At 37.5% G+C, this 141874-nt stretch overlaps 5 protein-coding genes across 7 annotated transcripts in view; 4 read left to right on the forward strand and 1 right to left on the reverse strand.

The window, feature by feature from the left end:
- si:ch211-175m2.5 (uncharacterized protein LOC568697 homolog) overlaps window positions 1-305 on the reverse strand; it is a 3755-nt gene extending 3450 nt beyond the window's left edge. Inside the window, exons 1-2 of the mRNA XM_041048688.1 lie at window positions 188-305; window positions 1-38 (exon numbers count right to left, since the gene is read on the reverse strand). The exon at window positions 1-38 is cut by the window's left edge and continues 171 nt beyond it. The gene's annotated coding sequence lies outside the window, so the exon portion shown is untranslated. The remainder of the gene's footprint in view (window positions 39-187) is intronic.
- A 187-nt stretch (window positions 306-492) lies between these two features.
- Window positions 493-3519, forward strand: polr2g (RNA polymerase II subunit G). The gene is made up of 8 exons (XM_041048689.1): window positions 493-700; window positions 1012-1121; window positions 1442-1601; window positions 2081-2131; window positions 2235-2300; window positions 2652-2723; window positions 2873-2906; window positions 3165-3519. Exons 1-8 carry the CDS (start codon window positions 689-691, stop codon window positions 3176-3178), a joined length of 519 nt encoding a protein of 172 aa, XP_040904623.1. The 5' UTR covers window positions 493-688; the 3' UTR covers window positions 3179-3519.
- A 150-nt stretch (window positions 3520-3669) lies between these two features.
- On the forward strand, window positions 3670-10938 carry eef1g (eukaryotic translation elongation factor 1 gamma). The gene is made up of 10 exons (XM_041048082.1): window positions 3670-3778; window positions 4708-4866; window positions 5189-5252; window positions 5848-5990; window positions 6136-6279; window positions 6416-6545; window positions 6852-7056; window positions 7834-8006; window positions 9817-9941; window positions 10573-10938. Exons 1-10 carry the CDS (start codon window positions 3767-3769, stop codon window positions 10729-10731), a joined length of 1314 nt encoding a protein of 437 aa, XP_040904016.1. The 5' UTR covers window positions 3670-3766; the 3' UTR covers window positions 10732-10938.
- Window positions 10939-55002: 44064 nt separating this feature from the next.
- Window positions 55003-88168, forward strand: ahnak (AHNAK nucleoprotein). Of its 2 annotated transcripts, XM_041047602.1 has the most exons (8): window positions 55003-55223; window positions 63153-63215; window positions 68016-68074; window positions 68195-68351; window positions 68483-68709; window positions 68816-70541; window positions 71244-77062; window positions 78479-88168. In XM_041047602.1, the coding sequence occupies exons 4-8, from the start codon at window positions 68195-68197 to the stop codon at window positions 87164-87166; spliced, it is 16617 nt and encodes a 5538-aa protein (XP_040903536.1). In that variant the 5' UTR covers window positions 55003-55223; window positions 63153-63215; window positions 68016-68074; the 3' UTR covers window positions 87167-88168. The 2 variants fall into 2 exon arrangements, with proteins under 2 accessions (XP_040903536.1, XP_040903535.1); XM_041047601.1 differs by having other exon boundaries at window positions 68816-77062.
- Window positions 88169-90584: 2416 nt separating this feature from the next.
- klhl4 (kelch-like family member 4) lies at window positions 90585-118904 on the forward strand. 2 transcript variants are annotated; one of them, XM_041048753.1, is made up of 11 exons: window positions 90585-90730; window positions 103608-103775; window positions 106141-106277; window positions 106595-106791; window positions 109264-109476; window positions 111012-111198; window positions 111282-111506; window positions 113312-113474; window positions 114806-115018; window positions 116338-116509; window positions 116899-118904. In XM_041048753.1, exons 2-11 carry the CDS (start codon window positions 103633-103635, stop codon window positions 116956-116958), a joined length of 1710 nt encoding a protein of 569 aa, XP_040904687.1. In that variant the 5' UTR covers window positions 90585-90730; window positions 103608-103632; the 3' UTR covers window positions 116959-118904. The 2 variants fall into 2 exon arrangements, with proteins under 2 accessions (XP_040904687.1, XP_040904686.1); XM_041048752.1 differs by lacking the exon at window positions 90585-90730 and adding an exon at window positions 95445-95905.
- The last annotated feature ends 22970 nt before the right edge of the window (window positions 118905-141874 follow it).

Below are 141874 nucleotides of genomic sequence, written 5' to 3' on the forward strand. Positions count from 1 at the left end.
TACAGTCTTCCCAGAATGATTAAGGAAGTTGGTTAGTGCTGCAAAATTAAAAAAAATACCTATCAGCCTTTTCCAACTTTCAGTCACCTGTCAGTTGTTCAATTAATGCTAGCCTAAATGTCATGCGTTATATCTCAGGATCCTATACAGGTTGTTTATATATTGTGATAATCCGGACTAAATTTACCCTTAATCTCCTGTTTTGTTTTTAAAAACCCTCTGTTTTGCTTCGTTGATATATTCACCGTCTAGTCAAGCAACCCAATCATAGAGCAGTACTGAGTCACGCCTGCTGTCTGTCCCCGCCCTCGTGTTATGCACTACTCCTCCTCGCCGCCAGGGGTCAGACTGTGTGTGAACTGGAACTGCAACTATGTTTCCACGGGGCTTTTATGCCTGGAAAACCCAAACAGATCAATCATTTTATCTAAGTTTCAGATGATTAAAATTAGGTCTATTGTTGGGGTTGGAGCGATGTATGCACTGGATTTGTGCTAAAGAACTACGCTCCCTGAGACACAGAACCCAGGGCAGCACAAGTTAAATGTTATCCGGGGTCAACCCGGTGACCCGGAAGGGACTTTGTTGCGAATGAGCGACGGGTTTTCATTCATCAAGTGGAAAACGCTTTGGGTAATTTATCAAAACAAGAACATTAATCGAGGCTGAATTGGATATCACAGCCGAAATGTTTTACCATGTAAGTATGTGTATTATTCTCCCTGTGTGAACCGACTAACAGTAGATGTTTTGTTTGTAAATGTTCGCCTAGCGTGATCGCTGCTTGGTTAGCATTGCTAATGTGGCTAAACAAAAGTTTAAACTCTGAATCTGCGTTTGTTTTACTGCCATACGGAAACACTAGTCTTTCCCTAGGCTTTACTTACTTTTCTTGTCTTTATCACTGTATCAGGACCCACGGGATCACTTCCATAAACACGTAAAACTTAAGTAGATTGTGCAATTACTAATAATGGTGGCTTATAATGCTTGTACATGTTGTGTTCACAGATTTCTTTGGAGCATGAAATCTTACTGCACCCGAGGTATTTTGGTCCTAACCTCCTCAACACCGTGAAGCAGAAGCTTTTCACAGAAGTGGAGGGTACCTGCACTGGCAAGTGAGTGGCTGCAAGATTCATTTACTGCACAATGCTAACCTGCCATTTTGTTAACGTGCAACATATATTGAGCTGGATCAATGTTACTAAAGTTCAGTGAACCCTTGCCCAAATCAAACGTGTGTATAGGCTTTCAGACATAAACAATTAGGCACTTCCCACTATTCTTATATTAACTGCCTTGTGATCAGTGCTATTTATTTTAGCTTTTTTAAGCTATCGTGACAATATCAACATATATAACAAATATATTAATTTTGGATTCATATTCCTGCATGGAAAAGCCTCACATATGTGTGTTATTAAATACTGTCTTTTAGGTATGGCTTTGTCATTGCAGTCACCACCATTGACAACATCGGGGCAGGTGTAATCCAGCCAGGCAGAGGGTTTGTCCTGTACCCAGTCAAATACAAGGCCATTGTGTTCCGCCCATTTAAAGGGGAAGTGGTGGATGCTGTGGTCACTCAGGTTAACAAGGTGAGGGACAGTACTGGGCAAGTTTAGCAGCCACTGTGCAGAATGTTTCATCTTGGGCATCATTACTATATGATGAGGGCATTTAAATTCCCACTGTGGCCATCACCACTGTGCCTTCATGCTGTTTTCTGGATGATACTGTAATACATCATGTTGACGCTGCATTGCTTGATAACGTTTTTTAAATGTCCCAAATGTGCACATTTACTTCTGAAAAATCTGTAGTGTATTATAAGTTGTTAATTTAATGCCTAAAACTGTTTGTTTTCTGATTAATCAGTTTTGAGTTAAAACGTGAAACAAGATAGATTGTGATATCAGTTTTAGTAATTATAAAGATCAGGATAATTATTCTGAAATTAGAGTAAATGTAAATGCTTAGAGTTAAGTTTTTTTTTCTAGTGGATGGTATCATAAATGTGATGTAATGAGCAACTTTTGTGTGTTAGTTAAATTATATATTTCCCTCTTTCTCGCAGGTTGGATTGTTCACCGAAATTGGACCCATGTCTTGCTTCATCTCCCGCCATGTGAGTCAGTCATCTGTAGCTGTTGACTGAATAGGTTGCCTTTGTTACATGTTTAGATTTGTTTCTTAAATGTTAATTCTCACAAGAAATGTTCTTTTTGCAGTCCATCCCCTCCGAAATGGAGTTTGACCCCAATTCTAATCCACCTTGTTATAAGACAGTTGATGAGGTGAGAATATTCAGTGTTATTTGTTATTACCAGCACCTGGATAGAAAACCATATGACACAAGAATGTTTAACAAAATAAATGCTTTTTTCCTCATTGTTCCATCTCTTAGGCTTTAACAACTTTTTAGATTAAACGAGTACTTGTAAAAATTCAGGTAATTATAGCTACACTGTTGTCAAAGAAGGTACTGTACTTTTCAGGAAATGTAAGTGATCATGAATCACCATTTCTCATAAATGGTGCAGGTTCAAAAAACACATTTCACTGTACATTGTACTATGTATAATTGTGCATGTGACAAATAAAGTTGAGTCTCGCATTTAAGTATGTTTTCTTCTCTTCTTTTCAAGGACATTGTAATCCAGCAGGATGATGAGATCCGGCTAAAGATTGTGGGAACAAGAGTGGACAAGAATGACATTGTAAGTAAAGACCATATATTTCACCTTGCCACAGAACAATAGAAAAAGATGTGTGACTATATCTCAGGTGTTACACAGTAGTTTATAGAAATGAGGCACTAACACTAATTTGCAGTAAGTAAAAAACAAGCTTTTTCCTTGTTTTACAGTTTGCTATTGGATCTCTCATGGATGATTATCTGGGTGAGTATTAAACCACAGAACACAGTCACACAGGTGGTAGCTGTGCTAATTAGATGGGCATGGATCGATAAAATGTCTTCTATTATGCCAAATTATTTTGCACAATAAGGGAAACGTGACTTTTTAGTAACAGGTATTTTATTGTCTCAGTTTGGTTACTGTGGTTGCCACAGAACAAATGTAGGTGCCCTGTTGATAAATTGTTTTATTTTCTGTTTTGTGATTGATCATTGAACATGCCTTCAACTTTATTTCCAGGTCTTGTGAGCTGATTCGCCCCAGAGGGTGCACATTACATGGGACATTTTATGTAGTAGCCTATTTCTTTCTTTGTTTAAATGAATATTTTTCTACACTGATTGATGTGGTTTGATGACAGATGGTGAAGCTACTTTGCTACTTCACTTATTTGTTTTATGCTGTACAGCCTATATTTGTAGGTTTTTTTTATTGTAAGTGGTAAAAGATTCAAAGAAAATGTAACCAGCTATACAGAAATAATTTGTATGCTTAATTTTCAGTTGGTTTTTTTTCACATAGAATTCATAATTTCCATTTCTGCTATGTATTGTTTGTCTGTGGACTGTAATAAAGTGTTTTATTTGTTCTTTTATTTTTGTATCCTGTTTTAAACATCATAGTATGTTAATACTATCTTTCTTTGTGTGAAAATAGAGGCGATTCACTGCTGTAAGTGTATGCCATTTGTAATTAGTATTTACACATTTTAAAGGCATCAGTTTGCCGGTACAAGTCATGAGGCGAAACGTGAGCGCGGAAACTTAAAGGGCGCGCACGCCTTGTGGCCGTAAATACGTCAGAGGAGCGCGCCCTCGTTCTTTCTTTCTCTCGTCCTGAAGATGGCGGCAGGGGTGAGTAAGATGGAGAGATGGCCAGTGATAGAGCACTCTTTGTACTTTCCTGGCGCAATCCGCTGAAAATCAGTCTCATCTGCACTCTAACTGAGCACCTTTGTACATACACAGTGCTCCCTGGTTGTTGTAGAGCTGTTTTAGGGTCTATTTTCAAAGAATTTCATTCAGTGTTCATTCTATCTGGGGTTAGCTCTTGCTATCCTGACGTCGCATTGAAACTGAATGACGCCCCTTTCCTGGCCCAGGCTTGTGCCACGTTACCTTGGCTATTTTCAGGCTCTGAAAATCAACTTTTACACTTGTTAATGTGTCCGCTCAGCCTCAGTACTTATGTATAGTTTCGTCAGCCAAGGCTGTCTTGTATTCGCGGTCGTAGTTTTATGCTGTGCAAACGAAGACTGGTTACATTGCCGGTAATGATGGCTAGTTAGCATTTAAAGCGAGCTCACAGCCACGTGAATATCTCAGGTTTTGCTAGTAGTTGGTTACTTAAGGTACACTTGGCAGCAGTAACCTGCTTTTGTTAGATTGACATGAAAATTGCCATGTAAACCCACTAGCCTTTACTGGCTGGTTGGGTTTTTGAGTGGTCAACCATCTGGATTTGGATGGCATTCATTTGTGTCTAGAGCCCTCAGAGTCCCTTGTTACTTCTTAACTGCAGTTCAACAAGCAGGTATGCAGCTCAGCATTTTGCAGTGGCTTTATTTTCCTCTTTTATCTTATTGCAGATGTCTCGTAGTGTTATAAATTGAAAGATGAGAGTACATATTATGTTAAAATTTTGAGAGATTTCCATGAGAACATGCTTAGGCCAACTCAATATGTAGTTACTCTGCCTGCAAAATTGTGTTTTATTTGTTCAATTTAGTTTTGTTGTCTTAGACTGTTAAATAATTTCAATGTTGTCTTCCGCTTCCTTTCAGACTCTGTACACGTACCCAGACAACTGGCGGGCCTTCAAGGCCCAGATTGCAGCCCAGTACAGTGGTGCTCGCCTCAAAGTGGCCAGCAGCTCCCCTGCCTTCACCTTCGGGCAGACAAACCGTACTCCTGCCTTTCTCAACAACTTCCCTCTGGGCAAGGTTAGTGCGACTGGTTTAGTTGGTTAAATGGGATTGCCCCAGTTTTTCAAATACATCTATATTCAGCTTTGAGGGTCTCCTTTTTCACAATAGCTCTCTTGTGGCAGTGTTAGCAGTGAATATGATCAAAACAGTCGCTGGAACTGTTTCTAAACCCAGCTCATTAACCAAAGGTTAAATATAATTAGTAGGGTTTTAACTGGTTTGACTACACCGTTGTTATATAACTTACTAAATCTGCTTATACTCTTAACTACTTGATTCTTTGGATGACAAAATGAAAAAAGGTGAAATTATTATTTGATTTGGTGATTCTTTGTAGGTACCTGCCTACCAGGGAGATGACGGCTTCTGTCTGTTTGAGAGTAATGCCATTGCTCACTACCGTAAGTCTCACATTAACTAATAATTAAATGGTTAGTGTCTTATGCCCTCTCAGTCCGGGTGTTGATTCAGAGGGTTTATATTTATAGTTAAGTCTTAAATTAAGTTGAGTAAATGCCACTTGGTTTCATAGACAACTTGTCCACAAAATCTTAAATGTTCATCACAGGTGTAGAGTGTGTGGTGGAATATGTCATTAGAGTCATCAAAACATGGACTTCACAGGTTACTTTGTTTTAATATGCATTTAGGTTGTTCATTGTGGAGGTGGGCCAAACCTGTAAGCCAGCATGTGTAGCATATGGTCCCTCAATGGAATACAACCAATATTACTAGTTATCTGTTGCACGGGTCCAACGTTTGAAATTCCTTTTGCACATCTATGCACCTTTGTCTTTTAACTAGTCTGCACTTGTAACTGCATTTTCACGCATGTTTAAAGACAGTCCATTTATGTTGAAATACAGAATTCATGTCATGAATACCCACCTGCTGTATGTGTTCAGTGCAGAAAATGTAGACTAACTCTGAAATGTTGACTAGAATTTTTTAAAATTTGATTTCTGAAAAAAATACTTTTCTGTCTTAAAACTACAGTGAGCAATGATGCCCTGCGTGGTGCCACTCCCCAGGCCGCAGCCCAGGTGCTGCAGTGGGTGAGCTTCGCTGACTCAGAGATCATCCCTCCAGCCAGTGCATGGGTCTTCCCCACTCTGGGAATCATGCAGTTCAACAAGCAGGTATGCAGCTCAGCATTTTCTGGCCAAGCTAATGACTTAAATGATTATTTGGTAGTTGGCCAGAGTTCACCCTGAGATAGTGACTTGGTGCTTGACTATACTTTAAAAATCCTGCATAGTCATCTTTTTGTCTGGGTCTGTCTAGGCCACAGAGCAGGCCAAGGAGGACATTAAGAGAGTTCTCACTGTGCTGAACCAACACCTGAACACCCGCACCTTCCTTGTGGGAGAGAGGGTCAGCCTTGCTGACATCACTGTGGCCTGCTCCATGCTCTGGCTCTACAAACAGGTTTGACATACAGCAGGCAACCGTTACACAAATAGCCACACACTCACTGGTCAATAATTTTAACATTCTTTGTAGCAACAATTTTTCTATGAAATTACATTTGAGCTGCTCCTTAACAACTCTCTGTACCCCGTAGGTCCTTGAGCCTTCTTTCCGTCAGCCATACGCCAACGTGACCCGCTGGTTTGTCACCTGTGTCAACCAGCCCCAGTTCAAGGCTGTCCTCGGAGAGGTCAAGCTGTGTGAAAAGATGGCCCAGTTTGATGGTAAGTTACCATCAATAAGATCAGAAAGCACACTTGGCACAACTGCCTTTTGATGGGTGAAACTAGTAGTACTCATTTTGTCACAGAATTCTTGATTGTTAAGCAAAAATATCTAAAAAAAAAAATGTGTAATGAAGCTGTGCAGTCTTACATAGTTCTTCTGCAAACCTTCTCAAATTTCTTGTAAGATTTAACAGTTAATTTCCAAAGTCCCTGCCAGAGAGCGGTCCCAGAGATTGCAACACAAAAGACAGATAATTGGAACATTTAACAGAAAACATGTTTTTCATTGTTCTGTTTGTCCAGCCAAGAAGTTTGCTGAGATGCAGCCCAAGAAAGAGACCCCCGCTAAGAAAGAGAAGGGAGGAAAAGAGGCTGCCAAGCCTCAGGAGAAAAAAGAAAAGAAAAAGGAAGAGAAGAAGCCAGCCCCAGAAGAGGAGATGGACGACTGTGATGCTGTTCTGGCCGCTGAGCCTAAAGCCAAGGACCCCTTTGCACACCTGCCTAAGAGGTAAACATCTGGAGGCTTTCCTTGTCTGTCTAGTGTTTGTTTTGATATGCTGTTTAGTTTTTGTCATCCAGAATTTGTTCCATGTCTAGCTAACAATTTACAGGTGTTCTGATTCAAGCAGTGGCCAGCCACGTGCCATGCAAACAGTCTGTAGGTTTTTATTCCAGGTGATCACCTCAGCAGGTTATTGTAGTACTTCTCCACTACTTAAATGTACTATTAATCAGGGAATGGAGGCATTTTACTCTCCATGGTGCATTTGGAGCATTTGGTGACATATTGAACATTTAGGGCAAGATGTTTGGTCTGCAGACCATGTGTTGAGTGGTAACAAGCCTGTACATTAGTCCCCTCTTTGGGTAAAGCAGAGTGTCCCCTGTCATTGGGCAAGGCAGTGTCCAATCATGGCACCAAGTCTTAATCTGACAGGGGAAGAGAAACTCAAGACCATATTCATCCCAGTCATCTCTGTTTCAGTGAGCAAAAGGCTGGTTCATGCTGTGGCCACAAATGAGATTCTTTTTTCTTTTTCTTTTGTTCACCTTTATATATAACCTGCATATTAACAAATTATACATGATGTGGTGGGGAAATAAAGAGAATTAAAAGTGAGCATCTAGATAACATTTCTGTAGTTTAGCCCCTTGCAAGGTCTTAGTTCCTCACCTTGTTGTCATGTTCTCCTCCAAATGTATACAGAAAGCAGGAATGTATAACCTGATCTTTTCCTCCTTTTTTTCCCCTCCTTTTTTAAAATGTATTTATTTTTTTGTTCAGCGCATTTGTCATGGATGAGTTCAAGAGGAAGTATTCCAACGAGGACACTCTGACAGTAGCCCTTCCCCACTTCTGGGAGCACTTCGACCGTGAGGGGTACTCCATCTGGTATGGCCAGTACAAATACCCCGAGGAGCTTACACTTACCTTCAAGAGCTGCAACCTTATCACAGGTGAGACTCGGCAACCAGCCACTTTACCTAACGCATCAGTTGTGCTCATATTTTAATGTGACCAAAAGTTTGGCTTGTTGGGCAACTTCCATGTGTCCTTGAAAGTTGTTTTTTTTTTTTTTTTTTTTTTTTTTTTTTTTAAATCTTGGATTGTGTTAGGCCTATAGAGCTTTTAAACATCAGTTATAGGCCTCGTGTGTAGAGCCTGGAGTGACATAGACCGATATCTTCTACATCTATTGGAGAAGTTTTGCTTCGCTTCAGTGAAGCAGAACCTTTCTGGGAAGCTGATTCAGGGAAGATCATCTTCAGAGAATACATAACTAAGGACTAGTAAACAAAAAGCTTGCTGCTCAAGCCAGTGCTTAAAAAAACCTAAAAGTCTCAGCTGTTTCTCAGAAGTTGCAGTGTAAAGTCTTAGTTTTTTGGTCTCAATGTATCTATGGTGCCTCTAAAGTTCATAGGAAAAAAAAAAGATTCAGATCAGTTTTTTCGATGCACAACCTATCTGTATTTTAAATTGTTAAAGAATACACAGGGGTGTGCATGTGTGGCCTGTGTTCAAATGCAGACTATTTGTTGGGTAGAAATAGACTTGCACTATAATCAGGATCCCTCATCCCTCTGTGGGTAAAGTGGAGCGTCCCCTGTCATTGGGCAAGGCAGTGTCCAATCATGGCACATAGTCTTAATCTGACAGGGGAAGAGAAACTTGAGACCATATTCATCCCAGTCATCTCTGTTTCAGTGAGCAATAGGCTGGTTCATGCTGTGGTCACAGTAAAACAAGACTGAGCTTGGGACACTGGAGTGTTACTCTGTATGGCAGGACTGCTCTATTTACTGCTGTATTTTAGTTTGAGCCTTTTTCTTCATCTATTTCTGAGAAGCAGCCATCAAAGTTGATGTGGATCATCCTAACAAACCTCCTGAAGTTTGGTGCTGAGTAAAGTCTTTTACAACAAAAACTGGTGACAAACATGAAGCAATTGTTTAATGTAGGGATGCACCAATCCACATTTTTTCACTTCCGATCCGATCCCGATACCTGAATTTGGATATCTGCCGATACCAATACTATTCTGATACCAGAGCTCTGTTTGCTTTAATATTATTGTTATTATCATTATTGTTGATTTTATATGATGCTGTAATAAATCTTCTCTACAGGCAAGTATGATATGTACGAATGTATGCATGTATGTCCCAAAAAGCAACTTGAGGTAAGTATAAGGTCAGAAAAACAGGAAATCCTGTTAACGTCAATATTTATTAAATTCAAGAGATACTCATAAAGGGTAATCTTCTTTTAGATTACCCCTCTCCAAATAAAATAGAAATAAAAAGGACTACTTGATCTGATCAGCACAAATTAAGTATACTGGCTCTTGGAACAGCAACAAATAAAGGTTTTTCAAATCTCAAACATCCCGAGGGGCGGAAGCTCACTCACGGTTCATTTTCTTCCTGCTGTACCTAGAAGGGACATAAGTCTGTGAGTAAAATATTGTTTGTGTGTGAACTACCTGTAAGGCTTACCTGTTATGGTGTCCCTTTGGTTTATCGTTTGAGTGTAAATGTTAACAGCGCGACCGATGCTAATGCGCTAGCCCATCGGAAATCTCTGTAGGTTGGATAGGAAATTTCTGATCCGTGAAAAATGTTGGCATCGGAACCCGATACCTATACCTATACTGCCCCATCCCTAGTTTAGTGTGTTGGTTATAATTGCTACTATGCTCTGTTGTGGATTTTGGATTACATTAATTGATACCCAGCATGTATCAAACGCCCTCCTTGATCTTCACAGGTATGTTCCAGCGCCTGGACAAACTCAGAAAGAATGCCTTCGCCAGTGTCATCTTGTTCGGCACAAACAACGACAGCAGCATCTCTGGCATCTGGATCTTCAGAGGCCAGGACCTGGCCTTCACTGTACGTATTTAGGAGTAAACACACCTTCTGTGGTGTTCTGACTTTATAACGTCCCAACCCTCAAGCATTTACTGCCTGTTTTTGACAAACTGATTTATTTCCCGAGAGACAAAGGTTTTGATTGGATGATACTCATTATCTCTGAGTTAGTAGATGGTCCCCTGTCATTGGGCAAGGCAGTGTCCAGTCATGGCACCAAGTCTTAATCTGACAGGGGAAGAGAAATTTAATTCCATATTCATCCCAGTCATCTCTGTTTCAGTGGGGCAAACGGCTGGTTCATGCTGTGGACACATTAAAAAAAAAAATCTCAAAAACTTGTCTGTGCTGCTTTAGTTTGGACTTATGTCACCGGCTAGATTTGATTGCAGCTGAAAGTAGAAACAAATTGTGAGGAAATTAGTTTTATCTGTATTTGCTATGAATTGTGCCATTATTCAGATTAACACGCTGCATCCTACATGGTCTGCACTTGAATGCTCACCATGTGATGGTCCAAGTATTCCCTGCTGGATAAACTGGCACAAGTAGTCTATCATCTGATAATCAGTATTGGTGGTACACTATCAGCTCAGACCTGAGGGTATCTCGCTCCCATTCAAATAAGGCATTGTTTTTATTCCTCCCCCAGCTGTCTGAAGACTGGCAGATCGACTATGAGTCATACGACTGGCGCAAGCTGGATCCAGACAGCGAGGAGTGCAAGACCATGGTAAAGGAGTACTTTGCATGGGAGGGAGACTTCAAGCACGTGGGTAAAGCATTCAACCAGGGTAAGATCTTCAAGTGAGAGGACACTGGGACAGTCTGAACGAAAGCACTCTGCGCTTCTGCTCTCCAAAACTTACAACCTATGGACTTTCAGCCACCACGTGCTTACTTAACTGCAAGAATGACTTGGAATGACAGTGTTTAAAGACGACTGAATTTTGTCTCAGTGGCCCCAAACTGGGTTTTTGTTTTGACCTGCAAAAATAAAGCATTTTCCACAATGCCATCTGTGGGATGTGATGTGTGGTGTATGACTTCAGGCCAAATGTATTTTTGTTGTTTTAAAGCCTTTTTTTTTTCTCCTTTTTTTTATGTTTTGGAGTGGTAACTCCAATTTCACAAATAATTTCCAGTCAAGAGTACCACCCAGAGCAGGGACAAATAGAGAGGTTGTTAATGAGAATATTTTATTTAGAGGGCACCATTATCAGTAAACAGATGGGCAGAGTAATGCAACATCAGTCAATAATCTTGCCTTGTTTTTTTTTTGTTAACCTTTAAGTGAAAGCTCTATGGAAGTGTATTCAGTATGCTGACATCAGTGTCGTATGGCACAACAGCGCTCACTTATTACCACACCCAGGGGCAGTGCTGGGTGTGGTTGGAGTTGTATCAGATTTGAAACTTTCAACCAAAAGGGGTCAGTGAAACTGCTTTTCAGCTTGATATCAAGTTACATTATGTAACATTTGTGAGTCACTACAAACACCTTTTGTTTCACTTAAGACTTGATTTTGTGAGTGGAAGAATACATTTAGCATTTAGTTAACATTTTTGTTTCTAACACTTAAATCAGTCCGCAGCAGCTGAGCAGTGCAGGTCATAGCCCCAGATGGTGTTGCAGTGTTCTCTAATCCCTGCAGAGGGCAGGCAAAGACTTATTACTGGAGAGCCGATGGGCTTGTTGAATGGAGAGCTTCCAACAGAGAAAGAAAATGACTGGGCAGAGCTCTGTGGTTTGCTCAAACTTAGACGAAAATGTCGTCTGTTTTAAACTGTGGGCTCTTGTTTTGATGTTGCTTGTGCTTCCCCAAGGAGAGGAAGCCTGGAACAAATCTTTATAAAGAACATCCAGTTAGATGCCCCTTGAAATGTCATCTACAAGGCCATGGGTCATAAACATAAAACTTTTGTACTTTTTCCATTTAAGTTTCTCTTGAGTAAGAAACCAGAACGTTTAGTTTTGTCATATTTTCTACCAAAAACATTTAGGTTAAATCTACTTACATGCCCATTTTTGGAAAATATGAAATTAGCTTTGAAATGGGATAAGCCTGTACACTGGCTCAAAACGACAATTATTTAAACAGGCAATGTTACCATGCCAGTCGGATCTTCTTGCACTTAATCCACTCATTATTTAATTCTGTAAAGATGTACAAATAACATACTGTAAATGCACACAGTATCTGAGAATTATCTACTTGACGTGACAGATGGATATGAAAATCTGTTGTGTGGTTTGACCACACCCCACACAAATGCAGAAATGTTGTTTTTCAGTGCCTACTTCTGCAAGTTGGTATCATCAAAGACTAAGAACTTTCTAATAACAGGGATAGGCTTTGTACAGGACATTTTCTGTGCATACATAGATTCAGTCATTCTCGCATCAGACTGAAAGTCTAAACTGAGGCTGAAAAGGTTCTTTCATTTCTGTCCTTTTATAAGTGAACAAAGTTTCTGAATTTTGTCTGTGCCAGGTAGAGTTAATGTTGAACTGTGAAGACAAAGCACTTGATTTAATCGGACACACCCAACTCTATGAAAGTTTGTATAACACTTTTGATCATTTGTTGTTGACCTTTCCCACACCTGCAGCCTGGCTTATCCTTTTACCTCTGCCATAACTGATTTCTTTGTTCGGTGCTTCATTTTTGTTTGTACAGTAGCTACAGGTAAAATAGGACACCTGAACCAGCCCATATCATGTTTATTGATGTTCATATTATGAATTTAATGCCAGTTTGGATACGTTCAGTGACGTATTTAGCACAATTACTGTTGTTTAATCACTGAATGAGTTAAATTCTAAAGTTTAGAAAGTGTTGGGTGGATCTCTTTTTGTCTCTGACACACACACACACTAACACACATACACTAGAGATGCACAAGAGAGGAATCTCATCCCAGAGTGAGTCAGATGTGTCATTTTTTCCAGCTTACTAAGCGTGATTCAAGATCATTTTGGCACAACCATCTTCCACCAGTGTTGAATCAGGGAGGTCATTTTAGTTTGTTCTGTGGTCTCATGGAAATCAGAAAATGGAAATGTTCCCATAACAGTGAAGCGCCCAAGTCCTTGAACACATGACTCACCCATCCTGTGGATCACGGTGGAAGAGGGCTGTAACTTGAGCAAATAACTTTGACTTCACCCACAGCATAGCAGCAGTTACAACACTGCTGATGGCTAACCCTTCGATTGCTGAGGGAGTGGTGTTACAAAAGCCTTTTCATCTCGCAATCAAACATGAAATGAATGTGAGCAGAACACAGTTTTAATTCTCTAGAGGCAACTTTCCTACGCAAAAGCAGCAATAACAAGTCAGTACAATATTCTGGTCCTTATTAGGGCCCGAGCACGAAAACTTGTGCAAGGCCCTATTGGTATTGGAATGATTCTTGTTATTAGGGACCGAGCATGAAATTCGTGCGAAGCCCTATTGTAACTGAAGGAATTATTATTCTCTTTCATTTTTCTCCCGCTGCTTTGTCGGATAATTTGACCCCCTGAACATGCTCAAAATTGTCCCCCGACGAAAATTCTTGTTTGACACTGTCCGTGCAACTAGGTGTGGCCAAATGGCTCTGTAGCGCCCCCCTAGACTGTGAAAATATTCACCGTAAGACCTACGAACTTGAAAATTGGTACACAGATGCATCACGTCGAGACAAGAAAAAAAGGCTCTTGGAGCAAAATTCCACCATGTACAGGAAGTCAGCCATTTTGGAAAAACTGCGCCATTTTGCGTTTCGCACTCACCGTACTTTGACTAACTTCTTCTAAAGGGAATTTTCCGATTGTGCTGAATTTTGGTCAGATTGCTCAGAAGGCATTAGGGACCAAAAAACATCAAATTTTTTGATGTGTGTCACACGGTCTGCCTGTGGCACCACCACAAAAATGTCCCTTCACCAACACACAGGAAATGGATGTATTTGTGGTTGTATCTCCCACATACTTAATCCAAAGTGGATGAAGAAAGTCAGGTATGATGATCATGTGATACTATGACGTTTTTTATGACATTTTGAGGTAAAAAAAATTTTTGACTTTTTTTGGCCGATTTTGAAGCCTTACTATACTATGATGTTTTTTATGACATTTTGAGGTCAATAATTTTTTTGACTTTTTTTGTCCGAAAAAAACGCCATACTATACTATAACGTGTTTTATGACATTTTGAGGTCAAAAATTTTTTTGACTTTTTTTGTCCGAAAAAAACGCCATACTATACTATGACGTTTTTTATGACATTTTGAGGTCAAAAAAAATTTTGACTTTTTTTGTCCGAAAAAAACGGCATACTATACTATGACGTTTTTTATGACATTTTGAGGTCAAAAATTTTTTTGACTTTTTTTGGCCGATTTTGATGCCTTACTATACTATGACGTTTTTTATGACATTTTGAGGTCAAAAAAAATTTTGACTTTTTTTGTCCAAAAAAAACGCCATACTATACTATGACGTTTTTTATGACATTTTGAGGTCAAAAATTTTTTTGACTTTTTTTGACCGATTTTGATGGCTTACTATACTATGACGTTTTTTATGACATTTTGAGGTCAAAAAAAATTTTGACTTTTTTTGTCCGAAAAAAACGCCATACTATACTATGACGTTTTTTATGACATTTTGAGGTCAAAATTTTTTTTGACTTTTTTCGTCCGAAAAAAACGCCATACTATACTATGACGTTTTTTATGACATTTTGAGGTCAAAAATTTTTTTGACTTTTTTCGTCTGAAAAAAAACGCCATACTATACTATGACGTTTTTTATGACATTTTGAGGTCAAAAATTTTTTTGACTTTTTTTGTCCGATTTTGACGCCTTACTATACTATGACGTTTTTTATGACATTTTGAGGTCAAAAATTTTTTTGACTTTTTTCGTCCGAAAAAAACGCCATACTATACTATGACGTTTTTTATGACATTTTGAGGTCAAAAATTTTTTTGACTTTTTTCGTCTGAAAAAAAAACGCCATACTATACTATGACGTTTTTTATGACATTTTGAGGTCAAAAAATTTTTTGACTTTTTTTGTCCGATTTTGACGCCTTACTATACTATGACGTTTTTTATGACATTTTGAGGTCAAAAAAAATTTTGACTTTTTTGTCCGAAAAAAACGCCATACTATACTATGACGTTTTTTATGACATTTTGAGGTCAAAAATTTTTTTGACTTTTTTCGTCCGAAAAAAACGCCATACTATACTATGACGTTTTTTATGACATTTTGAGGTCAAAAATTTTTTTGACTTTTTTTGTCCGATTTTGACGCCTTACTATACTATGACGTTTTTTATGACATTTTGAGGTCAAAAAAAATTTTGACTTTTTTTGTCCGAAAAAAACGCCATACTATACTATGACGTTTTTTATGACATTTTGAGGTCAAAAATTTTTTTGACTTTTTTTGTCCGATTTTGACGCCTTACTATACTATGACGTTTTTTATGACATTTTGAGGTCAAAAAAAATTTTGACTTTTTTTGTCCGAAAAAAACGCCATACTATACTATGACGTTTTTTATGACATTTTGAGGTCAAAAATTTTTTTGACTTTTTTTGTCCGATTTTGACGCCTTACTATACTATGACGTTTTTTATGACATTTTGAGGTCAAAAAAAATTTTGACTTTTTTTGTCCGAAAAAAACGCCATACTATGCTATGACGTTTTTTATGACATTTTGAGGTCAAAAATTTTTTTGACTTTTTTTGGCCGATTTTGATGCCTTACTATACTATGACGTTTTTTATGACATTTTGAGGTCAAAAAAAATTTGGACTTTTTTTGTCCGAAAAAAACGCCATACTATACTATGACGTTTTTTATGACATTTTGAGGTCAAAAATTTTTTTGATTGTTTTTGGCCGATTTTGATGCCTTACTATACTATGACGTTTTTTATGACATTTTGAGGTCAAAAATTTTTTTGACTTTTTTCGTCCGAAAAAAACGCCATACTATACTATGACGTTTTTTATGACATTTTGAGGTCAAAATTTTTTTTGACTTTTTTCGTCCGAAAAAAACGCCATACTATACTATGACGTTTTTTATGACATTTTGAGGTCAAAATTTTTTTGACTTTATTCGTCCGAAAAAAACGCCATACTATACTATGACGTTTTTTATGACATTTTGAGGTCAAAATTTTTTTTGACTTTTTTCGTCCGAAAAAAACGCCATACTATACTATGACGTTTTTTATGACATTTTGAGGTCAAAAAAAATTTTGACTTTTTTTGTCCGAAAAAAACGCCATACTATACTATGACGTTTTTTATGACATTTTGAGGTCAAAAATTTTTTTGACTTTTTTTGTCCGATTTTGATGCCTTACTATACTATGACGTTTTTTATGACATTTTGAGGTCAAAAATTTTTTTGAGTTTTTTTGTCCGAAAAAAACGCCATACTATGCTATGACGTTTTTTATGACATTTTGAGGTCAAAAATTTTTTTGACTTTTTTTGGCCGATTTTGATGCCTTACTATACTATGGCATTTTTTATGACATTTTGAGGTCAAAAAAAATTTGGACTTTTTTTGTCCGAAAAAAACGCCATACTATACTATGACGTTTTTTATGACATTTTGAGGTCAAAAATTTTTTTGATTGTTTTTGGCCGATTTTGATGCCTTACTATACTATGACGTTTTTTATGACATTTTGAGGTCAAAAATTTTTTTGACTTTTTTTGTTCGAAAAAAACGCCATACTATACTATGACGTTTTTTATGACATTTTGAGGTCAAAAATTTTTTTGACTTTTTTTGGCCGATTTTGATGCCTTACTATACTATGACGTTTTTTATGACATTTTGAGGTCAAAAAAAATTTTGACTTTTTTGTCCGAAAAAAACGCCATACTATACTATGACGTTTTTTATGACATTTTGAGGTCAAAAATTTTTTTGACTTTTTTTGTCCGAAAAAAACGCCATACTATACTATGACGTTTTTTATGACATTTTGAGGTCAAAATTTTTTTTGACTTTTTTTGGCCGATTTTGAGGCCTTACTATACTATGACGTTTTTTATGACATTTTGAGGTCAAAAAAAATTTTGACTTTTTTCGTCCGAAAAAAACGCCATACTATACTATGACGTTTTTTATGACATTTTGAGGTCAAAATTTTTTTGACTTTTTTCGTCCGAAAAAAACGCCATACTATACTATGACGTTTTTTATGACATTTTGAGGTCAAAATTTTTTTTGACTTTTTTCGTCCGAAAAAAACGCCATACTATACTATGACGTTTTTTATGACATTTTGAGGTCAAAAATTTTTTTGACTTTTTTCGTCCGAAAAAAAACGCCATACTATACTATGACGTTTTTTATGACATTTTGAGGTCAAAATTTTTTTTGACTTTTTTTGGCCGATTTTGACGCCTTACTATACTATGACGTTTTTTATGACATTTTGAGGTCAAAAAAAATTTTGACTTTTTTTGTCCGAAAAAAACGCCATACTATACTATGACGTTTTTTATGACATTTTGAGGTCAAAATTTTTTTTGACTTTTTTCGTCCGAAAAAACGCCATACTATACTATGACGTTTTTTATGACATTTTGAGGTCAAAAATTTTTTTGACTTTTTTTGTCCGATTTTGACGCCTTACTATACTATGACGTTTTTTATGACATTTTGAGGTCAAAAAAAATTTTGACTTTTTTTGTCCGAAAAAAACGCCATACTATACTATGACGTTTTTTATGACATTTTGAGGTCAAAAATTTTTTTGACTTTTTTTGTCCGATTTTGACGCCTTACTATACTATGACGTTTTTTATGACATTTTGAGGTCAAAAAAAATTTTGACTTTTTTTGTCCGAAAAAAACGCCATACTATACTATGACGTTTTTTATGACATTTTGAGGTCAAAAAAAATTTTGACTTTTTTTGTCCGAAAAAAACGCCATACTATACTATGACGTTTTTTATGACATTTTGAGGTCAAAAATTTTTTTGACTTTTTTTGTCCGATTTTGACGCCTTACTATACTATGACGTTTTTTATGACATTTTGAGGTCAAAAAAATTTTTGACTTTTTTTGTCCGAAAAAAACGCCATACTATGCTATGACGTTTTTTATGACATTTTGAGGTCAAAAATTTTTTTGACTTTTTTTGGCCGATTTTGATGCCTTACTATACTATGACGTTTTTTATGACATTTTGAGGTCAAAAAAAATTTGGACTTTTTTTGTCCGAAAAAAACGCCATACTATGCTATGACGTTTTTTATGACATTTTGAGGTCAAAAATTTTTTTGACTTTTTTTGGCCGATTTTGATGCCTTACTATACTATGACGTTTTTTATGACATTTTGAGGTCAAAAAAAATTTTGACTTTTTTTGTCCGAAAAAAACGCCATACTATACTATGATGTTTTTTATGACATTTTGAGGTCAAAAATTTTTTTGACTTTTTTCGTCCGAAAAAAACGCCATACTATACTATGACGTTTTTTATGACATTTTGAGGTCAAAAATTTTTTTGACTTTTTTTGTCCGATTTTGATGCCTTACTATACTATGACGTTTTTTATGACATTTTGAGGTCAAAAATTTTTTTGAGTTTTTTTGTCCGAAAAAAACGCCATACTATGCTATGACGTTTTTTATGACATTTTGAGGTCAAAAATTTTTTTGACTTTTTTTGGCCGATTTTGATGCCTTACTATACTATGACATTTTTTATGACATTTTGAGGTAAAAAAAAATTTGGACTTTTTTTGTCCGAAAAAAACGCCATACTATACTATGACGTTTTTTATGACATTTTGAGGTCAAAAATTTTTTTGATTGTTTTTGGCCGATTTTGATGCCTTACTATACTATGACGTTTTTTATGACATTTTGAGGTCAAAAAAAATTTGGACTTTTTTTGTTCGAAAAAAACGCCATACTATACTATGACGTTTTTTATGACATTTTGAGGTCAAAAATTTTTTTGATTGTTTTTGGCCGATTTTGATGCCTTACTATACTATGACGTTTTTTATGACATTTTGAGGTCAAAAATTTTTTTGACTTTTTTCGTCCGAAAAAAACGCCATACTATACTATGACGTTTTTTATGACATTTTGAGGTCAAAATTTTTTTTGACTTTTTTCGTCCGAAAAAAACGCCATACTATACTATGACGTTTTTTATGACATTTTGAGGTCAAAATTTTTTTGACTTTATTCGTCCGAAAAAAACGCCATACTATACTATGACGTTTTTTATGACATTTTGAGGTCAAAATTTTTTTTGACTTTTTTCGTCCGAAAAAAACGCCATACTATACTATGACGTTTTTTATGACATTTTGAGGTCAAAAATTTTTTTGACTTTTTTCGTCTGAAAAAAAACGCCATACTATACTATGACGTTTTTTATGACATTTTGAGGTCAAAAATTTTTTTGACTTTTTTTGTCCGATTTTGACGCCTTACTATACTATGACGTTTTTTATGACATTTTGAGGTCAAAAATTTTTTTGACTTTTTTCGTCCGAAAAAAACGCCATACTATACTATGACGTTTTTTATGACATTTTGAGGTCAAAAATTTTTTTGACTTTTTTCGTCTGAAAAAAAACGCCATACTATACTATGACGTTTTTTATGACATTTTGAGGTCAAAAATTTTTTTGACTTTTTTTGTCCGATTTTGACGCCTTACTATACTATGACGTTTTTTATGACATTTTGAGGTCAAAAAAAATTTTGACTTTTTTGTCCGAAAAAAACGCCATACTATACTATGACGTTTTTTATGACATTTTGAGGTCAAAAATTTTTTTGACTTTTTTTGTCCGATTTTGACGCCTTACTATACTATGACGTTTTTTATGACATTTTGAGGTCAAAAAAAATTTTGACTTTTTTTGTCCGAAAAAAACGCCATACTATACTATGACGTTTTTTATGACATTTTGAGGTCAAAATTTTTTTGACTTTTTTTGTCCGATTTTGACGCCTTACTATACTATGACGTTTTTTATGACATTTTGAGGTCAAAAAAAATTTTGACTTTTTTTGTCCGAAAAAAACGCCATACTATGCTATGACGTTTTTTATGACATTTTGAGGTCAAAAATTTTTTTGACTTTTTTTGGCCGATTTTGATGCCTTACTATACTATGACGTTTTTTATGACATTTTGAGGTCAAAAAAAATTTGGACTTTTTTTGTCCGAAAAAAACGCCATACTATACTATGACGTTTTTTATGACATTTTGAGGTCAAAAATTTTTTTGATTGTTTTTGGCCGATTTTGATGCCTTACTATACTATGACGTTTTTTATGACATTTTGAGGTCAAAAATTTTTTTGACTTTTTTCGTCCGAAAAAAACGCCATACTATACTATGACGTTTTTTATGACATTTTGAGGTCAAAATTTTTTTTGACTTTTTTCGTCCGAAAAAAACGCCATACTATACTATGACGTTTTTTATGACATTTTGAGGTCAAAATTTTTTTGACTTTATTCGTCCGAAAAAAACGCCATACTATACTATGACGTTTTTTATGACATTTTGAGGTCAAAATTTTTTTTGACTTTTTTCGTCCGAAAAAAACGCCATACTATACTATGACGTTTTTTATGACATTTTGAGGTCAAAAAAAATTTTGACTTTTTTTGTCCGAAAAAAACGCCATACTATACTATGACGTTTTTTATGACATTTTGAGGTCAAAAATTTTTTTGACTTTTTTTGTCCGATTTTGATGCCTTACTATACTATGACGTTTTTTATGACATTTTGAGGTCAAAAATTTTTTTGAGTTTTTTTGTCCGAAAAAAACGCCATACTATGCTATGACGTTTTTTATGACATTTTGAGGTCAAAAATTTTTTTGACTTTTTTTGGCCGATTTTGATGCCTTACTATACTATGGCATTTTTTATGACATTTTGAGGTAAAAAAAAATTTGGACTTTTTTTGTCCGAAAAAAACGCCATACTATACTATGACGTTTTTTATGACATTTTGAGGTCAAAAATTTTTTTGACTTTTTTTGTTCGAAAAAAACGCCATACTATACTATGACGTTTTTTATGACATTTTGAGGTCAAAAATTTTTTTGACTTTTTTTGGCCGATTTTGATGCCTTACTATACTATGACGTTTTTTATGACATTTTGAGGTCAAAAAAAATTTTGACTTTTTTGTCCGAAAAAAACGCCATACTATACTATGACGTTTTTTATGACATTTTGAGGTCAAAAATTTTTTTGACTTTTTTTGTCCGAAAAAAACGCCATACTATACTATGACGTTTTTTATGACATTTTGAGGTCAAAATTTTTTTTGACTTTTTTTGGCCGATTTTGAGGCCTTACTATACTATGACGTTTTTTATGACATTTTGAGGTCAAAAAAAATTTTGACTTTTTTCGTCCGAAAAAAACGCCATACTATACTATGACGTTTTTTATGACATTTTGAGGTCAAAAATTTTTTTGACTTTTTTTGTCCGATTTTGACGCCTTACTATACTATGACGTTTTTTATGACATTTTGAGGTCAAAAAAAATTTTGACTTTTTTTGTCCGAAAAAAACGCCATACTATACTATGACGTTTTTTATGACATTTTGAGGTCAAAAATTTTTTTGACTTTTTTTGTCCGATTTTGACGCCTTACTATACTATGACGTTTTTTATGACATTTTGAGGTCAAAAAAAATTTTGACTTTTTTTGTCCGAAAAAAACGCCATACTATACTATGACGTTTTTTATGACATTTTGAGGTCAAAAAAAATTTTGACTTTTTTTGTCCGAAAAAAACGCCATACTATACTATGACGTTTTTTATGACATTTTGAGGTCAAAAATTTTTTTGACTTTTTTTGTCCGATTTTGACGCCTTACTATACTATGACGTTTTTTATGACATTTTGAGGTCAAAAAAATTTTTGACTTTTTTTGTCCGAAAAAAACGCCATACTATGCTATGACGTTTTTTATGACATTTTGAGGTCAAAAATTTTTTTGACTTTTTTTGGCCGATTTTGATGCCTTACTATACTATGACGTTTTTTATGACATTTTGAGGTCAAAAAAAATTTGGACTTTTTTTGTCCGAAAAAAACGCCATACTATGCTATGACGTTTTTTATGACATTTTGAGGTCAAAAATTTTTTTGACTTTTTTTGGCCGATTTTGATGCCTTACTATACTATGACGTTTTTTATGACATTTTGAGGTCAAAAAAAATTTTGACTTTTTTTGTCCGAAAAAAACGCCATACTATACTATGATGTTTTTTATGACATTTTGAGGTCAAAAATTTTTTTGACTTTTTTCGTCCGAAAAAAACGCCATACTATACTATGACGTTTTTTATGACATTTTGAGGTCAAAAATTTTTTTGACTTTTTTTGTCCGATTTTGATGCCTTACTATACTATGACGTTTTTTATGACATTTTGAGGTCAAAAATTTTTTTGAGTTTTTTTGTCCGAAAAAAACGCCATACTATGCTATGACGTTTTTTATGACATTTTGAGGTCAAAAATTTTTTTGACTTTTTTTGGCCGATTTTGATGCCTTACTATACTATGACATTTTTTATGACATTTTGAGGTAAAAAAAAATTTGGACTTTTTTTGTCCGAAAAAAACGCCATACTATACTATGACGTTTTTTATGACATTTTGAGGTCAAAAATTTTTTTGATTGTTTTTGGCCGATTTTGATGCCTTACTATACTATGACGTTTTTTATGACATTTTGAGGTCAAAAAAAATTTGGACTTTTTTTGTTCGAAAAAAACGCCATACTATACTATGACGTTTTTTATGACATTTTGAGGTCAAAAATTTTTTTGATTGTTTTTGGCCGATTTTGATGCCTTACTATACTATGACGTTTTTTATGACATTTTGAGGTCAAAAATTTTTTTGACTTTTTTCGTCCGAAAAAAACGCCATACTATACTATGACGTTTTTTATGACATTTTGAGGTCAAAAATTTTTTGGACTTTTTTCGTCCGAAAAAAACGCCATACTATACTATGACGTTTTTTATGACATTTTGAGGTCAAAAATTTTTTTGACTTTTTTTGTCCGATTTTGACGCCTTACTATACTATGACGTTTTTTATGACATTTTGAGGTCAAAAAAAATTTTGACTTTTTTTGTCCGAAAAAAAACGCCATACTATACTATGACGTTTTTTATGACATTTTGAGGTCAAAAATTTTTTTGACTTTTTTTGTCCGATTTTGACGCCTTACTATACTATGACGTTTTTTATGACATTTTGAGGTCAAAAAATTTTTTGACTTTTTTTGTCCGAAAAAAACGCCATACTATGCTATGACGTTTTTTATGACATTTTGAGGTCAAAAATTTTTTTGACTTTTTTTGGCCGATTTTGATGCCTTACTATACTATGACGTTTTTTATGACATTTTGAGGTCAAAAAAAATTTGGACTTTTTTTGTCCGAAAAAAACGCCATACTATACTATGACGTTTTTTATGACATTTTGAGGTCAAAAATTTTTTTGATTGTTTTCGTCCGATTTTGATGCCTTACTATACTATGACGTTTTTTATGACATTTTGAGGTCAAAAAAAATTTTGACTTTTTTCGTCCGAAAAAAACGCCATACTATACTATGACGTTTTTTATGACATTTTGAGGTCAAAAATTTTTTTGACTTTTTTTGTCCGATTTTGACGCCTTACTATACTATGACGTTTTTTATGACATTTTGAGGTCAAAAATTTTTTTGACTTTTTTTGTCCGATTTTGATGCCTTACTATACTATGACGTTTTTTATGACATTTTGAGGTCAAAATTTTTTTTGAGTTTTTTTGTCCGAAAAAAACGCCATACTATGCTATGACGTTTTTTATGACATTTTGAGGTCAAAAATTTTTTTGACTTTTTTTGTTCGAAAAAAACGCCATACTATACTATGACGTTTTTTATGACATTTTGAGGTCAAAATTTTTTTTGACTTTTTTTGGCCGATTTTGATGCCTTACTATACTATGACGTTTTTTATGACATTTTGAGGTCAAAAAAAATTTTGACTTTTTTCGTCCGAAAAAAACGCCATACTATACTATGACGTTTTTTATGACATTTTGAGGTCAAAATTTTTTTGACTTTTTTCGTCCGAAAAAAACGCCATACTATACTATGACGTTTTTTATGACATTTTGAGGTCAAAATTTTTTTTGACTTTTTTCGTCCGAAAAAAACGCCATACTATACTATGACGTTTTTTATGACATTTTGAGGTCAAAAATTTTTTTGACTTTTTTCGTCCGAAAAAAAACGCCATACTATACTATGACGTTTTTTATGACATTTTGAGGTCAAAAATTTTTTTGACTTTTTTTGTCCGAAAAAAAACGCCATACTATACTATGACGTTTTTTTATGACATTTTGAGGTCAAAAATTTTTTTGATTGTTTTTGGCCGATTTTGATGCCTTACTATACTATGACGTTTTTTATGACATTTTGAGGTCAAAAATTTTTTTGACTTTTTTCGTCCGAAAAAAACGCCATACTATACTATGACGTTTTTTTTGACATTTTGAGGTCAAAAATTTTTTTGACTTTTTTTGTCCGATTTTGACGCCTTACTATACTATGACGTTTTTTATGACATTTTGAGGTCAAAAAAAATTTTGACTTTTTTTGTCCGAAAAAAACGCCATACTATACTATGACGTTTTTTATGACATTTTGAGGTCAAAAATTTTTTTGACTTTTTTTGTCCGATTTTGACGCCTTACTATACTATGACGTTTTTTATGACATTTTGAGGTCAAAAAAAATTTTGACTTTTTTTGTCCGAAAAAAACGCCATACTATGCTATGACGTTTTTTATGACATTTTGAGGTCAAAAATTTTTTTGACTTTTTTTGGCCGATTTTGATGCCTTACTATACTATGACGTTTTTTATGACATTTTGAGGTCAAAAAATATTTGGACTTTTTTTGTCCGAAAAAAACGCCATACTATACTATGACGTTTTTTATGACATTTTGAGGTCAAAAATTTTTTTGACTTTTTTCGTCCGAAAAAAAACGCCATACTATACTATGACGTTTTTTATGACATTTTGAGGTCAAAAATTTTTTTGACTTTTTTCGTCCGAAAAAAAACGCCATACTATACTATGACGTTTTTTATGACATTTTGAGGTCAAAAATTTTTTTGACTTTTTTTGTCCGATTTTGACGCCTTACTATACTATGACGTTTTTTATGACATTTTGAGGTCAAAAAAAATTTTGACTTTTTTTGTCCGAAAAAAACGCCATACTATACTATGACGTTTTTTATGACATTTTGAGGTCAAAAATTTTTTTGATTGTTTTTGGCCGATTTTGATGCCTTACTATACTATGACGTTTTTTATGACATTTTGAGGTCAAAAATTTTTTTGATTGTTTTTGGCCGATTTTGATGCCTTACTATACTATGACGTTTTTTATGACATTTTGAGGTCAAAAATTTTTTTGACTTTTTTTGGCCGATTTTGATGCCTTACTATACTATGACGTTTTTTATGACATTTTGAGGTCAAAAAAAATTTGGACTTTTTTTGTCCGAAAAAAACGCCATACTATGCTATGACGTTTTTTATGACATTTTGAGGTCAAAAATTTTTTTGACTTTTTTTGGCCGATTTTGATGCCTTACTATACTATGACGTTTTTTATGACATTTTGAGGTCAAAAAAAATTTGGACTTTTTTTGTCCGAAAAAAACGCCATACTATACTATGACGTTTTTTATGACATTTTGAGGTCAAAAATTTTTTTGATTGTTTTTGGCCGATTTTGATGCCTTACTATACTATGACGTTTTTTATGACATTTTGAGGTCAAAATTTTTTTTGACTTTTTTCGTCCGAAAAAAACGCCATACTATACTATGACGTTTTTTATGACATTTTGAGGTCAAAATTTTTTTTGACTTTTTTCGTCCGAAAAAAACGCCTTACTATACTATGACGTTTTTTATGACATTTTGAGGTCAAAAATTTTTTTGACTTTTTTCGTCTGAAAAAAAAACGCCATACTATACTATGACGTTTTTTATGACATTTTGAGGTCAAAAATTTTTTTGACTTTTTTTGTCCGATTTTGACGCCTTACTATACTATGACGTTTTTTATGACATTTTGAGGTCAAAAATTTTTTTGACTTTTTTCGTCCGAAAAAAACGCCATACTATACTATGATGTTTTTTATGACATTTTGAGGTCAAAAATTTTTTTGACTTTTTTTGTCCGATTTTGACGCCTTACTATACTATGACGTTTTTTATGACATTTTGAGGTCAAAAATTTTTTTGATTGTTTTTGGCCGATTTTGACGCCTTACTATACTATGACGTTTTTTATGACATTTTGAGGTCAAAAATTTTTTTGACTTTTTTCGTCCGAAAAAAACGCCATACTATACTATGACGTTTTTTATGACATTTTGAGGTCAAAAAAAATTTTGACTTTTTTCGTCCGAAAAAAACGCCATACTATACTATGACGTTTTTTATGACATTTTGAGGTCAAAAATTTTTTTGACTTTATTCGTCCGAAAAAAACGCCATACTATACTATGACGTTTTTTATGACATTTTGAGGTCAAAATTTTTTTTGACTTTTTTCGTCCGAAAAAACGCCATACTATACTATGACGTTTTTTATGACATTTTGAGGTCAAAAATTTTTTTGACTTTTTTCGTCCGAAAAAAAACGCCATACTATACTATGACGTTTTTTATGACATTTTGAGGTCAAAAATTTTTTTGACTTTTTTTGTCCGATTTTGATGCCTTACTATACTATGACGTTTTTTATGACATTTTGAGGTCAAAAAAAATTTTGACTTTTTTTGTCCGAAAAAAACGCCATACTATACTATGACGTTTTTTATGACATTTTGAGGTCAAAAATTTTTTTGATTGTTTTTGGCCGATTTTGATGCCTTACTATACTATGACGTTTTTTATGACATTTTGAGGTCAAAAAAAATTTGGACTTTTTTTGTCCGAAAAAAACGCCATACTATACTATGACGTTTTTTATGACATTTTGAGGTCAAAAATTTTTTTGATTGTTTTTGGCCGATTTTGATGCCTTACTATACTATGACGTTTTTTATGACATTTTGAGGTCAAAAATTTTTTTGACTTTTTTTGGCCGATTTTGATGCCTTACTATACTATGACGTTTTTTATGACATTTTGAGGTCAAAAAAAATTTGGACTTTTTTTGTCCGAAAAAAACGCCATACTATGCTATGACGTTTTTTATGACATTTTGAGGTCAAAAATTTTTTTGACTTTTTTTGGCCGATTTTGATGCCTTACTATACTATGACGTTTTTTATGACATTTTGAGGTCAAAAAAAATTTTGACTTTTTTTGTCCGAAAAAAACGCCATACTATACTATGACGTTTTTTATGACATTTTGAGGTCAAAAATTTTTTTGATTGTTTTTGGCCGATTTTGATGCCTTACTATACTATGACGTTTTTTATGACATTTTGAGGTCAAAATTTTTTTTGACTTTTTTCGTCCGAAAAAAACGCCATACTATACTATGACGTTTTTTATGACATTTTGAGGTCAAAATTTTTTTTGACTTTTTTCGTCCGAAAAAAACGCCTTACTATACTATGACGTTTTTTATGACATTTTGAGGTCAAAAATTTTTTTGACTTTTTTTGTCCGATTTTGACGCCTTACTATACTATGACGTTTTTTATGACATTTTGAGGTCAAAAAAAATTTTGACTTTTTTGTCCGAAAAAAACGCCATACTATACTATGACGTTTTTTATGACATTTTGAGGTCAAAAATTTTTTTGACTTTTTTTGTCCGAAAAAAACGCCATACTATACTATGACGTTTTTTATGACATTTTGAGGTCAAAAATTTTTTTGACTTTTTTTGTCCGATTTTGACGCCTTACTATACTATGACGTTTTTTATGACATTTTGAGGTCAAAAAAAATTTTGACTTTTTTTGTCCGAAAAAAACGCCATACTATGACGTTTTTTATGACATTTTGAGGTCAAAAATTTTTTTGACTTTTTTTGTCCGATTTTGACGCCTTACTATACTATGACGTTTTTTATGACATTTTGAGGTCAAAAAAATTTTTGACTTTTTTTGTCCGAAAAAAACGCCATACTATGCTATGACGTTTTTTATGACATTTTGAGGTCAAAAATTTTTTTGACTTTTTTTGGCCGATTTTGATGCCTTACTATACTATGACGTTTTTTATGACATTTTGAGGTCAAAAAAAATTTGGACTTTTTTTGTCCGAAAAAAACGCCATACTATACTATGACGTTTTTTATGACATTTTGAGGTCAAAAATTTTTTTGATTGTTTTTGGCCGATTTTGATGCCTTACTATACTATGACGTTTTTTATGACATTTTGAGGTCAAAAATTTTTTTGACTTTTTTTGGCCGATTTTGATGCCTTACTATACTATGACGTTTTTTATGACATTTTGAGGTCAAAAAAAATTTGGACTTTTTTTGTCCGAAAAAAACGCCATACTATGCTATGACGTTTTTTATGACATTTTGAGGTCAAAAATTTTTTTGACTTTTTTTGGCCGATTTTGATGCCTTACTATACTATGACGTTTTTTATGACATTTTGAGGTCAAAAAAAATTTGGACTTTTTTTGTCCGAAAAAAAACGCCATACTATACTATGACGTTTTTTATGACATTTTGAGGTCAAAAATTTTTTTGATTGTTTTTGGCCGATTTTGATGCCTTACTATACTATGACGTTTTTTATGACATTTTGAGGTCAAAATTTTTTTTGACTTTTTTCGTCCGAAAAAAACGCCATACTATACTATGACGTTTTTTATGACATTTTGAGGTCAAAATTTTTTTTGACTTTTTTCGTCCGAAAAAAACGCCTTACTATACTATGACGTTTTTTATGACATTTTGAGGTCAAAAATTTTTTTGACTTTTTTTGTCCGATTTTGACGCCTTACTATACTATGACGTTTTTTATGACATTTTGAGGTCAAAAAAATTTTTGACTTTTTTTGTCCGAAAAAAACGCCATACTATGCTATGACGTTTTTTATGACATTTTGAGGTCAAAAATTTTTTTGACTTTTTTTGGCCGATTTTGATGCCTTACTATACTATGACGTTTTTTATGACATTTTGAGGTCAAAAAAAATTTGGACTTTTTTTGTCCGAAAAAAACGCCATACTATACTATGACGTTTTTTATGACATTTTGAGGTCAAAAATTTTTTTGATTGTTTTTGGCCGATTTTGATGCCTTACTATACTATGACGTTTTTTATGACATTTTGAGGTCAAAAATTTTTTTGACTTTTTTTGGCCGATTTTGATGCCTTACTATACTATGACGTTTTTTATGACATTTTGAGGTCAAAAAAAATTTGGACTTTTTTTGTCCGAAAAAAACGCCATACTATGCTATGACGTTTTTTATGACATTTTGAGGTCAAAAATTTTTTTGACTTTTTTTGGCCGATTTTGATGCCTTACTATACTATGACGTTTTTTATGACATTTTGAGGTCAAAAAAAATTTTGACTTTTTTTGTCCGAAAAAAACGCCATACTATACTATGACGTTTTTTATGACATTTTGAGGTCAAAAATTTTTTTGATTGTTTTTGGCCGATTTTGATGCCTTACTATACTATGACGTTTTTTATGACATTTTGAGGTCAAAATTTTTTTTGACTTTTTTCGTCCGAAAAAAACGCCATACTATACTATGACGTTTTTTATGACATTTTGAGGTCAAAATTTTTTTTGACTTTTTTCGTCCGAAAAAAACGCCTTACTATACTATGACGTTTTTTATGACATTTTGAGGTCAAAAATTTTTTTGACTTTTTTCGTCTGAAAAAAAAACGCCATACTATACTATGACGTTTTTTATGACATTTTGAGGTCAAAAATTTTTTTGACTTTTTTTGTCCGATTTTGACGCCTTACTATACTATGACGTTTTTTATGACATTTTGAGGTCAAAAATTTTTTTGACTTTTTTCGTCCGAAAAAAACGCCATACTATACTATGATGTTTTTTATGACATTTTGAGGTCAAAAATTTTTTTGACTTTTTTTGTCCGATTTTGACGCCTTACTATACTATGACGTTTTTTATGACATTTTGAGGTCAAAAATTTTTTTGATTGTTTTTGGCCGATTTTGATGCCTTACTATACTATGACGTTTTTTATGACATTTTGAGGTCAAAAATTTTTTTGACTTTTTTCGTCCGAAAAAAACGCCATACTATACTATGACGTTTTTTATGACATTTTGAGGTCAAAAAAAATTTTGACTTTTTTCGTCCGAAAAAAACGCCATACTATACTATGACGTTTTTTATGACATTTTGAGGTCAAAAATTTTTTTGACTTTATTCGTCCGAAAAAAACGCCATACTATACTATGACGTTTTTTATGACATTTTGAGGTCAAAATTTTTTTTGACTTTTTTCGTCCGAAAAAACGCCATACTATACTATGACGTTTTTTATGACATTTTGAGGTCAAAAATTTTTTTGACTTTTTTCGTCCGAAAAAAAACGCCATACTATACTATGACGTTTTTTATGACATTTTGAGGTCAAAAATTTTTTTGACTTTTTTTGTCCGATTTTGATGCCTTACTATACTATGACGTTTTTTATGACATTTTGAGGTCAAAAAAAATTTGGACTTTTTTTGTCCGAAAAAAACGCCATACTATACTATGACGTTTTTTATGACATTTTGAGGTCAAAAATTTTTTTGATTGTTTTTGGCCGATTTTGATGCCTTACTATACTATGACGTTTTTTATGACATTTTGAGGTCAAAAATTTTTTTGACTTTTTTCGTCCGAAAAAAACGCCATACTATACTATGACGTTTTTTATGACATTTTGAGGTCAAAATTTTTTTTGACTTTTTTCGTCCGAAAAAAACGCCATACTATACTATGACGTTTTTTATGACATTTTGAGGTCAAAATTTTTTTGACTTTATTCGTCCGAAAAAAACGCCATACTATACTATGACGTTTTTTATGACATTTTGAGGTCAAAAAAAATTTTGACTTTTTTTGTCCGAAAAAAACGCCATACTATACTATGACGTTTTTTATGACATTTTGAGGTCAAAAATTTTTTTGACTGTTTTTGTCCGATTTTGATGCCTTACTATACTATGACGTTTTTTATGACATTTTGAGGTCAAAATTTTTTTTGAGTTTTTTTGTCCGAAAAAAACGCCATACTATGCTATGACGTTTTTTATGACATTTTGAGGTCAAAAATTTTTTTGACTTTTTTTGGCCGATTTTGATGCCTTACTATACTATGACATTTTTTATGACATTTTGAGGTAAAAAAAAATTTGGACTTTTTTTGTCCGAAAAAAACGCCATACTATACTATGACGTTTTTTATGACATTTTGAGGTCAAAAATTTTTTTGATTGTTTTTGGCCGATTTTGATGCCTTACTATACTATGACGTTTTTTATGACATTTTGAGGTCAAAAAAAATTTGGACTTTTTTTGTTCGAAAAAAACGCCATACTATACTATGACGTTTTTTATGACATTTTGAGGTCAAAAATTTTTTTGATTGTTTTTGGCCGATTTTGATGCCTTACTATACTATGACGTTTTTTATGACATTTTGAGGTCAAAAATTTTTTTGACTTTTTTCGTCCGAAAAAAACGCCATACTATACTATGACGTTTTTTATGACATTTTGAGGTCAAAATTTTTTTTGACTTTTTTCGTCCGAAAAAAAACGCCATACTATACTATGACGTTTTTTATGACATTTTGAGGTCAAAAATTTTTTTGACTTTTTTCGTCCGAAAAAAAACGCCATACTATACTATGACGTTTTTTATGACATTTTGAGGTCAAAAATTTTTTTGACTTTTTTTGTCCGATTTTGACGCCTTACTATACTATGACGTTTTTTATGACATTTTGAGGTCAAAAAAAATTTTGACTTTTTTTGTCCGAAAAAAACGCCATACTATACTATGACGTTTTTTATGACATTTTGAGGTCAAAAATTTTTTTGACTTTTTTTGTCCGATTTTGATGCCTGACTATACTATGACGTTTTTTATGACATTTTGAGGTCAAAAATTTTTTTGAGTTTTTTTGTCCGAAAAAAACGCCATACTATGCTATGACGTTTTTTATGACATTTTGAGGTCAAAAATTTTTTTGACTTTTTTCGTCTGAAAAAAAACGCCATACTATACTATGACGTTTTTTATGACATTTTGAGGTCAAAAATTTTTTTGACTTTTTTTGTCCGATTTTGACGCCTTACTATACTATGACGTTTTTTATGACATTTTGAGGTCAAAAAAATTTTTGACTTTTTTTGTCCGAAAAAAACGCCATACTATACTATGACGTTTTTTATGACATTTTGAGGTCAAAAATTTTTTTGACTTTTTTTGTCCGATTTTGACGCCTTACTATACTATGACGTTTTTTATGACATTTTGAGGTCAAAAAAATTTTTGACTTTTTTTGTCCGAAAAAAACGCCATACTATGCTATGACGTTTTTTTATGACATTTTGAGGTCAAAAATTTTTTTGACTTTTTTTGGCCGATTTTGATGCCTTACTATACTATGACGTTTTTTATGACATTTTGAGGTCAAAAAAAATTTGGACTTTTTTTGTCCGAAAAAAACGCCATACTATACTATGACGTTTTTTATGACATTTTGAGGTCAAAAATTTTTTTGATTGTTTTTGGCCGATTTTGATGCCTTACTATACTATGACGTTTTTTATGACATTTTGAGGTCAAAAATTTTTTTGACTTTTTTCGTCCGAAAAAAACGCCATACTATGCTATGACGTTTTTTATGACATTTTGAGGTCAAAAATTTTTTTTGACTTTTTTCGTCCGAAAAAAACGCCATACTATACTATGACGTTTTTTATGACATTTTGAGGTCAAAATTTTTTTGACTTTATTCGTCCGAAAAAAACGCCATACTATACTATGACGTTTTTTATGACATTTTGAGGTCAAAAAAAATTTTGACTTTTTTTGTCCGAAAAAAACGCCATACTATACTATGACGTTTTTTATGACATTTTGAGGTCAAAAATTTTTTTGACTTTTTTTGTCCGATTTTGATGCCTTACTATACTATGACGTTTTTTATGACATTTTGAGGTCAAAAATTTTTTTGAGTTTTTTTGTCCGAAAAAAACGCCATACTATGCTATGACGTTTTTTATGACATTTTGAGGTCAAAAATTTTTTTGACTTTTTTTGTTCGAAAAAAACGCCATACTATACTATGACGTTTTTTATGACATTTTGAGGTCAAAAATTTTTTTGACTTTTTTTGTCCGATTTTGATGCCTTACTATACTATGACGTTTTTTATGACATTTTGAGGTCAAAAATTTTTTTGAGTTTTTTTGTCCGAAAAAAACGCCATACTATGCTATGACGTTTTTTATGACATTTTGAGGTCAAAAATTTTTTTGACTTTTTTTGTTCGAAAAAAAACGCCATACTATACTATGACGTTTTTTATGACATTTTGAGGTCAAAATTTTTTTTGACTTTTTTTGGCCGATTTTGATGCCTTACTATACTATGACGTTTTTTATGACATTTTGAGGTCAAAAAAAATTTTGACTTTTTTCGTCCGAAAAAAACGCCATACTATACTATGACGTTTTTTATGACATTTTGAGGTCAAAAAAAATTTTGACTTTTTTTGTCCGAAAAAAACGCCATACTATACTATGACGTTTTTTATGACATTTTGAGGTCAAAAATTTTTTTGACTTTTTTTGTCCGATTTTGATGCCTTACTATACTATGACGTTTTTTATGACATTTTGAGGTCAAAATTTTTTTTGAGTTTTTTTGTCCGAAAAAAACGCCATACTATGCTATGACGTTTTTTATGACATTTTGAGGTCAAAAATTTTTTTGACTTTTTTTGGCCGATTTTGATGCCTTACTATACTATGACATTTTTTATGACATTTTGAGGTAAAAAAAAATTTGGACTTTTTTTGTCCGAAAAAAACGCCATACTATACTATGACGTTTTTTATGACATTTTGAGGTCAAAAATTTTTTTGATTGTTTTTGGCCGATTTTGATGCCTTACTATACTATGACGTTTTTTATGACATTTTGAGGTCAAAAATTTTTTTGACTTTTTTCGTCCGAAAAAAACGCCATACTATACTATGACGTTTTTTATGACATTTTGAGGTCAAAAAAAATTTTGACTTTTTTCGTCCGAAAAAAACGCCATACTATACTATGACGTTTTTTATGACATTTTGAGGTCAAAATTTTTTTGACTTTATTCGTCCGAAAAAAACGCCATACTATACTATGACGTTTTTTATGACATTTTGAGGTCAAAAATTTTTTTGACTTTTTTCGTCCGAAAAAAAACGCCATACTATACTATGACGTTTTTTATGACATTTTGAGGTCAAAAATTTTTTTGACTTTTTTTGTCCGATTTTGATGCCTTACTATACTATGACGTTTTTTATGACATTTTGAGGTCAAAAAAAATTTTGACTTTTTTTGTCCGAAAAAAACGCCATACTATACTATGACGTTTTTTATGACATTTTGAGGTCAAAAATTTTTTTGACTTTTTTTGTCCGATTTTGAAGCCTTACTATACTATGACGTTTTTTATGACATTTTGAGATCAAAAAAAATTTTGTCTTTTTTTGTCCGAAAAAAACGCCATACTATACTATGACGTTTTTTATGACATTTTGAGGTCAAAAATTTTTTTGACTTTTTTCGTCCGAAAAAAAACGCCATACTATACTATGACGTTTTTTATGACATTTTGAGGTCAAAAATTTTTTTGACTTTTTTCGTCCGAAAAAAAACGCCATACTATACTATGACGTTTTTTATGACATTTTGAGGTCAAAAATTTTTTTGACTTTTTTTGTCCGATTTTGACGCCTTACTATACTATGACGTTTTTTATGACATTTTGAGGTCAAAAAAAATTTTGACTTTTTTTGTCCGAAAAAAACGCCATACTATACTATGACGTTTTTTATGACATTTTGAGGTCAAAAATTTTTTTGACTTTTTTTGTCTGATTTTGATGCCTTACTATACTATGACGTTTTTTATGACATTTTGAGGTCAAAAATTTTTTTGAGTTTTTTTGTCCGAAAAAAACGCCATACTATGCTATGACGTTTTTTATGACATTTTGAGGTCAAAAATTTTTTTGACTTTTTTTGTCCGATTTTGATGCCTTACTATACTATGACATTTTTTATGACATTTTGAGGTAAAAAAAAATTTGGACTTTTTTTGTCCGAAAAAAACGCCATACTATACTATGACGTTTTTTATGACATTTTGAGGTCAAAAATTTTTTTGATTGTTTTTGGCCGATTTTGATGCCTTACTATACTATGACGTTTTTTATGACATTTTGAGGTCAAAAAAAATTTGGACTTTTTTTGTTCGAAAAAAACGCCATACTATACTATGACGTTTTTTATGACATTTTGAGGTCAAAAATTTTTTTGATTGTTTTTGGCCGATTTTGATGCCTTACTATACTATGACGTTTTTTATGACATTTTGAGGTCAAAAATTTTTTTGACTTTTTTCGTCCGAAAAAAACGCCATACTATACTATGACGTTTTTTATGACATTTTGAGGTCAAAAATTTTTTTGACTTTTTTTGTCCGAAAAAAACGCCATACTATGCTATGACGTTTTTTATGACATTTTGAGGTCAAAAATTTTTTTGACTTTTTTTGGCCGATTTTGATGCCTTACTATACTATGACATTTTTTATGACATTTTGAGGTAAAAAAAAATTTGGACTTTTTTTGTCCCAAAAAAACGCCATACTATACTATGACGTTTTTTATGACATTTTGAGGTCAAAAATTTTTTTGATTGTTTTTGGCCGATTTTGATGCCTTACTATACTATGACGTTTTTTATGACATTTTGAGGTCAAAAAAAATTTGGACTTTTTTTGTTCGAAAAAAACGCCATACTATACTATGACGTTTTTTATGACATTTTGAGGTCAAAAATTTTTTTGACTTTTTTCGTCTGAAAAAAAACGCCATACTATACTATGACGTTTTTTATGACATTTTGAGGTCAAAAATTTTTTTGACTTTTTTTGTCCGATTTTGACGCCTTACTATACTATGACGTTTTTTATGACATTTTGAGGTCAAAATTTTTTTTGACTTTTTTCGTCCGAAAAAAACGCCATACTATACTATGACGTTTTTTATGACATTTTGAGGTCAAAAATGTTTTTGACTTTTTTCGTCTGAAAAAAAACGCCATACTATACTATGACGTTTTTTATGACATTTTGAGGTCAAAAATTTTTTTGACTTTTTTTGTCCAATTTTGACGCCTTACTATACTATGACGTTTTTTATGACATTTTGAGGTCAAAAAATTTTTTTACTTTTTTTGTTCGAAAAAAACGCCATACTATACTATGACGTTTTTTATGACATTTTGAGGTCAAAAATTTTTTTGACTTTTTTTGGCCGATTTTGATGCCTTACTATACTATGACGTTTTTTATGACATTTTGAGGTCAAAATTTTTTTGACTTTTTTGTCCGAAAAAAACGCCATACTATACTATGACGTTTTTTATGACATTTTGAGGTCAAAAATTTTTTTGACTTTTTTTGTCCGAAAAAAACGCCATACTATACTATGACGTTTTTTATGACATTTTGAGGTCAAAAATTTTTTTGACTTTTTTCGTCTGAAAAAAAACGCCATACTATACTATGACGTTTTTTATGACATTTTGAGGTCAAAAATTTTTTTGACTTTTTTTGTCCGATTTTGATGCCTTACTATACTATGACGTTTTTTATGACATTTTGAGGTCAAAAATTTTTTTGACTTTTTTCGTCCGAAAAAAACGCCATACTATACTATGACGTTTTTTATGACATTTTGAGGTCAAAAAATTTTTTGACTTTTTTTGTTCGAAAAAAACGCCATACTATACTATGACGTTTTTTATGACATTTTGAGGTCAAAAATTTTTTTGACTTTTTTTGGCCGATTTTGATGCCTTACTATACTATGACGTTTTTTATGACATTTTGAGGTCAAAAAAAATTTTGACTTTTTTGTCCGAAAAAAACGCCATACTATACTATGACGTTTTTTATGACATTTTGAGGTCAAAAATTTTTTTGACTTTTTTTGTCCGAAAAAAACGCCATACTATACTATGACGTTTTTTATGACATTTTGAGGTCAAAAATTTTTTTGACTTTTTTCGTCTGAAAAAAAAAACGCCATACTATACTATGACGTTTTTTATGACATTTTGAGGTCAAAAATTTTGTTGACTTTTTTTGTCCGATTTTGATGCCTTACTATACTATGACGTTTTTTATGACATTTTGAGGTCAAAAATTTTTTTGACTTTTTTTCGTCCGAAAAAAACGCCATACTATACTATGACGTTTTTTATGACATTTTGAGGTCAAAAAAATTTTTGACTTTTTTTGTTCGAAAAAAACGCCATACTATACTATGACGTTTTTTATGACATTTTGAGGTCAAAAATTTTTTTGACTTTTTTTGGCCGATTTTGATGCCTTACTATACTATGACGTTTTTTATGACATTTTGAGGTCAAAATTTTTTTTGACTTTTTTCGTCCGAAAAAAACGCCATACTATACTATGACGTTTTTTATGACATTTTGAGGTCAAAATTTTTTTTGACTTTTTTCGTCCGAAAAAAACGCCATACTATACTATGACGTTTTTTATGACATTTTGAGGTCAAAATTTTTTTTGACTTTTTTCGTCTGAAAAAAAACGCCATACTATACTATGACGTTTTTTATGACATTTTGAGGTCAAAAATTTTTTTGACTTTTTTTGTCCGATTTTGACGCCTTACTATACTATGACGTTTTTTATGACATTTTGAGGTCAAAAATTTTTTTGACTTTTTTCGTCCGAAAAAAACGCCATACTATACTATGACGTTTTTTTATGACATTTTGAGGTCAAAAATTTTTTTGACTTTTTTCGTCTGAAAAAAAACGCCATACTATACTATGACGTTTTTTATGACATTTTGAGGTCAAAAATTTTTTTGACTTTTTTTGTCCGATTTTGACGCCTTACTATACTATGACGTTTTTTATGACATTTTGAGGTCAAAAATTTTTTTGACTTTTTTCGTCCGAAAAAAACGCCATACTATACTATGACGTTTTTTATGACATTTTGAGGTCAAAAATTTTTTTGACTTTTTTTGTTCGAAAAAAACGCCATACTATACTATGACGTTTTTTATGACATTTTGAGGTCAAAAATTTTTTTGACTTTTTTTGGCCGATTTTGACGCCTTACTATACTATGACGTTTTTTATGACATTTTGAGGTCAAAAAAAATTTTGACTTTTTTGTCCGAAAAAAACGCCATACTATACTATGACGTTTTTTATGACATTTTGAGGTCAAAAATTTTTTTGACTTTTTTTGTCCGAAAAAAACGCCATACTATACTATGACGTTTTTTATGACATTTTGAGGTCAAATTTTTTTTTGACTTTTTGTGGCCGATTTTGATGCCTTACTATACTATGACGTTTTTTATGACATTTTGAGGTCAAAATTTTTTTTGACTTTTTTTGGCCGAAAAAAACGCCATACTATACTATGACGTTTTTTATGACATTTTGAGGTCAAAATTTTTTTGACTTTATTCGTCCGAAAAAAACGCCATACTATACTATGACGTTTTTTATGACATTTTGAGGTCAAAATTTTTTTTGACTTTTTTCGTCCGAAAAAAACGCCATACTATACTATGACGTTTTTTATGACATTTTGAGGTCAAAAATTTTTTTGACTTTTTTCGTCCGAAAAAAAACGCCATACTATACTATGACGTTTTTTATGACATTTTGAGGTCAAAAATTTTTTTGACTTTTTTTGTCCGATTTTGACGCCTTACTATACTATGACGTTTTTTATGACATTTTGAGGTCAAAAAAAATTTTGACTTTTTTTGTCCGAAAAAAACGCCATACTATACTATGACGTTTTTTATGACATTTTGAGGTCAAAAATTTTTTTGACTTTTTTTGTCCGATTTTGATGCCTTACTATACTATGACGTTTTTTATGACATTTTGAGGTCAAAAATTTTTTTGAGTTTTTTTGTCCGAAAAAAACGCCATACTATGCTATGACGTTTTTTATGACATTTTGAGGTCAAAAATTTTTTTGACTTTTTTTGGCCGATTTTGATGCCTTACTATACTATGACGTTTTTTATGACATTTTGAGGTCAAAAATTTTTTTGACTTTTTTTGGCCGATTTTGAAGCCTTACTATACTATGACGTTTTTTATGACATTTTGAGGTCAAAATTTTTTTTGACTTTTTTTGTCCGAAAAAAACGCCATACTATACTATGACGTTTTTTATGACATTTTGAGGTCAAAAATTTTCTTGACTTTTTTTGTCCGATTTTGATGCCTTACTATACTATGACGTTTTTTATGACATTTTGAGGTCAAAAATTTTTTTGAGTTTTTTTGTCCGAAAAAAACGCCATACTATGCTATGACGTTTTTTATGACATTTTGAGGTCAAAAATTTTTTTGACTTTTTTTGGCCGATTTTGATGCCTTACTATACTATGACATTTTTTATGACATTTTGAGGTCAAAAAAAATTTGGACTTTTTTTGTCCGAAAAAAACGCCATACTATACTATGACGTTTTTTATGACATTTTGAGGTCAAAAATTTTTTTGACTTTTTTTGGCCGATTTTGATGCCTTACTATACTATGACGTTTTTTATGACATTTTGAGGTCAAAAAAAATTTGGACTTTTTTTGTCCGAAAAAAACGCCATACTATACTATGACGTTTTTTATGACATTTTGAGGTCAAAAATTTTTTTGATTGTTTTTGGCCGATTTTGACGCCTTACTATACTATGACGTTTTTTATGACATTTTGAGGTCAAAATTTTTTTTGACTTTTTTCGTCCGAAAAAAACGCCATACTATACTATGACGTTTTTTATGACATTTTGAGGTCAAAATTTTTTTTGACTTTTTTCGTCCGAAAAAAACGCCATACTATACTATGACGTTTTTTATGACATTTTGAGGTCAAAATTTTTTTTGACTTTTTTCGTCTGAAAAAAAACGCCATACTATACTATGACGTTTTTTATGACATTTTGAGGTCAAAAATTTTTTTGACTTTTTTTGTCCGATTTTGACGCCTTACTATACTATGACGTTTTTTATGACATTTTGAGGTCAAAAATTTTTTTGACTTTTTTCGTCCGAAAAAAACGCCATACTATACTATGACGTTTTTTTATGACATTTTGAGGTCAAAAATTTTTTTGACTTTTTTCGTCTGAAAAAAAACGCCATACTATACTATGACGTTTTTTATGACATTTTGAGGTCAAAAATTTTTTTGACTTTTTTTGTCCGATTTTGACGCCTTACTATACTATGACGTTTTTTATGACATTTTGAGGTCAAAAATTTTTTTGACTTTTTTCGTCCGAAAAAAACGCCATACTATACTATGACGTTTTTTATGACATTTTGAGGTCAAAAATTTTTTTGACTTTTTTTGTTCGAAAAAAACGCCATACTATACTATGACGTTTTTTATGACATTTTGAGGTCAAAAATTTTTTTGACTTTTTTTGTCCGAAAAAAACGCCATACTATACTATGACGTTTTTTATGACATTTTGAGGTCAAATTTTTTTTTGACTTTTTGTGGCCGATTTTGATGCCTTACTATACTATGACGTTTTTTATGACATTTTGAGGTCAAAATTTTTTTTGACTTTTTTTGGCCGAAAAAAACGCCATACTATACTATGACGTTTTTTATGACATTTTGAGGTCAAAATTTTTTTGACTTTATTCGTCCGAAAAAAACGCCATACTATACTATGACGTTTTTTATGACATTTTGAGGTCAAAATTTTTTTTGACTTTTTTCGTCCGAAAAAAACGCCATACTATACTATGACGTTTTTTATGACATTTTGAGGTCAAAAATTTTTTTGACTTTTTTCGTCCGAAAAAAAACGCCATACTATACTATGACGTTTTTTATGACATTTTGAGGTCAAAAATTTTTTTGACTTTTTTTGTCCGATTTTGACGCCTTACTATACTATGACGTTTTTTATGACATTTTGAGGTCAAAAAAAATTTTGACTTTTTTTGTCCGAAAAAAAACGCCATACTATACTATGACGTTTTTTATGACATTTTGAGGTCAAAAATTTTTTTGACTTTTTTTGTCCGATTTTGATGCCTTACTATACTATGACGTTTTTTATGACATTTTGAGGTCAAAAATTTTTTTGAGTTTTTTTGTCCGAAAAAAACGCCATACTATGCTATGACGTTTTTTATGACATTTTGAGGTCAAAAATTTTTTTGACTTTTTTTGGCCGATTTTGATGCCTTACTATACTATGACGTTTTTTATGACATTTTGAGGTCAAAAATTTTTTTGACTTTTTTTGGCCGATTTTGAAGCCTTACTATACTATGACGTTTTTTATGACATTTTGAGGTCAAAATTTTTTTTGACTTTTTTTGTCCGAAAAAAACGCCATACTATACTATGACGTTTTTTATGACATTTTGAGGTCAAAAATTTTCTTGACTTTTTTTGTCCGATTTTGATGCCTTACTATACTATGACGTTTTTTATGACATTTTGAGGTCAAAAATTTTTTTGACTTTTTTCGTCCGAAAAAAACGCCATACTATACTATGACGTTTTTTATGACATTTTGAGGTCAAAAATTTTTTTGACTTTTTTTGTCCAAAAAAAACGCCATACTATACTATGACGTTTTTTATGATATTTTGAGGTCAAAAATTTTCTTGAGTTTTTTTGGCCGATTTTGAAGCCTTACTATACTATGACGTTTTTTATGACATTTTGAGGTCAAAAATTTTTTTGACTTTTTTTGTCCGAAAAAAACGCCATACTATACTATGACGTTTTTTATGACATTTTGAGGTCAAAATTTTTTTTTGACTTTTTTTGTCCGAAAAAAACGCCTTACTATACAATGACGTTTTTTATGACATTTTGAGGTCAAATTTTTTTTTGACTTTTTTTGGCCGATTTTGATGCCTTACTATACTATGACGTTTTTTATGACATTTTGAGGTCAAAAATTTTTTTGACTTTTTTGGGCCGATTTTGACGCCTTACTATACTATGACGTTTTTTTATGACATTTTGAGGTCAAAAAATTTTTTGACTTGTTTTGGCCGATTTTGACGCCTTACTATACTATGACGTTTTTTATGACATTTTGAGGTCAAAAAATTTTTTGACTTTTTTTGACGCCTTACTATACTATGATGTTTTTTGACATTTTGAGGTCAAAAAAATTTTTGACTTTTTTTGAAGCCTCACTAAACTTTTTTTTGATATTTCTAGGTCACATTAAAGTATGACTTTTTTTGGCCTATTTTGAAGCCTTCCTATACTATGATGTTTTTGGCATTTTTTGAGGTCATACTGAAGTATGACTTTTTTCGGCCTCTTTTGACGCCTTACTATACTATTACATTTTTAATGATATTTTGAGTCATACTAAAGTATGATGTTTTTGGCAGATTTTGACGTCTTGTTGTACTATGACGTTTTTTGGCCTATTTTGAAGCCTTACTATACAATGATGTTTTTACGGTATTTTGAGGTCATATTAAGTATGACTTTTTGGGCATATTTTTAAGACTTACTGTACTATGTTTTTTGGCATATTTGAGGTAAAAAAAAGTCTCTTGGAGGAAAGTTATACGATGTACAGTAAGTTTTCCATTTTGGAAAAATGCCACCATTCTGCTTTTCGCATAGCTTGTATTTTAACAAACTCATCCTACGAGAATGGTCCTATCATGCTGAGAATTGCTCTGTTTGCTCTTAAGGCCTTCATGACTAAAAGTTGTGAAAAGCTTTGGTCTGGCTTACACAGTCTGGCCATGGCGACCCCATGACTTTGAACCTTCGCCAACATACAGGAAATGCATTTGTGCCTGTATATCCACCACATACTTCATCTAATGTTGATCAAATTTTACAGCCATGTTGATCATGTGATTCAGAACAGATTGATGTACTGATATCATGATACACAAATAGCGCCGACTACTGGGAATAGGAAATGTGTATTTTTCATGTAGTATGTGTATTTTTCATGTAGTTCACTAGAAAGCAGACCAGATGAAGAGGGAGAAACTGAGCAGCATACAAAAGAGAACACAGTGGCATGCTCATATCATGCGACACACATACAGCACCTACTGGGGGTGAAGACATATCTTTTGTACATGTGTATGTCTCTGTATATCTGGAGAGCAGATGAGATTCGGGTTGTTGGAAAGTAGAGAAGAGAAGATAGTGCAGGCATATGTGCAGTTGAGCTCCTTTTACTTGGAGCCATAAATGTCTGTTAATGTCAGTGTGCCATGTGAGCAATATAATGGAAATACATACATTCTACATAGATGTGTTAACATGGAGTTGTCGTGACAAACTGTGTAGATTTAGGATTTTGTGTGGATCTTACATCATCAATCTTTTAGCTGTGATGTAAAGGTAAAGCAAAACCTACATACCAACATATCTAGTTAGAATGAGATATGGCATTCGTGGAAATGCTGTTGTAATGTAGGAAAAAAAACCTTTGAATAATGTATATGACGTATATGTAGGTATTACTGCTATAGAATCAAAGCATGCATTTATGACATATAAGTGGTGATATACATGATTGTATATGATTTGAAATAGTTCTTAATTATTGAGAAAGTAGAGAAATGTAAAGAGCACACAAACAGTACAAATGTAGAAAATGCACCAGAGCTCTGTTCTGCTCCAGCAATAAAAACACAGTACATATAAAAATATAAGTTCAGAAAAACAGGTAAAAAAGCCTGCAACATATCTCTGTTCTGTATCATATCTCAACTACACCAAAGCTAGAACTATTTAAATGTGTTTTAATAACACCTATGTACATCAACAAGCCACAACCATTGGTGGCTTGTTTTTGTAAAATTGTTTTTAATAGCTAAAACATTCTCAACCTCCATCCACAAACTCTAACCAACACTAAGGTGATTTACAAATAACACACTGTCCATCAAACCAAATGACATATTTTATCTGCACAGATAGTTTTACAATGTAGATCAACATTTGTACTGCCAAAATAAACCCCATCTGACCAAAAACCAACACACTATACAAATTATACAAAGCTTTAACTATTACCAAATCATCCACATTGGCAAAAATGTCTACCTAAACTCACCTTGCTGTTGTTTTATTCACATGTTAGCAGAATTCCGAAAACAAAAGGGGGTGTGGCCACAGACATCATTCATAAATCATAAGATGATGAACCAAACAACTAGTCCCACTCAACTAAAGTCCCATCCCCCTACATTTAATCATGAAATGTGTATGGTTAAAATACAAATTATAGAATGCTTGGAAAAACAATGTCTAACTTTTAACAACAGGCTCCATTAACCTGCTTCATCAACATCTCTCAAACTGAACACTGACTGCGTGAGTTATCCTTTGACAAACTTCATGATGCTTTTTCTTAACATGTGCAACTTTCTTGTAACCACATTACACATGTAGTCACATAAACACAACTCAATCAAAGTACAAATGTCCATTAAAGTGAACTTTTTCATATATATATCCACAAATATCAGGATATATTTAACCAAGGACATCCTGGTATTCTTAACATTATGTGGCTGAAAATAACACCATTGAAATGTCTACACAAACTCTAAACAACACTGAAGTAATTTACAAATAACACACTGTCCATTAAACCAAATTACATGTTTGCTCTGCACAGATAATCAGGATGACCTTCACAGCTCATTTATAGGCTCATATGATGATACACTCATAGCGCCCCCTGCGGGTCGCAAGGGGTGCGAGGGCCCGCTCATCGCTGCTTGCAGCTTAAATTTGTGTTTTGTAACTGCAGAGTTAAAAAGCTAAAATAAAGCAAGCCACAAGAACAATATGCAGTCTTATGCCAACAGTAACATTTTCTCTTCTAGCCCTGCCAACCTTCCTCCCCCTGGTTTTTCTTTCTCTCTTGGCCACATACTCACTACTTCTTTTTCCTTCCTCTCTCTCGATCCCTGGACCCTGGACATTTTTTTTCAATGTCCGTGCATGAGCGGGGGATTTTTTTTAAAAGCAGTGAGGAGTGCTGGCAAGGGAGGAACACAGAGAGAGGCTGTATTGTTTCACCACACAAGGTCCCTGTGTGGCTGTCAGCCCCCTGTAGGGGCTTTAGGCATGGTATGCATGTGCTGAGCATCTGGTAGTGCAAGATACACATCTGGAAAAGAGTGAGGCGGTCAGTGGAGGGGTTGGAACAGCGAGGTGAAGAACTAACACTGGGACGTCTGAGGTTGTAATCCAACATTGTTTTCTCTAAAGAACCTCAATACACTGCAGCTAGAAAAGTTCCTCTTCTATGGATTTATCATTTTCTGGGACTAAAATGAGACAGTTATAATTAGACAGGAGAATGTGCAGTTTTTTTTCTTTTTTTTCCGAGGCTGTAACTGTGGCCACAAAGTCCTTAAATAGATATTTTCTCCTGCTTTAGACATGTTTACAGCTCTGCTACAGTGTTTGGGCCTAATAGCTGATACAAGAGCGTGTGAGTGTTGCCAGTTGTAGGGATGTCTCTAGGCGGCAGAGACAGCACTCAGCCTCCACACATATACAGTCCCCACCCTCAAAGTTTTATGGAGTTTTCCCTTGACTCTTGTCTGGGGTTGGGCTTCAAGTCCCACTAACACACGCACACATATACACACAAACATTAAACTTGAGCTAAAGGAATGGGGGCAGGAAAATGGATCCTTAGTCAGCACTTGAGGGCTGCTTCACCTCGAGTGTCCTCTCTGTTGCATTTGAGGTACAGCCAGGGACCCTTGAATGCTAAACTGGAATTCAAGCAAAAGCAAGTAAGGATTCTGATAATAACATGTAAAACAGACAATAGTTATAGAAACTATGCAAACGTTCAGCAGTGGTAAAAAAAAAAAATGCATATCTACATGAATCTAGTTCATCTTCTATTAGGCAAGAAAAGTGACCTCCAGATATTAACCTCTGTTCAGGAGTAAGGGGCGTCTCTTCCTATTGTGCACTTGTGGGTGTGAGCTGCACATTTCTCTGTGGCACTAAAATGCAGCAGAGTAATTCAGTACTGGAATGGAATGGAGGGGGAGGTCAAAGGTGAGTCTGCTGAGGGGAAATAGCTGAAGAAGGCGAGGGAAGACAAGATGATATGGTGTAGCAACCAAGCAGGCATGTCCACAAACAATGCCTGCAAGTAATATCCTTAAACAAATTATTGTTGAGAGAAGTGATTATTATTTATGTATTTTCTTGCTGAGTGTGCGTTGCCCTGCAACAGAGGTTGCCAGTGTGAGAGTGAAGAGGAAAGTGCGTGACACGAGGGAAGAGAGGAGAGGTATGGGGGAGGGAAAACAGAAAGCCCCTGCAATTTTGGATATGAAACCCCAGAGTTGCTTCTGGCTCATATTACCAGAATCTGGAGGTGGGGCAGGAGGAGTGATGTTGTCAAACTAAAGCAAAACTGTAACACTCACTACCATGACTACCAAGTTCAGAAATATTGATCATTGCTCTGGAAAACCAAGCATAAGAAATAAAATAAAATAAAATAAAATAAAATAATAAATAATAATAATTGATTCCCAATCATCATCCTTCCAGCTGGTGCACTACTTAACATACAGCATTGTGCATTAGTATGTGTTGCATTCTGAAGTCATATTAGCATCAGCTGTTTTGCGGTTCGGGTGTGTACTGAAGCCTCAATCTTTAAATTGGCCCCTGGCTATATATTTTTCTTCTCATGAAACACAAGCATAATTGTCCCTTGCTGCAAACAGGTAAATTGCAGGTGCAAGAACTAAAATAAGCAGTTTACAGAAGCTTACACTGTGTCACTTCTTTTCAAGACATTTAATAGACTCAGTGAAGGAAGAGGAAGCTCAGACCTGGATGAGATTTCCAAACAAAAGGGGTACCTCAACTCTGCTTGGGAAAGAACTGATTGCCATTTCACGTATTGACTTGTTTGTGGTTTACATCCCACCCTTTGAAAGAGTTGGAGTGTTGGAACATTTACAGCTATGACTGGAATGTGCAGCCCAGGAAGGTATCTGCTTGTGTTGAAGCACAACAGATGGGTGGTGAGCCACAGGGAGGAGAAACTCTTGCAAAACTCCTTATCGCTCCGACTAGATCAATAATTAAAAGCAGTTAAACAGTAAGTGACTGTCAGACACTGTAAAGAAACTGATCACACAGTAGGCCAATCAGATGGAAACACAAGTGGTATTTGTGTGACTGTGTCAAATGTGGAGTTGCCTCACTGTCTCGGGGCTGATATGTGAAAGCAACTGAGAAAAGGAAATACACCTGAAGGCAACTTTCCAGTCACCTTATTACTCCTACTGCACATTGTGATGTCAGTGGCAAGACCAAACCTGTGAAAGGTGTTCCCAGCACTGGTCCGATGAAAACGACCATTTAGGCTGCATCAGAAAAACAGGAAGAGTTGGGGGTGGGGGTGTCATCCTCTCTAACAAAAAAAAAAGAAACAAAAAAAAAAAACAATTACAAACTTTGTGTAACAAAGTAGAGCAGAGTTCCTTGCTACGTTACAAACAGCTTTGTGGCATGTGATATTTATCCATACACACACAGGGCATTGCTATGGAAACATCCCTTCAAGTACCTGCCCCCTTGCTTATTATGTTGCTATAGCAGCCATCCCAGAATAGTCTCTCTCTCTCTTTTTTTTTCCTCCGGCCCTCCCTCGTGTCCATGACTCACAACTTGCAGTGGAAACCACAATTCAGTCTGTCTCTTATTCCCCTTTTTTCCCTTACATTCTTTTCTGCACCAAAGGAACAACTCGCTTTTCTGAATCATCAGTGTGTGCTTATGAGTGTGCGTTTGGGAGCACGCGCTGTGGGGAATTCCTGAAAGATTACCAATGATGAGTTACTATGGTGATGGCAAATATCAGGCGGGGTGACCTGTGTGTTGCAAGATAGTGTATCTTGGGTGCTGCACACTGTCATTAGCTGACTGTGATTTCTTTGTAGCTGTAACCTCTCCATGGATACACTCTGCTCTCAGCGGTCACTGTAGGTCCACTTTGTTTTGAGGAGTCCCAGCTTGCTTACTCATAGGGCTCCAGGCTCTAGCACAGAATCACATGTATGGTTAATACGTCCTATCCAGTATAACAAAAAAAAAAAAATGCATGTGCTCACTGAGTTAAGGGTAAAATTTTTGCTGATGTGTTAAACAGGAATTATTATCTCTCTGAGTTCTGAGTTTGTTTTTTTTTTTATTTCTGTGGTCTAATTAATTTGCTAAGAAGATGAAGGAAATTCAATTATCAGTGCTAATTAAATCAACTTCAATTAACTTTCATGTTAATTTTACAAGTCAGGAATTTTCCAGTTACATTTAAAGCTTCACTGGTCTCAAGGAAAACTCAGTTTTCACTCAAACAAAGAATCTATTTAAGCTGTGAAGATTCTCCATTGCCGCTCACTTGTAAGTCACTGCCAAATGAGTAAATGTGTATTTAAATGTTAAACAAAGAAAGTTGACAAGCTAATATTTAAAATTTTGTTCAAATATGCTTGAAAATTGTTCTGTTATAAGCAGCGATGGAATACATATTCAGTTCCTTTGCTTAAGTAACACTAAATGCTACCACACTGTAAAAATGCTCCATTGCAAGCAAAGGTCCTGGATTCAAAATAGTAATTCAAACAGCTATAACTACAATATTTCAAAGGTCAATGTGAAAACAATGTGACATTGTGAAAGGGTTTGCTGGTGATGAATGCACAGAAAATTATCACCTGAATGTGCAGCTCCCCTCAGTTTTATGGCACTTTAAAGAGAGTTTCTGCTCATTGTTTAGCTACAGCTTTGCTGTTTTTGGTTCACTCTCACCGCTCTTGTAGCGCCTCATCACTCAAAATGAATGATAATGTTGCTCTGGAACATTTTTTTGTTGTAGTAGATAGAGCAAAATGTAAGTACTTATTTAATCTATAACAATCTGTCCAGTCATATTTTATAAAAATTATAACATATTATGTTTTGTGTAAAGTGAAGTAACAAGTAACTATAGCTATAAAATAAATGCAGTAAAACATGCATTATTTTCTTCTGAGAGCTTGAAGTACACATATAAAGTAGCCTTCATACAACACCATTTAAGTGTTGGATGAATTAGTTACATTCCACACTGATTAAATTTTTTTTAAAAAGTAAGGATTATTGTAAAAAGAAAAAGGGAAGTGTTCAGAAATACTTCAGAAATTCAACTGATCATGTGTAAATAAATAAAATTTAAAAAATGTGTCCTTGTCCTTAACTAAGGACTGAGAGCTGAATGCTGCAGGTGATCACTAAGGACTTGCACTTAACACAATCTTTTTACTGGTGGAAGGTTGATTTTTATTATTACATTTTTTTCTTTACAACCTCAGACTGTAGCTCCATTACCTTTTGGAGGCTCTTTCTTCCACACAGTTTTCCTGTGTGTGCCGAAGTCCAGTTCTATAAACTGTAATAAAAATAAACTGTAACAAGACTGAGAGAAAATATATAAAAAAAATAAAAATAAAACAGAAGAGACTGCATTTTGTAAACTGGAAACAGCAGGCAGCAGGAACATGTGGTAGATCACTATTTGTTCTGTTTAATTTTGTGGCTTTTTTCGATTCATCTTCCACAACAGTGGATACATTCATTTATAAGGAACACAAGCTGAATCTGTAGTACATCTCCTTTGACATTCTTCAACACTGACAATGCCTCTTTCACAATGTTTATCTGACTGTGCCTTCAGCATTGGGTGGTGAAACACTTGTCACTATATTGACAATGTTGCATTGTGTAAAGAAATCTAATGAAGTTAAGAAAACAAAGAACTCGTCTATTTGCTCACAATCTGGATTGTGTAGTAAAGTGCTTGCTTTTAACACTGATCTTTCCAGATGCAAACTGGACTGTTAGCTTGACTAGACCAACTTTTAAGTTTATTGACGTTTTCTGGCTACCACAACTGCAGCAAAAAAGATCAGTTTCAGTGAAAGGAGACGCTTTGAATAGATTTGCTGTTAATGTAAATTGCTATTTTGTTTGGGATTACTACCAGTGCTTCTTCTATTTCAGAACAGAAGACAATTAAGTCACTCAGACACCAGCACTTTAAAAATGTGACACACATGCAACTACAGAATTATATAAGTTACTGATTACACTTAGAAAATACTTTGCAATTTGTCATTTTCATTTGACAATAATTTTGTGGTAGTCACCTATAACAAACATACAAAACAAAAAGAAGATAAAAGATAAGGAAAAGAATAAAGAGCAGCAAACACTGAGTTACATTCTGTTTTGGAATAAAATCCTTCTATTGTATTTCATGCTCTCACAAATTATCTTGATGGCAGACAGGCCATTTGCCAAGTACACTGCTTGAATTGTTTGAATTTAGGAAAGAATTTCAGTTAATAACTGTGACATTTTGCAAATATAATACAAGATTTTTGACCACATCTTGACCTTTACCAGCTATTTTCAAAACTATTGCAAATTCCACTGGGTTAAAAACTGTGTTCAGATAATCCTTTGTGTCTGATTAAACCTGCTTTACACAATAAAATGTGCAGCTCCCACCCATCTGGCTGCTATGTCTGTAGGCACAGCCAAACAGTTGCTCAAGGAGATTTGATAGAATTAAAATAATCATTAGGTCCAGGTGTGGTGTCAGTTTTTTTTAATCATATCACAAGTTAGAGCTTTGCTCAGGCCAGTGCCATGTGACTTCCCTTACCTTGTTCATGCACGCACACACACTGACACGTACACAAACAAGCACATGCAGATGCCATTCACACACACACACACACACACACACACACACACACACACACACACACACACACACACACGCACACGCACGCACACACATTCAACCGTCCATCCCCTTCTAATCCTCTGATTTTCCTCTCCCCTACAGTCTGAGCTGCCCTGTTTTCATTGTAGTCATGGGCCGTGACTCATCGTGCGTCTGAGCCAAACTATTTGCGTTGGTTCACACTGGCTGACACACCTAGGACCAGGAAACACACCCATTCCCACATATCCTTGTATTCAACTAGAGTGACCTGCCACAAAGCAGTGACAAGCAGAGGGGATTGAGTTTGTACAAACAGGCACTGGATGTTCAAAATATTCAGGACATCTCCCTAATGTTCGGTTTTATCCCTACTGAACAGTCCACACTTTAGTTATCTCAAAGCTCATTCTCTTCTACTTATCTTTATCTTGATCTCTAACTCCTGATGTTGACTGGTTCAGAATTAATAAGAGCTAATCAAACAGTGATAAAGGATTTTTAATCTAGATTTACCTCATCAGTTTAAGAATGAGTTGTTGAGTAAGAGTGAAAGTGCAAAAAGATGGTCATTCTGAGCAGTAAAAAAAAAAAACAAGCAGCAGGGCAAGTGTTTACTGTGGGGCTGTTATATGACCATAAACATTCAAAACCTGCGGAAAAGTCGCTGAGCAGCACACAGTTCGGACAGGAGTCCCGCTGTTTATATGTGCACAGTTCATGGGAGTTGTCCGTCTGGAAGCATCAATTGCTCTAAGCTGAAACTGTTCTTCAAAGGCAACAACAGCCACACCTCACTGGCAGTAAGTCAAACATGCGTGGAGCAGAGCAAACAGGTGCAGTAGCAGGACACTTTGTGTGAGGAGGGTGATCCTTTTTGCCGATGCAGTGATGCAGTTCTGAAGCTAATACTGTTAAATTCTGTACAAAAGCGCCAGAGGGTTGCTTTAAAAAAATATGTAGACAAAATAAAAGGATCTCTGCTGTCAATAAAATGATGTAATGCATGTTGTTCACCTTCTTGTTCACAGAATGTGTTTTCAAAAATATTGATGCCCATAGTGTTTGATGTTAAGAGCATTTTTCACTGTCCTGTAGAATTGTTTGTTTAAAGCACCGCTGCAGTCCAAAGAGTGAAGCAATACCACACTTCATACTGAGCAGGATTCCTGCTCGTCTCACACATACTTGCTTTTATCTCAGCACGTACACAATAAGAAGAAAATGCACACACACTCACACACACAAGCAGTGGGTTCTTCTTGTTTTTGTGGGTAAGCTGCACCCAGTTTTTTTGTTTTTGAGAGGAAACAAAATCAGAGCTCTCGAGGAAGATGGTGTAATGTGGTAATATTAAAATATGTGTGTGCGCACATGTGCAAGCACGCGTGCCACTCCCTGTTTGCTCCATACAAAGCCACGCAGTAACTTCCTCTGTGCTTATTCTACTGCTTGTATGTTGTTTGCTAATTCTCCTCACACAACATGGGTGCGACATGTGGGCAAGGTGGTAAGGGGGTTTCAAGGACGCTGAACACTGATGTGAGAGCTGAACAAGCACACGCGTATTTACACATACATGCACATACATCCACATTTCCCGTCACATCCCATTTGCACACATATCCTAAATCGTTGTGTTCTATCCAGTGGCACTGTACATGAGGGGGTGCTTCTGCAATTGCAAGGAGGCACATGGAAAAATTATAGACTAATAAAAAACAAAAATAAAATGAAATAAAAATTGCAGTTTGATTTAAATATATCTCCTCATATTGAGTCAGCTGTAACACCCAAACACTGTAAAGCTATTACTGAGAGTGTGTGAAAACTGGCTAGCAAGCAAGCAGAGAAGGTAATTGATAAATGGTCTGAACCGATAGCTTAAATGAATGCATTAACAGTTCAGCTGGTTACATAAAATTAATAATAAATGCATTAAATAGTTAGCTCAAAGCAATGCATACATTTTTATGACTCGTTAAGAGAAATGGTTGAAATAGCTTGCTACAAATAACTGAGACATGGTTGAAATGGTTAGTGAAAAGTAATGGATAAGTGGTTGAAATAGTTAAAAGTAATGGAGAAAATGGTTGAAATGGTTAAACATAATGGAACGATGACTGAAAGTTTGTTAAAAGTGATGCGTAGTTGAAATACAAAACTAAAAGATGTGGATAAATGTTAGATTAAAAAAAAAATGGATAAATGGTTTAAATGCTCAGCTCTCTGAGGGGTAGTAAGACACATGTGAACTTTAACAAAGTGACCTAAACACTGACACATTTGGAACGTGATAGATGGTGTCGAGGAGGGGGGTACTTGAGTTCATCTGACTGGGCTGTGTGCGATAATTACGCACCTAAAATATTGTTTTAGTTACTGAACTCATGCTTTATCAGACATTTTCATCTCTAAACTTGTAAGGTCTTATTTGCTGACCTAATATTACCTGTAATCCCAGGATGAATTAACTTGAGGCACCACCCAATATGACTCTGTCTCAGAGGCTCCTGTCGTCTCTTCGATCTCTCCATCATTCTGAAACAGATGCACAATTTCAGCTTTGCCATTTTAGAACTCCTGGTGATCATTTGCAGTGTTTTGACTTTTCTAAAACAAAACTTGCAAAATGAAGTGTGGGAAGAAAAATAATTTAATATTCAGAGTGAGTTAGGATGCACCCCTGTTTGCTTTGGCTGGCTGCATTAGAGCTTGTAGAGACAAGACCTGTATCTCTGTGCAAAGACTAACAAATACTCTGCAACAGTATTGTGAGAGAGGAAAGAAAAATTAAACTGTTTATTGCATCATGACTGAAAAATATTCTTAGAATAAGAAGAGTTTCACTCTAAAAAAATATCTTTCATGTGACATTGGCTATTTTTAAATTATGCAGGGAAGACAGTTTGGTATTCCTGCCACCAATTACTGAGATTAAATTTACAGTTGCTGTTTTCATCTTTAAAAAAATGTGACAGAAAAATAACAAAAATATGTAAGGTGTGATCTAACAAACCTTACTTTTTAAATCCAAAACACAAATAAAGTTATTTAATATAAAACATGCAGCCATTGCAATACAGTAAGATCTAGTTCACGGTGGCCATTGTTAAAACAAACTGAGAAACAAAGACAGAAAATCCTGTCTTGTAAATAGAAGCTTTGCCCTTTGTATGTAAGTAAAGGACTGATTCCTGAGTCATTTTGTTAATGATAACTTTGTGTCAGTGTGTTTGCAGTAATTTAAATGCTGTAATAACATGTTTATGTCATTGTCTATCATATGATACCCATTTTGTGGTGCGTTACTCTGTGTACTTCACTCCTATCCTGAAATGTGAAACAAAAACTGATGAAAAACAATTTAAACAGCTTTTATGTTTGTAAATAGATAGAATAATAGCAAATAGAATGACAGGAAGCTAAGATTAAAAATGATAAAGTGGACTTTGACTGTTGCACTGCCTTGCATAAATGTATAAAAGCATTTATGCGAGGCAATAAAAAGCTGGCCCTTGTGTATGGGTGTCATTTTGGTAAAAGTGAAACGCGTCCCGGTCCTTGAGATACCTCAAAACAGTCAAAAGTTTTGGTTTTCCTATTGGCAACAATAAATGTGGGTATTTATGGACATTTGATGTTGGTGTTTTACAATGAATTAACATCTTTCTTTCATTTTTTAAAGCAGAAGTTACTTTTCCTGTTGCATGTCATCTGAGCCCTCTATGTGAAGCAGTGGGTGGTCCCACGGCTGTTAAGGACCACTCCCTCGCACCGGTTCCCTCCCCTGCATTCCCCTCCCTCAGCAAACCAGGAGCCCTACCCAGCTCCCTGTCCAACCACTCTGCTCAGCCCAGAGGAGCAGCCACATAGAAAAAAAGAAGTTAAAATCAACTCACAGCAGAGGAGGGAGGGAGAGAGGGAGAGAAAACGCCCTGGAAACTTAGTAGATCAAGGAGTGACAGAATCCTAACTGACTGCAAAGTTGTGACTGGAAGAACCGCTTTTCTTGGGCTGGGGAGAAGGGGAGAGGACACGTTTTCAAGGATGCTCAAGCTGGTGTGAGGCTTCTTGGGCGCAAAATCTGCGCACAGGTAAAGATGCACTTTTTTCTTTACTCAAATTGAAGTAAATGTTTTTTTTGTTTGTTTGTTTTTTTAATCTGTGTTTCTGAACTTTGTTGCCAGTTGTACTTTGCTTAAAATTTAATTGTGCAACAAAATAGAAAGTCCCCTACAATAACTTGACCAAAGTTTAAACAACTAAGTTACAAAAGCATCACAGTTGTGAGTTCAGCATTCCTGTAATATTCCAGTGGGCACTTGTGGTGAGACTGTGTATTAGTGGTGAGATTGCAGTGACTTTGTCTAACTTATGTGTATATATCCTGTGGCATCCTATGGTTTTTCCTATAGGGAAGTTTTGCAGTGCTGTCCAGTTATAGTAATAAAAAATGTATGTATTATTACTTCAGAGTTTTTCTGTGAAGGTATAAACTGGTGGTACTTTTGTGTGAATATCATCATCAGATTTAAATACTGATTTAAAATAGTGCAGCACATGAGAAGTGGGTGTGTACCCACAGCCACCACATGAATGCTGAGGATTTGTCTGGAGTTGCGCACTTCACTTTTCCGTTAACTACACACAAAGGTTGTTATCCAAGGTGCATATAAGTGCTGAAACCACTTTTCTAGAGAGGATATGAGTATCTTCATATGGTTTTAGTCCCTCTGGATGTGAGAGGTAACACCTCCTCACTCTTTATTTGTGTAGTGATTTGACTATAGTGCAACACGGATATCTTTTCTATATACACAATCAATAAGCCTTTGGGATAACAAAGTTTTTTACAGCACTGGAATATCCCACACACTAGTTAAAGTTTGAACGGAAGCACTGCCGGAAAGATAAAAGAGTTGTTGTGTGCGCTGATATTATCGATCAGGTGTTTCTCTTATCTGTCCAACGCCCTTTGCTGAGACTTGGACGTTTAAAGCATAAAGGTACTTCCCTATGAGAGCCTGCAGCAACAGGCTTGGGTGTGGATTCCTCTCCTTCACCTCCCTCCGCACCCTCCTTTTTTTCTCCCTCCCTCCTTGCTTTGCTGTCTCCTTGTAGAGGCACACCCTTTACAGCCCAAAAAAAAAAGGAAAAGAAAGAAAGAAAAAAAAAAACCCCATACATGCTGCAGACGGTTGCTGCAGTGGGTCTCTCCAAGCACATCCAAAGGGCTTTCATGGGTTATCCAGGGTGTTCCAGCAAAATGAACAGTATTAATCATAACTTTTTCTTTTCCTGTGGCATGTGGTTGTAGGGTGCTGTATAATCATCAGTCATATGGAAGAATGAAAATCTCATATATGGGCATTTTTCTGCTTCTGTGGAATGTGGTGAACTCGAGGCTTCTCAGTATGATATAAATCAGTTTTTGAACAAGGCTGACCTCCTGGTGTTACATAAGAGAAAGCTGAAAACTATCACTGCTGCTTTGTACCAAGGCGTGTATGTTTTTTTATGGCTTACTTTTTAAAGTCTTGAGAAGAGAGAGATTTCTTTTTCTGTCCTTTACCTTGGGTCTCTTAACCTGGGCTACTGGCCAGGGTGTGCATGGGAGGAAAGAAGGGGAAGAAGAGGAGAGGGAGGGAGGAAGACGGGGAAAGAGAGCCAGGGAGTGAGTTAGTGAGGGGGGATGGGCGGGGCGGGGGGCGAGGAGGGGAGTAATGGAATGTAGTGGTTTGGAAAGACAAGCTAATTGAAACCAGGTTTGAGGCATAGAGGGGGAGCGAAGACTTCTCACATTTGTAGAAAGCGAGAAACGCATTTTATAAACCCAAAAGTTGAGCAAAGTTTTTCCGCCTAGCGTATATTTAAATGGCATCTTTCCAGGTGTGGTTCAAGCTTGACTCATCACATATATTCTGGACTGTGTTTGATGTGATGTAGTTGTTCGAGTTGAGGAAAAAAAAAACCAGATAAAAAATCCAGACTAGACATAATCCTTTTATTGTCTATTGAAGTAAAATTTCTCTGTGTGCCATTGCCTGTCCTCCACTGCGCCCTCTTGCCACACCCAAAAGACAGAGTGTTAGAGAGAACTGCTTTGTGCTCCACTCTGCACAATCTTTTCTACAATGCTCACTTAACTCATGCTGAGCGCCCCACAGCTGTAAATGTCTGGCGTTTCGCAAATTGCTCCCGTCAAGGTGATTGATTGTGGCATAGCCTGCTTGAAGAGACAAATAGTGACACAGGGCTAAAAGGTCTTTGGATTGTAAAATGTCATTTAAATTATATTATGTTTAGTGTTCTTTGCATTTCAAAAAATGTATGCTTTCCTTGATAGAGAGAAATACTGCATTACATATGTTACTAAAGTTGGAGGAGAACTTTGCTGCCAGAAAGGGCATGAACTCATTAAAACGAAATAAATATGATACTTAAATTAGAAACGTGGAAACTTTCAGAACTGGTTCCTGGCTGCCTGCAGCTAAAACGCCTAATGCTAAAATGTCAGTTAAAGAGGCCTCGTTTTGGCCTGGGGTGGATACTGTTTATTTAAATACTTGCACTGTCTACCACTGCAGTTTTATAGAGGCTATACTAAGTTGTCACCTAAATTGATGTAAGACATTTGGAATCCCACACTGATGCCCATTTTGTGGGTAATTTTAAAATTTTGAAAAAGCTTTATTCATAAAATCTTGCTTAGTCGTCATAGCCGACATCCCACTGTGAGTGCCACTCATGGTGAGTTTGTTGCCTTTGCCACCCATGTGACAAACAGCATCTTTACTAGCCCGAAGAAAAGGACATGCTTCATGACTGTTTGGAGTCTAAGCTCGACCATGTCAAAATATTTATCACAGCATTCCACCAGAGCGACTACATATTCTTGCCCCGTTGACTGGCAGTACGGACGAGAGGAGCGGTCTTACTCAGCCGTGCCAGTGTGAAACGGAAAGAAACTGTTCTCTAGCACACTTCCTCTGCCATTTCCTCATGGGCTTGTTGAGTGGGTGGTTGGAAGGAGGGACGGTGTGGAGAGGCAAAAAGAGGGAGGTGGATGTAAAAAATAAGCTGAAAGAAGGGAGGATGATTGCAATCAAACTATTGCTTATTTTTTTTCACACTTGGCATTCATTTAGAATTCAAAGCTGGGCTTTCGGATATCCTGAAGTTCCAGCAGACTCACTGAAATCCCATCCTAAAGATCAGTTAAAGACAATAGAGAATTTGTAGATACACAACCATTCCAGGGAGGGAAGTTTAGTTTTCCTCCAGCTGCAAATAAACATCTAACTGTAGTGTGTGATTTTAGAAAGTCTTTCTAGGCAATCCACCCAGCAGCCACTCCCTTCTCATCCATCCACTGCTGGTTTGGAATGTTTCAGCATGCCCTCAGTATGCTCTGTGGAGTGCCTATCATTAGCATTGGCTGCCTTGTTGTTGAGAAATAGTGATTTGAGAGGTATGATGAGACAGTCATCACAAGTCACACATAATACCCCTGTAAGTCACACCCATGCACATGCACACAGTGCAGACTTGACTGTAGCTTCGAGTTTGGTGGGACTGTTGCAAGCATGGAATTTTAAAAGGGGTGTGAATATTTTTTTCTGATAAGCCAATAACTTTCCCCACTGCTCAGCCAAACATCTGCGATACGAAACTATCTAAGAACAATAAATCTTACATAACTCATGCTGTTCTTCACTGCTTACCTGCCCCCCAACTAACTGTCTGACCTGCACTCCAACCCCCACAAACACTGTTGACATGCAGCATCTGTTGCAAAAACTCCATTTAGAATGAGGCGTCCAAAATGTCAGGGCAGCAGGGCTTGGAATGTAAATTTAGAAATGCTTTCGGCTTTGTTTAGACTTACTTTATCTGGCACAAGAGACTCAAGGATGGCGCTCACCCCTAACCCTCACAATCCAACACTTTCTCTTGTTCTAAACAGCTCTGCACTACTCTGGTGCGGTCTAAATACAAAGTATGAATACAAATCCTAAAGCAATGCTTATGCTTCAAGTTCTAAAGCTAAGGTAGTGTATATACACACACACACACGTTCTGCTGCTATGGTTGCCATGTAGCCCTCCTCTTAACCTTTTCGCCTCCAGCTCCATGAATAGACTTGCATTTGTTCTTCTTCAAACAGCAGCTGTGGAAGACTGAAACAAATCCTGACTAAATTGCCAAACTAATTTGAGTTTAAGTTGGACAGTCACATGACATAGCCTATATAAGGTTGGCATGGATGTCTTTTGTGGCAGAACTGTACAAACTTTGACTCTACTCTTTCTCTTTCTCTCTCTCTCTGGCATAACTAGTTATGCAAGTTGTGCCATCTTCATCTAAGTTATTCTTCCCGTCTCTGTGCAAAAGAAACACGGCGTTGCTTTTCTTCATCCTATTTTTTACTTTGCTAGTTGCTCAATGTTCTTGGCTCTGAAACTGCCTGTAGGAACCAGCCCAGAATCACTTCTCATTTCAGAACTTCAGATATAGTCAAATGTTTTGTTTCATTCTTGCAAAAAATGCTACTGTTGTGTTTTCTTTTTTTTTTCTTTTAATTTTAATTTAATTTTATTATTATTATTACTTTTGTTTTGCAAAACCCAATATTACATATAAAGTCTCAGAGATATTTCCAGGTCAACTTCAGTAATAAGTTATGACGCAGGCGAAGTTCCTAAGGAGACAAGGAAAAACTCCCCTTAAAACCTTAGAGCATGAGGAAAAAATGGAAGAAACCCAAGGAGAAGAAATACAAAATGAGATCCTCCCTTCTTGGATGTCTATGGGTGTAACAGAGAACAATGAGTAATCAAATGAGCCATGAGCTATCTGGCACTTACCATCTCATACAGTATAGAACCTTTCAGCTGCTGTCCTTTTATGAACATTAGGCTTTAAATATAATTTACATGAAAATCAAGGGAGAGTTTGAATGTATTCTCAATGCAACCCCTGATCTTGTTTGTGATCTCATTAAAGCAAGAGAAGAGTGTTTTAAGAGTTTTCATCAGTTTTTCCATTTGGTGCACGACTCCTGCCAAAGTCACAATGGTTTAATCAGCAGCAGGCCAAGTTGGCGTCAGTGGGCAGGCTTTGGTCTTCTGCAGGACTTGTGGTTTGGTTTAGGGCTATGTGGACTATGGAGTGCAGAAAAGAACCATTTATTTTGACGTGCATTCCTTTTATATGCGTCACACATGCATGTCCTATCTACATTTTGAGGGAAGAGTGAACCTTTGCTGGGGCCTGCTGTCTCTTTTTGTATTTGTTCTACTTGCTGTGTCAAACTACAATGCAGAGAGGGGGAACACAGAGCCTATTTTGTTTTGACAACAAGACTGAACATGGTCACTGCTCCTCGCTCTTTCCCTCTCTGCACTGAGGCCTTTTTATTTGCTCATAATCAAATCTTATCACTCACCAGCACCGCTGTGCCTGATTCACTTACGACTTAGCTTTAATCATTGTCACACTGCTCCTGTTTTCTGTTCACCAAACTGATTAGATTTGGCAATCAACCAGATGAATTGACTAACACCACTTTGATCAGTTTCCAGTGTGCTGTGACCTACTTAAGTATAAACTATGACAGTTGAATAGTCCAGGTTTTGTGCCCTAAAGGCACAGAAGAACAGATAAATGTGGAAGTAAATTACAGTGCGGTGCAAAGTGTCGTTAGTTGCATAAAGTGAAAGCACAGGTGGAGCTTGATAAAATAATTAACAATTACAATAACAATGGCACCGTGGATGATTAAAGTAGGATCCGTTGGACCAGTCCTGTGTTACTTCTCAGCGTTCGTTAGAGAGAGTGTGTTTCAGGGTGCCTTTAAATGTGCATATCTGACTGGATGTGGTGTTCTTGTTTATTTGAGCAGAACCTGGAGGCGGGGGGTGTGGTGGACTGACTGCAGGGGGGTGGGCACTCAGGCAGGGTGCAGGGTGGGCGTTATAGAATGAGGCCGAAGTCAGAGTCTGAGAGAAAGAGGACATTTCTCTGGAGTTAGTCACTGTGGGGAGAGGCTGGGCTCCCTTCCAGCTGGCCTGACGGCTCTATCAAGGAATGTGTGTGACTGGAGGCCTGGGTGGGGCTGTGCACTGAGTTGCTGTCTCTGTAAGCAGAGCGCAGAGGCGAGCAATGTGATCCACCTTGTGGACTGTGGCGTGGTATTTCTACTCTTCAACACAGCGTGTGTTTTTATTTGCTTTCTCCACTGTTGGTGACCACATTTCACCCTACTGTGCATACCTGTGTTTATGTGTGCGGTCTCACCAAACATAAGGAGTACAGAAGGTGGGGCAACCTATTTCTTATCTTTTGAGTTTGTTTACTCAGATATGGCCATTGTAAAAAAAATCTACTTGGATGAGACTGTATTATTATTATTTTTTTTTTTTTTACTTAATTTATCTGGATGTTGCATCACATTCAAATCACATTCATCAACAATAACAAAAATAAGTCTCTTTCACAGAGATCAGAACCTTTATCGATATTTGCTTTGGGCATCACTGACACAGACCAGTTCTAAGCATTAGATTGATACTTGTACCTTTGTTATTCAGTGAGCCCTGCACCTGAATGACTTCCCAATATGGCAGTCTGATGAATACCTCTCTGTAACGAGAGTATGGGATAGAGTGTGTACACAGCTGCTGTGGCACAGGTCTCCCTATGCAAACAAAATGACAACCACGTACTGGCTGGCATTTATCTCAGCTATGTCCCATCTATTTCAGTATAGGACCAGTTCAGAAAGCCAGTTGACAACAATGCATTCTTGGGCGAAACTTTAGATCACTTTACAAGCTCTGCACCAATATCGCTGCTTTTAAATGACATGTTTGCTCACTTTCTCTCAATTGCATTTAGTGTTCGGGGTGGGTATTTAAAACCAGACTGTTTAGAAATGGTTTCAGTCTCACAAACACAGTTATTTGGCATAATTTTCACCACAGTAATGAGCACTTTAGTTTATTGAACAAGGGGGCCTGGGGAGGGGGAGGTTAATGATGGGTTTGGAGAGCCTGTCTCAGAAGAATTTTTCTGAGGGACATGTTCCCACCGGTAGATGCCTGTCTGTGCATACATCAAGTCTGGTTCTGTTTGTACTGAGACTGACAAAGAGAAGGCTTTGTTTCACAATATGCCAGTGGGTTGAAGCAATAATCTGTATAAGTCTTGTAAGATTTCGGGCTAGTTACAGTGGGTAAAAGTAAGATTGACTTGACATGCAAAATGAAACTTAAAGTCCAAATAATGAATACAGTTGCAACAACATTTGATTGTTATATTGCCTTATTTTGGCTGCCCGTTTGTACTGTTATACTATAGTGGTTTTGTACACACCTTGGCAGGGAAGGCTTATCTCACAGTCATCACTTGAGGTACAGTAGAGCAGAAGAATTCACAAACATACTTTAGAGAACATTTCCTTTTAGAATTCCTCTACAACTGGATTTGCTTCTTTTTAACTTTTTAAATTTCATATTCCATCAAACTGAACAGGATCCTGGATAGATGCTGTGTTAGTGTGTCGGTCTATCTCCCCTTTGCAGAAATGAGAGCCACACCAAACAAGCAGCAGGATTTATTTACTTAAAGGGAGTGTTTTGCATAATTACTTGCCTGGGTCAATACTTCTACCATTGGTTGGTTAATTATTAAAGCCTTTCAAGGATCTGATTGGTCGTGGAGAATTCCTCGAGCATGTACACTGAAATACAGTGAATGAATCTTGGCTGTAACACCAGTATACTGTATGTGTCTTTATGCCACGTGGGGACACAACTCATAATGCAACAATGATTTGTATGTGCGGAATATGTTGACTTATCTGTCAAACACGCAGCTGAAACATGGTGTGTTATTGCTTAAGAAAGCAGCACAATAAATTCAAGATATGTTTCTTTTGTATTGCCCATGATAATTTAATTTCATTATTTATTGTTAAAATCATATTAAATAAAGTCCAATTTTGTTGTTTTTGTCCACAGAAGTCAAGAAAGGAGCAACACAGCATCAGACTGAAGCCCTTGGCATTGCTTGAGCAATCCAAGGTAAGTGTCCAGATGTAAAAGACACACGCCACATCTGGGGTGCAAAGAAAGCATAATTTCTTTCTACCAATCTCTCCACTGCAAGATAATCTAGTCAGTGTCACCTTAGAACAGTGTTCTATTATGCAGGGCAGACGCCAAATCTCTGTTGGAATGTTTGTTGCAAAGCCTCCTTTGAACCTGGAAGGTCATGCCACCGTCATTCAGCTGTGAAAGGCCTGCCTTGTGGAAACCTGACACTTGGCTGCTTCTGCTCCCCGTGCCTCCTCTCGCACCCCTCCTTCCTCCCCCAGCGACCACCTGTTCCGCTCGAACCCCTTTCCCCCTCTTATGAAACAACCTTGCCAAAAGCCCGCCAAGCTAACACTGCTTTAACTGTTTGCAGCCGGTGTCTGTGGGAGCTTGATTCCTTTTGAGCGGAGGGAAAAGTTATACTAATCCCAAAACGTATGCAGATTCTGTAGGCCAATGACAAGCCACGAGAGAGGCGTGTCCAGAAATGCTCTGTGGTTGCACTTCAGTTAACAGAAGCTTTTGTCTGGCTGGCTGTCCCCACTTTGCCCCTAGCTCAACACACATACCAGGCCATAATAAAATATGATAGATAGACAAGCCCATATATCTCCCTTTACCCTAATTTCCTCTCTTCTTCCGTGGTTTTTATCAAGGCTTTTTGGAAAAATCTTATTTTGTCTGTCCTTCAACTATGCTTTAGATGACATCACTAATCAAATTTAAAGACATGTGACAATGGTCATGTCACTCACAAACATGAAAGACAGAGAAATGAAGGGGATAGAGGACTGTTTGATTGTCATGCTTCCTGATTGCTCTGAGTCACAGACTGTCTGCCTGTCTCATGACCTTAAGAACAGAGACAAACCACACCTGAACACGTATGAAGATCATATATATCATATATGCTTTTTTCAGGCTCATTCTAAGCTTGTCTTAAGGGAGATTCTGACATTACAGACTAAGTTTAGTAAAGAATGAAAAAGGAAAAGGAGAATTTCCTATAAATATTCAGGATGCCCTGTGCACAGTATGGTATTGTAAACCTCTGAGAACACTTTTCAGTGATAGCCCCAAATTTTAGTTTCATTTTTCATTACTTGGTTGTCTTACCCCCTCTTCTCTGTTAACCTGTAGGTTAACATTCCACAGAGCGGTTTCATCGCCATTCCTCCCCCTTTCTTACTTGTAAACTTGCTCACTTTCATTTTTTTTAACCATTTCCGCCTCTTTCTATCTCCGTCCCTCTCTTTAAGTTCCTTCCTTCCCTTCTATATTGCTGTGAGCCTCAACTCCTCCCTGTAGCTTGCTGCCAGGAATATGTCAAAGCTGTGAGAACAAGGACGGCCCAAATAGTTCACTCTCTCTCGTGGAGAGCCTCAGAGCAAGGGTAAAATGTGGGAGGCGGAAGAGAAGTTTTAATATGAAAGGTGATTATGCATGAAAATAGACCGATGGATCAGGAGGGAAGACAAAGAAAAAGAGGGAAAGTAAGAGATTTGTGTCCTGAGGTTATCCCTTTGAGTAAGAGATTGAGAAATGAATAAGAAAACTGTTTTTGGCTCCCTTGCTCTTGGGAAATTTTTGTGAGAGCTAAATAGTTCCATGCAATATCAATAAGCCCTGAGAAGCATGTGGAAGAATGAAAAAGTGAGGAAACCAAGATCATGTGAAAAGTTTTTCAGCTATTTTTGTCTGTTTTCATTTACTGAGTGAGGAGAGGAGGTGGATGTGTAAACTGAGCTTCACTGTGACCCATGGGGAAAACACAAATTCTTTTGGTTCAGTCCAAATACTCTCAAGCTGGGATCAGAGGGGCCTGGCTAAGATACTGTAACTGGCAGTGTCAGCTGACCTGAGTGGAATTTGATCTATATGAATTAATTGGGTAAAACTGAATTTTCAGCACTGCAAACTGCCTTATTTGTCCCATCCATAGTCACAAATTTCAGCTGTACACGATACATAGTAAGGATATAGTAAAGCTTGAGGTCTTGATAAGATTCATGTTTCAAGGTCCAGTAAAGTCACTCTGACACACAATGTGATTGAAAGAGGGAGGAGTAAACAGGGAGAGAGAGGGGGAAGAGGAGCAGGTTGTGGATGCCTGCGAGTGCTTGGCGTCATGTTTGGCATAAACACCATCCCTATCTCTGGTATTATCACTGTCAGTGGCCCTGGCCCTTCTTACCCAGTCCTGAGAGTCTGCGAAAGGCTATTTTGAAAAGAGGCCTTAATATTACCTCAAAGCATTGCATGCATTTTCCAGTATTCCCCATCATGCAGGACCAGTCTATTTATTGACTTGCGTTAATTGGTGCATTGCGTGTTATGTGTCCTTGGACCGGGTCCAACAAACTAGGGAGACCAGTTTGCAAATCACTTGGCATTCCAAGCTACCTGTTTAATAATGCTTTCTCACACACCCTGCATATTACTGAAATCATTCTATTAATTTTAGTTTCATCATCTTTATTGACAGAAGTCATCGCAGCTTTGTTTTTGATATTTTTTAAGGAACTTAGATGTAGATCTATACATCTCTGCAAAAAAAGGTACAATATATCTGGGTCAGTCTCTATGTAAAGTCACTGGCACAAATCCAGGCATAGTCACTGTATGTGAACTAGCCAAAACATTAATATTGTCTTCTTCCAAACTTCTCATTTGTTTAAAATCCTGTATGCTGGCAGTATTGAGAGATTGGCAGATGGCCGTTGAATGACTAATGTATTTTACTGAAACAGCTGCTTCTATATCCTTGCCTCAGGTTCCTCTTGTTCCCAGCACCTTGTTATCTTGCAGAACAGTGTGGCAGCTTCAGTGAGCGAGGGGTGGGGGTTTGTGGCTCACTGGTGTAATTATGTTATTTACAGTCATGCAAAATAGTATGGATACAATGTTTGTGTGTTTTTAAGTAATTACATCTCAAATTGGTAATATTCAGACAGATAGTTTTTTTTTAAAAAAAAACTGTGAAAATGTAAAGCCAGACAGACAAACTGACTATGTGTTGTCACTGTAAGTAATGGTCTTAGAGCCTGCTTATCTCAGGGTGAAGACAAAGCCAAGACAAACCAAATTAATGGGAATAGATCACACAGAGGAAGACACTTGTATGAAGCGCTTCGCTGACCACCCAGAAGTTGTATCTTGCAATGCTCTGAATAGGTATGAAGTAGAGTCATAAAGCTAGTGAAAAACCTCTACTGTCTCTTTCCTAGTCTGCCCCTGGTTGTCAAGTCCACCCCATAAAAAGGAAAGCAACCAGCCACCACCATGACTCACATCCTGTTTCTCTTGTGTCATTGCGTGGATAGGCTTTGCCATTTAAATTGGCTGATTAAAGGCAAATAGACAATTTGCTGAAACCCACTGAACTGCTGCATTGCTTAATGTGGTAAGCTGCACAAGACAGAAGCAGAATGTTCCTCTCCATGGAACATGGAGAGGAACAAAAGCTGTGGTGACACAGCTTTTCTTAGAGTCTCACAGTGCAGTATCATTCAGCATTGTCAAACTGACTGGTTGCTTTTGGCACTGATCAAGTCAAATGCTCAAACAGTGAAAACACAGGTCATAAATGACCTTGCCTTTTTTTTTTTTTTTACAACAACAATAAGTTTTTTTTTTTTTTTGGATAGCAGACAGTTTTTTCGAACACAGTTCCACTAATTATTATCTGGACTGTGAGTGGATCCTGTGAACTGTTGGCTCATGCAGTGTATTATTGAACTCCTCGCTGGCTGTTGTTCAGATGGCCCTTTATATTGAGGGTGATGATTTGGTTCCCTGTGTCTTCATGTACATGCAAAGTGTCTGAGAAAAAATGAACATGAAACTGCTCCTGATGAGTGTGTATGTGTGAGAATGATGTAAACAAATCTTATTATCATTGTGGTGGTTGCAAATGTGTTTACTACAGGGCACATGGGCAGTTAAAGAAAAGTTAAGCATGCATGTAAACTAGCCTGATAGAAATATGATTGTTGTTGCATCACTGTTTGCTTATTGAAAAATATTTTTTATCATGGCCATCAGTATCAACTAGTCTAATGATCACACCCAGTAAGTAACATGATTTGTGCTTTTGAGTGCATCTTAAAGGTGATCCTCTTTGTGATGCAGTCATGTCATAGTCATGAATACAATTCCAACCTACACCTGTTGGTCAACCTACACTGAAAGTGAAATTTAATTGTCATTAAATAACACAATAAGAGGTTTGATGGGCCTTGTGTGTATGACCATATACAAATGTGGAATTGTTTTAGTATTACAGTACTGTTGGTAAATGTGCATGTGTGTTAATGAGAGGTTGTGCGGTTACATGTTGATGTTACATGTTGTACAGTGTATGTTACTGTGTATGTCTGCACTTCTTTGTGTGTTTTCCTAAGGCAAGGCAGCTTTAGCCATCATTGTTCTTTCTACCGACATTAGTGCTGGGGTGTAGGCACAGGATCGTGCTTCTTTCCTCAGGGCAGGGTGTGGTCTCACTCCAACCAAATTTCCAAAACACGGAGTGCTTAGAAGGGAGAGAGATGATGGTTTGGTGTTTTGGGGAGGTAGAGGCTGTGTTGTATGGTGGATTTTTATTACCATCTAGTGTTCATTATTGGCTCCTACAAGCTAGTCCTACTCTTCAGTAAATGTTTAATTCATAAGTTTAAAATTTGTTTTAAGGGTGAAAGAACAACATAACATTGTCAACATAAAGTCACTAGTCACTTTATTTTGTTGTCTTGTTGTCCCAGTGATTATCATTGTGTTGTCTTTATGTAGGAAAACCAAGGCAGAGTTTCCATTACACCAGGGGATAAATAGAGGAAACACAAAACAAGGTATTTTATGAAATTAAAGTCACAGTAAATTTCTATATTTTCTTCTGTGTATCTCAATGAAAATGCTTGCCAGAAACCCTTTTTCTCTTGAACCCATTATTTGAATGATTATGTTTACAGATGGCTGAAGAAGAGGAAACCAGGGAGGTGCTCTTTCCAGACTGGGAAGGCCCAGACAAAACTGGCTTGACCATTGAACAGACAAGTGGAGGAGAAATCTTTGTTAAGGAGGTGAAAGGGGAGTCACCTGCAGCACGTTCTGGAAAAGTATACGAAGGTAGCAACTTCCTTTTTTCTCAAATTAGTGTGTTTCATCAAGTATGAAGTAAGATTTGTCCCACCTATGTGCAGACTAATCTCTACTATTCTTAACAGACTTTTTTGCTGCTGTCTCCACTTAATTCTCAGGTGACCAGATTGTGGGTGCCACTATCTACTTTGATAACATGAGCTCAGAAGAAACAGCTGAGCTACTGAAGACACTGAACCGCCACAAGGTTGGACTGAAACTACAAAACAAAGGAGACAAATCCCCTTACTGCTCACCCTTGAGCACGCCATGTCGTTCACCAATGGGCACACTGACATGGGAAGGGAAGACCCGGTTGGGAAGTTCGAGTCCAGACATCGTTCTTGTAAGTAATATGATAACTGACTTGGCTGTAGGGAAGCCACTGAACAAAATACATGGAATAATAACATTTGCATGTTGTATGCTCTCTTGTCTTTGTCAATCAATAGAGTGGGGATGATGAGGACTACAAGAGAATATACACAAAAAAGATCAAACCAAGGCTGAAGTCTGAAGACCTTGCAGAGGGAGTTGATGTTCGCACAGAGCGGCACAGCAGCACAAGCAGTGATGGCAGCACAATTACTACCATCACCCGCCGCATCACTACCTACACTGTGGATATGCCGAGTGGCATAAGTGAGCAACTTGAACTTTCAAGCCCAGAGTTCAAGGGGCTAAGACACGAATCGGGAGATGGGTCTCCTCGTATCAGAATCTCACATGGCAGCACTTCAGGTAAAGATGGAGCAGAAGAGGGAGTTTTTGAGTCAAGCAATGTCTCTTACACTGGGCCACACATTAGCTCTACAGAGACACGCTGGAGCAGTGGGGGAGTTAAGACTGGGAGTAGGCATGTTACAATAGGAAGGTTGGGAGGTGCAGAGGTATTGCCGGCTGATGAGAATGGAGGGTCAAACAGTCTGTCTTTACTAGGGAAAGGCAAGCAGATTTTGACTACAGCCATGGATAAAACACAGGAGGGAAGCACTGACACCAGTTCAGGTGAGAGAACGCAGGTGAAGGTATCTGAAATTAGCATCAGTCACCCGCAGGCAAAGGGATCAGGCAGTACTGATATTCCAAATGTCAGACATGATGGAGATTCCATAGATATTGATGCTGAATTGAGAGGTGGCAGGACAGGAGGATCAGCAATAACATTAGGCAATGTTACCTCAGGATATTCCTCAGGACCAGGCAAGATTTCAGAGGCAGGTGTGGGTGTTAACCTCACAAGTTCAGTGTCAAAAGGTAAGGTTGATGTCAACCTGCCAAGAACAAAAGGAGGAATAAAAACATCTGGAATAGACACAGAAGTTCCAGGCTGTGAAACTGAGGGCACTGTGAGTGGCATAAAAATGTCAACAATCAAGATGCCTGGATTTGGCATGAAAGGAAAAGAGAAAGAGGGAACTAGTGTTGAAGTTAAACTCAGCGGTGATGCAGATATGTCAAAGGTGCTAACACCAGAACAAGACATCAAAGAGAAAGATATGCAAATCAAAGGGTCCAGTGCTAGTATTCAAGGACCGATTGTGAAAGTAAGACTTCCGGAGGCGGACAGTGACTTTACGGCACCTGAAATGAACTCTCACATTCAAACCAAACTACCAAAGAGTGATAGCAAAATGGGGGTGTCTACAGTTCAAATTTCATCTTTATCTGGGCCACGTATAGATGTAAACCTAAAGGGTTCTAAGGCAGAGGGAAATCTTGATGTAAACATGCAAAAGACTGAGGGAAAAATAAAGGCACCCAAAGAAGACATTAAAGGCCCTGATGTAAATATTGAGGTAAAAGAAGGAGATTTCAAAATGCCTCAGATAAAGACACCATCATTTGTGACTCCTGGGGTTGCGAGTAAAGTACCACAAGTGGTTCTTGGAAAAAGTGATGTAAAAATAAAAGGAGCAAAACCCGACATTGAGACAAAAAATTCTACAGTTGGTATTAAAGCACCAGATGTTGATGGTGGGAGCGTAGATGTTGACATTGAGAGTTCAAGTGCTAATATCAAAGGGCCAAAATTTAACATGCCAAACATTTCAGGACCGAAAATCTCTATGCCAGATGTGGATTTCAATCTGAAAGGTCCAAAACTCAAAGGTGATATGGATGTGTCAGCTCCAAAGATCGAGGGAGACATTAAAGCACCTGAGATTGACATCAAAGGTCCAGAGGTTGACATTGAAAGGCCAAAGGGTGGATTCGAAATACCTAAAATCAAAATGCCCTCATTTGGCTTCAAAGGTCCAAAAGTGGAGGGTCCAGATGTTGATATAAACCTTCCAAAAGCCAACATTGATGTGAAAGCACCTGAGATTGACATTAAAGCTCCAGAGATTGACATTGAAAGCCCTGATGCAAAAATCAAAGGACCAGAAATGAAGATGCCATCCGTAAAAGGACCAAAGATGCCAGATATTGACATCAAACTGAAAGGTTCTAAACTTGAAGGAGATGCAGAGGTTTCTGTTCCAAAGATTGAAGGAGACATGAAAGCTCCTGAGATTGACATTGAAGGACCAGATATCAACAGTGAAGGCCCCAAAGGTGGATTCAAAATGCCGAAATTTAAAATGCCATCCTTTGGCATAAAGGGTCCAAAAGTGGAAGGCCCAGACATTGACCTTCCAAAAGCCAACATTGATGTGAATGCACCTGATATTGATGTTGAAGCACCAGAACTTGATATTGAAGGACAAAGTGCAAAACTCAAAGGGCCCAAATTCAACATGCCATCTCTTTCAGGGCCAAAAATCTCCATGCCAGATGTGGATTTCAACTTGAAAGGTCCCAAACTAAAGGGTGATGTGGATATATCAGCTCCAAAGGTCGAGGGAGACATAAAGGCACCTGATGTTGACATCAAAGGTCCAGAGGTTGACATTGAAGGGCCAAAGGGTGGATTTGAAATGCCTAAAATCAAAATGCCATCATTTAACCTCAAAGGTCCAAAAGTGGAGGGTCCAGATGTTGATATAAACCTTCCAAAAGCCAACATTGATGTGAAAGCACCTGAGATTGACATAAAAGCTCCAAGCATTGACATTGAAGGCCCTGATGCAAAACTCAAAGGACCCAAAGTCAAGATGCCAACCTTAAAAGGACCAAAGATGGCAGATATTGACATCAAACTGAAAGGTCCTAAAATTGAAGGAGATGCAGAGGTTTCTGTTCCAAAGATTGAAGGAGAAATAAAAGCTCCTGAGGTTGACACTGAGGGGCCAGATGTCGACATTGAAGGCCCCAAAGGAGGATTCAAAGTGCCAAAGTTTAAGATTCCATCATTTGGCATAAAGGGTCAAAAAGTGGAAGCCCAAGATGTTGATATAAACCTTCCCAAAACCAATATTGACATGAAAGGACCTGACGTTGACATCAAAGCACCAGAACTTGATATTGAAGGATCAAGTGCAAAACTCAAAGGACCCAAATTCAACATGCCAACCATTTCCGGACCGAAAATATCTATGCCCGATGTGGATTTCAATTTGAAAGGTCCCAAACTCAAAGGTGATGTGGAAGTGTCAGCTCCAAAGATTGAGGGAGAAATAAAAGCACCCAAGATTGACATTAAAGATTCAGAGGCTGACACTGAAGGACTGAAGGGTGGATTTGAGATGCCTAAAATCAAAATGCCATCATTTGGCTTCAAGGGTCCAAAAATGGAGGGTCCAGATGTTGATATGGACCTCCCCAAAGCTAACATTGATGTGAAAGCACCTGAGATTGACATAAAAGCTCCAGACATTGACATTGGAGGCCCAGATGCAAAACTCAAAGGACCCAAAGTCAAGATACCAACCGTAAAAGGACCAAAGATGCCAGATATTGACATCAAGCTGAAAGGTCCTAAAATCGAAGGAGATGAAGATGCTTCTGTTCCAAAGATTGAAGGAGACTTAAAAGCACCTGAGGTTGACATTGAAGTGCCAGATGTCGATATTGAAGGCCCCAAAGGTGGATTCAAGATGCCAAAATTTAAAGTGCCATCATTTGGTTTGAAGGGTCCAAAAGTGGAAGGCCCGGATGTTGATATAAACCTTCCAAAAGCCAACATTGACATGAAAGCACCTGATGTTGACATCAAAACACCAGAGCTTGATATTGAAGGACCAAATGCAAAAATCAAAGGGCCCAAATTCAACATGCCAACGATTACAGGGCCAAAAATCTCCATGCCAGATGTGGATTTCAATCTGAAAGGTCCCAAACTCAAAGGTGATATGGACGTGAAAGCTCCAAAGATTGAGGGAGAAATAAAAGCACCTGATGTTGACATCAAAGGTCCAGAGGTTGACATTGAAGGACCAAAGGGTGGATTTGAAATGCCTAAAATCAAAATGCCATCATTTGGCTTCAGAGGTCCAAAAGTGGAGGGTCCAGATGTTGATATAAACCTCCCCAAAACTAACATTGATGTGAAAGCACCTGAGATTGACATAAAAGCTCCAGACATTGAAATTGAAGGCCCAGATGCAAAATTCAAAGGACCCAAAGTCAAGATACCAACCCTAAAAGGACCAAAGATGCCAGATGTTGACATCAAACTGAAAGGTCCTAAAATTGACGGAGATGCAGATGTTTCTGTTCCAAAGATTGAAGGAGACTTAAAAGCTCCTGAGATTGACATTGAGGGGCCAGATGTTGACATTGAAGGTCCCAAAGGTGGATTCAAGATGCCGAAATTTAAAATGCCTTCATTTGGTGTAAAGAGTCCAAAAGTGGAAGGCCCGGATGTTGATATAAACCTTCCAAAAGCCAACATTGATGTGAAAGCACCTGATGTTGACATCAAAGCACCAGAGCTTGATATTGAAGGACCAAATGCAAAAATCAAAGGGCCCAAATTCAACATGCCATCAATTTCAGGGCCGAAAGTCTCAATGCCAGATGTGGATTTTAATCTGAAAGGTCCCAAACTCAAAGGTGATATGGATGTGAAAGCTCCAAAGATTGAGGGAGAAATAAAAGCACCTGGTGTTGATATCAAAGGTCCAGAGGTTGACATTGAAGGACCAAAGGGTGGATTTGAAATGCCTAAAATCAAAATGCCATCATTTGGCTTTAAAGGTCCAAAAGTGGAGGGTCCAGATGTTGATATAAACCTCCCCAAAGCTAACATTGATGTGAAAGCACCGGAGGTTGACATAAAAGCTCCAGATATTGACATTGAAGGCCCAGATGCAAAACTCAAAGGACCCAAAGTCAAGATACCAACCGTAAAAGGACCAAAGATGCCAGATATTGACATCAAGCTGAAAGGTCCTAAGATTGAAGGAGATGTAGATGTTTCAGTTCCAAAGATTGAAGGAGAAATAAAAGCTCCCAAGGTTGACAGCGAAGTGCCAGATGTCGATATTGAAGGCCCCAAAGGTGGATTCAAGATGCCGAAATTTAAAATGCCATCCTTTGGCATAAAGGGTCCAAAAGTGGAAGGCCCGGATGTTGATATAAACCTTCCAAAAGCCAACATTGACGTTAAAGCACCTGAACTGGATATCAAAGGACCAGAAGTTGACATTGAGAGTCCCAGTGGAAAGATCAAGGGGCCAAAATTCAACATGCCATCAATTTCAGGGCCAAAAATCTCAATGCCAGATGTGGATTTCAATTTGAAAGGTCCCAAACTCAAAGGTGATGTGGATGTGTCTGCTCCAAAGATTAAAGGAGACACAAAAGCACCTGAGATTGACATCAAAGGTCCAGAAATTGACATTGAAGGGTCAAAGGGTGGGTTTGAGATGCCAAAAATCAAAATGCCCTCATTTGGCCTCAAAGGTCCAAAACTGGACGGTCCAGATGTTGATATAAACCTCCCCAAAACTAACATTGATGTGAAAGCACCTGATGTTGACATTAAAGCTCCAGACCTTGACATTGAAGGCCCAGATGCAAAACTCAAAGGCCCCAAATTCAAGATGCCCTCAATATCAGGACCAAAGCTTCCAGATTGGGATATTAGTCTGAAAGGGTCAAAGATAAAGGGAGATGTCGATGTGTCAGTTCCAAAGACTGAGGGTGATGTAAAAGCTCCCGAGGTTGAAATTGAAGGACCAGATGTTGACATTGAAGGTCACAAAGGAGGATTTAAAATGCCTAAATTCAAAATGCCATCCTTTGGGGTGAAAGGTCCAAATGTTGAGGGTCCAGAAATTGATGTCAGTCTCCCGAAAGGGGATATTGATATTAAAGCCCCTGAACTGGATATCAAAGGACCAGAAGTTGACATTGAGAGTCCCAGTGGCAAGATCAAGGGGCCAAAATTCAACATGCCATCCATTTCGGGGCCGAAGATCTCCATGCCAGATGTGGATTTCAATTTGAAAGGTCCCAAACTCAAAGGTGATGTGGATGTGTCAGCTCCCAAGATTAAAGGAGACATAAAAGCACCTGAGATTGACGTCAAAGGTCCAGAGGTTGACATTGAAGGACAAAAGGGTGGATTTGAAATGCCAAAAATCAAAATGCCATCATTTGGCTTCAAAGGTCTAAAAGTGGAGGGTCCAGATGTCGATATAAACCTCCCCAAAGCTAACATTGATGTTAAAGCACCTGATGTTGACATTGAAGCTCCAGACCTTGACATCGAAGGTCCAGGTACAAAACTCAAAGGACCCAAATTTAAGATGCCATCAATATCAGGACCAAAGCTTCCAGATTGGGATATTAATCTGAAAGGATCCAAAATAAAGGGAGATGTTGATGTGTCAGTTCCAAAGATTGAGGATGACGTAAAAGCTCCCAAAGTTGACATCGAAGGACCGGATGTTGATATTGATGGACACAAAGGAGGATTTAAAATGCCTAAATTTAAAATGCCATCCTTTGGGGTGAAAGGTCCAAATGTCGAGGGTCCAGAAGTCGATGTCACTCTTCCGGAAGGTGATATTGATATTAAAGCCCCTGAATTGGATATCAAAGGACCAGAAGTTGACATTGAGAGTCCAAGTGGCAAGATCAAGGGGCCAAAATTCAACATGCCATCCATTTCAGGACCAAAAATCTCCATGCCAGATGTGGATTTCAATTTGAAAGGTCCCAAATTCAAAGGTGATGTGGATGTGTCAACTCCAAAGATTAAAGGAGATATAAAAGCACCCGAGATTGAAATCAAAGGTCCAGAAGTTGACATTGAAGGGTCAAAGGGTGGATTTGAGATGCCAAAAATTAAAATGCCATCATTTGGCTTCAAAGGTCCAAAAGTGGAGGGTCCAGATGTCAATATAAACCTCCCCAAAGCTAACATTGATGTGAAAGCACCTGATGTTGACATTAAATCTCCAGAGATTGACATTGAAGGCCCAGATGCAAAACTCAAAGGCCCCAAAATCAAGATGCCATCAATATCAGGACCAAAGCTTCCAGAGTGGGATATCAATCTAAAAGGGCCCAAAATAAAGGGAGATGTCGATGTCTCAGTTCCAAAGATTGAGGCTGACCTAAAAGCTCCCAAAGTTGACATTGAAGGACCAGATGTTGATATTGATGGTCACAAAGGAGGATTTAAAATGCCTAAATTCAAAATGCCATCCTTTGGGGTGAAAGGTCCGAATGTCGAGGGTCCAGAAATTGATGTCAGTCTCCCGAAAGGGGATATTGATATTAAAGCCCCTGAACTGGATATCAAAGGACCAAAAGTTGACATTGAGAGTCCAAGTGGCAAGATCAAGGGGCCAAAATTCAACATGCCATCCATTTCAGGGCCGAAAATCTCCATGCCAGATGTAGATTTCAATTTGAAAGGTCCAAAACTCAAAGGTGATGTGGATGTATCAGCTCCAAAGATTAAAGGAGACATAAAAGCACCTGAGATTGATATCAAAGGTCCAGAGGTTGACATTGAAGGGCCAAAGGGTGGATTTGAAATGCCAAAAATCAAAATGCCATCATTTGGCTTCAAAGGTCCAAAAGTGGAGGGTCCAGATGTTGATATAAACCTCCCCAAAGCCAACATTGATGTGAAAGCACCTGATGTTGACATTAAAGCTCCAGACCTTGACATTGAAGGCCCTGATGCAAAACTCAAAGGGCCCAAAATCAAGATGCCATCAATATCAGGGCCAAAGCTTCCAGACTGGGATATAAATCTAAAAGGGCCCAAAATAAAGGGAGATGTCGACGTGTCAGTTCCAAAGATTGAGGCTGACCTAAAAGCTCCCAAAGTTGACATTGAAGGACCAGATGTTGATATTGATGGTCACAAAGGAGGATTTAAAATGCCTAAATTCAAAATGCCATCCTTTGGGGTGAAAGGTCCGAATGTCGAGGGTCCAGAAATTGATGTCAGTCTCCCGAAAGGGGATATTGATATTAAAGCCCCTGAACTGGATATCAAAGGACCAAAAGTTGACATTGAGAGTCCAAGTGGCAAGATCAAGGGGCCAAAATTCAACATGCCATCCATTTCAGGGCCGAAAATCTCCATGCCAGATGTAGATTTCAATTTGAAAGGTCCAAAAGTCAAAGGTGATGTGGATGTATCAGCTCCAAAGATTAAAGGAGACATAAAAGCACCTGAGATTGATATCAAAGGTCCAGAGGTTGACATTGAAGGGCCAAAGGGTGGATTTGAAATGCCAAAAATCAAAATGCCATCATTTGGCTTCAAAGGTCCAAAGGTGGAGGGTCCAGATGTTGATATAAACCTCCCCAAAGCTAACATTGATGTGAAAGCACCTGATGTTGACATTAAAGGGCTAGATGTTGATGTTGAAGGTCCTGATGCAAAACTCAAAGGACCCAAAATCAAACTGCCATCCATTTCAGGACCCAAGATGCCAGATTGGGATATTAGTCTGAAAGGGCCCAAAATAAAGGGAGATGTTGATGTGTCAGCTCCAAAGATTGAGGGTGAAGTAAAAGGTCCCAAAATTGACATTGAAGGACCAGATGTTGATATTGATGGTCACAAAGGAGGATTTAAAATGCCTAAATTCAAAATGCCATCCTTTGGGGTGAAAGGTCCGAATGTCGAGGGTCCAGAAATTGATGTCAGTCTCCCGACAGGGGATATTGATATTAAAGCCCCTGAACTGGATATCAAAGGACCAGAAGTTGACATTGAAAGTCCCAGTGGCAAGATCAAGGGGCCAAAATTCAACATGCCATCCATTTCGGGGCCAAAAATCTCCATGCCCGATGTGGATTTCCATTTGAAAGGTCCAAAACTCAAAGGTGATGTGGATGTGTCAACTCCAAAGATTAAAGGAGACATAAAAGCCCCTGAGATTGACATCAAAGGTCCAGAGGTTGACATTGAAGGGCCAAAGGGTGGATTTGAGATGCCAAAAATCAAAATGCCATCATTTGGCTTCAAAGGTCCAAAAGTGGATGGTCCAGATGTTGATATAAACCTCCCCAAAGCTAACATTGATGTGAAAGCACCTGATGTTGACATTAAAGCTCCAGACCTTGACATTGAAGGCCCAGATGCAAAACTCAAAGGCCCCAAAATCAAGATGCCATCAATATCAGGACCAAAGCTTCCAGACTGGGATATCAATCTAAAAGGGCCCAAAATAAAGGGAGATGTCGATGTCTCAGTTCCAAAGATTGAGGGTGACCTAAAAGCTCCCAAAGTTGACATTGAAGGACCAGATGTTGATATTGATGGTCACAAAGGAGGATTTAAAATGCCCAAATTCAAAATGCCATCCTTTGGGGTGAAAGGTCCAAATGTCGAGGGTCCAGAAGTTGATGTCAGTCTCCCGAAAGGTGATATTGATATTAAAGCCCCTGAACTGGATATCAAAGGACCAGAAGTTGACATTGAAAGTCCCAGTGGCAAGATCAAGGGGCCAAAATTCAACATGCCATCCATTTCGGGGCCAAAAATCTCCATGCCCGATGTGGATTTCCATTTGAAAGGTCCAAAACTCAAAGGTGATGTGGATGTGTCAACTCCAAAGATTAAAGGAGACATAAAAGCACCTGAGATTGACATCAAAGGTCCAGAGGTTGACATTGAAGGGCCAAAGGGTGGATTTGAAATGCCAAAAATCAAAATGCCATCATTTGGCTTCAAAGGTCCAAAGGTGGAGGGTCCAGATGTTGATATAAACCTCCCCAAAGCCAACATTGATGTGAAAGCACCTGATGTTGACATTAAAGCTCCAGACCTTGACATCGAAGGCCCTGATGCAAAACTCAAAGGGCCCAAAATCAAGATGCCATCAATATCAGGACCAAAGCTTCCAGACTGGGATATCAATCTAAAAGGGCCCAAAATAAAGGGAGATGTCGATGTGTCAGTTCCAAAGATTGAGGGTGACCTAAAAGCTCCCAAAGTTGATTTCGAAGGACCAGATGTTGATATTGATGGTCACAAAGGAGGGTTTAAAATGCCTAAATTCAAAATGCCATCCTTTGGAATTAAAGGTCCAAATGTCGAGGGTCCAGAAGTTGATGTCAGTCTCCCCAAAGGTGATATTGATATTAAAGCCCCTGAACTGGATATCAAAGGACCAGAAGTTGACATTGAGAGTCCCAGTGGCAAGATCAAGGGACCAAAATTCAACATGCCAACCATTTCAGGACCAAAAATTTCAATGCCAGATGTGGATTTCAGTCTGAAAGGTCCAAAACTCAAAGGTGATGTGGATGTGTCAGCTCCGAAGATAGAGGGAGACATAAAAGCACCTGAATTCGAGTCTCCAGTGGGAGATCTTCCCGGTGCAAAGATTAAGTTACCAACAGTATCTGGACCAAAAATTTCATTGCCAGATGTTGACATCAGTTTGAAGGGGCCAAAGGTGAAGGGTGATTTGAAAGGGGATGTTCAACTACCAAAAGCTGAACTTGAGGGCCCAGATGTGACAGCTGATATTCCGGAAATTGGCTCTAAGAAAACAAAATTCAAAATGCCAAAGTTTGGATTCAAGGGTCCAAAGATAAAGGCACCAGAAACAGACGTAAAATTGGCACAAGGGGATATCAACATCAAGGGAAAAACTGGTAGCTCTGAAGGTCTTGATGTTGACCTAGGATTGACTAGTTCAAAAACCAAAGGATCCAAATTCAAGATGCCAAAATTTGGATTCAAAGGCCCAAAGGTTGAAATGCCAGATGTTGATCTTCATAGCTCAAAAGCTAGCATTGACATAAAAACTCCAGACCTTGATATTGAAGGACCAGATGTTAAAATTGAGAATCCTGATGGCAAAATCAAAGGAGGGAAACTCAAAATGCCAAGTATTTCTGGGCCAAAACTTTCCATGCCAGATGTGGATTTCAATCTGAAAGGCCCCAAACTCAAAAGCGATGTGGATGTGAAAGTTCCAGAGTTTGAGGGAGACTTAGAAGCTCCAAAAGTTGATATTGAAATACCAGATGTGGACTTAGACAGTCCCAGTGGCAAGATCAAGGGACCTAAATTCAAAATGCCAACTCTTACAGGACCAAAAATCTCAATGCCAGATGTGGATTTCAATCTGAAAGGTACCAAAATAAAAGGTGATGCCAATGTGTCACTTCCAAAGATTGAAGGAGACATAAAAGCACCCAAGATTGACATCAAAGGTCCAGAGGTTGATATCGAAGGCCCCCAAGGTGGATTTGAAATGCCTAAAATCAAAATGCCATCATTTGGCATCAAAGGTCCCAAAATGGAGGGTCCAGATGTTGATATTAACCTTCCAAAAGCACACATTGATGTTAATACACCTGATGTTGACATTAAAGGGCTAGATGTTGATGTTGAAGGTCCTGATGCAAAACTCAAAGGACCCAAAATCAAACTGCCATCCATTTCAGGACCCAAGATGCCAGATTGGGATATTAGTCTGAAAGGGCCCAAAATAAAGGGAGATGTTGATGTGTCAGCTCCAAAGATTGAGGGTGAAGTAAAAGGTCCCAAGGTTGACATTGAAGGACCAGATGTTGACATTGAGGGTCACAAGGGAGGATTTAAAATGCCTAAATTCAAAATGCCATCCTTTGGGGTGAAAGGTCCAAATGTGGAGGGACCGGAAGTCGATGTCAGTCTCCCAAAAGGTGATATTGATATTAAAGCCCCTGAACTGGATATCAAAGGACCAGAAGTTGACATTGAGAGTCCTAGTGGCAAGATCAAAGGACCAAAATTCAACATGCCATCCATCTCAGGACCGAAAATCTCAATGCCAGATGTGGATTTCAATCTGAAGGGTCCAAAACTCAAAGGTGATGTGGATGTGTCCGCTCCAAAGATAGAGGGAGATATAAAGACACCTGAGATCGACATTAAAGGTCCACAAGTTGATATTGAAGGTCCCAAAGGTGGATTTGAGATGCCTAAAATCAAAATGCCATCATTTGGCTTCAGAGGTCCGAAGTTAGAAGGTCCAGATGTTGATATAAACCTCCCTGAAACAAAGATTGATGTTAAGGCACCTAAAGTTGACATGAAAGGGCCTGATGTTGACATAGAAGGCCCTGATGCAAAACTTAAAGGACCAAAATTCAAACTGCCATCAATATCAGGACCAACAATGCCAGATTGGGATATTAGTCTGAAAGGGCCCAAAATAAAGGGAGACGTCGATGTGTCAGTTCCAAAGATTGAGGGTGACATAAAAGCTCCCAAGGTTGATTTCGAAGGACCAGATGTTGATATTGATGGTCACAAAGGAGGATTTAAAATGCCTAAATTCAAAATGCCATCCTTTGGGGTGAAAGGTCCAAATGCTGAGGGTCCAGAAGTCGATGTCAGTCTCCCGAAAAGTGATATTGATATTAAAACCCCAGAACTGGATATTAAAGGACCAGAAGTTGACTTTGAAAGTCCAAGTGGCAAGATCAAGGGACCCAAATTCAGCATGCCAAACATTTCAGGACCGAAAATATCCATGCCAGATGTGGATTTCAACTTGAAAGGTCCAAAACTCAAAGGAGATGTATCAGCTCCAAAGATAGAGGGAGACATAAAAGCACCCGAGATTGACATCAAAGGTCCAGAGGTTGACATTGAAGGGCCCAAAGGTGGATTTGAGATGCCAAAAATCAAAATGCCATCATTTGGCTTCAAAGGTCCAAAAGTGGAGGGTCCAGATGTTGATATAAACCTCCCCAAAGCCAACATTGATGTGAAAGCACCTGAAGTTGACATACAAGTACCAGAGATTGGCATTGAAGGCCCTGATGCAAAATTCAAAGGACCCAAATTCAAGATGCCATCAATATCAGGGCCAAAGCTTCCAGACTGGGATATCAATCTGAAAGGGCCCAAAATAAAGGGAGATGTCGATGTGTCTGTTCCAAAGATTGAGGGTGACCTAAAAGCTCCCAAAGTTGACATTGAAGGACCAGATGTTGATATTGATGGTCACAAAGGAGGATTTAAAATGCCTAAATTCAAAATGCCATCCTTTGGGGTGAAAGGTCCAAATGTCGAGGGTCCAGAAGTTGATGTCAGTCTCCCGAAAGGTGATATTGATATTAAAGCCCCTGAATTGGATATCAAAGGACCAGGATTTAACATTGAGAGTCCCAGTGGCAAGATCAAGGGACCCAAATTCAGCATGCCAAACATTTCAGGACCGAAAATATCCATGCCAGATGTGGATTTCAACTTGAAAGGTCCAAAACTCAAAGGAGATGTATCAGCTCCAAAGATAGAGGGAGACATAAAAGCACCCGAGATTGACATCAAAGGTCCAGAGGTTGACATTGAAGGGCCCAAAGGTGGATTTGAGATGCCAAAAATCAAAATGCCATCATTTGGCTTCAAAGGTCCAAAAGTGGAGGGTCCAGATGTTGATATAAACCTCCCCAAAGCCAACATTGATGTGAAAGCACCTGAAGTTGACATACAAGTACCAGAGGTTGACATTGAAGGCCCTGATGCAAAATTCAAAGGACCCAAAATCAAGATGCCATCAATATCAGGACCAAAGCTTCCAGACTGGGATATCAATCTGAAAGGGCCCAAAATAAAGGGAGATGTCGATGTGTCTGTTCCAAAGATTGAGGGTGAAGTAAAAGGTCCCAAGGTTGACATTGAAGGACCAGATGTTGATATTGATGGTCACAAAGGAGGATTTAAAATGCCTAAATTCAAAATGCCATCCTTTGGAGTGAAAGGTCCAAATGTCGAGGGTCCAGAAGTTGACGTCAGTCTCCCGAAAGGTGATATTGATATTAAAGGCCCTGAACTGGATATCAAAGGACCAGGATTTGACATTGAGAGTCCCAGTGGCAAGATCAAGGGACCCAAATTCAGCATGCCAAACATTTCCGGACCGAAAATATCCATGCCAGATGTGGATTTCAACTTGAAAGGTCCAAAACTCAAAGGAGATGTATCAGCTCCAAAGATAGAGGGAGACATAAAAGCACCCGAGATTGACATCAAAGGTCCAGAGGTTGACATTGAAGGGCCCAAAGGTGGATTTGAGATGCCAAAAATCAAAATGCCATCATTTGGCTTCAAAGGTCCAAAAGTGGAGGGTCCAGATGTTGATATAAACCTCCCCAAAGCCAACATTGATGTGAAAGCACCTGAAGTTGACATACAAGTACCAGAGATTGGCATTGAAGGCCCTGATGCAAAATTCAAAGGACCCAAATTCAAGATGCCATCAATATCAGGACCAAAGCTTCCAGACTGGGATATCAATCTGAAAGGGCCCAAAATAAAGGGAGATGTCGATATGTCTGTTCCAAAGATTGAGGGTGAAGTAAAAGGTCCCAAGGTTGACATTGAAGGACCAGATGTTGATATTGATGGTCACAAAGGAGGATTTAAAATGCCTAAATTCAAAATGCCATCCTTTGGAGTGAAAGGTCCAAATGTCGAGGGTCCAGAAGTTGACGTCAGTCTCCCGAAAGGTGATATTGATATTAAAGCCCCTGAACTGGATATCAAAGGACCAGAAGTTGACATTGAGAGTCCTAGTGGCAAGATCAAGGGACCCAAATTCAACATGCCATCCATTTCAGGACCGAAAATCTCAATGCCAGACGTGGATTTCAATCTGAAAGGTCCCAAACTCAAAGGTGATATGGATGTGTCAGCTCCAAAGATAGAGGGAGATATAAAGACACCTGAGATCGACATCAAAGGTCCGCAAGTTGATATTGAAGGTCACAAAGGTGGATTTGAGATGCCAAAAATCAAAATGCCATCCTTTGGCTTCAAAGGTCCCAAAATGGAGGGTCCCGATGTTGACCTGAACCTTCCAAAGACAAATATTGATGTTAAGGCACCCGAAGTTGATGTAAAAGGGCCAAAACTTGATCTTGAGGGTCCTGATGCAAAAATCAAAGGACCCAAATTCAAGTTGCCATCAATATCAGGACCTACACTTCCAGATTGGGATATCAATCTGAAGGGACCGAAAGTAAAGGGAGATGTGGATGTGTCAGCTCCAAAGATTGAGGGTGATATAAAAACTACAAAGGTTGACATTGAAGGGCTAGATGTTGACATTGATGGCCACAAAGGAGGATTTAAAATGCCAAAGTTCAAAATGCCGTCATTTGGTTTGAAGAGTCAAAAAATGGAAGGTCCAGATGTGGATATAAATCTTCCTAAAGCCAGCATTGATGTGAAAGCACCTGATGTTGACCTCAAATCGCCAGAGCTTGATATTGACGGACCAAATGCAAAACTCAAAGGTCCCAAATTCAACATGCCATCCATATCAGGACCAACAATGCCAGATTGGGATATTAGTCTGAAAGGGCCAAAAATAAAGGGAGATGTCGATGTGTCTGTTCCAAAGATTGAGGGTGACCTAAAAGCTCCCAAAGTTGACATTGAAGGACCAGATGTTGATATTGATGGTCACAAAGGAGGATTTAAAATGCCTAAATTCAAAATGCCATCCTTTGGGGTGAAAGGTCCAAATGTCGAGGGTCCAGAAGTTGATGTCAGTCTCCCGAAAGGTGATATTGATATTAAAGCCCCTGAACTGGATATCAAAGGACCAGGATTTGACCTTGAGAGTCCCAGTGGCAAGATCAAGGGACCAAAATTCAACATGCCAACCATTTCTGGACCGAAAATCTCAATGCCAGATGTAGATTTCAATCTGAAAGGTCCAAAACTCAAAGGTGATGTGAATGTGTCAGCTCCAAAGATAGAGGGAGATATTAAAACACCTGAGATCGACATCAAAGGTCCAGAAGTTGATATTGAAGGTCACAAAGGTGGATTTGAGATGCCTAAAATCAAAATGCCATCATTTGGCTTCAAAGGTCCAAAGGTGGAGGGTCCAGATGTTGACATTAATCTCCCTGAAGCAAGCATTGATGTGAAAGCACCTGATGTTGACATTGAAGCTCCAGACATTGACATTGAAGGCCCTGATGCAAAACTCAAAGGACCCAAATTCAAACTGCCATCCATTTCAGGACCCAAGTTGCCAGATTGGGATATCAATCTGAAAGGGCCCAAAATAAAGGGAGATGTCGATGCGTCTGTCCCAAAGATTGAGGGTGACATAAAACCTCCCAAGATTGACATTGAAGGACCAGATATTGACATTGAGGGACACAAAGGAGGATTTAAAATGCCTAAATTCAAAATGCCATCCTTTGGGGTGAAAGGTCCAAATATCGAGGGTCCAGAAATTGATTTTGGTCTTCCAAAAGGTGATATTGATATTAAAGCCCCTGAACTGGATATCAAAGGACCAGAAGTTGACATTGAGAGTCCCAGTGGCAAGATCAAGGGACCCAAGTTCAACATGCCATCCATTTCAGGACCAAAAATCTCAATGCCAGATGTGGATTTCAATCTGAAAGGTTCCAAGCTCAAAGGTGATGTGGATATGTCAACTCCAAAGATTGAGGGAGACATAAAGGCACCCAAGATCGATATCAAAGGTCCCGCAATTGGTATTGAAGGGCCAAAGGGTGAATTTGAAATGCCTAAAATCAAAATGCCATCCCTGAACATTAAAGGTTCAAAATTGGAGGGTCCAGATTTTGATTTAAACCTTCCTAAAGCTAACATTGATGTGAAAGCACCTGATGTTGACATTAAAGCTCCAGAAATTGACATTGAGGGGCCAGATGCAAAAATTAAAGGACCTAAAGTCAAGATACCAACCATAAAAGGACCGAAGATGCCAGATTTTGATGTCAATCTTAAAGGTCCCAGACTCCACGGTGATGTGGACGTGTCAGCTCCAAAGATTGAAGGAGACTTAAAAACAGCCACCGTTGACATCAAAGGTCCAGATGTTCATGGTGAGGGATTCCGGGCTGGATTTGAGATGCCTAAAATCAAAATGCCATCACTTAACATCAAAGGTCCAAAAGCAGAGGGTCCAGACATTGATGTTAAAGCTCCTGAACTTGATGTAAACCTAGAAGGTCCTAAAATCAAAGGTGAGGTTGACGCTTCAGTGTCCAAATTGGAAGGGGATATCAAAGGGCCCTCCATCACAATGGAAGGTGGAAAGACAGGTGTTACCTTCCCTAAGTTCAAAGGTCCTAAATTTGGAATGAAATCCCCAGAAGTTGGGGGACCCGAATCCATGGTCAAGACACCCATGTTCAGTGTAGGAGCAAAAGGTTCCACAACAGAAGTACACCTTCCAGATACTGAAGCTGGCCTGGATGCCCCTGATATTGACATCAATGTAAAGGGGAAAAAGGGGAAATTTAAACTTCCTAAAGTGAAGGCTAAGGTAAAGAAACCCGATCTTGACATAGAAACACCAGCAGCAGATGTGGATGTGGAGACACCCAATGTTCATGTCAAAGGAACAAAGGTAAAGAAGCCTCTCTTTGGAAAGCTTCATTTTCCTGATGTGGAATTAGATATCAAATCACCAAAAGTGAAAAGCGATGGATCTTTATCAGAGGGACTGAAATCATCTGACATAGATGTGCCATCTGCTAGCCTGAACACAGCTATTGAAGGTTCTGGTATTGACAGTCCAAATGTTAAATTGGAAGGTTCAGATATCAAATTAAAGACAGCCAACCTTAAAATGACAAATGTGAAAGGAAGTGCAGAGATTGATGCAAGCGTTTCAGGGGGCAATGCAAGTGGGGGTCTTCAATACCCAGAGGGTACAGTAACATTTCCCAAAATCAAGGTACCAAAATTTGGTATTGCTCTGCCTCCACTGGAAGGCAAAGGCACTGGAGGAAATGTTGAATCAGAACTTTCAGCTAGTGGAGGAATTAACATACAGTCTCCATCTGTTAGTTGTCAAACCAGCTCACAAAATATTGAGGTTCCTAGCCCAGAACTGAGGCACAGTGAGGGCAAAGTAAAGGTAAAGGTGCCAAAATTTTTTGGCAAATCAAAAGCAAAGGGCAGTAGTGCAGGTGACCTTCGGGGACCAGAGGGAGAATTGAGTACTAGTGGAAAAGGCAGTAAGAACTCTAAGGATTTAAGTGTACACACTGGGGAACTGATGGGTGGAAAAATAGAATTGGAGGGTGATCCTGGACTCAGTGTGTCAACCAAAGGCAAGTCAGCCTCACTGGATCTATTCAAGAAATCAAGGCATCGGTCATCTTCTCTGAGTGATGAAGGGGGGCTTGCAGTCAGTTCTCCTTCCGTTCACTTAGAAGCTGAGGGTGGTGACATTTCATTAGACCTAGGAGGAAGCAAGGTCAAAGGAAAGAAAGGCAAGTTGAAGTTTGGCACCTTTGGAGGTTTTGGTTCAAAGTCAAAGGGCTCATATGAAGTGACACTTGGTGAGGACAGTGAAGCAGGAGCAGAGGGAAGTGCAAGTGTTTCTCTGCCCTCTAAAAAGTCAAGATTGTCTTCATCTTCCAGCAGTGACAGTGGTTCAAGAGGTGGTTTTAGGTTCCCAAGAGTTGAACTATCTGTTTCACCAAAAAAATGATTACTTGTGTGGCAAATTAGACTTTCTCATGTACACTCAAATACGTTCTCCTAACATGTTAAATTCTTCAGACTTCAGTTCTTTTAAACCTAAGAGAACGTACACAGTCATCTCAATGTTTTTACCCACAAGTAATTCTTTTTTTCAGTAATTAGACAGGAGTGAATGAGATTGTTTAAAATCCCTTCAAACTGTAAATAAGATGAATTTGTATTGTAATAATAAATATTGTTTTTTGTACATAGTCCAGATTTATTGAAATATGCCATCTCACCAAATATTCACCAACAGTTTATCACAGGGTTTATCATTTTGCTTTATTTCATTCTTTTAAATGAATGTTGTTAATGAATGGGTGTGGTATATTTGTATCCAGGGGTCTATTGCACAGAGCAGATAGTTACAATAGTTATTTTGAAGGAAAATGTTGTTTATACACCAGACACAAATATAAACAGTTACCACTTTTTATGTATGAAATGATTTTATTTTCAAGCTTTGATATTATATAATCAGTGCAGAAGCATATCTATGCAACATAGAGCTGGCCCTTTATAACAAATTCAGAGTGATGGTGTTGTATATACCATAATTGCAAAGACAATCACTGTTTGGATACTATCAACTCTCTTAAATGCTGTCAGTATGTTTCTGTTAATAAAGAACATTTATTCACCCATAAATCCTATGCCATTTACCAAAAATATGCAGTTGCTTTATTTGTTTGAAACGTTTTGCTTCCTAATCCTGTCACTTTAATTCATACCAGTTTTACGATCCTCTGTATTTTATTACCTTCGTTACTCTCTCTTTGTGATTACGTAAAAACAATGTTACAAATAAACAGTCACTTTTTGATATTTTTTTTGCAAACAAAATCTGTGTTGATAGAGAGTTGCATAGTTTTTATCAGATATGATGGCAACAGGACATGATTCTTTGGGTCTATTCTTTTGTGTGCATTCTGCCAAATAAACTAAATAAAAAGATTTATTGAATTTATAATGCTTCCTAAATCTGTATTTGCCATTTTTTTAATCATATGATATGGTATGAAATGATATGATGATACGGGCAAAACTTAGGTTTGCCTGTATCTAGTTCCAAATTGCAGTAATTTATTGTTATTTTTTTCGTTTATTAATTGAAGTATTTATTATTCATTAATATCCTTCATGTTGCTCAACTGGATTACTTTTAAATGTTTCCCATGTAACTCACATTTATCTCAGTGAAAACAGTGGTGAAGCAGGCATTTGGGTGATTACTCATTTTTGATTGTGAAACACTCATGAATCATCCATCACTTCTCTGGTAATATGCTGTTCACCACTGATGCAGAGAAATAGCAGCTAACATTAGAGTGAGGGATACATTATTTATCCCAATATACAGTGGACTGTGATTCTCCACTTATGCAGCTGCCATTGTTGTTTTTTTTATTTTCTACCGGATGTGAGGAAATGCAGACTAGTGCATCATATGGACTTTTAGTGAGAATACAACTCATATAGAAGGTGGTGATTGATATAGATGTAAAAATACCAAGAACAACAAACACCTTTTTATATCATATCACTGTCCAAGGCCACCAAGTGATCTCAGTCTTTTGCTTTGATATGCATCCACACGTTCTATGGTAATGAAATGACAACAAGATTCATAAGTGTTGAGTTCAAAAACCATTTGTTTTTGTAAACTTATCACAAACTTTCCTAAACTGACAAACCTTCTTTAAGGCCAGGACATTGAAGATAAGCCAAATAAATACCTTATTGCTTTGCATTTTCCTACATCATACATTGAATGAATCCTTTGTGATTGGACGCTGTATTTAAGAAGGAATGCTGTTGCTGTAGTCACTACTGTTACAAAACATGGCCACTACTGTTACCAAAATGGAGGGATGGTTCGTGGATGGTTCAGTTTTTTATGTACACTGTAGGGTTCTTCTTTATGTTGCTGCCTGTCGGTATTATTGCCATACTTGTCTGCAAATGTTATGGTGTTTGGTGATTGCTAGTTTCTTTGCTTATACAGTTATTATCTAGCCAGCTATGTGAAGTATTGGCATAGGTAGCTAACAAGGTGCACATTTTCTACACACACACACACACACACACACACACACACACATATATATATATATCAGTTAAGCACTGGAGACTATTAAATATCTAATGGGTTTATGCAAAAGTTTCCCTTATTATCCCTCGTTCTTCATATTACTGACATTTAACCATTGTCATACTAGGCTAATATCTATGTACTGATGGTCTCCTGCACACAACACTTACTTAAATGAGAAAACAATGTCTGCTTCAAGACATTATTATTAGCATGCGTACTTGTTATCTGCTGCATAGCTTTATATCTTAACCTGAAGCATATAAAGTCGATTAAAACTATATAAACCTGTCTAAATCTGTCTGAATCCTAGCTTAACTTGGTTATAAAGGTTTGTGAGCTGGATCACATGCAATGGTTGGGCTTTAGTTCATTTTAGGCAGCTAAAACTATTTGGGTTAGTATAAAACAGCAATAACTGATTTTCTGGCTACTTGAGAGAAATCTAAGGAGAAAACAAGCTATGAATAGAACGCTGGTATGTCACTTTTTAAATTAATGTGGTGAACCTGTTGCTCATTTATGCATCCATCAATATTATCATTCATTCAAGTCATGTTTGCAAATTTGTCCAGTCTTCAATCACCTTCAAACTCTGTTTTTTGTTTCCACCAAATCTTAACGGGGAGATATCTGTCTTTTTAGCTGCCAAATGTTTCTACGATGCTGAATGATAGCATATTACCGACACATTTTGTGACTTAAAAACAATTATGGCCCTTTGAAATGTCCGTAAGAGTGGTACACTGCATTGATAGGCCTTCTTATGAGAAATGAAAAATACGCCACCCAGTGGTTGAATTACAACACACCACTACTCTTGCAAGGATTTGATACATTAATCTTCAAAAACCAGAGACTTTTGACTGAATCTTTGTTATTAATTAACCTTGGACTGTCATTTATCCAACTCACAGATTCATACAAAGCTACACAATCACATGCAGTTTCAAAACATTAAATTATTATTGATTACTACTTATTTGACATTATATAGACTTAAACTGTATTTGCAGAGCACAGACATGGGCTGGGTTCAGTAATAATGGTTTTTTATCAAGCAGCATTAAAGTCCATTAAAATAAGTGCTACAGAAACATGATTTGTAGAGTAAGGCTTTGTGAAAGTAGTGTTGTGCCTCTAACACAGGATGTGATCCCAGTGCTCCTGGTTGCATGAATGCAATTGTTGTGGTAGTGCAGAGGAAGGAACTTATCAGGAGTTTCCTTTAAAAGAGGAAAGTGCTCCTTTCCTTTCTGGAAAGGCAAACATTTTTGGGCTGAAAGAGGGATATAGAAGAAGAAAAAATTGGAACAGTCCTACACAGTTGTAATGTGTATGTTAGTGGGTTACATGTAGACTTGCGAAGTTGGCCATTCATTTTAGAGGATAATTCCACCATTTGCTGAGGAGCAACACTTATAATCAGTTTCTCAGGTAAGAAGAAAAAAACTGATTGCACTGTTTTATTTTTTAAATATATATATTTTTTATTTGCTGTAAATGGACATTTATTACCACAGAGGGGGGTACTGCCAGAAATAGATTTTAATTTAACCAGAAGCATATATTTTTTACTATGCATTCTGGTTACTTTGTTAAATTCAGATGTGTCTAAAACGGTTTATGCTACAATTCAGGAGGTACAGTACTCTCATCTGCCGGTTCAGCCATAAATGGAGCATTAAATGTCATTTTCTCATAAATTCTCGACTAGTCCCTCCTGACCTCTGTAGTGAGTGAAAGGCTCAACCTTGTTTCTTCACTCCGGTCACAGACATATAAGGTCAGGGATGTTTCAGCAAAGGACTGTATTTTCTTATATTTGAAGCCAGTATTTTATGTTGAATTGAAAATTCAAATCACCATTTATATGCGTACAGTATGCTTGAGTGTAAATGCAGTCCAAGTACTATTAACTATGTGATCACGTGCTTGTGTGTGTGTGTGTATGTGCTTGTGTTTTTCACTGCATTTTAATTTGCTGAGCTACAGCCAGTAGTCCCATGAATACAGACAATGGTCAATTATATTTGAAATATCACTGTCCAACATAGCATAGAATTTGACAGGTGAAGCCTTGCTTTCATCTTTTCAACAAGCATTTAGTTGAAATTAATGATAGGATCTTGCACTTGTAGCTGGGGGGTGAGGGGGTTCTTACACTTATACAGAATACTCCACAGTATAATGATGAGTACATTGTAAAATAAATATAATGCATCTTGACAGTCAGAGAGCAGATCACATAACCAAATTTCTGACAACTACAGCAATAAAATGTGTATTATGTTGTATTAGTCCACTTTTCTTACATGGCACTTGGCTTTTTGTCGATTTGTAATCCTTAATATAAAACAATATAACACAGGTCCCTTCCAGTACTACATATAATTTATAAGAATACGACACCCATTCAAGGAATTTAACTGTTCCAGCTTGATTGCTAATGCAAGCAGAGCTCACCTACCGGTCTTGCACACTCAAACAATAGCCATCCAGGCACGTAGGTATGTTCACTGGGGAGGCAGATGTTGGATGATAATGTGGTTTACCACACCAGTCTGACATCTGACATCTCATGTGTCATGCGGAGTGTAGCCAGATGGTGTCCTTGACTCCTGCAAGAACAAGAGTTATACAGTGTGATGTGTTACTATACATTAAACCATATCTCACTCTAATAGGCCTTTATTATGCTACACCTAGGCTTTCTAGACAGCAAGCCTGTGTCCGCAGAATACCCTAGAATACAATAATAGGAGTGCTTTTATTCAGACACCACTATCATATACTGGAAAATGAAAGAGCTAATAAGGATTTCGAAAAACAATTTTGTCTCTATATAATCGTGTTTTTGGTGATGAGAAATTTTAGTGGAATTATTCTTATTTTTTGTCCTATTCATTTTTTATGATCATTTTCGGCATGTGTTTTGGGTGCATTTCAACTCACATACCAGCTTTATTTAAAGTTAATTTTGTAAAATCTGCTTTCATAATATGTTGGGTTTAAAACGATATCAAGTGCCTTCTGGTCTGAAATAAATGAATGGAGGACTTGTGAGCAGAATTTCTGTCCAACAAGAAAAACAGATGGGGTATTAAAGTCTCACCGAGTTCTGTTTTCATGAGTTTATGTGTGCAGCTGATGCCACCTGGGCTGATAATGGCATTTAGTGACTTTGGAAAATAAATAAATAAATAAATAAAATGTTCGCAGGGAATAACAACAAAATCAAGAGACATTAATTAGATGGTTTAGTTACAAAATTACCCTCAGCATGGGCAGTAATATTCCTTATTATAATTCCATTCAGTTCAGTAAAATTATTATTTACATTTTTTTATGCCTGTAGTTAACAGTGACAAATTCTGATTGCAGAACCGCAGCGTGAGGTTAGTAACACAATCATTTTATGTACATTTGAACATAATGTATTGCACATTGTTACAGCACTTAATGAGAGTGGTTATAGCATCACTAAGTACACCACCATAAAAGATGTGTGCATCACACTCAAACCTATGATCAATAAATATTCTGCATACAAAGGTCTTACTGCTTTTAATTAATGTAAATCATTCAATTAGTTATTACATTATAGATGATTGCTATCTCTCTTGTGAAACAGTTAATATCAAAAGGTGAAGGTCTAGGGCACAGCAAACCAAGATGGCTTCATTTACACACAAATGAAACCCCAGAGCAACTGAACTGGTGCAGTAGTGGATACACCAGCTAGGAGCAATGTTTATAAAGCCTTTCAATTATCAGAATCCCCAGTAGGAACCAGTTACTGTATGCTGGTCCTTTTGGACTCCAAAATAACATAATACAATGTAGAATATTTTTATATCCAGAGAAAGCTCTTATTAATAATTCAGTGTTTTGGTTCCTGACTGAGAATAATTTGTTGCTCATACATTCTTACTGTATTATTAGCAGAAAGACTTGGCTATTAGCAAAGGGTGATCAACACTCACTCACTGAGACTCCTGTAGTTTCTGCCATAGACTTAATTTGAATTATGCACTGACCTGGGAATCTTATAATGCCGATTGATCTTACAGTATTTGTGGGAAATCCTCATCTGTGGAGTAATCATAATCTTTATCTGTACTTTGTTGTTGTTTGGGATGTGTAAAGAACACAGGGAGTTAGAGTAAAAGAGACATCCTCATTTAATATTGGTAGGAAGGACCAGTGAGCTGTTAGGAATTTAAAGATGCTTCAATGAACAAGACGAGAATTTGTGAGTGGCAACAAAATGTGTTCATATCATCATCCTTAGCTGTAAATATGTTGTTTATAATCAGAGAATGGAGGCAATGTGCAGCCTGGGAGTGAAAGATACTTAAACATCTTTTATAGCTCATATCAGTGCTTGTGTAACTATCCCATCAAATACCACGGATGGTTGTCCTTTAGCTAGATACCACTGGACACAGTAGCACATTAGCAAAGCTGCAGTGGGAGGTAGTGGAGGCGGATGAGAGATTGTACAATATTGAAATCCAGCAGTTTGAGTGCAAGGTTCTCCTCTAACTTTTGTCATGGAAGTCAAAATTTGAAACGAGTACAGAAAGACAAATGTGCAATTTCATCAGTTTCACAGTTACGTCAGTGTTAAACAGCAATAAAAAATGCAGGGGAAAAAAGTGTTAATTGGGAGCTCAGATGCACAGCATTAACAGTGATTGAGTACCTATGCAAACGAAATCCATAAATCCCAACCAGATGCTATGCAGTATGAAGCAGGTAGGATAAGGATTGTTGTGTTTCACAGTCTTTCATGGTTCACAATTCATTTCTAAATCCAATTACCACCTGCCCTTTGGGCACATACTGTACAGTTTCCTTTGACAACTGAATTGTAATAAAGTACCTAAAACACCCAGATCCAATAGTGTTGACAAAACACCCTACAGCATGTCTCTCTTTTCATTTGCTGGTTATGGTGTCTGCATTGATCAAATGTCCCCAAATTACCTTGTATGCTGTTTCACTGCCTGTTTGCCTTTGATGTAGGAGTTCAGTTGTGACATCTCTCTTACCTACAATCGTGGTGTTTTAAGCTTATTCAGCAGTAGGATCTATTTTTGAAATGTAAAAAGCCTGTTTTCTGAAGCCCTGACTGGGGAAGAGCCAGCTTGCTGACCTTGAAGGTTCATCAGTATGTGGTTTTTCACTTGTAATAGCAGGGGGCTTTCAAGACAGTGACTGAGGGAGAATATTTTTCTGCATGGCTACCTACACTGAGAAATTCCCCCATGGGATTTTGTTTGATGCAGGAATAGCAGACTGCACAGAAGTGTGTTAGTTTGAGATAAATTTCCCTTGCCTTTGACAGTCAGTTATTAATGTATCCCTGCTTTCCTGTTTATGGATGACCAACGCATGTGTATCTACATACATTAATGTATAACAAGCTGCTACTAATAGTCCTGGTCATACAGTGTAGTTAGTAGTCCCCCACGTTCCCTCCTTCAGCAAGCAGTGATTTACTTTGTTAAGGTGTGACCTCATCATCCTGGCTCCATGATACCCCACCTCCCCCTGCAAGAGCAGGCAGCCCTAATATCACACGAACATACACATAGTCACACAGGGACACACAGAACAGCAGCAGAGGGGTCTGGGCAGGGCTGGGGAGATTTTCTCATTTTATTTCCAGGGTATATGTGTCTATCTCTCACTGTGTGTGTGTGTGCACAGGAGAGACAAGCAGAGAGGGGGAGAGAAAGAGAGAAAGCGAAACAGGGGAGGCGAAGGGGAGGGAGTGTGGATCATGCATGTGCATTAACTCAGCTCCAGCGGCGCAGCAGCAGCAGCAGCAGCAGCAAACAGAAACAGCAGCAGCACAGGAGGAAAGAGAGAGAGAAAGACAGAGAGGGAGAGTTGGAGGGAGGGTAGTAGTCTCAGACACAGGAACAAAAGCTGCAGAGGACTGCTTTCCATCTCCACTAAAAGAACAACGGAGGAGTAAGAGAAGGAGGAGGGGGTGGTCATGATAGTGGTGAGACAATAACGGAAGAGAAGAGGCACATTGTAGTCAGTGAGGACTGAAATCAAGGCTATTCTCTTCTGTGCTCTCCATGTTTTTGGGGACTCAACGTACCATTGCCTTCGTCTCCAAACCCAGAGGAGGATGTCTGTGTCGGGGAAGAAGGAATTTGACGTGAAGCAGATCCTCAGGCTCCGCTGGCGCTGGTTCAGCCATTCATCCCAAGGTTCAGCTGGCGGTGGAGGTGGTAGTGTTGGCGGGGTGGGAGGCTATATCCAACAGGATGGCCTGGACCACAGAGGGACGCCCACCCAGGGTCGGCTGAAGAGTCACTCACGGGAAAGAGGTGTTGGAGGACTACGGAAGACTAACAGCCCGGTCCACAGCATCTTGGCACCAACACCAGGCCCCACGCCTGTCTATGTCAGAGCAGGGCATCAATCATGGCACCATCAACAGAACACCATCCAGGGTCTCCAGGTCAATGAGGAGACTTCAAAGAGCAGTTCCTCACCCAGTGCCACAAGGAAAGAGGATGCCAACACTGGCCAGGAAGATGTGAAGAGCAGCATAGAGGAACCTGCAGAGGTGGAGGCCAGAGAGAGGTATGACTGTTGGGGAATTAGGAATTAGATACTTAGAGACACAGACTGATTTTCTGGCGCCACATCAGTCACTTTGCACATCATATGCTCAATTAGCAGAATGCTATTTTGGGAACACACAGTTCCGTCACATTTCATGGTGAAAGTATAGGTGTTAAAAAAAATCTGCATCTAATGGGTAAAGTCTGATGTCTGAGACAGAACACCAGGTTTTAAAAGTAAGAATGCTTTGTTGTGATCAGGGAAGATGAGCACCGCTTTAAACAGTAAATTTTTCTTACTTAGCACATCACAGTCATACTTCAAATCTCCTTCCAACATTTCTGAGATTATACACATTCACATATATGTGAATGTGTGTATGAAGAGTATGTCTGCAACATTTTAACTTCATTCAGTGTTTGCACTGCCTTGCTGCATACAGGTCCTTTAATTAAGATAAGATTAAATTATCTGCACAGCTATCATTTGCCAATTTACTCAGACTAGGCAGCTGCCACCATAGCTCACCTAGGGACAGCTCACTCTCATTGTCCACAGCATGTTATGCAGGATAAACCAATAAAGCATCCTTTTAATTATTCAGTGGACCGAAAGCCAAGCCTTTTTCTTCTCCCTTGTCTGTGTTGTGGTCGAGATTACATGCACAATATGTCTTTGCCTGGTTCCTTAGAGTATTTAGTTTTTACACAGCACACTAATGCATTCTTTCACAGAGTTAAAAGTGGATAGCGGGAAAGAGCAATCACATCACATGCCGGACCTATAAAAAGAGGAAGTAGTGCAATAACATGAATTGTCTAGACTGCCACTACAAATACTTTAAAAGCCAAAAGCTATCATACCTGATTGCTGGCAGAGGTCATTGAATGTATTTTCCACCAAATTCTTTATACAAACCATGATGGCAAACTCTCAGGGTCATAGAAGCTTTTTTTCCCCGTCAGCTATAAATCTCACCCCCTGCTTTTCCAGCTTGTTTTTTCCTCTCTGTCTTCATGTGATCGTACATCTTTTTCCAGGAAGTAAACAGGTTAGAGATGTGTGTGTGTGCGCGTGTGTGTGTGTGTGTGTGCTGTCTGGCAGAATACTAAAAGCACCTCACATCAGGGATGAAAAGACCAACTCTCCTTTTATCTTACCTGTGACATTCTAAGGTGATTGGTCCTTAAGCTTTTCTTTTTCCTGCGCGCTTTTGTTCCATGCACCTGGTGATGAAATGAACAATGAAAGTGAATCAGCCCCTTTGTTTAAGAAAGAGCTCACTGTGATTAAACAGATAATTATAAAAAACCACTCCTCACTCTCAAAAAAGTGTAAATATGGATTAAATAAATGTCAGGGGCAGTGGACAGTTGGGTTTGTTGTACAGAACATGAATTATTCTGAGTTAAGATACAGTTTTGGATTCGGCTCAATGTTCTGCTCTCCGTGTTGGCATAATTGGCAGATGTTCATGTTTTGGGGTCCCTGTGTGTGAAAAGTGCATGCATAAAACATGTGCCTCACAGTGAAAATGTGTAACTCTCAAGCTCTCATGGGGACCTTGAGCTCATGCTGGCCATGTAAAATACAGCACAGCCATCACATTTTGACAATGATACTGAAATATTAAAATGGTTTTGCTCTATTGGATCATAAAATATATCCTTGGCTCAGATGTACCGGATTGTAGGGATTCCCATTTATGAATTTGATTATTGGCAATAGAATCTGACTTAAAAGTCCATTTAATGGGTTTGAGTCTTCTTCCCCACTCAAACTGTTTACAGTGTACACAGAAAATAACTCTATCCTAATGGCAGTGCATCATTAAGGATATTGACAGTCACTTCCATCACTTTGCTTTTTTTATATAAAAAAATTAATAACCCTGTCAGGAACTGTTTTACATCATTATTAAATCGAGGAATCTGTGTTTTCTGATCATTCTGTGGCTTCAAAAGCACTAGCAATGGCATCAGGTAGCAAAATATTAGTTTGATATGAGCAGTTAGCAGGGAAATGCATTGCAATGTGTTGCGTGATGCCCCTTTTCAGTCAAGGTTGTGTTTAATGGAAATGCAGTCACTCAATAACTGTGAAGGACTACTTGCTGGAAATGACATTTGGACATACACTGCATCTGTAGATGTACAAAGTTGCACAGCAAATTAGGCCAGTGACTGTGTGACACATCATGGCTTGCATGTTCATTTGCGGCTAAGCAGATGTGTGGATGTCACTGAGATATGCACATTCATTTACTCCACCAGCTGGGTGGCCCTATTACGTCTCACATCATAAATCCTTGACACATAATTTGTCACAATCCCTCAGGCTGGCTCTAGAAATGAGTTCTGCTGGCTGTGAAAAATACAAAAGTTTTAGCCGCTCCTCTGTAGTTGGAAAATATGTGTCAGTCATTTTGTGGTACATGCCCCTCAGTGATTAGTTTCATTCACACAATGTCTCCAAGAAATCCATCCCATCGGTCTCTTCCATCTCTTTACTGATTTGGTTTCTCACTTGTGCTATTAATATTTAAGATTGTTGTCAAAATGATCTAACTGGCAAGTCAATGAAAACGGCTCATGCGAACTTGTGGGTGTACCTTCTTGGAGTAAATAATGTGGTAAAAATATCCATTTAGAATTCTGCATGAGTTGAAGATTTGATGTTTTAAAATGCTCAGTAAGGACAAATCATAGATGTATATGTTCACATTAGTTCACGGGTGTTTGTGTAGTGGGAAGGCTCATGAAAACATTGAGCTAATGAAACAGATCTTTGTCTTTATATTTAAAGTAGTTAATTATGTTTTGAAGCACATTCTAAAAACCTGTGTGGGTGCCATGAATACTGAAGATAACTCAAGTGACTCAGTTATGTTGTGGTCTATGCTGGTAGAATTATTCTGTTATTGTTATTCTGAGTCTTGTTAATCTTTCTCATCTAAGTGACACAAATCAAGCATAGTGAAGTAAGTATATAATACCTTGTTGTTTCCCACCTTTGCTCTGAATGCCCCTACATATCTATAAACTGTGTATTTGTTTTGTCCTCATGACTCTCATCCAAATAACCTCTCCCTATTGTTGGCAGAGAATATATGACAGAAGTTAACCTGAATGGAATGGAAACCCTGACCTCTCCCACATAAACACTAACAGAGGCTTGAGTCAGTGGGTTGTTAGTTTGAATGATATCTCAATTCTCTCTACCGCCTTGGAAAAGAAATACCACCACCTCTCCTCCTGTCAACAGCAGTAATTCAGATATTTGTCGAATGCCTCATAACACCACAAGGCTTATTGGGTCTTGGTCTACGTGTGACACATCCAGTGGAGGCGTCCTTAAGATGCTGTAAATTGCAAAATACAGTACATCTGTGGTAATCTCAAAATGACATCCTCAGGGATTAGGAGCTTTTGTGATCACGTATAATTGATTCTGAATGTTCTTTTACTTTGCCAAATCAGCATTCTGTATGCAACAAAGCCACCTCACATGGAAGCTAAACATTCGGTTTTCAGGAGCCCCTTTTTATGTTTTTGCAGAAGGTTGTTTTGAATAGCGGTGGGAAGCGATACGATAGAATTATATGGATTTTTTCCCTCACTTCTGTTCAAATGTGGATTGGTCATTTCCCCCCCCAAATACACTGAATTAAAAAGCATGATCCCTTTCTATTAATTTTATGTGGGTACTATTAGAAGGGGCAATGTTTTAGCTCACCAGTGTCCTGAGGCTCACATCTAGTAATTTGCACTGAAAAAGAATCACAGAGGCATGGACAGCTGTGATCAAGCTGAAAATGTGAAAGTGTAGAGTAAAAATTTAAACAGGGAGGTATTTCAGAAAATATCCAGTGGGGTTTCTCTAATATGCACAGTTAGAATATACAATAAAATTTAAGATCAGTGTGATCTGTTCAAATTTTAGGAAAATGTTAAATTATTGAGTTAATCTGTGAAATAATTCACCCAGTTTTTGTGTCCCACATATTAACATTAAAACCTTAAGACTTTCAAGTCTCAAGATAGACCTCAAATACATATAGGATCTAAATCCCTACATCTATAAAGTATCTAGTAGGCCATCTGTAAACCAGATTCTACCACTGCAATGTTGTGGATAAATTTGTTTACCCACTAACATCAGATGTAAATAAATTATGGACAATCCAACAATGATAAGAGTCTCATACACTATGCAAGTTAACCTGCCATCAGCAAAGCAGTGAGGAGCTTTTTGCTAAGATCTGCACATTTTTCACTTATAGGATGCCCCCAATCTTTACATCAAATTCCTCAGCATTAAAATGCACAGCTCAGCATTGTAATCACAGTTAATCTATGAACAAGGACTAAAAATTGCAATATGGAACCCTTTCAATGAGGGCCCAATATTAATATGTTGTACTTAACAACATAATGAGTGAAGTCTCTGTTTTGAAATATATCCATGTGCTGGCACAGTGTTCCTCAGTGGCTTGAAATAGATATCTCGCTTATATGCGCAAGTCAATTATGCAGAATTTCATTATTAAGCCAACAGATAGCTTGACTGATAATATTTCATTTTCACTGCGTAAGATTTACCACATCTTGATGTAGTTTCTTAATATTCAAAACAGGAATTGGTATCCCACCTGAGATGTTCATTAACTGTTCACAGACATTGTGCTGACATGAACTTTTCCACCACACTTCTTCATGGTGTGTGTGGTTTTGGTAAAAGCTGAGGGGAAAGGCTGTAAGAAGGCAATATTTCATTTATGTTAATAGGTGTGGCAATTTTCCAGGACACTCTCTAACATAAAGGGTCTGCTGGCTATTTTTGGTGCAGATTTCAAAAGACACTGTTCCTGTATGCAGATACATTTCCTCCATCATTATCAATATTAAGCAGGTATGTCCGGCATAACAATGGCATCAGAGGAAGAATGTCTGTGGTAAGCCTCGGTGAGATAAGTGCAGAGAGGAAAATCTATTTCTGCGCAAAGTTATCATTTCAGTTTCACTGCTGGGATCAAGTTATTACAGTCAGTGTCTATATTTCTCTCCACACAAAGCTGAATGGCAGTGTACTGACTGTCAAAGTACAGAGGCATAAAGATCTCACGGAATATATAGACTTGGCACATGCTGCATGAGGCTTTGTAGGAGTTGTTGGATTCTCAACCCAACCCAAGCTACTCAGCAACCTTCAGGGGCAAATGGCTGTTATAATCCATTTTGAAAGAGACATTTCCCTTTTGGCCCAGGCAGGCACGACTTTCCCTCTTGTAGAGGGATGGAGTTGACACTAGTTGGAATAAGACTGAGATTCTCAGCAACACGTCTGACTCATAACCTTTACAGCCAGCGGCTAATCTGGGCTGACGAAAAGCACATCTTGAATCGTCTAACCATTCGTCTAGGAGGGCAGCGTCAGCACAGTGAGAACTTGATTACAGCAGATGGAACGGAGGGAGAGACATTAAACATGATTTTTTAAATAACCCCTCTGTCTTATTATTATTAATGAGTATCTTTTCTCAATATTACGGCATTTGTCTTTATCTTGTGCTTTAAAAAAACAGTACATGGATTTTTCAGTAACAGGCTTAAAACTTAGTCTTGACAACATAGGATGAAAACTGCATAGCATCTGTTTCACCTGCATAGCAGAGTTTTTTGAACATGCAGTGTCTTTTCTCAGATCCAATTAGTCACATTGTGGCGTGATAACTTTGGGAAGGTGTGAAGAGAAAATGACGAGACTCCAGGCGATGTGTGCTCACTAATGGAAATCTGATGTGTAGGATAAGCTCTGTCCTCTATTCTATTCTGGTTTATTTTATTCTATTTTGTTGGTTAATTTACCTTCTTATAGTTTTCATTGGCACATTGAAATAGTTTGTAGACCACAAAAAAAATCCATAGGCCCTGTTAGGCTCTGCAACTCTTTTTGAATTGCTTAGTAATATGCAATATACAGCACTGTCCCCGCAGCAGTTTCTCTGGAGTAAGGTGTTCTGGGGCTTTAGTGCTTCAATAAAATTGGGCTATACCTCTGATGATCCAACCCACTACTGAAAGCGAACTGTACACCTCAGAGAAATTTATTACTCCCTAGAATGTGATACCAAAGCAATTAGTGTCGGAGAGATTGGTAGGCATGAAAAATCCTTACAGCCTGCCTTGGAGGCAATACAAAGGCAATGCATCTCAGTTTTATGGCCCCATTGCTTTTTCAGTCTTGTTTGGTGTTCCTCTCCAAGACTCCAGAGTCAGTGGGGAATTATCGTGACAGGGCAATAAATTACTCTTGCATTTAGCATAAAGTCTCCCAATAAAGATTAGACTATAGGATACTGTGGTGATCGGAGAGTAATATAAACAATTCCCGGAGGGAAATGATGTTGCTTTTGGTAATCAAAGAGGAGAAAGTCACACACTCTGCTAAAAACTTTATAATACTGTGTTAATCAGTACATCAATATGAGCCACCACCCTCCCTATTCCTGCTGCGTTATCAATCTTAGAATGTGCCAATATACTGGGCTGCCAAACATTACAGGGTTTTCGGTTCATTTGTATTGACATATCCGTAACTTTTCTAGTTTGTGCAACTCTCATATCAGCTTATGAGTGGTAATGAGTGGGGACATGCAGTGTCTCTTTAAAAAGCAGTGACATTTTTTTCTTGAGCACTATCCACCATGAGATGACAGTAAATTTCCTCGGAGAGACGGCTTGCATCTGTTTATGTGGCTTAACAAACAACCCGAAATGTCAATGAGTTGACTTGCTCTGTGAAGGACACCAAAGTGACTGGGCTGCATTATTAGCCACGAGTCTGAAGGATTACTTGGATGCCTGTAAAACAGCATGTAATCTAGCAGCCTGTGGGGACAGAGACCCTTCCTCACCACAATGCTGTGAGGAACAGGCTTGTTCACTTGTTAAGTCCCTGTCTTTGGAAAACACACATGCACACACAGATATGCAGGCACACACAGGAACAGACACAAAGGCATGCGCACATACAAACACAAGGAAATTCTGTCTGGAAAGCTGTTGCATAGATTGTGCTGCTTGCTTGTCCCATTGGATTGAAGCTCTTAGTTATCCACTTATTTACGGAGTTTAGTCTATAACAGTTTTAATTTCAGCTTAGAGTGGCAAGAAAGATGCAGAGGCACCACGGGGAATAGAGGATTCAGGACTGCCATGTGTCCAAACAAGCTCTTTTGTGTCCTCAGTAATTTGTTGCTTATCTTGCTGTGTGCAGCTCTTTAATTTCTTTTTCTTTTTATTTCTTACCTGGACAAGGAGGGCAAACAGTGTCTAAATTAATTAACTTGTTTAATTATTTTGTCAACCTAAATTAAAATGTCCTTATTAATTTTATCCGTTACATCTCTCTTCCTTTTGTCTTTGTTCCCTCGAGTGAAGTTGATGCTCACAGCTTACCATTTCTTACAAATGTCTATGTCTAAAATGAATTGCGACAGGGAAGCTTAATGCAACAAACCTCGCGTAGTCTAGTCTCTAAATTTTTGATTTAGTAGAGACTGCATGCCATGTTGTTGCAGGAGCAAACTGTTTCTGAAGCCGTGCCTAAATGTTCAGAAAGCAGAAAAGCGTTTCCATTAAGAAATGTACATTAAAAAGCACAGAACAGTCACACCACATCTCTTTTCTCTTCCTCCCTGCTTGCTTGTTTTCCACAGGTTGGCTCTGAGCACCTTCTCCAGAATGAACACTAACTCCTCAGATGAGTTTTTCCAAGCCACAAATCATGCAGAGCAGACTTTCCGCAAGATGGAGACCTACCTCCAGCACAAGCAGCTGTGTGATGTCCTCTTGATAGCAGGGGATCACAAGATACCAGCTCATAGGTTTGTGTTTGTGCTTGTCTGCTTTGATTCTATCAATTACACCTACATCTGCTTTGGTTAAGAGTTACAGAAGCTCATTTGGATTCACTGAAGTTGTCAGTGTTCACATTCAGGCTTTGATCTGGACCACAGTTCACATGTCGAAACTGATCCATCTGAGGAATAACTGAATAAGTTGCAAAATAAGATTCTTCTGATTTTCAGGTGACAGTTGACAGGAAAGATATGCAAGCTCCATGTTCACTGGTTTGCATCTAAATAATGTACACTCCTGCAATCTAATTACACCGCAGCCCTTCCTCATTTCCACAGTACATTTGATACATGGAAGAGCACCGTGATCCACTACATAGAGGTGTCAATATTTGGGCATCCAGCCCTTGGATGAATGGCTGAATGGAACAGATCACATGACATTCCCTGTGTTCACTGAGTGCATGCACTTGTATGTCTATCCACCGGCGTATTTTGTTAGTTCATCCAGACAGACTCATGAAACAGAAAACAGAATGATCCACAGAGAGAGAGAAAAAGTATCAGTGACTGACCTAGTTGGGTGAAACGAACAGCTCTCTGTCTGCCTGTTTCAGTGTGGCTTTATCTTTGCTCATAGGACACAGCCAAGTAAAACAGGCACAGTGTAAAGACACAATTTTTTTTTTTTTTTTTTGCAGATGTATTAAAAAAATCAAAACTGAAATCTTTTATTTCTTTTATTTCTAGAAGCAATCAGACTTTGCTGTGGACAAGTGCATCCTCTTTGCTTTTTTTTTTTTTTTTTTTATCCCTGAGAAGCATATTTCAGTAAGGCACACAGAGAAAAAACCCAGGCAGGAAAACCAAGGAACCAAGACACTGATCAGGGCAAACCATTTGTAAAGCTTTGAGAACTGCCAGTGGGCTCAATAATTGTGAAACAGAAGAAGACTCTTCCTAGGGTTAGCTGTTCGGCCAAACCAAGTAACAATGAAGTCCTCTGCAGAAATGGGAGAACCTGCTGGATGGACAACCATCTCAGCAGCTCTCCATCAATCAGGCCTTTATGGTAGAGTGGCTAGACAGAAGCCACTGAGTAAAAGGCCCGCTTGAAGTTTGTGGCATTTAATGGACTCTGAAAGCATGAGGACAAAGATTTTCTGGTCTGATGAGACAAAAATTTAACTCTTTAGGTAGAACTCCAAGCATTATTTCTGGCAAACACCAGGCACTGCTCATCACCTGGCTAATACCATTCCTACAGTCAAGCATGGTGGTGGGAGCATCATCCTCTGGGGCTGCTTTTCAGTGGCAGGGACAGGAAGACTGGTCAGAATTCAAGGATGGATTACAAATACAGAAAGGCCCTCAACAACAATGACCTAAAGCATAGAGCCAAGACAGCACTGGAGTGGCTTAAGGACAGGTCTCTGACTGTCCTTGAGTGGCCCAGTCAAAGCCTAGACTTAAACTCAGTAGAGTACCTGTTGAGGGACCTGAAGATGGCAGTTAACAGACAATCTAACAGAACTTGAGAGGATCTGCCAGGAAGGATGGGATAAACCACCCAAATCCAGGTGTGCAAAGCTTGTAGAAGACTTGAAGCTGTAACTACTGCCAAACGGGCTTTACTACAAAGTACTGAATTAAGGCTCTGAATACATTTGTAAATGAAGGATTTCAGTTTTTGATTTTTAATACATTTGAAAAAAAATTCTAAAAACACGTTTTCACTTTGTCATTAGGGGTTACGAGTTTAGATTGATGAGCAAAAATGCCAATTCGATCCATTTTCAATTAAATGTGCAACAAAATAAAATATGTTTAAAGTGAAGGGCTCTTTCTGAGGCTACTGTAAATATTAGAAACCACAAGAAATGTGGGTGAAGACTTGGACAGTGCCATTTGATCTCATTTCCTTGTAATGCCATATGATCTCTCTTTTCCTTCATGAATCAACCAGTGTGTTATGCGAGCTAGACAAATGAGTTAACATAATTAGAGGTCCGACCAGTGCAGCTATTAGCAACATGAAAAATGTGTGGTAATTTAATTCATCATACACTGACGAAGTAGAATGATACAGAATGTGGAACAGTAAGTTACTAAATTTCTCACGGTGACCTAGCATGGTGTAAAAGCACACAAGTGGCATAAATCAGTGTTAGGACCAGTACAACATGAGATAATTACACCAACAGTATAGTGTGATACAATATATTGTAAAAATATGTCCTCTCTTAGCAAAGCAAAGCATCTGAAGGCATGAAATACAATCTCAGGATTGATTCACTAATCACTTTAAATGATTAGCATATAGCTCTCCCACAGACATTTAAACTAATGTACAGTACAAGAGCATTAATTCATGATGTTTTCTTTATGGCAGATTGGTCCTGAGTGCTGTGTCAGACTACTTTGCTGCTATGTTCACCAGCGATGTGAGAGAGGCAAAGCAGGAGGAGATCAAGATGGAGGGAGTGGATCCAGAGGCCCTCAGATCTCTGGTTCATTTTGCCTACACTGGTGAGTGCTCATAAAGACGTTCACTAGCTCTTGTAAGTAGTTATGAGACTTCAGCGTGATTAAAATGGATCAATAAGGCAATGCACTTCAACATAGAATTTCTTTATTTTACCAAGCAAATTGCCCTTTGATACATCCCCTACCATCTGTTTGAATCTGAATATTTCCTATTTTTTCTTTAATATTCTGAAAAGAGTCTTTTTTTTTTTTTTTTTACTGTTTATTTAATTTTACTGCTGATATTGCACCATGTTAGCCATTGGCAGCTACATTCAGTCATGACATAAAAATGCATTTTGCTTGTCCTGACATTTCAGGTGTCCTTGAGCTGAAAGAGGAGACCATTGAGAGTTTACTGGCGGCAGCTTGCCTTCTCCAGCTTTCACAAGTCATCCAGGTTTGCTGTAACTTTCTGATGAAGCAGCTTCATCCCTCCAACTGCCTGGGAATACGCTCCTTTGCAGACGCCCAGGGCTGTGTGGACCTACTCAATGTGGCTCATAACTACACCATGGTAGGAGGGCAAACAGGGCCAGACCACATTTACATGGCTGGGTGGGCTAAATTATTTATTTTGTAATAACGAATTGAACTCTCAAAGTGACTCTGCATTGCATGAATGCACAAGGGCAGCTAAGTCGCTAAGAGGCTAGTAATGAAAGCTATAATAGTAATGGTAAATTTAGTTTAATTACCAAGATATGTACTTTCACATAAAAGGCAGCACACAATGTAGTGGATCAAATGAAATTAGCTCCATATAATCTAAGATACTGACAAGAGGCCTATTTCAACATTTGTCTGAATTTTATGTTCTTCATATCAGCTCTTATTAGACCCCATGTGATGACTACTGTTTTTTCAGTTCAGTCAGTAACTACAATATGTATAGATAGATATAATCATGGCTAGATATACTGTACATAACACATTGGAATATTTGTGACTATCCTCTGTGTTGAGGTTAATTTAAATAACCTGTCATAACCTGTAAAGGTAAGAACTGTTGGTGTCTTGGTTATTTATATCCTCTAATTTCAGCAGAGAAATTGGTGAAGAGCACATTTGAATAGAAATAGAATAGTTTCATGCTTGCACTTTGTCTAATTTGGTTATGCGGCTGTCAGTAAGAGATATCACGTTGCCGCACATTGATTATTGCACTGCCAGACTTGTGAAAATGCGATTTCTATATATCTCTGTGAGGACTATTTGCATTGGATTAAGATTCATGCACATATTTGTCAGATAACGTCTTGCTGGCCACACAGAAGTGACAGCGCGAGGCAGGCGTTATCTCCTAAAGGACATCTGCTCAGCCTGTTTACTGAGGCCCCATCCAGGACCGGGAGGTTAATCTAATCATCAAACTGCACAAGAGGGCCAACTTCCTGTTCAATCACTTCAGTAATGAGCAACGAGAGCTGTGGGCTTCCTGGAAGTCCATCCTCTGGGTTCTAAGTGGAGCAAGTTGTGTTTTGATAAGCTTGTTCTTCCTGGTTGAGAGTGGCAGCCGAGATCCGCCTCTGACATCCTTTTCCTATTTGAAAGAGTTAGCCTATTAATGTTGCAGAAGATAAAAATGTACTGTTTTATTGTTTGGGATAACAGTACTTCTTTTCAGCAATAAAACTACATATCTCAATAAATACTACAGGATTTAGGTTTAGTTAATGAATCCCAGTTTTAGAAAATAACAAGACACTGCAGTCTGTCTTTGCCAGCTTCTGCAAATTACATGGTAATCAAAAAGTGTTTGAATTGAATTACACAATTACTCTTTTCAGTGGTTAAATCAATTAGTATCCTCTCCCGCTGATCTTGTTTTCCAAGTTACTCACCAATGAGTTTGCCAGCATCTGAATACACATCCTTTTAAATGCTTATGAAACAAACTGAGCTGAGCTTTCAATTTTGTCGTCAGCTGCTCTGGACTAGTAATTACAAATAATTGGTCTAAAGCAACGTCAAAGAGTTGGATGGAATTTCTCCCTCAGCACTACCACAACGGATCAATAGATGTCCCTCATTTCATTAAGGCTGTCTGTGCTAAGCTCTTAAAACCTGTTCTCATAATAGATCGGACCAAGACACTGTAATTGTTACGAGTTGATGATCAATAGCGTGCTTGTTTTTCGTAATTGTTACACAGCATCCTCCCCACAGCGAGCGTTTGATTTTTCAAAGTTGTTCTGGCAGCTTAATAATTAATGCTCAACTGCCTTGTCCAGAAAGGAACCGGGGCATGATTGTGGCCAATGAATGCACAGTATGTCTTTCATGTGTTTTAGTGTTGGACATACCATAGAAGCACAGAGGAGGTGGGGGGGGGGGGGGGTTTATATAGCTTCATCTCTAATGGAACTGCTCAGAGACAATGTCCTTGAAGAGGTAGCCATGCAGTGCTGTTATATCGCCTGGGCTTCTGGCCAGTAAATGGAAGATCAATCTTTAGGAAGGCAATAGAGAGCAGCTTCCACAAAACTTTGAGCTGGACATCAGCTTGGTGTGATGGTAGTGCTGGTGTGCAGTGCCTTTCTGATTCTCATTAAAAGGGCTTATAAAGGGTTAGTGGTGCCATGTATGACCAGCAGCAAAAATGGTTTATGAGCTTGTGAAAAGGCTTTTTTTCAAGATGTTTTATGCCAGACTGATTTGTAGCCTGCTGCTGTGTGGATCACTTGATGTAATGAGCTAAGTGAAACAGATGATACTTTCATCTGTTCCTTCAAAATTTTGAGAAGAAGAAAGTATTTCACTGTGGTTATCAGTTATGGTAGAAACTGTAGATAGAGACATCTAAATTGGCAATCTCTAACTCCTTGCCTTCGTTTATCTTCACCTCACTGTCCTTGTGACATTTGGTCCTCATAGGTATAAAAATACACACACACACACACACACAGACAAAATGCTGCACCAAGTGTACTCCTCGGCTAAATGACTGATGATTATCTGCCTCCTCCACGTCTCCTCTATGTTCCAGGAACACTTCCTGGAGGTCATTCAGAACCAGGAGTTCCTACTGCTCCCTACAGCTGAGATTGTTAAGCTGCTCTCCAGTGATGACATCAATGTCCCTGACGAGGAAACTATCTTCCAGGCTTTGATGATGTGGGTGCGGTATGATGTCCAACATCGACAACAGGACCTCGGGGTGCTTCTTGCCTACATCCGCCTGCCTCTTCTTCCACCACAGGTGAGATACGGGGACAGAGGGAAGTGGGGGAAGTACAGGCATTGTCAGGATTATATAGCAGGATTTTTGCTTAAGTTTGTAGCTGAGAGCTGAGCTGTTAAAGATTTTCATTTTTCTATCATTTAAAACAAAGGAAAGCCTCATTATTGAGATGCTAGAACCAGGGAATGTTTGGCAATTTTGCTTGAAAAATGATTAATTGAATATCAAAATAGCTGCCAACTGAAGGCACTGCCCAATACACCTACAACTGCTGCACTGTCAATAATCACTTTAGTTAAATACATCAAATGGCAGTATGACAGCTACACAAGTTTTATATGCACTGTCAGGTTAGAAATAGCTTATTTGAATTGCTTTTGTTTTAAACACTGCAACTGATGTTTTATGAATGCCTCATTTCTGAGAAGCAGCGCTGTTTTACAATTGTGTCATCCCAATTTACATAACCGCGAACACAGATAAGCATTTTTGGCAGATCTGAAGTATGAAAATATCTCTTGTTTTTAAATTAATTCTGCTATATTTTCATTACTTTCGGCTTGTGAATTTTCTATTTCACTTTATGGTGAATAGATGCAGGAAAAATAACTCAAAGAGTTGTTGTTTGCAAAAAAACAATGAAGTAAATGTTTTTATGAATGAAAAATATGCAGAAAATATGATCTAATGCATAAGTTATCCAGACCAATTGGCCTGGGAGATGTTTTTTGCTGTGAAGTAAATAAACAACAGAAATGAATCAGTGAAACACTTTCTTTTTTTTTTTTTGTCACAACTGGAGCTGGATTGTGTAAAAACTTAAGCGATGAGCTGAGAAGTGCTGACATTTACTTGCAAGCATAACAAGATCAATAAGTACGTACAAACTTTCAGTCATGGAAATGAGATGTGGTAAAATATTCAGCAAAACCAGATAAAAAATGTGCTTCTAGAAAAGCTGTCGCATCATTTTTCAGCACAGGCTTAATGTTATATAGAGATAAGACACTTAAGACTGATAAGAAGGTATTTTTCAACAGAAAGATTTGGCTGTCGCCATCTGACAGTTTGGAAAATGCATACAGATGGCTGCACTGACTGAATGGTTTTATAAAAATGTAGGTCTGCTGCATTGATATAAACAATATGATAACAGTCTTTATAGTAATGTTTTTTATGACTGACTTCTATTTGCTTTCATTTCATCCAAAGATAAGAATTTGTCTATCAAGAAAGGTTTTATAATAATGCCCTCATTTAACTCAGATCATAGATTAATCCTTTATGTAAGAGAGATACAAAAATCTCAGACAGCTTGTCTATTGTTCCAGAATGAGACTGAGCATTGCATGGTAATTTTCAATGCCATAATGTAAGTTTATCTGGTTCCTTGAAGTCCTTTCAACTGCTCTTCCCTTTGCTCTGCATTCTGTTACATTAATTGTAACATTTCAAACGTAAACTTCTCAGGTTTAGCATAGTCACTTCAAAGGGTTTTTTTTTGTACAAGCAATAAAACACTAAAACCACCTCACTGGTTTCTTGTAATATAGCTCCTTGCAGATCTGGAAAACAACAAGATGTTCTCTGATGATCTGGAATGCCAAAAGCTTCTGATGGAGGCCATGAAGTACCATCTACTACCTGAGAGACGTCCAATGTTTCAGAGCCCTAGAACCAAACCTAGAAAGTCCACTGTGGGTGCACTTTATGCTGTAGGAGGGATGGATGCCACCAAAGGTATGAGCCATTTGCAGTAGGTAGCAAAAATCCATCAGTGCAGCTTAGCTGAATTGTAATACTTTATGTGTCTGTGGTTTTAGGCTCTACCACCATAGAAAAGTACGACCTGCGAACAAACACTTGGGTACAGGTTGGAGTCATGAACGGACGTCGGCTGCAGTTTGGCGTGGCAGTGATAGACAACAAGCTGTATGTGGTCGGAGGGAGAGATGGACTCAAGACGTCCAACATGGTGGAGTGCTACAATCCGATCAATAAAGTGTGGTCCACCATGCCCCCCATGTCAACACACAGACATGGACTTGGTGAGTGTGCCTAGTGAGGCAATTGCACTCATTTCAACAAAAAAGAAACTAAGTAAGAAGTGCAACAATAGAATAATCCTATTTTCTCTTGACAAAATTTACATTGTTTAGGACAGCCATTACACTGAACAGTTAATATGTCAGTAGAGTTGTAACTATAGTTACTATTATCATTGTCATAGTTTGATGAAGAAAATGATTTGTTACTATTTTCAATAATCCACATATATTGCATGTATTTTTCTAATATTTTAGGTACATTTCTTCTAACCTTAGCTTACCTCTACTACTATTATAATTATTTTTCTTGTTATTAGCATGAAATAAACTACTGTTTTCAGAGGATGTTGACACTAAAAATTCTGTCAGCTATGTCTGTGTTTGAGGATTTAGCTCAGTCAGGCTTCCTGGTGTTATGAAAAATCAGAAATTGCAGGATGCATGCTCGGAGGGGTCACTGCTGGCATGTTAAAAAAAAAAAAAAAAAAAAAATCGCACATTTCTTTTTGAGATAGACCTTTGATATTTTCTCATTCCCCTATCAAAGCTTGGCAGGCTGTGCCGGCCCTGCTCTTCCTTACCCTTCCCTGCCCAATAAATCTCATATCAGAAGCATTTTGATTCACAGTTGAAACAGGTCTGGCTAACAGAACAGGGAGATCTTGTCAAAGCATTCAGCTCACTCACCCAGTGTGGTCTGAGGTATCAGCGAGCCCAGGAGATCACACTGTACAGATTACCTGTGTTGTCTTTGATCTTTCCTGTAGCAAATATCTCTTGCTGCTTTGCTTGTGGCGTGCATATTTTGAGTCTGAATATATTTGAGCTTAGTGCCTACCAACATCCCTGCATGGCCGTGGTCCTGCTGTGTGCATTACAGGCAAAGACAAGAAAAAGAAAAGTGTTTCTTTTTTATTCCAAAACCACTATTCAGTAATATAAGGGAGCTTCGCGAGGAGAATTGTTTCTGCCTGACAGTATTTATGTTATTCGAGGTTCTCTGGATACGATCTTGCCCTTGTGTTCCCTCGAAATAATTGAACTCTCAACAAAGGAAGCAAGGGTGGTAATATAAAAATCCATTGTGTTAAAACATCCTCTGCATTGTTACAGACGAAAACTGCTTTCCTCTGTGACTTGGGAATGAGGAATAACAATGCAGTTTTACAGTCTTCCTGTTTTTTTTTTTAATAGAATTGGTCAGCTGTATGACTCACTCTGCTTAGTTCTAAAATGAGGCATGTACCTCTGCGTCAGCTCTCTCCAAGAACCGTTGAAAGAAGAGGGAGTTTGATTTAGAAATATAATTTCATTTCTTTTCATTGATTATTCACTAACATGTGTTTTACATTACATTTTACAGACATTATGCTACATGATGAGAACTGGAAAGAAAAAAGTAAATTTTGTTTCATTAGCTTCAAGGGGGTATTTCATATGTCATGGCCTCAGCTATTATATTTCTGTGAAATCATTTAATACATTACAAAACAGTAGGTGAATGTTATAGAAGCATCTAGTGTAAGTGTGTATTACAAACTTAGTAGACAATAACACACACACAATTAAAATCCATAATATGGAATGCTTCTTTCCTCATTCTTTAAGTATTTATAGTTTTAATAATGATTGCAGGTACACCACTGCTTTTATTTTTCTGTATACAAATACACATATTAAGACTAAGTGCTTTTAGGTATCATTGATCATTTAATGGGACGATTTTCTTCTTGTTTTACGTAATCACACATCACAAACAACAGGTTACTTTGGGTAACATGTACCACCTGCATGCACTTGTGTAGGCATTGCTGTGCTGGAGGGCCCCATGTATGCTGTAGGAGGCCACGATGGCTGGAGCTATCTCAACACAGTAGAACGCTGGGACCCGCAGGCCAGACAGTGGAACTACGTGGCCAGTATGTCGACACCACGGAGCACCATGGGAGTCACAGCGCTCAATGGAAAGTAAGTTGGACTGTTTACATCAAACCTACAGAACATCCCCTCATAGTCTTCTGATAAAATGTGTAACCTTAAACTTTCGGGTAAAGCATATTGTTGTCTTTCTGCTAGTTTGAAATATCATCCGGCCTGAGGTTGAGGTCACTGGCATCTGTAAAGCCACAACAGGAACTGAGGAGGCAGACAGTACAGACAATTCACACTAAAAAAGGAATGCCAGTGTTTGTGCATGATTTTGAAAAGGCCCTGTCTGCCCACAATTTCATCTTGCTATTTAAATGAAGAAAAGCTGCATATTCCACTGTTATGATGACATGCAGAACCAGTGCTCTTGAACAGACTTGCTTTAACTTTAACAATGATCATCATGTGTGCATTTGTTTTTGCCAAAGTTTTCTTTCCTTGCAACAAGATGACTTTGACCAAACAAGGCAGATTATATTTTTAGCTAGATTTAATCATCTGCAAGTTAATTTGCACACAGTAGAAATTGAAAAATCCAACACTGAATCCTAGTTCAGTGTTGCCCAATCTTGTCCACTGCAGCGTGCCTTGTTTTCATAAATAGTCAGCAGTAATGTGACACGTAACTTGGACTAGAGCATGCAAAAACACAGACATGATTGTGTAACTCAGCGCACTGGTCCAGGAAAAGCTCAAGTGCCGTATTAGTGTGGTAATAGTTTGACAACATTATACTTCTTGAATGCAGACTCGACCTTAGTGGTCTGAGTGAGATAAACTACGCCTCGGCTGTGTAGTTCTCAGCAGCTCAGAGCAGGGGCTGTTCTGATTAGTGTGGTAATTTATACAGTGTAATCTAGACTCTATAAAAGCAAAACACTTTATGTATTTGTATGTATTAAATGCCTTACAACACTATTTGAGAGTAAATTAAGCAAAGAACAGACCAGCTCTCAGCCTAATTTAAACATGTTTGTGTGCTGAAGGAGAAAAGAGGCTGCTGCTCGGCTACATTCAGTATTCAGTGTTGAAGCTGATGCGGAGTTATTTCTGCATCTAGGTCAAAAATAGACAACAAGGAAACTGTTTCCCTAGCCTCTACTTTCTTGCTGTCGGGCCTGTGAGCTACAAGCACTTAAAACACTGATGTGATCTTTCTGGGAGCGAAACACTCTCAAGGAAAGGGCCTTTGAAAAATGCCATCCACTGCTCACTGCTGTATCTTATGAAATCTGTCACATTGTCACTGTTCTGTCACTATTTTGACAAACATCTGACAACTGATGTTAGCTTCTCTTGCCACATTCAGTGGTGCTGAACATACATGCCAAATATTTGAGATTTTCAACCTATTTTGTTTAATTCCTCAGACTGTTTGCAGTAGGTGGGCGAGATGGCAGCTCGTGTCTGAGGTCGATGGAGTGCTTCGATCCGCACACCAACAAGTGGAGCATGTGTGCTCCTATGGCCAAGAGGCGAGGCGGAGTGGGTGTGGCGACATACAACAACTTCCTGTATGCTGTTGGCGGACACGACGCCCCTGCATCCAACCACTGTTCTAGACTCTCCGATTGTGTTGAGAGGTCTGTAAACGCTTCTCCACTTCCAATGGAGAAAATACACAAACACAAAAATGTTGCGTAAGAGGGTTTGGATTGCATTCGGTGGAGCTCAGTCACATGGGTGGGGACGAGGTTGTTGACTAACTCATAAGAACAGAAGGAAGTTATCTTTCTGATCCACACCCTGTTCCTGCATTTTGAGACATGTCAGTGTTAGACTACATGATACTCTACTGAAGAGATCATAGTTTCCACACATGGTTTTATTTTATGGTATCTGGCACCATCTGGTGGCCATAATAATTCTCCTGACAACACACTAGTGGAGCACCTTCAGTTGTAACTCAGTTGCAACAATAAATCCTTCAGACACTACATGATGCCACTAATGTATTTTGCAAGTGGTCCTGAAGAAATTTAATATTTTTTCTCAACTCTTAGAGATTAATATTTATATTATATATTTAATATAATATTTATATTATATAAATTCTCCACCATATGCTTTTAATCGCCCATGAACCTTTTTATAAACCGATAGGATATATGTATACCAACTGACCGAACATGCATCAGTTTAAGACTGTGATTGTTACATATATTTTGGGTCTTGTCTTGTGTGCTCATTTATTTATTGTTCTTATAATTTAACAAACTCTCCAAGTTTTTTCCAAAGCCTGTTAAAGCTATGTTAAAAATATTTGATGCATCTGAATTATGTGGCTCTTTTAACATTTTAATCAGTTTGTTAATTCAAATTATATTGATTATATTAGTACCTATTCAGTCCCATATGTGTGTAATTATGGCTGTTTCACTTATCATCCAGTATTGGGATCTGCTATTTAAATGCATTATACTTTCCTAATTTCCCGCAGGTGCATTCTCTTGCATGTGTAAAATTATTTTGTTTAAAAGTGACAAAAAACATTTGAATGACTGCATTTCTCAGAAAACATCCAAACTAAATCATATAACTTGTTTTTGTTTTCCTCATCCAAGCGGTTAACATGGTGAAAAAGAATTTTTGTGCAGCAACTTCTGCCCTCACTGATGAGTCCAGCTCTCCCTGGACCCAGCGTCCACCAGCTGCTGTTCAAGAGACAGTTTTGCTTTTAAGTTTCAATTTGGTTTTCTGTCTGTGCTGAAAGGAGTTCCCCCTGGCGACCATTCAGACATCTGTGATTTAAAAGAGTGAACATAAGGGTGTCTCAATTAGTAGGGATGGGATGGTTTTTCCCTCATGAGATCCAGGCTGATTGGATAACTGAAACTCTCCCAAAAAAAATCTTGTTTGACCATACCAACGATAATCATTTGACCAAAAACTGCCATTCCAGGTATGACCCAAAGACAGACATGTGGACCACTGTATCCTCTCTCAGCGTTCCCCGGGATGCAGTGGGTGTGTGCCTGCTGGGTGACAGGCTGTATGCCGTGGGTGGATATGATGGCCAGTCGTACCTAAACACTGTTGAGTCCTACGATGCACAGAACAACGAGTGGACTGAGGTAATTACATCCACTGATGCTAATTTATCACAGATACACAACATGCTCTAAATATTATATTATATTTAAATGCAGATAAAAATATTACCAGGCACATTTTGTTTTAGGGAACTTATGACGTTTTAAATGGTTGAAATTTTAATGGAACTGTAGCATGTTTTTGCCAGAACATGTAACGTGCATCATTTCAGTTAACACTGTACGGATAGATAAATCGGCTGAAGTCACTGAATCCTTTTAATAATTTATGGCTTGCTCTTCTTTTTTTTGCAATATATTTTCCAGTCTTATCACTGCAACCCTATTATCTGCATGAAGTAAAATGGAATATTTTTTTGAAGACAGCCTCAGATGAGAGGCTGCATGTTAACCTCTCTGTCCTCCTGTAGGAGGTCCCTCTCAACATTGGCAGGGCAGGCGCCTGTGTGGTGGTGGTGAAATTGCCTTGAGCGTTTTGTCTCATGACAGCATGGGAAACAAATGAGGGAGCGGCGAAGAAAAGTGGACAAACAAAACAACAGATCAAGGACGCATCCTTCGAGAGTCATGTTTTTATTTTTTATTTTTCTCCTTAACTCTGCTCTGCAGATTTTTCAGAGGGAAACACAGACAAAGCCTTGCCCGTAAACCATTGTTTCTATCATTGGACATGTCTGCGCACTGGGGAGGACTTGTTCAGACACTGGAATGCACTGCACATTCTCCACATTCTCAACCGATCAAGAATTTTCATAGACTTGGCTAAGCTGTAGCAAATCAGTGCCAAGCCTTTGTTGTACTGGTTTGTCATACTAGTTTTATGAAAAGTTCTGTGTATGTCTGTAAGATTAAATGTAAAAGTTACATTTTGAGCAAATAAGCTTAACTCCTGGTTAGTTTACATTTATACGCGAACATTTCCTATGAGTGCCATCACATACAGTATATTTTTGGGATTGTATTTCCCTTTATAGCCACTCAAATGAAAATCGTTACAATACATTAAATGAAACTATGTACCAGTGTCTTTCCTTGGTGGGTGGTCTGAACAGATTCTTACTCTTTAACGAAGAAGACCACTGTGGACACTGAGGCTGATGAGTTTGCCCAGGCTGGTTTGGAGTTCAGGAATGAAATCAAACTTTTTGCTGAGTAATATATTTGGACATTTTCTTGAGTTATTAATATTTTTCTTTTGTATTGAGCCTGTAGCTACAGAACACCAAAGTCATTTGCTTGTCTTAGAATAAGTCTTGTTACGCATTAAATAAAGGTTTACAAAATTGTGAATTACAGAAAATATATCATATTGATATTTCACATTGCTGTACAGATTTTTGTGAACTTTCTGAAACTACATTTGTGTTGACAGAATCATGTCTGAACCAGTGCGCTGGTGACTGCAGTTGTTATTCGTTTGGCTTTATTTTGGGGCATGCTAGCTGAGATAATGTTTCATTTGATTTATACAATATTATAATATCATTTTCCTCTGTATTTTGAAGGACTTAATGCCTTCTTGGTCATCTACATCATTTTCTGCATACACACCTAAGCCAATGGATTAAATCTGAACAAACAGCAAACCATGGCTAAGTGGCACAAGGTGCACCCAAACCACCTATCTGAGAGAATTTTGAGTACTGTTTTACATTTTTATGCGCAGCACTTTTCCACAGCACTTCTCTAATGTGACTCTGATTAGAATTTTTAGATTTGCAGTCAGCTGTTGAGCTGCTCATAAAAGTTAACATTACTAACTTGTTCACAATGAGAACTATTTGTAATTGTAATTATAACATGTTTTTGGGGCCAAATGTTACTTTTTATGTTTTTATCATAATTTTGTACAGCATGCAAACCTATAAATAAAATGACCTCAGTCTTCTCTGCATGATCAAATCCATGTTTAGAGCCGAATGTGGCCCCTCAGTGGGCATATTTTGATTTCTCTTGTTCTGCGTTAAGTAAACTCAACTCATTCTCTCACGAAACAGACTTGGAAGCTACTTTGATGTCAGAATTAACCTCAGTTTGGTTGTCATTGCAGCACCCACTTCTTAAATCAAGCAAGCATGTTTGTTGATATCGCTCTGGGTTTTCACTTTCTCATCAGCAGACTGAAGACCAACTGCTATTGCTTGCCTTTGTTTTTTTTTCATTGTTTACCCTCCAAATGGTTTCAAAGTCCCTCTACTCTCTTCTTGCTTGTTTGGTTAGATTTCAACGGTTTTTGCATACAAAATACTGGCTTATGTGTCCACATGTACAGTTTTAATTCAGAAACTTTAAGGTGTTTTTAGAGAACACAAAATATTAGACACGCATTACAGCGAATACCCTTTTGTACAATCCATATCTCAGTTGACATACAGATTAATTTCCTTCTCTAACTTTCTATTTCTGTTTATCTGTATCTCCTTCTGTCAGATCTTATAAAGGAAATCAATAAAGGATAATAGCTTTCACCTAAGTCCACCTCCTCAGAGTATAATATTACTGAAGGCCCCAACATGTAGAATATTTATCTCAACATATCTCTGTCCAATTAATTCGAGAAGCATAGTGTAATGGCCGTGGAAACATGAGAGCATAATGATGAAAATAGCTTTATTCAATTTGTCCCTGTATTGGATAGGATGATAAAAAAAAAAAAAGATTTTCTTTTCTTTTCTCTGATATCCTTCCCCTAGTTCAGTGTTGCCCAATCTTAAATTCCACATCTGTTAGACTAAACTGCTTTGCCAACTCAGTCAAGGTGCCACCCACAGGTCAGCAACCGCAGCTCAAAACACACAGTGATAAGCAATGAGAGTCAGTACCACGTGATGAGAGTATGATGCCACCTCAAAGTCATCAGGTTTCCAAGTCTGAGTGTGGCTTAAAGGGCCCATGGGAAAAATATGCTTTATCTTACAGTACAACATCACCACATTACACTTTCACCTACATTACACTTTCCCGAGACACATTTCACTGGTGCAACATTTTTTTTCCTGGAATTTGCAAGTAATAAAATTCACTGATAATTTAGAAATAAGGTGTCACAGCACTGACTTAACTGAAAGCTGCTTTGTTTCAACGGAAGCGACAACCCTGATATGGAAATCCTATTATGATTTTCCTTAGGATCCTTATTTAAACCTTCTGCTGTAGGTATTTAATATGACCTAAATCTCTTGAAATAAAACATCTCACTTCAAAAGGGGAACCTCAGTTCCTCAGCTGGTTAAATAAGACTTCCATATATTGTACATTTGAGGAACCATCAATGATGTACAGATCACTGCAGGGATTAAAATCAAAATATGTCAACACAACACATCACAAAAAAGCTAATTTCTCTCTCAATTTGTAAATTCCCTTGCAATAAACCACCAGTATCACACAATCACACAAACACACACGTACTGTATGCTCCTTCATGGTGATGTAATCGTATCATGAATTATCAAGAGAGGGTGCTGTTGCACTGCAGAGGACGTACCAAACCACTCTTACCACTGCAAAGAAGCAAATCAAAGATCTCCAATACCATTACTGTTCATAATAAATGTCAACTGGCATTAAGAATTCCAAGGACAAATACTTGAGCTAATAACCCTGCATAATTATTGAGACATGATGATGAAATGTTGGGAAATTGGATGTTAAGGCGTCACCGTCTCTTACTTTCAAATGAGCATCCTGAGTGAGTTTTAAGGGGAGCACAAAGCCTACGAACAAGATGAGTTCTGACTTGAGAGATGATTTATCAGGTTTTAAAGGGATTTTGGCAACACGAAAGTCTGAACAATCTCTCATAATTCTGTGACAAATGTAGACAGATTGTTCTATTTTTGAGCTCTGCTCCTAGCCTCTTTTTGAAATGTTTTTCTTTTTCTTTTTTTCAGAAGAGAGGGCGCAGCTCTCCTTCGTATTTTATTCTTTTTTTGTGACAGTGAGAGATGGAAAGCGATGAGAGAAAGATGCAAAAGCCCAGCATGAGTTGCAAACATTGGACTATATTGATTGTTGGTTGTGAATACATCCCATATATGCAGAATATCATTTCCAATAAAATATATATTTTTTGGGTTTAGGAGGAATGAAAGTTTTCACAAGTTACAAACCATTGCAGTACAATGATGACATGCTACAGGCACAGAATTTTGGATTTCTCTGAACATCTTTTTCAACTGCCAGATAAATAACGCTGCATAATTGTTTGCTGTCAAAATACAGTCTCAGCATAGATCAGATGGCCTAATGCTCACCAAATACTGCTTGAAAAAAAAAAAAAAAAGATTTGGATGGTGTATTTGTCAAAACATAGTGTTCTAAGAAAGACTGAGATAAAAAAAACAAAAAAAAAAACAAAAAACAGCATGCATGGGATCATCTTCACCACAGGGACAAAAGACAAGATGGATCCCCCTACAAGTGCCACAACAAACTGTCAACTTAGAATAAGACTGTCTTGTCAAGCCTGCTTAAATAAGCCTGTTAACATGGCACTTTTGATATCTTGCAATGCAGTGGCATGTCAGGCAAAATGTTACGTCTTACCTTCCCAGGTGATGCTAAATTGATTTTACACTGCAACAATTTGTTGTCTAAATTCAGAGAAAGACAAAGCTTTAACATATGACACAGGCAGCAGGACAGTATCTGAACACAGAGACGTGTGTTCCTGTTCGGCTGAACAATCCAGGTGAACCTGAGAAATCACCTGCTTGGAGAACTACACCACAAACTATCGCCTCTTAGTGACACTGTTGGTGATAAAGTAGTTAGCTGAGCTTTCATGAGTCTAGCACTAATACAAAGAATGACAGTTGCTTTTCTCGTCTGATCAAAGGCAGCAGACAAGTGCTGGAGAATGTTTCTCCCTCCATCCTCCCCCCAAACCCTGTCTCTATCTAATGATAGTTGAATACATTGTCATCTCATTATCTTTGAAGGGGGGAAAGATCCCTCCCGTATGAGTGGGCACTGTGTCTCTTGCCATCAGACAGGCCCTAAGATTGGTGAAGCGCATTCTCGTCTCATTATGTTGAGTGAGAGATATCAGACACATCCCATCTGCCTAACGCCTTCCACACACATGCCGCCATGCTTCAGCCATACACGCAGATACAAAAATACTGCAAGTAGTTTATCTGTAATTCAGCAACTCAGCTATGAGACTGGTATTCTAAGCAAATTCAGATACTGCTATCAGCTAAATCACTGTATGGTTAGCACTCCTCTAAATATCGCTGTCAGTACTAAGAGAATGCACACTTGTGTTCGAATGAGCATAAGCAGGACTGTTCATTCAGTGGTAACCATCAAAGAGCCCTAGACTCTTAGACATGTGTCTAGTCTGCATCCCGTATTATCATTAATATTGCAGCATATCATGTAGTTTATTTCTTAATGGTTTTAAACTAGAACACAAAACTCATTTACCCCCAGGCAACCGGCTACAAGGCTTTTACTGGTTCCTTTTGACAAATGAAAAGAGAACTAAATTTCATTTGTGCAATCCTTCCCAATTTTCCAATTTGCAAACCGTCTCTAGGGTAAAGAATCACTACCAAAAAAATAAAAAAAATAATAATCTGAATGTATTACACAATCTGATGCAATCACACACAAACCGCAACCTGAAAAATAATAAGGTTCATATACAAGAAATATATGCTTTTTAATTAACTTTTTTAATTTTCAATTTCAAAAACTACAATCCAGGTACATTAAGGTACAATTTTGTTACTTGTGTGACTAATATGAATGAATAGTGCTAAAAGCCAGAAGCCAACAATAATAATAATATGTGACAGAAATGCCAAATTGGTCCCAGTTTCTCTTGACTGGCTCTAACAGATGTCATGGGCCGATTGCCAAAACATCTTATTGTGGACACAGTACAGTGAAACCACAACACTGATCTACATGATGGATGTCAGATCAAAATGAATCCAGCCATGGTTTTACCAGCTTTGAATTCATGCATGGGGAAGCCTGTCAGGGGCGAGAGATGATGTGGACACTGGCTCTCACTGTTTGTCAAGATTTTACATCCCTCCCCCTCGCTACTCGTTTGAAGCAAGTCATCTGCTGTCTAGCAGTTTGCTGCCAGTACGCCTGAGAATCTAGATTCAACATTTGTGGACTTCTCACAGGAATGAATGCAATTAGACTGTTTTGTGGGTGTAAAGCATCCCTTTGCATACACCATGCAATTTATCATTTTAATGGGCATCAACTTTCCCAGGGAACATGCTTTAATTTGGTAACTACACTTGTCTATTCCTTATTCTATGTGTCTAAAATTCAGACAGTAAACCAGTGACCCATCGATGGCGCATTTTTTTCATAGCAGTTTTGCCTCTTTGGAAGGCTGGGCAGAATAAAGAAATACAGAACTAAAAGCAGACTTTTGAAAGTTGAGCATCAAATGATGTTTTGACATCAAATGGAATAATAAGGAAACATCAAAACCTGAAAAAGATCACATACACAAACAGCCCAGTTCTTTAAATGAGATGTGTTGTTTCTTTTCTGACTAATACAGCCGTGATGACAAAGTTGCACTTGTCCAACTCACTTTCTAAGCCTTTGTTACATCCATAATTCAGAGAACATAATGTCCACTTCAATAACACGAGCCTTAGCTTCTTGAAGGACACACACAATATATATTTTACTGCTTCTTTTTTCAGATAAATCTTTGCAATGGGAGGAAAAAAAACATCTAGTGTTGCTTGTGTGCCACTATTGTGTCGGCTATGCCTCTTACCCCATATGATCTTTCTCTCAGCACATTACTGCTGCCCCTGCAACACCCGCTTACGAATTACCTCCAGAAACTAAATCACTTCCTTTGTCAGACACGACTGCCTTTCTTTCCCAGACCCATTGCTTACTGCTATTGTTAGTGAAGATGAACAGCCCACGACAATTAGAGGTGTGGACCATTACTTCTGCTGTAAGGAAGGTTAGGCCTCGTGCCTTACAGCCTGAGGGAGCGCACTGCCATATCTACATCTGTCATCCAGCGCCATAATGGACGGCCTTCGAATGGGTGAAGAGCCAACAAATGTCTACTGCTCTGCACGCTTTGGTTCAGGTTTATGCAACCATGTCGGACATCAGAGGGCTGCAGGCAGAGAATATTATGGAACCGTGGTGAAACTAAGTTAGAGAAATGTGGCCTACTGCAAAAGCAGAAAACACAACCATGCAGAAAGGCTACAAGCCCCACACAATGGAAATTTTTCAAAACTTGTCAGTAGAGTACAAAAATGAGCTAGCTCACAATGTTTATTTTACATTCTGTTTAGGTGATTCTGACATTACTAGAGATACCGATTTGCAGGGCATTTAACATTACAGTGTAAATACTGGTTTAAATAATACCGGAAACATACAATTTCTTATTACTGTCATAAACAGGCCTACGGTTTGCACAGGTAACAGTACTAGAAAGGGACTCTTGGGAAGAAAATACAGTACGACGACGACTTGTAAACAGTATAAATGTGTTTCTGTTTCAAATAATGGCTGGGATTTGTGTCTGTGCAAAAGCATTAGAGATTAGCTTTAATGGTTTGTGAGCTAATATAAGGGCTAGCAATAAGAGCTAGCAATTAGCATGGGTGATTGCTAGCAATAGGAGCTATCAATTAGCATGGGTGATTAGCATTAGCAATTAGCATAAGCAATTGACAGGCTAATTAAAGTGTAAAAAGTTATGAGGTATAAAAATATGTTCTGTAGAGAAAATGTTATTTATCTTTTGTTCAGTGCTCACACAGAGGTGTGGACAAGCAGTTAGCCTCAACCAAAAAAGAAGAAGTGAAACTGTTTATAACTTGTGTTTCAAACAAAAACTTGCTTTATAAAACTTGATTTATAATGCTTCATGTTGTGTCTGTTCAGCTGGCTTGGTAACTTTAGCCGCAGGTAAGCCTGCATTTAGGAGCCACATTAGTTTTGTTCATAGTTGGAAGGTGTTTACCCTGCAGCTTCACCATGAGGATGGGATTCCTGGAGTGCTATTAAGCTAGCAGTTGAAGGCCAGTAAACACCTCCTAACTATAGGCTGTCTGCTTGTTGAATCACAATGTCTCATTTTGTATTTGTACATGTGTCAAATACAGAAGGCAAAGTTGTTTAAATACTCCTTTGGCAAAGCTGGGCTGAGTAACAACAGTGATGTGATTAATTACTTTTGCTGTTGGGTAATTAGTACAGTAGTACTTTTTAAATGAATATGTAAAGAATAATTGATCCAAATTTTCAAGGACCTTGCCCAGCACTCGTTGTAAATTAGATTAGCTGTGTGCCACTTGCAGCGTTTCTGTACTTCCTTGAGCTTCCTATATTAGTGTATCTATTTATGCTGTGTTGTCAAATTGGTGAATGTGTTTCTTAATTTGCTTTTGTTTTCTCCAGTTGCAGTACACTGAGCTCTCTTGGCCATCAAAAAAAAAAAGGGTATAGGGAGGAATATAAAAATCTTAACACATAACTTGTGTATTTACAATAACTCATTCTTTATATGCTGTGCTTTCTACATGGTTATAGTGTTTATTCTGTGTCAAGATACAGTTTTCTGTGAAATGTGCAGGATTGTTTTAAGCCATACAGATAAAGCAGATCCTCAACCAAAACAGAAAAAAATATTATATAAAATACAATATTATAGTTACATTGTATTTTTGCTACTGCAAGAATTTCTCCTCTTGTGATAGTAACAGAAGATTTCTGAACACCACAACAAAATAAATAAACAACGGTTAAATTACTAATGTTAAATCAGTTTCCAACAAATATTATAATGCTATTATCAGAGAAGTAAAGTTGTTCAATGTAAGAAATTAACATTTGTAAACCTAAGCTTTGCTGCTTCAGCTTAGTGAGATTGTAAATAAATATTTTCAGGGGAAAAAAAAGCCATTTCACTCACTGGCAGACTGACTGACCTGTTGACCGTTTGGTTTCTAATGGACACATCTTGTGCCAGGTCATCTTTAAGACAGTAAACATTACCAAGGTAAATACTGCTTAAGTCATAAAATTTACTACAGTTCAGTGGCATTTTTTCCTGGCATCGTCTTTGGTTCCATCTTGTCGTGTTTTTGTACAGCACTGCCCAAACACTCTGCTTTTGATGATGAGTAATAGGTGTAATAGGTGTAAAAGCTCATGCTGTTGTCTTTTCTTATAGCCATATTGGCCAAAATTGCTTTTGCCAAATGCTATGCTCTTCTTTTTATAGTTAAAAAAAAAAAAAAAAAAAAAATCCATTAAAGCAAAAATATATTCCTTCCCATACACCAAAGGATTTTCTGAGGAAATTCCTGCCAGACATGAGTGATTACAGTTATAAAAAGCAAATTGATTTATGTAAAAACATAACAGATTACTTTAATATTTAAATCACTTTAAATCTTTCATATGCATCTTTTGGTAATATGTTCTTAATTCGAAATCCCATTTCAAAGACAGGTTAGGTCCAACCTACTTTAAATCACTGAAGACGAAACAGGTGAAATTATAGTTATGTGAATGTGACGAGAAAATCAAAGCTCTAAAGTAATCATAATGTGCAAGTACATTGAAGGGATATTGTTAAACTGAACACTTCTGCTACAGTGTTTCAGCTGTAGGCAATAGTCTATACAGCGACTACCTACAGATGGGATCTGAACAGAGACACACCAGGGTTGATTTAATCAATTTTTAGAACATTTTGTTTCTTGCTTAACCCCAGGCAATCAGCACCACACAGGAAAAACCCACACGGCAGCCATATTGCCAGGAGGATTGCCCACGGTGGACAAAAGCCGAACCTTTTTTATCCCCCTATAGCCTGGTGTCTGAATCTGATAGAGTATGCATGCAGATAACAACTTCAAAAGATTAATTCTCATCTTACGACACTTTTTTTTTTTTGTGCAGGAATATCTCTTGTACTCAGAGTAGCCTAAGTCTTTTGTTACTTGGTAAAGAACTTTTCCTTCAAATTCATCCTGAGGCTCATGCCTGATACCCCTGTTTGACGTACAGAGGTGTTGAATTATTTAGGTTGAATCTGTATTTTGTTGTAGAATGGAGTTGGAAGGAATACCAAAATGTATCAAGTTACCAGCTATGAAGGCTGCTTTGGGTGAATTAAACACAAGATATTGACCTTGTAAATAGTGGATTTGTATACCTGATCGTTACATAATGTTTCCCCTGACTGCCCATAAGCACATCACATTTTAGCAAGTGAACTTAAGAAAAATATTCTCCAGAGAGTAGTGCGTGTGAGCTGGTTTTTAATCACTATTCTGAACAGTCAATGCATAAATAAAATATGAAACAAATAAAATAATTAAATGAAATATAGTATGTAAATATAGTGCCAGGGTAAATAGTGAATGCCACCAGTTTAATATGTTCAGTGTCCTTGCAATGTACTGTATGCCTTATGTCCTTCACAGCACAGGAAACCATGCATAAAGACCAGGCTTCCCAGCATGCCTCAGGCTTTCCAACACAGTTGCCAGTAGGATGCAACACTGCAAAAGGTGCTGCCTCTTTAAGTCTCCTGTGTGGCATGTTAAGCAATGGTGATCTGCCGCAGTGCAGACAATAAATTCCACTGCATAACTAAGCGTCGCCATGACATCGTACCTGGATGGAATATTGTATGGGCAGATGAAGGGATAGATGGATGGAGGCCATGCCCCTTCCAGAATAAATATGTGTCTTCCGTGTTGACACAAATGGGACAAAATCTGACAACTAGTCGCAGTGTCACCACTTGCCCATGTGCTGTATTAGAGGGAAAAAAAGGAGGACTATGCATTAATTATTTCCCCTAGCTTAGTGCCGATTTGGTCAACATGTGATTCATCTGTTCAGTGCAACAATGGAGCTCAATCCTATGACAAATCTGAAGGCCTGGGCTGTCTTCCCAGTTCCCAAAAGCTTAACAGTGTGCCATGTGGAATGATGTAATGCTAAAACACTGCAAAACTTGAGTGCTCACCAGCTTTGGTGAGGGCAGAGGAAAGAGGGAGAGACAGACTGGAGAGAGGGGGAGAGAGAGGGAAGGGGGGGGAAGGGGGAGAGAGAGAGATAGAGAGAGAAAGAAAGACAGAAGGAGACTCAAAGGGCCTGATTACTGCATATCATCTAGAATACAACTTGTACCACACAAATCTCCAGTGAGATCCCCATACTGTTGGAGTATGATAACAGAAATGAAAAGCTAGTTTGTGCTGGGGCTCTCTTAACGCAGCCGCCTCGCAGTGTTGAGGAAAGTGATCTTCGAATGTTCGCTGCATGACTTAGACAGCAGCTCTGCAGTTATTTGACAAACTGAAAGCCATTTCAGGCTGTCACAAGCAAAATTATTTGGAACACCCTGTAGCAAGGACCTATAATCCCCAACAAAGAAATGTTATTATTCACAACAGTGTGAAAAGAGACACACCAAAGCTGCCCTGCACTAAGTGTGGGTTTTGCTATGGGTTTTGATCATTTTTTTCTCACTTTTTTCATGAAAAATATTAGACTGGCTTTTCATTCTTTTCACTTCTTTCAAGTACAGAAGATTAAAGGGTAGTGCGCTATAGCAAGCACAGTAACACTTGATAAAACAGCTCTTTGCATAGATATTGCTTCTTGCATAAAGGAAACCAGTCAATCCAATTTTTTACATGTGACAGCATGCTGTCAAATGTAATGAGAAATGCTAAATCAGATGGGGTGAAATATAAAAATTATTGCTCAATTGTTCTAATCCATTCATATTATCTCTTCCATAAATATCATTGCTAAACCTCAGCATGCAGTATCAATTATTCAGATTATTTAGAGGCAACACCACGTGAATACAACATTGCCTAAAAGTAAACTTCAGTGATTTTAACATAATAACAGACTGATGGAAAACTAAAACTTTAAAAAAATTGAAATACTTAGTTGAGACTGAGGCCAAACATCCACATCAGGTCAATGAATTTCTATAAACATTGATAAAGAATTACAAGAATGAGATTTTATACCAAGACGTTCAGGCAACCCACATTTAAATCCCTTGAAATGAAAACCTCATTTGATTATTATTTTTTTTTATATCTCCAACTATAGTCTGTAGACTTATTTCAGGCTCACCTCACACTGAGCCAAATATACACAAGGAACACATATGAGATCTCAATCAGAGAATTATTGTCTCAAGCCTAAAGTTTTTATTACATTTCCAATAAAATTACATTATATCATTAGACAACATAATTGCAGTTTGTATTTTAAATCATAGTTCAGAGAAACATATTAGATCCAATGTGTAATGAGGCTGGCTTCTTAAAAGCTCTCCAAAGAGTAGTATCTTCATGGTAAGTCTTTATTATTGATTGGCACAGAAATCAATTACAGTTTTATAGAGAATCCTGATCCCTTATGGGAGATTTCAGCAAGGAACACTTTGCATTTTTACAGGTCTGCAGGATTTAGATGGCAATGAAAAGTGTTCACTGGTGACATGTCCAGGGTGTTTCAAAGCCAGATTCAAGCCTCCGCCTCCTTTGATGGCTATATGACAAACTTGGTATCCAACATTCATGGTCGATTTTCTATTTCTATTCAGATCCCAGACCAATTTGTTGCGGGCCGTAGAAACACTCTCTTTACTATGCATGGCGTTCTAATACCCTTGGCCCTTTTTGGACAAAAGGCAGGGCAGAGAGCCAGGGGCATTTCATTTCATGCTCTGCCTCCTCAACCCCAGATGTTCACCTCGAAAACATCTTCACTGAAACAGGTAGGAGCTTAATGGCCTGCAAATTGCCCCGAGCTCAGGTAATGAAATGCAACCTCTGTATAATTTTAATTGAGAACTCTGGATGGAAATCAAATGATAATGTGCTCCATGCATGGAAAGTTTTCAAGTAACAGTGAAATTTGTGTCTGGTGTGTAAGTGCAGCTTGGGCTAAAGTAAATGGCTTTTTCCTTGTGAGCCTCTCTTCATTTTAATTGTGGATTGCACGGTGTAATAAACGGGTTGGCCATGACTTAGCATCTGGTAAATGAAGCGGAGGATGTACACACCTCTGAATGCACAACCATGCTCCATATTTACAATTCAATCCGACAGGGTGCCTATTAGAAGCCATAAAGCCGCTCAACTGTTAGATAAGATACCCTCAATAGCCCCTCACCCCCTTCTAAACAGACACACACAATTCCTGCAGTTAACATTGTTCAGTCAATGTGTCTTCATTTATATTACATGTTTTCTCTACGTGTTTATTACAAGTATTTGTTGTACTTGATTAAGACTAGCACAGATCAGTGCCCTTATATGCAATCAGCCATTCTTGTTTCAATAGGGTTGCAGTTCACAACAAAACATCAATTGTTACTTGATTGTTTTTTGGGGTTTTTTTTTGGGGGGGGGGGGGGGGGGACTCTAATGAAGTTCACACTACAAAAGTGTTGGCAAAAAAACAATTGCTTATTTATACATCCAACAGATAGATACAACATTTGCATTCATTTCAGTTTTTCAGATGACCTAACAAATGTAAGTTCAATATTCACTCTCTTTTGGTCTCCACCAGCTCCTCAGGGAAATATTTGTTTTTTTAGCTCCTGTATGCTCCACTATGTTCATAGGCTAGTAGTTAACTTTGTCCCTCAGTCTGCTGCTGGGCAGGTCACATACTGAGGGTTTATCTCAACTCTTTCATAGAAAATATGCTGCTGGAAACAGGGTTGATGAGAGCGCTGACATAGAACCAAAACAGTTCAATGAAAGCTGAAAGACCCCGCAATGTTTTGTAGAGCTGAGGGGAAACTGCAGTGCCAAGAGAGAATTCTTTGTGGGTTTGTCGCTACAAGTGACCCTTTTGACCTTACATGTAGTAATCTTTTCCACCGTTAATATAAAATATTGATTAGTGCAGACATAACAACAGCATCATTGCCAGCTTTTACTCATTGAACATGAGAAGCATCATCTTAGAGGAAGATGACGCTTCTTCAAACTAGATTTACACCACAAGTTTGTTGACCAAAAGGAGGTCACAGCCGACAGGTGTCAGTGATGCAGAGACGCCGTGGGTGCACTGCACTGTTGGATGGGCTTGGAGGACTCAGGGCAAACCAGATGTTGTCAAACTGTCAAACAGAACTATGTCACTACAATAAATATAGTATTTGAACTTAAACTTGAGTGACAATGGCATGATTAAAAAGAAAAGGTGCGGATGTTGAGATATAAGAGTTTGAAATACTACAGAGAGAAAGGCTGGTGAACAGTTTACCAAAAAGCAATTTATATACAACAAATTATATGTCTTCTTTGCTGTGTCATTTGACATGAGGTGCAGAAGAGCAAACTAACTGAAGTGCTGGTATCATCTCCAGACACTAGTGCTTATTTGTCACCTGTCATACCTCTCCCAGATGTTCACGAGAGTCCTAATGATGTGCACTCTCTCTCTAGCCTTCTCTCTCTGGTTTTCTAAAGTAAAGGAGGATGAAATTCGTGCCTGAACTTGACTCTCAAGTATGTTGCACATGCACACGAACACACACACACAGATACATACACACAGATACATACACTTAGGGCATGGATGGACCATATTCGAAAGCCTTCTGACAGGCAGCAGGTGATGGCGCCAAGGCCAGCTGCTCGTGCCCCACCTCTGCTCAGCTGTCCAAGCCCAGAGCAGCCTTTGAACAGCCTATTACCCCGACACAGCACCGGGGGAAAGCAATCAGCTCCAGAGGTGCACCGCTCTCACACCAGATGGTGTGGGAGATGAATCGAGCCATTATATTAGTGCTGGATAATTCCTCAGATGAAGCTAATTAAAAAGAAAAATAAGTGCTATCCTCCCTCTTCTTACCTCCTTTGCGATCTGAATGAAAACTCCACTGACACCCTTTCACTTCATGTGAAAAGAGAGAAACAGGCATTTTTTAGATTCCTCTGATTAAGTTTCCTCTAAACGTCAAGAGATGAAATGTTTCCTTATAAAATGAGATAACCAGTATTTGAAAAAGAAAAACACCTGTTCTTAGTTAAAATGATTGACGGCACAATCTGATGCTTCTTTTTCAGACAGTAAAGAATGTTGTTGACAACGCAGATACGCTTTACAGACTGGAATCTGTGCTTTTTTTTAAATCAACTGAATAAGAAAATAATCTGATGAGATCATCAGCTCATGGTTGTTTTCATCCCAATATATTTACAATACTTAGGGAGTTTACATTTCAGCTGCATAAGCAGTTAGATAATATAAAGACACAACAGGAAACATGAAATTCCTTTGAAATAGGGAAGTTTTCTATAGCCTCTTAACAGTTAAGATTTTACAGTGGCCTTTGTTCATTTACACTGAAAGTCAAAAATACTCAAAGTACAGAACAGAACATCCAGAGTTTAACAACTCTGGATGTAGTTCAGGTTTAAATGGGAAGCTGTGAAATTAACTTTGTGCCTGGTATTGTTTGTAGTCACACCTTGAAAAATACAGCTGAAAAAGTATGTCAAAGAGCTCTGTAAATATGGTACCTGCATCGCCTTAAGCCCAAGCAGACAGAGACAGACGACACCGGAATGTGAATCTCAGTTAGCTTTAAAGGATTTAGGTAAACTCTGAAACAGTGCTTATTGCTCTCTTATCCACTTTTGTGTTAATGAAAAGCATGTCCTGAATCTGTCAAGGGAGATTAGGTGAATATCATTACTATTGTCCTTTTGCCAATGTAGATTCACTGTATCCACAGGGATTATAGTCCAACCTATTCCAACATGTATTACCTCTTTCCGCCAAGGAAACTTAAGAAAGGTTGAGCTGCATGATAAGGGCTAGGAATCATGTGTCACAGGAAATTCAGACTGCATCAAATTCTGAGAGGTGGTTCCTATTTTTGACTACTCCAATGCAATCCAGTGTCCCCAAATCACAGGACTGAGCTTTAGATGGCAGATAGGACTCCCAGAGCATTACGTGTGCGCACTGAGTTCAGTGACAGCCAAAACTGATTTTTGTGTAATTAAATATTTTAATTACACAGAATCAGATTTTAATCAGATTTTAATTTAATTTTGACAACTTGTATTTTCTCATATCAAATGGAGACAGGGCCGAATGTCTTTGAACTACATTACATTAGCTTACACAGAAAGGGAAATCAACAATGCCTGTAGTCTTGTAAGATCCAATCAATACGGGACAGCACTTGTGGTTTTCACGCTTTAAATGTAAATGAATTACAGTTTGTGTGCTTGGTTCACTTTTTATTCATTTGTCCATGTGACTGATCAGAATTTCAGATCAATTTCCTTCCCAGGTGTCAGACATGAATTCCATGGTGCTCAGTGCTGAGTATTACAGAACTAATGTCCTTGGTGTAAAAGAAGTTTTTCAAAGGCTGCTTCCCAGAATAAGGTGTGCAGGCTTTTCCAAAATTTTGTTTTTCAGCTGCTCTGGGCATTCTTCTCTGGCTCTCAGTGGCTCAACACCACAAAACAGACTTACTGTGTTGATGTATCCTGTAAATGCCACCAAAATCCATATCAAGGCAAAATTATTCGTATTTGAAACCATGCTGTTCTGGAGCTTAACTCTCCGCTTGGGCACAACATCAGAAATATTTAAATCACTCAACTCAAGCTCCTGCCCTATAGCCTCTGAAATCAGGGTCAAAAAGCTTTTGGCTTCAATTTCAAGAAAATAGACAGGTTCACCTGCCAATGCCTGGAGATACCTTGTGGGCTTTTCCATGAAAAGTTACAACAACTGAATTATATGTTCAAATTAACAAATTAAATTAATCATGTCTTCCTTTGCATGCATATAGAATTTCTTGAGATGAGGTTATATCTAGACCACACATTTAATACATTTTTCCAACATTTTCTACATATAAAACAACGGAAGAATTTAATATCTTTTTGAAATTGCTTTAGAAAGATTATCTTAAAAATTCAGATTATACACACATTTACAAAAGTATTAAAGCACTCTGAAGTCTCATTTCTTGAATTTCTCAGAATTGAAGGTACATTCATTCACAGCAGCAGTAAATCATGGCATATCAGAGAAATAGATTCCAGTTATAAAAGGTCATACTGCTTAGTTGAACACTTCCACTGCAGCCAATGCAATGTTTAGAGTTGAGAGCAATGCTCTCTCCACATATTCAGCATTTTAAAAAACTTGAGAAAAAAAAAAGCCAGCTGAAGATGTCAGCTCGAAATAGAAAAAAGTCGAAGACATCCAGAAAATGCAAAGCAGCCAATTATGTAGCCTGTGTACACTGATGTTAGTCAAAAATACATCAGAGGCATGCAAGTCGCTGTCTCTGAACTATTACACCACCTTAACTTTATTTTAAGGCACACATGCAGTGGTCAGCAGTAGAAAGGGGAAGAAGAGTCAACCTCAAGTTGTCATTTTTGAAATTCCACGGTATTCTGATTGTTTGTAAAGCCTCAACCAGCAATTTATTACTGTTCACTATTCACTTCTCATTTAACTGAAATGGAACAATGTAAAACTTTATCAAACTCTGCTGCACCATTTTCTTGATAGAGGAGCTAGGCCTTTTTTACAGATCCCTCACCAGTGTGAAGTATGATCCATGAAGTATTAGTCTGAACACAGCAAGGAGCTGAAGGAATTTAAAGAATGAAAACAAAGGTGCCATATACATGCAGGTTATCTAGCTAATGCAGTTTGTTTTAAACCAGCAATGAAGTATAAAAAAAGACGGCCCCTTTAAAATACGAATATATCTTAAAGGTCTTCAGCAATTTCTATGGTATTTGACATTATAATTCTGATATTATTGGGTGCACTGAAGATCACCTGCCAGTGTCTTGTCAAGATAACTTTGGTACTTCAAACTTAGTTCAGAGCTTTGAAGAGGACTGAAGGCACAAATGAGATTGTCAGTGCCACAGGTTACAGGCTATCCCTGAAGCTAAGATGCGCTTAAAAATTCATAGAGTATCGATCCTCACACTCGAGCAAAGTAAAATACCTCATATAAAGGCCATATTTATGTATACAGTTCCTGAAGTATAATGTTTAAGATATGAGTTCAGGGGACCGTGTATTGTAGGTCCAAGAGGAGGTCTGCTCATGTCTCTATTACTCATGTGATGTACAATAGTCTAAGCTTTGTGTAGTGTGACTTTTTTAGATGACACAGGGAAAAAGGAACAGGAAAGTTGAGGCATAAGGACTATGTGTTCATGCATGTATTTCTGAGTTTGTTTTGCTTGCAAGATTGAGCAATACTCATGTGGATTTAGATTAAAAACAAACAAAAACCGAAAAAAAACAGCTAAGCTTTTCTAAATGGGCATAGATTAGTAGTTTACAGAAATACAGGTTGTGTTAGTCAGATTTTTTCCAGTCAGGTGTTAAAAAAAAAGAAAGAAAGAAAAAAAAATCAATCAAGCTGGTCATTTGCTTCTCTCTGCTTCTCTCCTTACAACTGTAATTCCAGGGCAGCGCTCGGCTCCGTTTAGCAATAACAACTAATCATGCAAATGGCATCATGAGTGCCACTTTTGTCTCTTTCAAAAGGTGACACTCTGTGCCCACACAACACAGGCATTTACACAAGTATGCGCACGTCTACACAAAACCAGCACAGGCATACACTCAAAAATACATACTGTAGACAAACATCACAAAATCTCCATACAGTTATCATTAACAACCATTCCATCATCCAGAAGCTGCCAGACTACATGAGTGATATACAATCAGTGGCAGAAGTAATCCATAAAATAGCCATGCACTTGTCCAAGGTGTAATTTCCATTTCAAGATGTGATTGCATGCAGTTGCTGAGTGAAGTGAATTGGAATACTGTTTATATTTATTTTCTCAATTGATTTTCTTATCACCGGCTGGATACTGCATGATTTGGAATGTTTTTCTTGCATCTTACCGCGCAAGATGCCAAGTTATGGACTGTTTCTAACTTGCAGCGTTTGTTTTTTCGTTTCACACATTCCAAACTGACGTTATTGCTATTTAATGACCAAGTAATGCCATGCCTAAAATCTCAACACTTTGGCTTTGGTCAGAGACATGAGCAGCCATATAACTGTAAATTAAAAAGACACAAAAATAGTATATGCAAAACAGACATGAACATAGTGTAAATGCAACCTTGAAATGCTAATATTTTGCAAGTCTCAAGAGTTTCTCTGACAGATACTCAGAAGAATAGTTTGATGTTTATGTAAATCATATCTTGCTGACAGATGTAATGCTGGCTTTGGAAGTGCAAACAAAGAAAAATGGGGTAGGGGAAAGCAAGCACTGAGGAGCATGTCTATTGTTTCGACAGCTTGTGTCCCCAGCATCTGGCATCAAGCAAGAACAGCATGTCAAGATTAATGAAATGTTACTTTTATTGATCTACAGCATGCAGTATATAAATACATACTTCTTTAGAAACTGCAGGCACTCATATAGTACCCAACAGCAAGTGCAAGCTCAGTTTGTAAAGTTCCTGAAGTTTTAGGGCTACAAACTCAAAAGACAAGGTTTCAGCCATACTGTACCACAATTTAAAAACAAATGTTCAGCGCACGGTTTAGGGAATAGATAATCTTAATGTCTTCCTTGCTATATTCCGGGGCTTTAAATTCCAATCAATGAAGTGAAATTAAAGACCATGTGAATGACTTTCAGCGCGAGTCGACTGAGCGGACTTGTTAGTGGGAGCAGGGGCACGGTGACGAGAGCGTGGCAGAGACTGCTCCCTCACTCTCCTCTCCCCATTTAATTTTCCAATCCACTTCCTCCACATAGTTAGGAGAAGTGAGTTTTGTTCTGGTTTGATACACCATCTAATGAGAGCTACTAAGAGCCTGTTGAAATCATTCCCTAATAACACATTCTGACGGCTGCGAATAAGGAATATTTTTCCTCTCTCTCTCCATTCAGGGTTTAATATATTCTTTCACTCACCTCTGTTCCATTTCCATTCCTTCACTGTGTTTCTCCACTTTCATTAACTGTATTTCTGGGGAAAAATAAAAAAAAAGATTTTCAACAATCATTACACTTTGATTTTATATTATTTTAACAAGCAATGCATTTTGGTTTTACAGTATGTGGTCACTGGCTGCTGATGTACTCTCAAAAAAGTCAGAGAAAGAAGCCTTTAAAATTGCACAAGACCACAAAATGAGCAGCACAGGGTTTGATATTTTCCATGCAGAGATTCACAGATACAAGTGTTGTTGTAAGCATAACTCCTTATCTCAATAAGACCATAGGCTTTACCAGGTAACCTTGATTTGATCTGAAATCGGTCACACATCCACCATGAAAATGTGCTAAGATCCTGTTTATCAGGCATATATTGTGCAGGCTTCTGATACTTTTCTACAAATAATTAATTATTCAACACTACACATAGACAGATGCCCTATTGAACTGAATAGAACATGACAGGATAGCTTGTCCACCCTTAATCCATTCTACTTGCTTGACACACTCCAGCTGTAACAAGAACAAGTGACCTGACCTGTGCTGCTATATGCCGTCTGCTTAAAACTCCTCTGTGGTTTAAATGTTATCTGTTCCAAAGATAAAGCGCCCTCCCCTCCACTTCCTTGGGCTGTGGGTATTAGTTACAGCTGAAACACTGGTTGGTATTCTGCTTTGAATCCTGGAATTGTGTCGGCACCTTGACGTTTGATTGGATCTGTGCAAATACATGTATATGCAAATTTGCCAGATATCAGTTCTTGCTCGGGGTGAAATGGGAAACAGTGGTTGCATTCTGACGAGCCTCTTGCATGGACTTTCCCTCTCTTTCTCCTTAGAGAGCAGCATTTGGTGATCTATAAATTCCCAGTAAATCTCAAAGCCTGGGTGCCTTCCCTGACATTTCCACACTCCCACATAGCATATTTTTAAGCAGGTAAAATCCATAATCTGTGTCAATGGTATCACACGGTGTATTCGCAGGGGGCCCTGTACGCACTAAACTGGCCAAGGATGCAGTGCAGAGGCTCAGAGGAGGTAAAAATGTTTGTTCTTACCTCCGTTGTCATACCTGTGCCTCAGGGCCTACACCAGAGTTACTCATACCTCAGCAAAGACAATCCAATATTCTGCTTACTATTCGGCAAAGCTGTTGCACGCAACAAGACTAAATGTAACCTTATACATAGAAATGACGCAATTGTTGGTGCACAGAATAGAAACAGTGCATTTATTGATACTCTAAAACTATAACATGAAGGTCAAAATGATGTAAAAGTCAATGATACATAAATATTTTATATGAGGTTTTACACTAAATATATAAAATAAGAGGTACCTACCTTCTTGTGTTGAGTTACAGGCTGTTTTGCCAAATCCACATCCTGGTTTCAAAGTCACTGTCCTACATATCTTCATCCTCATCTTGTCCTTTACAAAAAAAAAGAGAGAATAGTAAATGGCCTAAATCATGATATCTATGCTGTGTAAAACTATTAAGAATGTCTATATGGTATTCATCTACTTATATTACACTCAGATTTGTTACCAGTGTCTTTACAGAAATTCCATACCCTATGTACCTAATGATGATGCATTACATCAGCCACTGCACATGTACAATGTGCTCCAAAAAGAAGGCAGAGTTGTATAAATAATTTCATGAGTAACTGGACTGAAAATAAAAAGAGCTCAGAAACACTTCCTCACCAGTGTCCCATTACTTTGTAATGGCGGCTCAAATTCTACATTTTCTAATAATTTGTGGTATTTGGATTTTGATGCGTTGCTACTTTGACATTCATTCTTGCAGAGAAGAACAGATAATTGCATATGATACCCACTAAAAAGCGGTTACACTGCTGTGTCTGCGCATCTATGCATTGTGACAGTAGTAATCATTAATCTTTCAGCGATCTTTGCAATTAATCTATCTTGACATGATAATTTGCATCTGCTCTATTTGAGGTATTTTTGTGAACCTTTGCTCAGCAGGGTGGCACGGTGGTGCGCATCTGAAGAAGAAACAAGAGGCAGATGCATTCAGTGTTCCACTACACAGGCTGTTAACAGCAGAGATCAGAACAGAACAGGCCTTCCAGGTTTTGTTCACTGTGTCACCAAATTACACTTGACAAGTCGAGGGAAAATTGCTTGATTGATGAACAAAGTAATTCTCTACATGTAATTAATACACTACTAATGGCTATCCATTTGTCTTCCATACTGCCTGGTAAAACCCAGAGGAAGGTGGGGCAACATATCGTGAAGAAGGCTCCAAACTGACCGCCCTGCGATGTGAAAGATTGTGTTTCCTTCGCGAGATTTTGTTACCTAATGGCTTGTCGGGAAGCCGTAGGGACAATGTAATGGACCATGTAATGGATAAAGGATTGTATTGATGGGCATGTGTTGACTTAACAACATTGATCCTGAGAATTTATATTGATAAATGCAAAAACATTTTGCAGGGAAACACTAATGCAGTTTTTGTGATTTATAGAATGAATAGCTCAAAGGTTATGCATCAGCCTAAAGTAATAATCTGTGACATTTTCATAAAAACAAATGTCTGTTTTGATACTTGTTATCAGTACATAATATTAGATAGATAACTTGAAAGGTTTTACATGTTCAGCCCTAAACACCACAAAGTTCTGCAATTAAAAAAAAAAAAAAAGAATCTCTCTGGGGCACAGAAAGTGACCCTTTGCACTTCTATGAACAACAACAACAACATTTGTTTGGAGGAGACAAGAAAAACTGAACACAAGGAGAACTAAGTTGTTATAATGAGCAGTGATATCCACTAAGGTTGAGCAGACAAAAAAAGAACACCACATACAGACACTCAAACTTTATGAATGGGGAATCAAAGAAAAAAGGTGCAACAGAGCTAAACACACAGATTGATTGAGAACATCTCTCTAGAGAGCTCAGTTCAGCAACACCACAGCAATAAGTGCTTAGCACCAAAGACAGAGGCAGAGTAAAACAACAAAAACCCTTTTTAGCAAAGTGTTTAATTGAAACTTTAAAAGGAGTGGCATTACTCCATCAGTTAAAGTGGATAGATGTGACAGACCGATAGATAAATAGACAGATAACAGAGCATCTAATCAAACAATGCAAGCACAGTATGATGGTATGGAGAAGGAGAAGAAAAGCAAGAAAGAAAAGAAAGAGAGGAGAGAGATTGTGATGGATGACACAACATCCAGCATAGTATCATATCTCTGTGGATTAAATGCTCTGGGAAGCTGGCCCCGGAGTGTGCTTGTGCATATCATTAAGCTCCATGAAGAGGAGGAGGAGGAGGGCACATTGGAGCTGCTGCCCGGCCAAGTGCACGGATAGGCCACGTCTCACAGCTGGCGCTTGCAAGACTCCAAAGGCAACCGTTTCTAAAAAGGATTGGGTTTTATAACTTGTATATTTTTTTCACAGAGCATTTGAGATGATAAACATTTCATCTGGACAGGGGGAGAAAAATCAAAGTAGCCCTGCAGGACCCGGTGGTTGTTTGTGCGTGTCTGAGAGTGTGTGTGTGTGTGTGAGAGAGAGAGAGGGTTGTTTGTGAGAATGTGCAAAGCTCTACACATCCTTGTATACTGTTCAGCTTGTGAGCCATCCAAAGTGTATTTACCTGTATGCGTTAGTGAGTGTATGTGTGCGTGTGTTTGTGTGTGTGTGTGCTCATTGTGTGTCATTCTTCCGGAAGGCAGTTTTAAAAACACACTATGTCAGATATTGGTTGGCTACTGTATAATTTGACGGGTCTGTGCACAGAGGCCGGCTGTGGTATGAGTCATTGATTACACATCAGCTTAGTATGCTGCAGTGCAGACCCCTACATTGGTGGAGAAGCAACCTGAAGCCCCCGAATCAATAGCTGCAGGCCTGTGAAGCTTTCCGTCAGGTCCAGAGTGAAGGACTCCCTACCTCTCCTCTGGGCCCAGGCCTAACCTTTTCCAAAGAGAGGTGATGAAGGAGCTCATCATTTCTAATGAGGAATTAGTGATCGGGCCAGAAGAAATGACTGTCAGCACCACATTGAGGAGTCCAAAAGGTCTCAGACATTGGGAAGTGCCAAACAGTATTCATTAGGGACCTGGAGATTTTCTTAATTTGCTTTGAGTGGCAGACAGCAGGGTTTAACGGCCGGGCTGGGAAGCCCAATGATTAAATATCTGTGTTCCTGTCATTAAATTTTTTATGTTGTGAATTGGGAGAGAGCGAATATTGCTTTAAGATAATCCAGTTGTCGCCTCGTGCAGAGGGAAGAACAAAGCAATATCAAGAATTATTAAAGATTTTTTTTCAGAGAGACCTATATTTTAATGACAGAACTTTTAACCCAGAAGACATACACTTGTTCCAAAAACAGAACCAATACAGCCTTCCTGAAATCACGTGATACATTTCATGTTTAAGAGATGAATCACTCCAATTGACAGAAACATATTCACAGCTAATTAAAAACGTAATTGCGTGCACTTTAGCCATTTAGAGGAAGATGAATGTGAAATCATTAGGCATCCTCTGAAAACCAGATGTTCATTAAATTATGTCTATACAAATGCCATTGTTCAATAGATTGCCAGAATATATGCTTACAGTAAAATGCTGGGTAATTCATCCCTTAAAGCGCTTTAATTGATTTAAGCCTGCAAAAATAGCCCATCACTGCAGCACAACGTTAAAAACCAGAACCGGAATGACAGTTAATGGTTATTTTCTCCCTTTCTTTCTGTTGTTCTATAGCTCATCTATTATTAAGATCCATTTTAGAATCTGAAATGAATTCCGAATGAATAAGAAGTCTGATTAATCTTAAGAGAGTAATTCAGTTGCCAGGCAATGTTGCTTTTTAATAAATAATATCTGTAATCTAGTAATACTTATGGGTGTAATCTGCTTTTGACGCACATAGTAATCACAGCAGAGATAAGGCGACATTCCCCTTCGCCTGGCCTCAGACAAAACCATCTCTAGAGAATGCAACAATCGTGCCTTAGACTCTCTCTCTCAATTAGCCCCTGCTGTGCAATTCATTGGGCTTGCTGCAACAGTCCCTTAACAATACTTACCCAGGCTAGTCATTACTCAGTTCTACAAGATAGGGACTGCCATCTGCATATCTGGGAGACATAATGTACGGTCTGATAAAAAAAAAGGGTTGAAATCTGATGGCTCCTGATGATCAAGAGGAGACACAAAATTATTCAAACTCTTCAGAACTAACTGAAAATGGTTTTTGTTGAAACCACCTACATATTATTTCTTTCTTTCAGTTCTTGTCAAGTTAATCTCAAATGCTGGCCACCGAACACAAAATCTATGTTTGGACTGCCAAGTGGCAGTGACAAGCTGGAAA

The sequence above is a fragment of the Toxotes jaculatrix genome, chromosome 10 (genome assembly GCF_017976425.1).
Source record: "Toxotes jaculatrix isolate fToxJac2 chromosome 10, fToxJac2.pri, whole genome shotgun sequence".
In the NCBI taxonomy this organism is placed as follows: Eukaryota; Metazoa; Chordata; class Actinopteri; family Toxotidae; genus Toxotes; species Toxotes jaculatrix.

Bases quoted from the DNA above. Each gene is read 5' to 3' on its own strand.
- polr2g (XM_041048689.1), top strand. The intron at 1,602-2,080 runs GTGAGGGACAGT...TCTTTCTCGCAG, and splicing joins TGGTCACTCAGGTTAACAAG to GTTGGATTGTTCACCGAAAT. The intron at 2,724-2,872 runs GTAAGTAAAGAC...CTTGTTTTACAG, and splicing joins GAGTGGACAAGAATGACATT to TTTGCTATTGGATCTCTCAT.
- eef1g (XM_041048082.1), top strand. The intron at 6,280-6,415 runs GTTTGACATACA...TGTACCCCGTAG, and splicing joins TGCTCTGGCTCTACAAACAG to GTCCTTGAGCCTTCTTTCCG. The intron at 9,942-10,572 runs GTACGTATTTAG...TTCCTCCCCCAG, and splicing joins GCCAGGACCTGGCCTTCACT to CTGTCTGAAGACTGGCAGAT.
- ahnak (XM_041047601.1), top strand. From the start codon at position 68,195: ATGGCTGAAGAAGAGGAAACCAGGGAGGTGCTCTTTCCAGACTGGGAA. The intron at 68,710-68,815 runs GTAAGTAATATG...GTCAATCAATAG, and splicing joins CGAGTCCAGACATCGTTCTT to AGTGGGGATGATGAGGACTA. The intron at 77,063-78,478 runs ATTAAAGGGCTA...CCTGATGTTGAC, and splicing joins TGAAAGCACCTGATGTTGAC to ATTAAAGCTCCAGACCTTGA.
- klhl4 (XM_041048752.1), top strand. From the start codon at position 95,445: ATGTCTGTGTCGGGGAAGAAGGAATTTGACGTGAAGCAGATCCTCAGG. The intron at 113,475-114,805 runs GTAAGTTGGACT...TTAATTCCTCAG, and splicing joins GTCACAGCGCTCAATGGAAA to ACTGTTTGCAGTAGGTGGGC. The intron at 115,019-116,337 runs GTCTGTAAACGC...CTGCCATTCCAG, and splicing joins CTCTCCGATTGTGTTGAGAG to GTATGACCCAAAGACAGACA.